The following is a 117443-nucleotide window of genomic DNA, read 5'->3' on the forward strand; positions in this document are numbered from 1 at the left end:
GAACTCAATGCTAGGTCAGGGTTTAGTCTAAAAAGGTCTTGCACAGACCACATTATACCAGAAACCAACATTCTGCACTTTGCAAGTGATACAGGTGCTGAATTTGATCAAAAAAGCCTAACGTGAACTTGCCTTAGCTGTGCTAAGCTGCAAGATTGCTCATTTCCCTGTGTTGGTTCATTTCAACAATTGCATTAAGTGAGATTAGAGAAGCTGGACATTTAGGACAAGTAGTGGGAGGGCTCAACCACCTACATATGGGCTGGGTCAATGCTTCATCAGGGTGAAATGTAGAGATAACATTTCTGGATACAATAAATTATTTCTTTTTAGAATAACTGGCCCTATGAACCACAACAAAATGAAATGCCATTCTGAATTTAGTCTTCAGCAGTGCAGAGGATCTAATTCAAGAGCTATTAGTGGGTGAGCTGCTCAATAGTAGCAACCACAATATAATTAAACTTAACACTAAGATGAATGCAAGACAAATAAAGCAAATAGATACTCAATTTTAAGAAAATGACTTATGCAAAAATGGGGAAAAACGCCAAAAAAAACCCTAAATGAGCAGTTCCAAACCAAGGAGCCTGAAAACATCCATAAGGCTTAAAAATACAGTTCTAGAAGCCAAGGTAAAATGTCTGACATAAATAAAAAAACATGGCGTAAACCTCCTCCCCCCTTGTGTGACTCAATGAGAACTTTAGGGAGGCTGTTGCAAGGCACATGGGGAAGCCCAGAAAAACGTGGCATGAGAAATGTAAAGAGGAAGTGAAGACAGCTAAACTTGAGGAGTGGCTGATAAAGGATGCTCAGAGCATTAGTGACAAGTTTACATGACGCTCGTTTGAGAGCCAGCCTTTGCAATGCAGAGGTGCTGCAATCTGTGGCCAGAGCGTTCTGGTAACTTCATGGGCAGCAGCAGCCAAAAAGCCAGGAAAAAACCAGGGAGCTTTGTAAGGAAAGCACTGGAAATGAGGATTCCATAGGAAACCTTGGTACACCCATGCCCTGAGGACTCTGGTCTCAGCATCCTGAGCGAGGCACAGCGATGCTGTGAAAGGTTCAGATGAAGCTGCTGGGGACAATGCGGGGAATGGAGCACTGGAACAATGCAGGAAATGAAGCACTGGAACAATGCAGGAAATGAAGCACTGCCTCTACAGAGGCCAAATTTTGGGACTCTCCAAACTGGAGAGGAAAAAGCTAAAGGAAAATGCTCTGGGTGTTTGTAAATTGCCATGAATATCAAGGGTAAGGTACATGCAGAAGTGGCAGTGACCAAATCCTGAAATGCAAGTACCAGGATCATTTGATGGGTTTTAGAGAGAGCTATAAAACAATTAGGAAAGTGCCTTTTCAAGCAGCACTTAATGATGTTCTGGGATGTTGCCTTGTGAAGTTATGTATGAGCATGTTCAAAAAGGCACCAGGCAAATCCAGGGACCTTGAGCCCATGAATTACTGAAAAGACTAAGCAGGGATGAAAACCAGCAACACAGGGTACGGATATTGAAGTGCCCGCCGCTAGCCATGTCTGGGCTTCAAAGGAAGCTGAAGGGTACAGCGGTCACGACTGGACGACATCAATTGCGCTCAGGTCTGCCCCAGCCTCCCCTTTCCGTGTGCTGGGAAGGGAAAATAGCGAGCAAGGGCCGCGGAGAGGGGAAGGGACGGCCCCGACGGCGGCTGAGGGACCGGACCGAGCGATCCCGCCCCAGCCGAGCGTCCTGAGGGGAAGGGCGGCCCGGCCGTTGGAGCCCCGCCCACATGACGTCACCGGTCAGCGGGCCGCGCGTGAGGCGGAAAACTGCGCGCGTGCGCGGGAGGCCCCGTGGGCGGAGCGGGCCCGCGCGCAAGCGCGGTGGAGGGAAAGGGGCGGGGACGCCGCGCGCGCGGCGGGCGGTTCGAGCTGCGGGCGCTTCCCTGAACCTTCCCTGAACCTCCCCTCAGCCTCCCTTCAGCCTCCCTTCAGCCTTCCCGCCGCCGCCCCTCACCCTCTCTGAGCTTCTTTCCAATCCTCCCGTAGCCTCCCCTCCGCCTTTCCGCTTCTTTCCCTCAGCTCTCCCTGAGGCTCCCTTCAGCCTTCCCGCCATTTCTCGCCTCGCTCCCCTCCCCTCGAGCCGCCGCTGCGGCGGAGCAGAGCTCTGGGGTGAGTATGGAGCGGTGCTGCGGGCTCGGGACTCGCTGCCGGCGGGGCGGGATCAGCCGCCGCTACCGCGCCCCCGCTCCTCTCCGACCTCTCCTCCCGGCCGGGGTCCCTGTGTGGCCGGAGGCTGCGGCTGCCCCGGGGCGGGACGTGGTCCCTGGGGGCTCCACTTGTGCGGCCCGCGCGGGGCCGGGCATCGCGGGGGCTCCCTCAGGGTTCCGAGCTGTTGTTTGTGGTGTTTGATGGCAGTGGCAGTGCCGCGGTGGCCCAGCGTGCCGCGCACAGGGCTCTGTGGGGGCCCATTATTTCACAGAATCACAGAATCAGTAAGGTTGGAAGGGACCTTTGGAGACCATCCAGTCCAGCCCTGCTGCAGGGTCACCTGGAGCGGGTTACCCAGGAACGCGTCCACGTTGTTTTGGAATGTCTCCAGAGGGGGATTTCACGACCTCTCCGGGCAGCCTGTTCCAGTGCCCTGCCACCCTCAGCGTAAAGTTCGAACTCGTGCTAAAGTCAAACTCCTTGTGTTTTAGTTTATAGCCATTACTCCTTGTCAGTGGGCTCCACTGAAAAGAGTGTGGCAGCGTCCTCTTGGCGCCCATATTTATGTATTTTGAGGACAGCCGTTTTAAGCACGTTGGGCAGAGGACGTTTGGGGCGCTGCCCTGTGACACGGGACTCGCACAACGTTCTGTGGCATCTGCAGTGTCTGAGCTAAGTCAGACACATGGGGAGCTTTAGAGGAATGGCTTTACTTGTTCAGCTCTCCAGGCTGGCAGAGTGGGCTTCTCAGGGGGAATGTATGTTTTAGGAACAAAGTATTAGGTAGTATCAAACTAAAAAAAGTCCCTTAGTGTTACTAGAGTATTGCAGGCAAGGCCTCCTGACTGTTGATAACTTATCCTATATTCTTTGCTGTCTGTTACACACACTTTAGGATCCCAAAGCTAAGAAACAGAAAAGCAGCGAACTCCCTTTTCATGTAAGTTGTGACCGTTTCACAAGGGTATTTTTACATTTATTTTAGTTTAAATTTTTTATAATTGATAAAAAAATCTGCAGTTTTGAGGTATTATATGTTAAAGCATTTCTTGTTCCATTTTCAGAGGAAACTTTAAACCAAAGGTTTAGAAGACAAGATTCTGCTTGCTGTCGGGGTAAAAAGCCCTTATAGCCAAGATATTGAAATGCTGTGCAACATCACTGTAGTTTTGTTTTTAGAACAAACTGAAAACCCTGATCATTTTGGAAGATTTAAAATAATTGTGGGTGTTTTTTAAATGAATATGCAGAAAACCATGTAAGTAAAATCACTTTTGCAGGCCAATGAATTGCTCAGTATTAACACCTGTTGCATTTAAATTAATGATACTATACTGTTTCCATAATAAGTTTATGTGAATTAAGGAAAAACATAGGTGCTTGCAATGATCTGGGATGTAATTGATACAAAAATATGTCCTGATTTAACCAACAAAATATATTAAGATATCTGAAATTAAAATTGATGTCAAGTCTTTGAATAGCCACTTTAGTCCAAAACAGCCTTCAGGGTTTTTTTTGTTTGATTTTTGGTTTTTTTTTTGTGATCTGACACTTCCTTTTTCCTGTACAGACTCATTTTATTAAAATACTGAATATCCTTTTTAAATGGCAAAAAAATTAAAGCTGGAATAATACCTCAGATTTTTTCATGTGTTTGGATCTTTTCTGCTTACAAAAATATTTCCATCATGAGCTGTGGAAAGGATTTTGTGGAAACTCTTAAAAAAATTGGATATCCAAAGGCTGATGAGCTTAATGGAGAAGATTTTGACTGGATGTTTGAGTCTTCAGAAGACAAATCATTTTTGGAATGGTTTTGTGGAAACATAAATGGGCAGCACGTGGTACCTGAAGAAGAACTGCAAGATTTTGATAATCTCCTCCAGCATGGTAAGGCTGTTTTGGAAGGAAATGCACTGGATGATGTCCTTAAAACCTTGGAGCCCACAGGTTCAACAAGCAGTAGCCAAGAGGAAGATGAGGAAGAAGTGAAGAAATTGGAGGATGAACTTCAGACTCTTCAGAAGTTAAAAAACCTTCAAATTCATCGGCATAATAAGCTCCAGCTGTTGGTTGCTACAAACAGCCACTTGTTACAAACGTTCCAGAGCAGAGAGGAAGAAGCACGGAAGGAAAGGAAGGAAGGACTGGAAGTGTTTACTGCAGCAAATAATAAGATTGACAATGAACTGCAGTCTCTTATAGCTGCAGTGAAGGAATTTGCCTCTTTCTTCACTGCTTCAGATTCACAACAAGGGTCAGATGCACATCCACTGTTTTTTTCACAAATTTCTTTGGACAGATATTTGTCTGTGGAAGAACAAAACACTGCAGCACTTACATCACACTTAAAAAAGCTTTTTTATGAAGGTATGCCTAAATGTGCTGAAAAGTCACATGAAGACATCTTTCAGCTTGAAGATTTAATCAAGCAAGTCCCTTTTGATGAGGCTAATGAAATGTGTGAAGAGAGGCAAGAGATAGCCAGGCTCCAGGCATCGTATATCTGTGGTCAGAACCAGCTAATTCAGCTGCAGGCTGAAGAGGAAGGCATCAGTTCAGCTATCAAGTGTGCAGAGAGCCTGCTGCACTCCTTGGACAAGGTAAGGTAAAAAGGTGATGGAAGGTGCTGGAGTTCTAAACAAACAGGCAAGTTCCACTGGACCTAGTGAAAGGAATTGCTGAGTGACTTATTTCAGTTGTTTTTATGTGTGAAATTGCACTTTGATGAAGCTTTAGTCTTGCTCACAAAACTGCTCTTGTGAAATATCTTCAATTTCCATAGTTAGAAGTTCTTCAGTTTGGTAGAGTACCTTTAATTCTATTTTTTCGGCATTACTACTTTTAAAATCCTAGAATTTATAGTATATATATTTATTATGTATCTTTCTAGTTTAGTTTAACTTTCAATTTTCAAATTAGACCTGGCTCTTTGTACAGTAAACAGAATCTTAGCTTTGGTTGCAGTTTTGTGGTATCAGGGAGCCAATATGATAAATGCATTCCTGTTTATATTGCACAGCATAAGCTTAAAAAGTTTTAGTTCATTCACTCTGACAACTCAAGTATTTGTACCAAATAAATGAATCTGAGAGTTAAAGCCCCAGAAGTCTTTCAACAAGTGAGTGACAGGCAGATGTGGTTAGTGGAATTTGTGAAGAAATCATAATGAAAGGAAAGGTATTTGCTTATGCCAGACATGGAATAACTTGAGGCATTATGTCAGTTTGTATATTTTCATTTATGGATGACTAGTATATAGGACTTGATTGATTAGGGTAATTTGGAAAAGATTGATTCTGCCAGCAGTGTTGATATCTCACTGAGTATAAAAAATTATGTTTGCTTGTGAGATTTCAGTTAGGCATGCTTGAAACAGGTGCTAGGTAAAATGCAGCTCTTTTATTTTTAACACAATAAACTGTTTCCTGACCCTGTGATAGAATGAAATTACTTTTTACTGAAATATATTTGTTATCTACTTTGTTCATCTGTATTTGCATTATTTTGTAAAATTCTGTAAAACTACTGTGGAGTTATCATTTAATTTTGTAGCTAAATGTAACATAAATACATGAATCTTATATGAACTGAAGAAATGTTTGGGATGTGGCTTGGCAGGAACCATGAAGAAATTCACAAATATTTTGTTTTATGCAGGATATTGGACAACAGGAAAACTTTGATGCTAAAATATCTAGTTTAAGTGCTGAAATTTCAGCAATTAAAGAAGATATAGCTCGAATAAATAATGAAGAGCTGCTTCCCCTTCTTAAGAAGAAAGCACAACTTTTGACTGCACCAGTGGTGAAAGAATACTTGGATCACCAAATTGCTCGGCAGGACTGTTATGCTGCAATTCAAGATAAAATAGGCAGGCATTTGATAAGACAGAAAACATCATTTGAACTTATTCAGCTGGCTTGTGAACTGGAGATGAAGAAACACCAGGAGTTCAGCTGCCAGCTGGAGAATTTGGTAGAATCTCTGAAACAAAGCACTGATGAGTTAGAGCAGAGGCTACAGGCGATGGCTGAGCAAAGTGAGCAGGCAAAGCCAAGGAGCACTATTGGCCCAGAGGATGGCTTAGCTTGCAGGTAAGTGTTAGAGTCACTGTTGGGCTTGCTTTGAAATAATGCTGGGGACATGAAGGCTCAGGCAAGGGGAGCCTTGCCTGCTGCCAAGTTCTTACTTACTTGCTGTAGCTAATTAGAATTTTGAATTTTTCAAGAACTGAAGCTTTCAACATGTGAAACTTGTTTCTTGCATGTCCTTTGAAATTCTTTGCAGGTTTGCCTGAGGAAAAACCTTTCAATTATCAGTCTTTTTAATATTGCTGAAGGATTCCTAATTAATATCCATAACATGAAGAATGTTTAACCCCAAGTCTGTCTTATCTAGCACCTCCTGATACTCTAGAGGTGTAGATGTTAACAGCAGTGATTTCCCAGGCTGTGTGCACGGCCGGCAAGAACCCCCCGTGTGGTAGGAGAGAGGAATGACTCCTTCGGACTGTGACGTGTTCAGCTCGTTTTTGCTTGATTTGTCATCTGCTTTGAGTGTCCTGGTACCCATGTAGGAGTCTGGTTTTTCACCATCAAAATCATTAAGTCTCCTTAAAGTTCAGGTGATACAGTTAAGGATGTGCGCTGTGCTGCTCCTCTATCAAGACTAAACCTTTTGATGTGATATATTGTATAATTATAGGTGTGTTACTGTCAGACTTTTCCTCCTTCTTTAGAATGATGCTTTAAGTGTGTTTGTTTTTTTTCAATAATTGATAAGTGATAGCTGAATATTGTTAGGCACAGTGAATAACTGCAAGAATTAGGCAGCATTAATTTTACTCCTATTGTGTGTTTGTGTCAGCTTGTTACATTTTTGTTCAGCTTTATTATAAAGTCTCCAAATCACGGAATATTTCTGGCTACTTTTTTTTTTTTTTTTTAGATAAAGGGCAGTTAAGTTGAAAGATTTAAAAACCTTATAGGCTTTGTAAACAGAAGACACTTGAAAGACATTCAGTTACTTCTGAAATATAGCTCCCCTTAATAAAGCCAGTCTGATTTTATATCAGGGATTAGCTCCTGGAGATTTTGTTATGCATGGGTGGTAGTAACATTTGGACTATGTAGAGTTGTCTGTAATCTTACTGAGCCCATTCCTGATACAGTTAAGGGTGCACTTTGCTGTAGTGTGCAATGCTGTCTTTTGCATGACTTGTAACTAATTAGAGAATTTCTTAGCAGTCTCTTCATAGAGAGACAGAAAACAGGAAATACTTCAGTAAGCTTGAAAATGTTACAAAGATGGTTCTTATTTCTCATTGGCTGTTGAAGTCTGCTTTCATTCAGCACTTAAAAAAAAACATCTTATTTTGCTCTTGAAGTGTCAGGAAATAGTTGGCAAAAGCACACTGTCAACTTCTATTTGCATTCATGATGTACTTACTAACTGTTACTTTAATATTTCATTGCTGCTAATTTCATATTGAAATATTTGGATTCCTATTAATCACTGCTATGTATAGATGGAATCCTGAAATCCATGGGAGACAAAGTAGTGTTGTAAAAGTGCCCTCAGCAGAACTTACCTTACTCATCCTCTGACTTCTCAACACAGACATGTTCCCTTAACTAATGATGATAGACACACAAATATTTTAACTTTCCTAACTTCTAACTTCACTTGTTACAGGCTGTATCAGCTCCTGGAAGGAGGAAGTAAAAAACAACAATTGTTTAAGACATACAAGAGCCTGGAGCAGATGGCTCAGAAGTTAAAGCAGGACTGTGCCTCAGTGGAAGATGAGCTGGCAGCATCTGCTCAGGAGCAGTGTCTCCTCTTGTCCAGCCTAGAGGGGCAGGTGGATGCCCTTCGTGGTGCTCTCTACTGTGGAACGAATCGGATCCAGCTCCGCAGTCCAGTGAGCCCTTAATGAGTGCTTTCAAATGTCTGCATTGTTTGTCATGTTCTTTTACTGATAAAAGGATAGTGTGAAGGCTCTAGACATTAAAACTGTCCCCACTTATTAGCAACAAATGTAGTAACATAATGATGATGGATGCTGAACATTTACATTGTTCTTGGCTAATGTTGGGTTTTTATAAATGCTGGCAGGTAATAATTTTTTGGTTTCTGAGCAAACAGTTGGATCTATCTGAATTTCTTTCAAAGGCATGTGCAGTCCTGTATTCCTGTAAGTCTGTGGTGTGGGGGATCCTTTGTCTGGGTAGGGTGTCACTGGAAAACTCATTTAAGTTGCTCTTTATTTCATATGGGCTCTCTGCCCTGTTACCTGTAAGACCCCAGTAGTATGGTTTGGCCCCTTAAAAGCCTGGCCATGGCTGGGTCATTTGGACAAAATAGAAATACCAGAATTTTGAAGGACAGCTGTAGTAGGACAATCCTCCTGCACAGCTCTCAGGTATTATGCTTAGAACATCTTTTAAATAGGAGCAGGATTTGTTAAATGCACCTTGTTATGGTTTTTAAGTCCTTGTAGATACCTCAAAAATGCATCAAGGGAAATCTTCTGTTACATAATACTTTCTTGGTTAATTATATACAAATATATTTAACATTCATCTGTCAAATGAATTTACAGCATATAGAACAGTTTTTATTTAAAAATGAGACTGTAATTGGAACAGTATGTATTTAGGGATTGCACATTATTAAATAAAATACCTTCCTATTGATTTAAGTTACTTCTTAAAATATGACATCTTGTTCTACTGCTACTGTTTCTCAAGGAAAGTAATTCCTTTAATAAGGGAATAATGTGCAAGTAGATGATTACTCTGCTTATACTGAACTATTACAGGAATGCCAGCTGGGAAAGTTGTAGCTGGTATTTAATGATTTAATTGCAAAATTGATTTGGCTTTCTGTTGTGCTTTTTTCTGTTTGTTCCCTTTTAAGATTTGACTAGCAATGAAGACTTGTAATTGATAGAAAATGTAATTCACTCATGTCTCTAGGTCAGGTTCAGATTCTTGTGGTCTTAACTCATTTGGTCAACAACTAAATGAAATTACATTTGCATAATACAATATGAGTTCTGTTACATGGAGCTCAAAAATGATATACATTGAATGGAATCCCTTTTTGTCTTTGTTTCTGTTTTTTTTTTAATTATTCTTTGATTACAAACAAATGGCTTCCCAAAGCAAAAAACCTTTCATATTTCTACTTCAGCTGGTATATTAACAATAGAAAAGTAATAATATTTTCTCTTTTATTTTTTATTAGGAACTTACTGAGCAGTTTCACCAACTGGAATTGGATTTAGATGAACTAAATAATCTCCTTAAGGATCTGGTTGCTGATCTGAAGTCGAAGAGAAGCTTTTTAGAGTCCAATAGGCTGCTTCAGATGGAAAGAGACTTGTATGTGTATTTTTTCAAAGATGAAGGGCAGTTGAAAGAGATGGTGGAGAGGCTTGAGCAGCAGTCCCAGGCTAAAGCCAGTGGTCTGGAAGATGAGAATTTTACAACCAGTGCAGTTCTTAATATCTAAACAGCAATGTACTCTTAAGAAAGGAAAATATTAATGTAAACTGTCTGAGTTTATGGAATAATAAGCATTAGCTTGTCAAGGCTGACACTTACCTGTCACTGCAGTGACTTACTGCCACTGTTAGCAGCTGAGATTGTGCTGCTCTATGGCTTCTTCTGCCCCCTGAATTCAATCTCTGTTTTGTCAGAACTCTTGGATATGAAGTAATTGTTGGTTATTTGAAAGAAGTGTGTTCAGGCTGCTCTTCTGCTGGCCTGTGTGTTCATTTCTTCTGCACACAGCATAGCTTCAATAGGAACGTGAACCCTTGAGTCTTTCTGCATGCTAAGAACTTTTTGAACTGCAAAATGAATGTGGAGAAGGCATTCCAGATTTTGGAACAAGGATGTAATGTGCTCACACTGAAGAGGAGAATTCTCAAAGGCAGCAGATATTCCATGATTGTTTCCCTTACAGTTCTTCTAAGAAGACTTGGTTTTGTTAGAAATGTGTTGGAATATGTACCAGAATCTGTTTTAACTACCAAGACCATCTGTTTCAAGACCATTCCAATATCTCTTAATTTAACTTAAGGCCTATCTTCTCCATTGAAACCAGTCTATACTTATTGTGGCTTGTCAATGAACAAGAATTTTAAATTTATCTTTTGTACTTCTGAGTTTGCCTTATAATTTATAATGATAGGCATTTCAATTCAGAGTGCTGATGCTTTCATACTTGTCCTTTCATGTGCATTGTTAGCCCGTTTATCAAATTTTTATATAGCTTCCTAATATACCAATGGAACTAAATAGGCTTTTATAGTATGATAACTTCCAGTCTTTTATATTTTGATGGGATCAGCTGTGCTTGCTTTCAAGCACTGTACATATTGATGAAGGTTAGTATATTTGTTTAAATTCAGTACCAGTAGTCTTAAAACTGTTTTGATGGCACTCTTTTAACTTCTATGTGATTATAACTTATTTTTAAATGTGTTTTTTTTAACTTACTGGTTGGGTGTCTTTATGTCTGGATTTCATGCTGCTTAACTCTATACTTTGTGTATATTATTAAATGCCAAACTCTATCAATTCAGTTCAGTGTGGTTAATATTTGTGAGTTTTTCTAGGCCTGTTCTCAGGCATGGTGTCTTGTTTGTATTTAGTCTGATGGGTTCTCATTTTGATCTGCCCCTGGGGCTGGGACTGCTGCTTCCCAGCTTGGGAAGGCAGGAGCACTTTAACCCTCTGTAGGAAAGAAGTGTTGCTCTTAGGCATAGAAGTTGGGAGGAGTTGAGTGCAGGGAAGGATTGTACTTCTGACTCCTGGAATGTCAGGGAAAAGAAAGCCATTGCACCTCTCACTCTTTCCTTCACATGCTTCTACTTAGAACTAGATTGATATAGCCAGTGCTCATGCAGAGTGATGGGTGTTCCTCTGAATTAGATGCAAATATTTGCACTTTTAAGTATTAAAAGTTGCAAGGTACCTTGAGCCAAGAAAAATATTTCCGTGTAGGCAGAGGGACTGCTGTTTGCTGATGGTTAAGTTTGACAGTCTGTTCATGCACTGGGTCCAGTGGGAGAAGATCAGAGTAACAGGAGTCCAGCTACCCACTTGTATGGGAATAATTGAGCAACAGCAGGTTTTGCTAGAGTGATTGATTTGTGCAGCTTGGATCCTTGCAGTATTTTTTAAAATGTTGGATATTTCTCTTGTGTTTGTGACAAGTTTTACACGTTCTTCTGGTCTAACTGTAAAACAACAACAAGTCAGCAGCGTGGACACTGTTACTTGTGATTCTCCAGAGTGTGGTGTACCTAGGGATTCTGCCAAGCATTTGTAGGTAGTACAGAATATGGACAGGTCAGCTGGAAAACCAGCTCCTGTTCAGAAAAGGATAACAGTTACAACAACAGTAACTGGGGTCAAAGCTTGTAGGGACTATAAATGTTACTGACCAGTTCCTTAAATTAACAAGCCATAGTAGCTATTTTAAAGTTACTAATATATGGAAGTATTTGGATGCATCAATTATACAAAATTTTAAAAAGTAGAGGTCTTTTATGATAAATATTTTCTGAAACCGCACATAACCAATGGCTGTATATTGTGATAGTATTGCTTGTTTCTTTAATCTTGTGTTGGCTTAATTTTGGCAATTACTTGAAAGTTAACTATGTCTTTCCTGATGAAATCCAAGCACTAGTGACAGTAAATGTATCCATGTGCTAGATACAGACTACTTTAAAGATGCTGGGAGGGGAAAAGTATCTCAGACATACATACTTGTTTTATTTGTCAGATTTTATTTTCTTTCAGTACAAGTTAACTGTACTTAGGACTGCTGATTTTTTAATTGGGGTATTAAAACACTATTTCAAAGAAGTTTGTTTTTATAAATTATTATATTTTTATTTCAAATACAGTACTGATAGGCATGTCTGAGAGCAAATGTAATCTTCCATTGAGAATGAATGGCTAAACATGTTCACTATATTTTGTCTTCAATTTCAACAGAATATAAGTGAGGATTACTCATGGCCCTGATTAATTCATACTTTGTGTGTTCTGTGTTTAGGTTAACCTTAGAAATGGAGCGGTACATAGGATGTGAGATTTCTAAAGTGCCTTTATCTAATATTGCTCAGAGGATTATGACAGCTTTGCAGTCTATTCCTGTAGAAGCTCAGGCTAACAGAGAAAATAACCAGAGTGAGTAAAACTTAGCCTGTGTTTTTCTGTTGAAAAGTTGAAACACAACAGTATCAAACCTTTAGTCCCTGTTTTTAAATAGGTGACAAGAAAAGGTGAGACTTCAGGTTTACAGGTCTAGAAAAGGAATTAAGCTGTGACTGTGACATTTGCTGGGACTTTTCCAATTCAATAATGTTATGTGAGTGCAAGGAATGGTGCCATCAGTTTAATTTTTTCTCTTTCTGTTTCTCCTATGTTGTACAAAATTATATGGGAATTTCAGACTGTCCCTTAAGTACTACAATGTTGTAAATTAGATGCATATGTTAACTTGACTCTGGACTAGATATTTAAAGATCACTGGAGGTACTAGGAACTTAACAGGAAACCTGTGAGCTCTCCAGACTCATGTCTGTCCTTCAAACACATATTCATTAGCACTGTGCTCCTTGTGAAATTCTAGGGGGAAGAGTGAACAAAAGTCCCAGTGAAAGAACAAATTAGGCAATGTTACAAGTACCTCAGCAGTTCCAGAGTATTGTGGGCACTAAGGAGGTTTTGCAAGGTGCAGGTTTTATTCTCAGTTCTGTGCAAATCACAGGCAGTCAAATTATGGCTCTGGAAAGAAGTAGGAAGTTAAGAGTTTTGCTTACTTTCAGTTGTCTGTTTTCTCCTGACAGCTAGATCCTGGAATATTATCTGATCAATGGGCTTTAAATCTAACATTTATTCTGTGTACATCGTGGTTTTTGCAGCCACTGTTGTATATCAATTGTGGTTCAGGCTCCTCTTTCAGTAAAATATTGCATCAGTGGAGCCTGGTGATGTAGCAGTGACAAAGGTAATAGTTCATCACTGTGTAAATCACTGATACACATTTAAAGAAATGTGGGATGAGTTAATATAAAATGTTGCATTGTATATGGTACATCTAGGACCAAAACCCAGGTGATTTTAAAGAAAATTCTAGCTCTTTTTAGCCTCAGCTTGATATTTTACTTTTCTTGCTACCTTGTCATTGCCTATATATATATATTTATATATGTATATATAGCTTTGGTGTGGGTCTGTAAAAAGAAATTTATCTCTCTTAAAAAACCAAAAACAACTGCAAACCTCTGATGTTAGTGGTCTGTTTCAGACTGCATCGAACTGTATTTTATAGAGAGATTTTGAAATTTTTAATTCTACTTAATGGAAAAAATGTTTGCCTTTAGAAGGTAAATATTGGGCTCAAATAGAAAAGATATCTGCAATGTTGACCTAATTGGTGAAATTCTGTGGTTATCCTGGCTGTGGAGCTCCAATCTTTCCATCAAGCCTTGAGGAGTTGGAAGGCAGGGATGGGTTTCTGCTGCCATCTGGTGACACTTTGCCATAATTCAGAAACTGGAAGTTGCAGATCTCTTCAATACCTGTCATACTGATTGTTGTGTGCTGTCAGAGAGAAATGTAGTGCTCATCATCTTCTCTGGGGGTTGGATTTGTCAAGGAAAAGTGTCTAGCTGTAAAACAATTAAAAGCACTGAATGTAAACTCAAATACTATCATTCTTCATTTATTATCTCATTGTTGTAGAAAACAAAAGTAAAATGTTTGAAGCTACAAACACAGCTGTGGCATTTTGGCTGTTCTAACAGCTTAGGTTAGAATTTTGAACTGGAGCTCAATGTCTGATTATACACTTACACCAACCTGCATAAATAAGCTTATTTTCTTCAGTAGACAAAGGTCTTGATTGTCAAGGCAAGTGTTTTTAAAAACAGTTCTAGTAAATTGAAATAGGTTACCTTATGCTTTTTTTGATATTGGTTAACACCATTGTTGTTTCAGGAAGTATCTTGCTGCTGATAATGCCAGTTCATAGCTGACAGCAGCAGTTTGGTGTTGTACCCAGTGTGGGGAGACAAAACACATCCTCTGCCTGGGAGGTGCCTTTTGGCTGGGCAATAAGAGAATCAAGGGATAAAGGAATCCTAACTGCAAGCTCTGGGGAGACCTGTGCTTGAGGTGCCTGTTTCTGTGCCACTGAGAGAATTACTGCAAGCTGTTACCCCTGGCTCCTGCCTTCCAGGCTTCACTTGCTTCTCCTCTTCTTGGGACTTGGGGACAGTGTTAAGGCAGAAAAGAAATGCGTGTCCTAATGGTTTCATTGTCATGCCTGTTCTGTTGCAAGATGAGCAATGTGAAAAAATCCCCTGCAGGTGAAACATGGTCAGTTTGTAAAGCATGATGTGCTAAACTCAGATACAAATAATGCTTTATAGAACAAAAGTTTTGTGGAATACTGCTGAATTCCAAGAAAACAGTTAAGCTGTGTAAAGTTTCTAGAGTTTGGATTTTTTTTTTTTTTCCTTTGTGCTCATACCCCTAGCTTTACTATGACCAAAATGAGTTGTGTTTCTTTGAAAGAGGCAAATTCACATAATTATGGTATTCCTCTGAATACCATGGAAAAGGTTTTTCTGCTTTGTAGTGAATTTTAAATAATTTTTTTTCTTACTGGTGACAGAACAGTCTTTTAAATATGCCTATTTTGGAACCTGTAAGGCTCCTTTCAGCATGAATACTAACTTGATAAATGGTTGTCGAGGGAAATTTTTTTACACTTCTTTCAGGTTTGGTAAAACTGTCAGTAATATAACCTTGTATGAAACCTAAGATATATGGGCTACTTGCAGACTGATTTGTATTGTGAATTGTTTCTTCTTTTTTAAAGGTATAGAGAAGACAAAGGAAAATAAACTAGGTGATAAGGATGCACATCTGAGAAATGAAAAGGCAAGCATTTTGTAAGATTGAAAACCACTAAAAGCAGTCTTTTGTAGCAGGTTTGAAGTTACAGATTGGTTCTTTCATAACAAGCTTTATCATGATACATTTTATGCAGTCATAGTTCAGGTAACTTCCTCTGTCTTATTTTACACTTGGCCTATATTTACCTGTGAGAGTCTGGGCCCAGCTTCTGTTCCCTTTTTACAAGAAGTTGGTCTTTTATGACAGATTGATCAGAAATGAGGTTGCTGCATTCAGACAGCAGAGTTTAGAAATGTTCTCAGACTCCTGTTACTGAACAATCATAAAGTGAGCTGATTTGTATGAAAAATTACTTTGTATTAGGAAGCTTAATTTTGGGTTTAATCATTTCTCTGAATTTGGTTTGGTGTGCATGTGGGTGAGTGCCAGTGCAGGAGTGGGAGCAGGTCACTGTGGCAGCCCCAGCCCAGGCTTTGCTTGTAAAATCCATCGAGTTGATTGATGAGTTGCAGATGCTGCAACTAATCCCAGCTGCAAATTTCACAACCTTCCTTACTCTGACTCTGGTCCATGTTGCACACTTCAATTCCATCCAGGTTGCTCAGGATGCAGAAAACTGATGCCTTGTGTGGAATGAGATAGTTTCCTACAAGTTATACTGGCTCACAGGCAGCTGTGGGTGCACATGGAAAGGAGTGGAACCCCTTTTTGTAATGATGACACTCTAATTTTGACTTGCTGCATCTAATGAGATCTTCCTACATTGACATAAATTATGAAACTACATCCTGGGAGTCATTTTCTCTACTTCCAGCCATGTCATTATTTCTAATAGAAGGTCAGTTCTTCACAGAAGCTGCTGTTTCTCTCTGTGGTTAATTGCAGTTCCAGCTGTATTATTCTGACTTGATAATTAAATTCCTTTGTTTATATTTTTTGAATCTTTAAAAGAGAATCGCTTATTCCTGGTTCTATAATTACTAGAGTGTCCTAATTTAAATTCTGCTGTGTTAAATGATAAAACTATTTGCAGTTTGTCTGGAGAATACACTTGAGAGAATTAGTTGTCTTTCTATGGCTCTTAAACATTTGGCCCTTCTGTGATAGGATTTTTCACCTTCTGGTAACTTTATAGTGCCCACCTTTTGATTAGCATTGCAAAAATCCAATAATTTGTCTTCATTTGGAACAGCTACTATTCATTTTGGCAGTAGCAGAAGCTGAATTAGCTTCCTTTTCCTGTTTACTTAGAGTGTTAGAATTACCTTGTAATTGTACTTTTGCTGTAGAGTAGATCCTGTGAAGTATGATCTAAAGCAGTCTTAAGCCTTTTTCACCACTTGACTCTATAGTTCTAAGGTTTGGGAATATGGGAACTGGTTTGAGGGATATTGTGAAACCATAAAAAAGCCCCAAACTTACTGGCTTTGTCATTCTGGCTTGCTCAATCAATTCAGATGGGATGGAGGTGGACAGTAGCCTTTGATCAGTGACAAAAGTCATCTTGGGGACTGGAGGGAGCCCTGTACAGGAGGACTTTGTGCTTCTTCGAAGGGAGGAGGTCTCAGTTTTTGCAGTGGTAATGACAGCAGATGAACTGAATGAGGCTGGGCTAGAAGAGACCAAAATACAGTAATTATGAGAGATTGCAGTTACTTTCCAGTGGAGTTGATGAATATTATGCTTATGCATGATGCTCCAACAGAAAATTAGGAGACAACTGCTTTGTGGAACAGTTAGAGAACTCATGAGAAAAAATTTTTATTTGATTCTGTCTGAGATCAAGTCCAAAACCTTCCCTGCTGACATGTGCTCTTACAGAGACTATAATCTTTTGGAGACATTGAAAGATAGGTAGGTAAGACAGTAATGAATAATTTTCAACAAGAAAACTATATAAAATTGAAGAAGCTTTTAAAAGAAATTATATGGAATTTTGGATAGAAGCTTTTAAAAGAAATTATATGGAATTGCCCTCCAAATCCAGAACATTTGTAGGTAGTATAGGGATTTATTCAAAGTAGAATATTGATGATTTGAAATGAATACTAAATTGTGTCTGGAAAAAGTAGTATGGCTAAAAGGCAGTATGAAGGAGACTACTGAAAATGGCATCATGCAAAATGTGAGCTTAGCAGAATTTGTATTATTCTATACTTGCCTGAATTGACTAAGTTAAATGACATATACAATGGCATAGTTCAAAATAACTTTGAGGAAAAGCTTGCAAATGCATCACTAATACATGATTTTTTCAAATGCCTCTGGAGCAGAAATCTGGCCAGCTCCTCTAAGGCCTCTTTGTGATTGAGGCATAAAAAGGATTGAGGGAAGATGCAAATCTGTACATCTGTAAATAGTTAAACACACATTTACCTTGGGGAATCTTGGAAGGGTCACTGATTGCCATTCCAGAGAAATAAAATCAAGGCAGAGGATCTATTTCAGCTGAGGAGTTTGTAGAAGAAACTAGCAAAATAAATAGTAAGAAAGCACTAGGGCCAGTAGCATAGGAAGGAAATTTCTGAAGGAAATAAGGATGGAGGGGTAGAATTCCAGCACTACCCTGCAGCATCTTGCTGAATGCTGTTTAGTAGCATGCTGCTTTAGAGGGATCCAGGGACTATCTGGAGTAGGAAAAACTGTTCTGGGTATAGTGGATTAAACAGAATAGAATGTAATATTTATTAATACAGTTCATAATACTGCAATGCAACTTTCTTATGTATTTTTTTTATGTCTTTCAATCCTGTAAGTTGCTTGAAAGGATCCAGCTGATTCACATACTTGAGATTCTAAAGCAGTCATTAAAGTCCCGTGCCAAAAGTTCTGTAACAAATGAAACTGTCCTGAAAAGTGCTCTGAATGCTGAAGATGAAGGGTCTCTTCCCTCTTCAGACAATAATAACCTTGTCACTATGGAAGACAGGCTAACTGGACTAGATACCTCTTACAGTTGTTAATTTGCCATTTTTAGTGTTGGACTAATAGTAGGTTAAAAAAGAAGTGGTTGTGGATGCAAATGGTGTATGTCAACAAAATCTCTACTGATACATATTTGAATTTTGGTTTATGTAATGTGGCTCCCCTAAACTAGCTCTGTTTTGTTAATATCAACAGTTTTTCATAAATTTTGCTTTCTTGAAAGCTTATCTAAAGTAACTGAGTGCAATTTTTAGTTTCTCCTTCTAAGTCAAATAGTTGGTTTGCTAAAAATTTCTGATTTTCCCAGGAGGATTATGATTCCAGAATTGCCACATTAAAAACAACTGTCAGCCCTGAAAAAGGAATTGCTGGTCAGATGGTCAGGACAGTGCATATGGATAAAATACTTGGCTGTCAAGATACCCAAATATTGAGCTGTTACCAGGATTCAGGCTTCCCAAAATGGGAATATCAAGAAAGGAGTCTTTCAGTTGAAGAAAAAACCCTGAAGGATGGGAAAAACAAAATAGTTATTCCTCTTAAAAGAAAGCAAAATGTATCTACATCTTGTTCAGAGAAAACAAGAAAATTGCATGTAAATACCTCCATGTTACATGAAAGAAGATACAGCTGTACTCCTGGACAAATAAAGTCTTCTGGAAAGTATCCTTGTGATATTAGCAGTTTAGGATGTGAAGAAAAAAGCAAACTCCTTACCACTATAGAACAGGCAGCAGCTTTTATCACTACTATGATATTTCAAGATGGTTCTTCCCAGCTCAGCTCAGAGCAGGTTAGTGAAGGAAGAGTTTTGTTTAGAGTCACTTCTGTAGAACCATTTGAATGTGCATGTGAGTGATGATCACAAACCCATGCTCATTGGCAACACTTTTGTGTATGACATACCAAAAATTACATTTTACATTACATTTTACTTTCAACTAACAAGTAAAACTTAGAGAAAATGAAACCACTAGGATTTTTGTTTCAAGGCTGAAACACTTGCATGCTCCTCTACTGTGTCAATGGTGTATGCAGTAACTGTAGTGTACATAATAGGTTTCCTATTGTAAAATACTTGGGAATTTTTCTTTATAGGATTGCACAAAATCTGTCAGAGGAAACACTATTGTAATTATGCTTAACAGGCCTCTACCTCATCAGTCAAAGGAGTTGTTGTGCTGGTGAAGAATCAGACTGATCAGCCTTGTCCTCCAGGTCACACTTCAACTGGCTGTTCTTGGAATGCTGCAAATGAAAATGATAAATTAATTTATTTAAAAACTGAACAGTCATCTCTCTGGGAACGAGAACCAGCTCACAAGAAATTTTCTTGGTGAGAGCATGAAGGAAAAAATACTCTTGTTTTACTTATGCTTTGAGCAGTAATGATGTTGGTTACCTAGCACAGGCCTGATCTTTCCGTGTCAAGCTCGTTGAATTTCATTTTGGCTGTGTTAGTTCTGTATCAAGTCTGGGCTAATGGAAACCAAATAACAATTCCTTTGGGCTCAGTATATCACTGACTGCAGCCTTTTCAGAACTAGGTTGGGATCCTGGGAGGAACTGTTTACATTCACCTGCAAATCCTTTATGAACTGTTAAAGCTGGACAGCACCAAAGAATATGCTTTGTCCAGGTTTATCTTTCCTGTATTTTATCTTCCATTTCCTGAACTGCATTTCTTAACTACTACATTTTTGTTGGACATTATTGTGATAAACACCCTTTCTGAGCTTTGTTAATACTTTCAATCTTTTTAGCACAATTTTTTAATGGCTTTTGACATTCCAGATGAAGTTTTACTAATATTCAGTAATAATACAATATAATTTTGGAAGTAAAGGCTTTATGTATCTGCTTAATACTTATACTAAATTTTAATAAAAAGCTGGACCATGTTTTAAACTTCCAGTTATTATAACCAAAGTCCATTTTTATTCCTATTAACTTGAAAATCATAACCCAAAAAGGCAAAAATGAGAACTGAATCTGATTCCTAGGTGTAATACTCTAGCATGTTAAAATTCCATCAGAATATTTTATGACTTTCAGTAATTGCTGTCTTATTGTAAACTGCCAAATTTGGATTTTTAAATTACAAAACATTAATTTCAAGATGCAGGACTTGGTTCTTAGTTCTAGTTCTACTTGAAATTGTGGCATGAAACAAGGCATGGCTTTGCTTCTCCAGCTGTAATATTGGGGTTACATGACAAGTACTTTAATAACATGTTGCCAGCTTGAATATAGGTTGTTGGGAACTGAGAATAACATAGCAGTAAAGCATGTACATGTGAACAGTAAAAATTTGATAAGCTGATTAAGAGTATTAGTATTTAGATGAAACCTATGGGTAATTATTTATTGTAAGAATTGTGCAATTGTTTAAAAATGGATCTGTAATGCATACAGCAATACCTTGTGAGCTGTGTGATTTCTAATATGTCCAAACCCTGGAGCTGTGGTCTCATACCATTAAAAATGCTTTATAAAAAATATTAGTTTTCTATATTGCCCAAAATATAACTTACTAAAAAAATGACACACATAGTTGGTAAATCTATATACTAATATATATGTAGTTGGTAATATCTATTTAAAAGATCATGAATGAGGGAATTATAGACATTTTCAAGAGGTATGGAAATACTTTACAAAGATGAAACATTTTGGATTTAAACAGCATATTAACACAGGGCAGTTTTGGCAATGTAAATAGTTTAGTAACTTTAAAATCAGTGTTTTATAATGCTACGTCAGTTTATCCTCTGTGATCTTATTTGGGTATATTGGAGCACTACAGGGATGCCAGTTGGTGTTTTGGATTAAGGTTGCACCTCAAGAGTTGAACAAGGATTTGTTTTCTTTATGTACATGTGATAAAGCATATCTGCTAGGATGTTTTAATTTCTTATAGAGCATGGCTTTGAGGGTTACTGAATTGAGAATTTAATATTCAAATGCAGTATTCTGTTCTTACAGGAATAAGGAAATGTCTTGGGTTAACTGTTTAGTATTAGGAGCTAATTAAAAAAACAAAGTAAATAGATTGACTAAATCTAGGAGCAGTATAGTGTGTGTTAATGAACTGCTTCTGTGCAGGGAAGTGTTGTTCCAAATGCTGCAGTGCAAAATTCCAATAATTTGCTTCAATGCAAAAGATTTCCTGAGGACTCTACTTCAAATTTATGGTAATGAAATCAGCTGGAAACAAGGCAAGTATTGAATCTATGATCTCATCCTGTCATCTCTGTGCTATTGGTGTTTCTGTTAAAATCACTGAGTGTAGAAATAACTAAATTTACTAAATAATGTATTACTTACTAAATTAAGTTATATATTGAAAAACAGAGCTTAGTATGATACAAAAGAACACCTTTCTTGGAGGAGGTTGTGACCTTGGCATGTCAAGCCTCATGGATTCTTCTCAGAGTAGGAATTAAATCATTGACTTAAGGATAGCTTCCAGTGGAAACAAAAGCTCTCAACACAGTCCTGACTGTGAAAAGGTCAAAGTACTTCATGTTTCATATTTCCTAGGAAAAAACTTCTTCTGCTAAAAGGAAGGGCTAAAATACATCCCAGAGATGCTCATAGTTGTCAGAATTAGGAATCACTTAAATGGCCCCATGTTCTTTTGATAGAAACAAGTAAGACTCTTTTCTGTGGATTTAAAAGCAATTGCTAACAACAAGCATAAGATGTAAATATGTCTTTTTTGTTTTGGTTTTTTTGGGGATTTTTTTGTTTATTTTTGGTTCCATATATCAAATTGTTGAGATGTTAGGGCGTGGGTTGGGCTCAATGATCTTTAAGGTCTCTTCTAACCTAGTCATTCTGTGAATTCTGTGAAATTACTGCTGAGTGAGTTACAAAAGTACATGTGACCTTTCAGGAAGGGCTGTCTCTATGGAGAATCATCAGCTTGTGTTCAGCATCTGAAAAGTTTCAGTAAATCACAGTGAGGGTCTGTACAAAATCCAGCCCTGGGAACGGGAAAGGTGGGAAAGGAAATGCTGTAATGGGACTGGCCATAGTGACAGTTAATAACTTGTACACACAGGAAGTATTTGATAGTACCTGATCCATGGGATTTGAATCTGAAGTTTCTAGTAACCAAACCAATTCTTGTTTAGGCTTTTAAACTTTGAAACTTCATGCTTCTTCACACATTATTTCTGCTAGGAAAAAAACAAGCACACAATCTCCAACAAAACAAACAAAACCCCTAAAATTCTCTTTAGAGTAGTCCTGTAGCTGTAACTGCGTTATGGACATTAAAATTTGCTTCCAGGTAACTGAGTCTGCAAGGTTGTGTAGCATGGAGTTCTCTATAAATGTCCCTGTAGGTCATGGTTTGTTTTAGTTAGGGGTTACTGAAGAGGATACTTAGGTTTATCTTTGAATATATCACAAAGCAGTCTAGTTATTGGTTTCTCCTGTTCTTTGTAGAAGTGCAGGACACATGTTGAGATTGTAGTTCAAAGGAAAGTGAAACAGCTCTGGGCTTGGCCCATCCTATCCCTCTGTGTGAGCATGGGGGTGCAGTGTAAGCACATATGATGCTAAAGAACAAAAGGTTCTGAGTTTTGGCAACAGGGCATTGTGCACCCATATGTGAATTCATATATACATTAACAGTCTTGGTCTGTTTGCTAGGAAGTAAGTCTCTCCCTGATCCCCAACAGCAATTCTGTGGATATCAGTCAAGTTAACAACAACAACAATAAGAAAACTACCAAAACAATAAGAGGAAGACTCATAAAAAAACCTTCAGCTTGAAGTTTTTCAGTTCTAAGAAATGAAAGTTTTTACAGTAAATCTAAGGAGCCAAAAGTTTACTTATATTTGAAAACTTGAGAAAATCAACCAACCAAAAAAATTCACCCCAACCTCACAAAACAACACTCTTCAAAAATGTGCAATACTACACTTCCTCCTGTGTAGTCATGTTATTGACTATGTGTTACAGCTGTGAATTCAATATTTGATATTTTTGTGGAGTAAATACTTGTCCTTATGATGTGTATGTGCAGGAAAGATGGGCAAAACTTTAGAGCTATTTTTCAGTATGGGAGGTATTTTAAATATTTTGAATAACTTGTTTTTGTAGTTGCCAATAGTGTCGTGTTAGATCCAAGGATTGCAGCATGGCTGATAAACCCCAGTGACACAGTTCCTTCCTTTGAGTGTTTAATACAGAAGTATTTTGAAAAGCCTTTTTCAAAGGGAGCAGAGAATACAGATACAGGCACTTTGAGAAATGTATCTGTAAGTAGTTTGTTTTCAATTGTTTGGGTTAAAAAGGGAAGGGAATGATAATAGAATTACTTTTGCTTAGAAGATATTGCAAAAGAAGATAGATAATGGACAGATTTTATAATGGAAAATTTTATAATGGAAAAGAATATTCTATTAATGTGATGTTGGAAATTGAAAGAAGGGGGAGAAGGGGAGGTTTTACTACATCTACCAAGATGGGAGCTTATTCTCCAGGAACAGCTGTAAAATTTTCCTTTAAAACTGTAAAGTTCAGTATCAACATGAATTAGTATAGAGTTTTATATTTTTTCTCTTTACCTTCCTGTGAAATGATTTCCAACTCTCCAAAATATCTAATGCTGTGTTTGTTCTCCAGTTCCTGTGCACTTGTAGCCTGTATTTAGTTGATTGTTATTAACAATTTTGCTAAATTTCACAGCTGGTACACACCACATCATAGGCTGAGAAACAGCAGGGAGTCAAATGTGAACCTTCAAGCATTTGTATGAATTTTAATTCTGAGTGTGAGAGAATGCATGATGAACTTTTTTTCCTTGCACTATGGAAAGATCTTCCTGTATTGTATCAAATGTCCTCTGTATTTCTACTGAAATGTATTTCCTGAATGTTATAAAATACTTGTATCTGTTTTGGGCTATGGGGATCTACTGTGGACACATTAGCTTTCAGAGGTTGTTTGAAGGATAAGATGATGTAGAAGAACCTAAATAATGGGATTTTTTCTGCCATTCACTTTTCAGAGGCCTTGCTCATTCAGACCAAGTATTGTACAATGATTGCAGGACTTGTAGGACACAAATCTGCAGATGCCAAGTGGGTTTGGAGCATAGGCAGGGGTTGGTTGTACTGGCACTTACCCATCAGTGTAGACATTTCTGAGAAAAGCAGAGGCAGTTTACTTGAAAGCATTGGCTGTAAACTGCACTTGTTCAGAAGCTACTTCATGAATTAAGTTATTAGTGTAGGAATAGACAAGCAAATAGACAGAAGTTACCTATGGTTCTTTTATGTGTGATGGCCTTGCTGTGAGTCAGCACCCTTAATCTTGTCTCTTCCCTTAGCTTGACTCAGTCTTTTGTTCTTCAGATGTCCCATCTGTTGTTAGTTATTTTTCAACTTTGTTATCCTGATTTCCAGCTCTGAGTTAAATATTGAAATTTTATTTCCTTCCTGTCCTACTTCAGGTCTAGTTTGTTTCCTTGCCACAGCCATCTCCAGTGACTTGTTCTCTCAATTCCCAGTTAATGTCTCCTTGTGACATCCTGTGACTATTCCCCTCCCGCCATTCCTTATTCCTTAATTTGTCACCTGCACTCTCACACTTCCGTTTTGGCTTCTCTCTCTTTGCTCAGTGAGTTCCAGTTCTTCCTGTGTCTCCTGGTTCTTTGCCAGGTTTATCTCTTCAATCTTCTTGCTCTGTTTTTACTGGTAGATTCCCAACAGTTGTCTATACTGCCAGAGGGATCTGTGGTAAGTGATAAATCATCTTGTGCCTCACTGCTTCAGTGGAGCTCCCTGTCTTGTGCTAGTCTTGTCCACCCACCACAGCACTTGGAATGACTGCTGGTTTATTCTGTAGCCCACAGCTCACCCACACACCTCTAGCACAAGGATGTGCTGCTTGCTGCTTGTCTGTGTATTTGGTGCTGTGCCAAAGTGCTCATGGTCCACACTCCCTGAAACATTTGCTGGAACAGGTGCTAAACATTCTGCTGGTCTTGTCATCGCTGCATTTACTGCTGAGGAATTTTGGTGTCAGTTGAAGCCTGTCACTGGCCTCTCTTCCACCTCCAGGAAGGGATCAAGCAAGCTGTCTGTATTTCACAGACAGCTCGTTTGTTCCAGAACAAGTTGGTATGGACAAGGTTTCTTGGAGACAAAATGGTGACTTTTCACTGCAGTATGGACTAGACTGTTTTAGAGCAAGGATCATCACCAGTGGATCTGCATATCTCAGTTTTGAAGAGAGCCCCTGCATCTTACCTTCCAGGCCTGTTGTTTCTCAGTCTTTATTAAGTTTATTTTTAATGGTCATGTTACTGCAGCTAACAATCTTTCTCAGTATTTGTATACATTTCAAATGGTACTCTAGCCAATTGAAGGAGGTAACCTGGTGTTGTGTGGAACACCTCTGGAACAGAAAGGAGGGAAATGAACAGTTCTGGCACAAGAGTGGCAGTACTTATATGAGAAAAAGAATGAAAGGAATTTTTCCTCATTTTAAAAGTAGTAAGGGAACTCTGACTTCAGTGTCAAAGGCAGTTTATCAATATTATATTTCTCTGTATTGATGCAAAATGTAAATACAGGAACAGGCAAAATCTGGAATGTTCATAATCTAGTGCTGTGTTCATAGTCTAGGGCTGTGATTTGGGTTTGACAGAGATCTAACAATGTTTCTGAAATGTTAACAGAAGGTAGACAGAAAAGTGTGTTTTCACAATTTATACCTTTTGAAAAGATATATTGCTAAAAATATTTAGAGTATTGTTAGCAATAAAGTTATTGATTTGTTTTTATTTATTTATATCAGTATCAAAACTTAGGTGTGAACTTGGAGAAACTCTATAATGTAATGATGGACCTTGCTCATGGCTTAAAGGTAAGAAAAAAAGAATTTGCTCAGGAATAACTATGTAAGTATTGAATTAAAGAGAGTTAATGATGTATTTCTCATTCAAATTAGAATAATAGAATGCTTCAGTCCTTAGTGGTTTACATTGGCAGTCAACATTTAAAATAAATTGCCCATCAAATTTGCCATTTTTTCTAGAAGAAGATGGTGTCAAGGTTAATCTTTAGGAGAAACTTTTCCTCTGCTACATTTAACTAAATGAAGATTCTGAGAGCAGGAAAGGTTCAGAATATTGAGTTTTCTTTTAGTATTTGATATCTATATATTACTGTCTAAAAAGTGTTAAAAGAGGCAGAACGTTTAGCTATTTTTTTCTATGTATTCCTTGCTTATGAAAACTCTCAGCATATCTTTTGTTCTAGGTTGTGTTAACCAAGCACTGGTCACATGCTGGGTGGGACAGGCTGCCCAGGGAGGTGGCTGATGGCCCAGCCTGTCAGTGTTTGAGAGGCAATTGGACAGTGCCCTTATCATGTACTTTAAATTTCAGTCAGCCCTAAATTGACCAGGCAATGTGACTAGATAGTCATTGTAGGTCTCTTCCAAGTGAACTATTTTATTCTATTTTACCCCTTATTGCAGTCCAGAATGCTTCTCAAGAAATCTGTTGGGGTGTGTGAAAAGTAGATTTCCAGGTATAGAATCCAGGGATAGAATTTAGGGATGCACCCAGGTTCTGGGAGAAGAGGCATCACAGTTTCCCTGGGATTGTTTTTGGGGTTGCTGGTAGCAGGTGTAGGGCTCAAACCACGAGGAGATGGAGCCATGTTAATGTGGGTATCAGCAGTGTGGTGAGCAGTCCATGAAGGGAGGCAGCAGGGAAACACCAAAGGCCCAGGAACACTGAAGCTGAGCCCACAAGAGGTTTTAGACAAGTCAGGTTGCTTCAGTGATTAGAAAAACATCAGACTTTCTGTTCTCTGAAAGTAGTTTGGGGACATGACCCTTTCAACTCTTATTTTCTCCCTAATGAAAACAAAATTATGAATTATGAATGGTTGCCTAATCGTTCAAGTGAACAAAAGAAAAAGGGTAACTGTGTGTCCTTTTATCATGAAGCTTGCTTTAAAAATAAACTGTTTAGGAAAAAAATGTATATGTATTTCTTTACTAGCATTCTTATACAAAATAGTTACTACTGCAAAATTCCTATTCCACATAAAGAGAAGTGACAGCATTTAGAAACTATAATTTACACTAAGTAGTATTTCATGCCACTGACACGTGTTGTCATGTAAAAAGTGAAATACTGCTCACTGGGAAATACTGAAAAATGTATTTATAACTTACTTTACAGGCTCAAGGTTTGTGGAACTTATTTTGCACATTAGAGCTTCCACTTATCAAAATTCTGGCAGGTATGAAAAGTTCAGTTCAAAATATGAATCTTCACTATTTTCACACAGCTGCTGACTATGCTCAAGTGGAATGTAATTCCTCTGAATATGAAATGTTATCTTAGCCTCGTAACAGCTGTGTGAGATTGAGTTTCCATTTTATAGTCTAAGAAAAATATAAGATTGAAATTGTGAATTATAAATGTTCTTAACCTAAAATTGTATTTACAGTGATGGAAACACACAAAATATATGTGAACAAACAAGAACTGAAAAAAACATCAGAGATTCTAGGGGTAAATTTTGTATTAATTTTTTTTTCTTGAAAATTATATAGCATCATCTTTGTGCTTTTACTGAGAATAACTGATTAAAAAGAGAAGGAACTTTTGTCACTTTTTATGTAACAGTGTGATGTTTTTAGTATATCATTATAAAGGATTATATTTACATTTTAGGATACTTCCCTATTTATTTGCACAAGTAAAAGACACATTTGAGTCATCAGCCTTACCCCAGAACTGAAATTGCATTGCAAAATGCACAGGTCCTTTTGGGTTATGTGTTGTAGAGTAAAAATGACAATGACTCTTTCTAAACCTACGGTTTTCAGTACCCATCTTCCTGAGAAGTGATAGACTCCTCTTCCTCTTTTGATGAACAATACACTCTTTAAATGAGTGTTCTTTGATAAAAATAGCTGCAAGAGGATCCTATTTTGGAACATAAAATTTGACTAGATAATCATACTGGTCTGACAGATGACTAATTTATCGGAATAATTTGTATAGCTGTGTTTCTCACAGATCTCTATAGGCTTCAGTAACCTGAATTCTTTAACCACAAATGTTGGTACTTCTTACTACAATAAATCCCCTTCCCTGATCACAAAGCAATATAAATTAAGGAGTGTATAAGCAATCTACTCAACCAAATGTTGATAGCCAGCAATGATTACACAATATCAAGTACTCCATTTTTAAATAAAGGTCCAATATTCTCATTAACCTTGGAAGCAGCAGATATTGAAGAAAATAATAGTGCAAGCAGAATAATTTTGCTGTTGTAATTTATAGCTGCGGCTCAAAGAGCTTGAACAGGAAGCTCATGAGGCTGCTGGAGAACGATTCCTTCTGACCAGCAGCTGTCAGCTCCGAGAGGTATCATTTGTTCTGCTATTTCTACTTAAGGTGTATGTTCTAGAGATTTATTGATACAGGAGAACTGTAAAGCATATATATCCTTACCACTTCTGACTTATTCTATATTAATTATTTTCTGGTTTTAATGAAGGACATATCAGTTTTTTGATAAATATGGCAATGTTGAATAATCCGTATTTGAATGTATGTACATGAATTATGCTTTTTTTTTTAGTAGTGTCAGTGCTTCAATAGCTCAAAAATAAAGATTTTCAATTCTGTGTTGGTTCTCTTTGCTACAGTATGCTCTATTTACCTTGTAACCTGTTTTCTGTTTAAGTTCAAGCACCCAATAATTTTCCTTTCTATTTCAACACTTGAAACACTGAAAGATTTATTGTCTTTTTCTTACCTTAGGTACTATTTGATAAGTTAAAGCTGCATACGCTGTGTGAGAAACTTCACAGAACTGAAATACAACAGCTCGTATCCACCTCAGAAGTTGTGGTGAGACAGGGGAGGGTTTTAAAATCAGCTGTATGATTTAGCAAAACTTTTAAGTTATATTCCTGTGAAATCATGATTTTTCTAGATTTTTTCTAATGATTGTGCTTTATTTTTGTATTGTACTATTTGTGCTACAGTTATTGTGCCAGAAAAGAGACTTGCACTGCATGGTGGGGAAAAACAAACCAGCTACTGAAGGTCTCACTTGAGCCTCCTTTTCTCCAGGCTAAACATCCCCAGCTCCTTCAGTTGTTCCTTATCAGACTTGTGCTCCAGACCCTTTTCCAGCTCAGCTGTGCTTCTCTGGACTTGCTCCAGCACCTCAATGTCCTTTTTGAAATGAAGGGTCCAAAACAGAGCACAATACTCACTGCTGAGTACAGGGTGACAGTCACTGCCCTGGCCCTGCTGGCCACAGCACTGCTGATCCAGGCCAGCTGCCATTGGCCTTCTTGGCCACCTGGGCACACCTGGCTCATGTTCAGCCACTCTCACCCAGCACCCCCAGGTCCTTTTCCACGGGGCCCTTTCCAGGCCCTCTGCCCCAGCCTGTGGCACTGCAGGGGTTGTTGTGACCCAGGGGCAGGACCCAGCACTTGGCCTTGTTGAACCTCAGAGCCTTGGGCCCACTGATCCAGCCTGTCCAGATCCCTCTGCTGAGCCTTCCTGCCCTCCAGCAGATCAGCTCTTCCACCCAATTTGGTGTCATCTGCAAACTGACTGAGGGTGCTTTGATCCTGTTGTCAGATCATTAAAAAATCATTTTGTGAAGATAATAATAGCAATGGAGAGTCTTCTCAGAAGAGAAAAAGCCTCTGTGCAGCTGCACCTGTTTCTGATTTGGTGCCACGATTGAATTGCTCTAGTTTATATAGGAATTACAGTAAAGTGCACAACTCATTACTGAACATGAACATCTTTGGGGAAGGTAGAAGGATAATATTTATTCTTAATATATTTCTTAAGAAGGAAATTCCACTTTTCAGTCAAGTGTCTGAACTACCAAATATGATCTCCAGTAACCTCAACAGTATAACCATAAAACCCACACAGTACTCAAGGAGAAGGAGGTTTCATAGATCAGACATGTAATCTTGGAGGTGACAGAGAGCCTTGGGAAGTGGGAGGCATCAGCAAAATAGAATTCATGTCACCTTTTTGTGGGAACATAGGATTTGTAGCTATAATCAAAGCAACGCTTTTATGTAGTCCAGTATTCTCTTTCCAAAACTGCTGAGATTTGGTTATTTAGAGAAAGGTAGGATGAAACTGCAGGAGATAAATAGTAGACAATAAATCTGAAGATATTAGTTTCTCCCTCATAGCAAGAAAAAACCTTATATTTTAAATATATTTTTTAGTACAGTTACATCTGTTTTTCATCCTGGGCAATTGTAGTTCCAGAAGTTTTTTTGTTGTACTTATAAATATCCAATCTCAATTTAATAATAATTTAATTCTTTTTCTCAACAGAATTTTTGGCCATTTCCAATCAAAGTAATCAGGAATATGCTTTATTTTATTGGTTTTTAATTTGACAGTTTGAATTTCTCTTGAAGTTTTCCTGGAACTTTTATTAAGGCATGAACAGGAGAAATTCTCCTCTTGGATTGTGTGTATATAAATATGTACATGTGTATAGATGTATTATTTTGTCTACTTCCATCATGTTCTTTCTTGCATTGGTGCTGTATAGCACAAAAAACAAACAAAGGGCCATAAATAATACACACACATTTCAAAGTTGCTGTGGAAAAGTTTTTATGTCTATGTGTCTTTTTGTGTCTGGGACAGGAATGACAATGAAATGGGAAAGAATAACCTCCATCCTTCCTAATGAAAGCTTCCTTGGGCCTGGGCTGGGATTGCTTGAAGGGCATCATCCTTCAGCCAGTGTTTTGTCCATTCAGCTTGTCAAGAAAATTTCTTCCTCCAAAATGGATTCTGTTAAAGTTTGTTTAATAATATAACCTAAAGAAAAATATGTCAGTAATTTTCATTCTTGACTTTGCAGCTAAATAAATTGCAAGATCTTCATCCCTTGCCTAAGATAATTTTAGAATACCGCCAGGTGAGCTGATATTTTTTTCATTGAAGCAAAATTTGGCAAGACAGATACCAAATTCATAGTTAAATAAATATGTTGGCTCTAGTGAAACTTCATTCAAATACTAATTTGAAGTCAGTATTCTTAAGAATTTTAAATTTTAATGGTTATAGTTGCTTGCTCCATGTTAGATTATAGCTAGCAAACAACTTGTACAACGTTGCAAAGACAATTGGAAAACTTGACTGTTAAATTTGTGTAGTGCTATAAAACATACTTAGGGCAAAATGTCTATTGTTTGAGTTCTGAAGAAATGCTTTGCATAAAGTGAAAGACATAACTGTTTATGGGGAATTTTGGGATGACAAGCCTCCTGAAAATCCTAAATGATCTAGTTAGTCTGCTCCCACACTTAATCATTAGGTTGTCAATGAATGAGCTTCCAAGAACTAAAAAAACAAAAAAAAAGTTTAAAAGTTTGTGGGTTTGTGTTTGGTTTTGATTTTTTTTAAATTTGTTTGTGGTTTTTTGTGTGTGTGATTTTCATGTAATTTATTGACCTGGGGACATAAGATATAAAATAATAAATCCCAGTAATTAATTTAATAATATCTGCAAAGCTCTGTCTTTAGATTATAACCAAGCACTTACCTAACTTACAGGAGTAGGTTAAGCTGTCAGTGAGTATAAATCCATTATTTACTTGGATAAAGCTGTCTTTAAAAAAAAAAAGGCTACAAGCAGAATGCATTTGGAAATTAGGAGCTTTAATTTGAAAAATCCCTTATTTTTGTAAGTAAACATTTATCTTAAATTTTATGTATTTTAGGTTCATAAGATGAAATCAACTTATGTGGATGGACTACGAACATGCATGAAAAAGGTAGAAATATATAAAATAACTTGTAAAATCCTAAAAAGATGTGAAATTATTGCAGTGTTTACAGTTTAAGAACTTCTATACATGGAAAACTTAACAGTATTTCTTTTGTATTTTCTTGCTTTGATTGCAGTGAATTTTTATTACTGATACTTATATTAAATAAAATATAGTTCTACATCTTCATTCTTTATTTTTTTCTGTTTTTCACTTTACTTGATTACAGGGATTCATTTCCTCTACTTGGAATCAAACAGGAACTGTGACTGGCAGACTTTCGGCCAAACATCCTGTAAGTGAGGTTATTGGAAGATTTGCATTTTAATTGAAATGAAAAATTAATATTACTTGTACAAAATATGTAGTATCTTTAATACAGGAAATGTTTGTTTTCATGCAAATCTAGCAGGTGCTGTATTGTATCTAAATGGTGGACAGAAAAAGCTTATTAAATGGGGATTTTACTGTAGGACATCTGTTCTTAGGCATATTTTGTGGTGTCTGTGATTAGAATTAACATTGTTACCTGTAGTAGAGAAGTACAAGAGCCATGCATGTACCTTGGATATTTCTTGTCATGAATTCTGGTGTTCACTAAGCACTCCTTGTAAAGCATCAGTGAGCCCTGGAGAGTGGGTATTACAGAGAGGAAAGGAAGCTCTCTTCTTCTGGAATTTGGCTTCAGGCCTCATAGCAGCAAAGGGCTCAGCTGGCAGTGCTGGTGCTCTGGAAGTCTCGCTTATATGTCTGTGACACCTGGGCTCTTTGTGCTTCCTCTCTTGTCTATGATGGTCTCCATGTACATGCCTGAAACGTGTTTTATTTGACTTTATGGACTGCTACAGGCTTGGGTTACTTTTTGTTTTTCTTTTTTTTTTTTCCTTTCCAAAAGTGGCCTTTCAAGGGCTTACTTGAATGTGTTCTATGATCCCATTTCTCTTGGTGTTTATGATACCCACTGACCACTGGCTGTCGGTCAAAGGCCTTTGTGTTCCCCTCTTGTCACAACCCATGGCTGCATGGATGAGAGTGCAGGACCTGGTGTGGGACAAGACTGGGGCTGCAGAGCTCCAGGGGCTCGAGGCATAGGTGACAGAAGAGCAGAAGAAAAGTAGTGACTGTCCATCTGGGGAAAGTTTCTGTTTGGTTTAACCATGGCCTTTTCTGCCAAAGACCTGCCCTGTGTCCCTGTGGGTGACTGGGGACAGAAGCAGAGATGGGACTTGTCTCAATAAAGGCTCGAGGGAGTCTGTGAGGCTGTTATCCTTTTAACTTGTGCCCCAAAGTGTTGTCAGTTCCTATCCACACAGATTTGGGTACTGCTTATCTCTGTGCAGGACCCAACCTTAAGCTTCACAGATACAAATGGGATTAGGAGGTTTCTGCAGGCTTGGAGAAAAGCCATGGTGTTCCACAGCTCTTTGTGGGAGCACAGATTTAACCTTAATTTGTGAGCACTTTGCATGGATGGCTGGTGTGGTTCCTGGCAAGTCCTGCCTGGAACGGTGACTTTGGGTTTCTGACAGGAACCTGTCCTGGGGAGTTCTCACCCTCACCACACTGGTGACTTCCTTAGCTTTTCTTTCACCTGTCTTCACAGTTCATGTTTCATTTGCATCTTCCTACCCTCATGGTACATATTTCCACACAATTTGTCATCAAACAATTTATAGGAAGTGCTTATGCTTTTTGCTGAGTAAAAATCAGTGTTTAGGATTCTGAATTAACAACAGAATGGGGAAGTGTTACTGCTGCTCTCGTTTCTCATGCACCCAGATGGGAAAAAGTGAGAGGAAGAGATGATCATGAAGGTCACAGTTTGCTGAATTCTCTGGAGTGATGCACAGGCATTTCCAAGTCAGAGCTGAACAAACAGCTGTCTTGAAAAACCACATACAACACAAAGTGCCCTTAGGCCCATCATAGTAAAAAGGACATGAAATCTATTTTTCTTAAAAGTTGTTTTTCTTCAAAATAATGCTGCTAAAGTTAGCATCCAGGGTTGCCTAAGGCTGGCTTTTCCTTCTAAGGAAAAACATTGGCATGGCTTTTTTTGTTTGAAATGTTTATGGAACTTATACCATCTGTTTCTGAATAATTTATTGATATGGAAAGATATACTGCAGTGCCCAGTCACTTTGCTAAGTGTTAAAAGATTGGTAAGGTTCTTGCCAGAAATCATAAATATTGGAGATATTTTTATGGTTACTATGATATTATGTCAAATTTTAGCTGAATTTTTTGCTGAGGCAATTTATTTTTAACTGTTTTAAAATGCTTTAATAAGTGATTAAAGCAAAAGATAAGTGTGAATCACATTCTTTGAAAATTCAAATGGAAAAACATCCCATATTCTGCAGTGCTTCTGAGAGATTGGACTCCTAACAAAGATTTCTTGATCTTTCTTTTGTTTTGTAAAGAGGATGGATCTATCTGTCCTCTGTCCTTTAAGCCATTTAATGGAGTCCAAGAGGGATTTACTTGTAGGTTTGAGGGGAAATGACTAGACATTGGATACAGAGCAGAATTTCTTTTTTAGATAAACTCTGTCATCTTCTTTCAGACAGTTCCACATTTGATATATGGATGAGGTATATTTTTGGCTTTATGTGGGTTTTTCTCAATAGATAAGTTTATTCACATGAATTTTTATGACTTTTGTGTTGTAACAACTTAGAGGGGGTTTCTTAGCAGCACTTTACTTCAGTGGCTCTCCATGTGTTCATCTATTTTAGTTTAACTTTACACTTCATTTCTTCTCATTTGGTTTCTTCCTGTACAAAATGGGTGCTGTATAAATCATGTGTTTTTCACAAATAACTGTTAATGTATTTTTGCTAAACAATAACATGTATTATTGCATTTGATCTTGCAGTCTCCTGTTATTGCATTGTAGATGTCTATTTGCTACTTTTGGAAAACTTGAGTATCTGAAACCTAAAAGTAATTGTAAACCCTACAAATTATTTTCTAATGTATCCACGTGCTAGTTTGTTGGGTTTTTTTTCTCTATGATGGATTGCTTATGACTGTTAGGGGAATTTAATTAGGTTTATTATTTGAATGTGTTATTTTCAAATTGTTTTTTGTGTAAGTGTATTAGTCTTGTCTACATTAGGGTGCTTTTTGATTATATTACTCATAGATAACTTTTCTCTTATATATATTTATGACATTCATAAAAGCTTGTTTATGTTCTCCAAACCCACCTGGAAATATCTCTATTCAGTCTCCCATGTTTTAAAGCAGAAATAAGTTGACACAAATGGAAAAGCATAAACCCAATTAAGACCAAGCCCCTTTCAGAATGAAAAGAGAGAAATACTAACTTGAGATATAAAGATTGCATAAAATTAGATGTTATAATTTGGTTTAAGATGTAAATTTCAGTGCTAGAATCAGATATTCTGTGTTAAGGTTTCTTTCCTCCAGGCTTCTGCAGCAGAGAGAACTGAAATGCTGCTAATGAGTTTATGCTTCTCTACTTCAGAAGATGTTTGTGTCATTAAATTGAAAAGCACAAAGTGGTGGGCTTCAGGGAGCATTTCCTTCCTTTTAGTAACAAAAAGTTATGCTGAAGATAAATAAAAAATTTTCACCTTCTTGGAGAAAGTGGGAAAAAAAAGTATTCCTGCCTTTCCTCAGGAAAAATACTTTTATAGCTTGTCCAAGCAGGCAAAGAAATGAAATAATATAACCTATGAGTCAAAGAAACATGTTAGCCTATAATTTGGAAATCAGGAATGTAATTTTGAAAGGGAAACTAATTAGGGCATATTAAATGTTAACATGCTTAAGGAAGGATCATAAAGAACCTGAAATATTGCATATATCTCAATCTCTTCAACAGATATAAGATTTTCTGGTGGTGAATGCACAATAGAGAATTGCATGCTTGTTTATTAGAAAATGAGTGTTGCAAGTAGTGTTTGGAATATGAATAATGAATTTAGCATCTGGTTTTCATTCTAAGGGGAGAGACTCCCTTGAAGTAGAGGCCCCTCTGAGCAATTGCCATCCAAAATGAGTCTGTTCTCTCAATTAACTTAGCAAACCAGTATTTCTGATTAGCCATACTGTATCCGTGTTATTTCCCCTCTGGGCTGTTTTTTGGAGTGAAAAATGTTCTAATTTTCTCTGAGATAAAATGGAAATGTGGTTTTGGCATAGTTTTGGGATTCTGGACAGTGTGGATGGGATGCTGCTTGTTTGTCTCCCTTTTGTAGCACAATCCCAATAGGTTTTCCATTTTGGCATCCCCACATGTGCAGTCCCAGCAGGGTGGTCTGACAGAATTGTGCTACCAAAGCTGTTGTGGCAGCTCCAAATTTCAGGCATTTTGTCCAAGGCTTTATTAAGGCTGCAGGCTGATGTGTGCTACCATAAATATTCTTTTTGGAAGTTTGAAGTCTGTGGTTACAATTGGATTCCAGCAGAAACAGGATGTTCTGCAAGGTGTTCCAATAGTGATGTGATTCTGTGCTGTCTTGTTTTATCCCTGCCCCTTTCTTTCACAGCTTTTAGAAGGTTTGGCAGAGGCTGGTGCAATGTGAGGAATCAGACACCAAGTCTGGGAGCAGGAATATTTTTTTTTTTTTAACCCCCTCCCCAGAATGAGCCAAGGCCTTGGCTGCTTTTGAAACTGCACTGATAGGAATAAGATTTTTGTAAACTTGCTTTCCAAAACATTTGCTTTCCAAATACATTGTCCAACTGAGAAGATTATTTACTTAAAATGAAGAAATTATATGGGCCTTAGTTTTTCATTGATCTTGGAGTGTGTTTTCTATTTTTTTTTGAAGTATGTTTATTGGAAAGCACTGGGGATAGAGGCATGTCAGACACATTACAGGTTCATATAACACATCTTGTCTAAAGCTTCTATAATGTCATCTAGGCTAACAAAATCAGTTTTTGGTAAGTATTCCCTAATGTGGGCTTTGCTTATAACGAGGGTGGGTTAGCAGATATGAGAATGTGTCTGTTCTTTCTTGGGCCTTTGAATTAAAGCAATTTAATGTTGTATTTTCTAGTCAGTACAAACCCCTGTCACTCAGATGAGCTGATGTGCAGTTAGAGAAAGCCAGAGGGTGCTTGCTGATTGTTGTGGTTGATTGGTGTTCTCTGAGCATCTTTTGCATTCAGAGCATATTTTTGTGCCATATTTCTTTTCAGTGTGTTTATTCCAATACTCTTGAGTCATATGGTGGTTATTACTGCACTAATAGCACTAAAATAGTATCTCATTTTATGAGTAGAGTTATGATGTTTTTATAGCCACTTTTGTTGTTGCTTAGCTGTTGTTTTCTTTTAAGTGATCTTAATGAAGGCCTCAAGAAACTACATTTCCAGTGTTGGAGACAGAAGTTCTCTATTTCCTCTTCCTCACTCATCACAGCTGAAGTTCTATGTACAGTTTAAGTACAGGAGAATTGTACTTAAAAATGAGTGAATGGGCATGTTGACAAGACTTTGGTCCAATGACATTTCCAGGATGAAATTTTACACTACCTTAACATGGCAATAGAAAGTTCTTAGGTATCACTGTGGCAGCTGTAGTGTGGAAAGTCACTGTTGGTCACATTGTAACACTCATATCTGATGCTCCAGAACATCATTGTCTTGGTTTATTACCCAAATGCAGAAACAAGGTTTGCTCTTTGTTCTCTCAGCATCCTTTTCTATGATATATGCACATCTTTGGCATTCTTTGTTCTAGTGCTCCTGATTTGTGTAGATTCATTTACCTCATGGTGAGTGGGTGTATCCAATACAGGGACAACATTTTCTAGCATAATTTGGCTCACTAAAGCTTGTAGCATCATCTGGGCTGTCATTCTTTAAAACAAGCAGTTCAATCCTGTCCTCTTGTCTTCTGTTTGGGATCATCTTTGCATATATAATTGTTCTGTGTATTATTTAAAGAAAGGTAATGTGCAGCTGGTATAAATCTGCTTCCTTGCAGTAATAGCATAAAAGATACTTGCATGTTGTTTATGCAGGATAAGGTAGTCTGTCATTATTTCTTCTACAAACTAAACATAAGCACAGAAATAAACAGAGCAATTAAAATTGGCTGCTCAGAAATGAAAGATTCTATACAACTTGGAAAAATATCAGCCAGAGTATTTTTAGCACATTATGAAATATTGATATGGAGGCTGAAATCTTCCTTCACCGTCCTTTAGTTTCTGGCAAAAGAAATTCTCACAGAAGCTTAGATTTGTAGAAATGGGGAAAAAAATGTTCCTCTAAAATCTTCCTATGCTTGAGAGATGACAGCACTGCATACTTCCACTTGTTTCTTTAAAATTAGAAGATAATATATTTCAATCCAGTATGTATAAATTAAATTGTCAGCACTGAGCATTTACTTCTATTGAGTGGGCATTGCTAAGGTTGTTGATTATATGCTGATTAATTTTATCCTTTAAATGACCTTTGCCAGTGATCTTTTGGGAGTGCTCCAGGTAAAAGCCAAAGCTGTGATCATGTTTTAGAAATTCATCTTGGAATAAAGCTACTGCCACTGCCAGGTTATTTTTCTCTATAATATGATTGGAGCACAGAGCTAACGAGAATCAGAATTAAAATCATCCTTGCTAAAAAGCTTGTTTTGATTAATGTAGCTTTTACTACCTTACAGATTCAAAGGTGTTTTAATGTAAAGTAATTATAGTAATATCTATTACTGGAAGTATTCTGTTACATGAGTTAGTCTATGCACTTTGGGGTGTTTCTTGGAATTGTATTAAGTCTGATTCCACGTAATCTGAGAATAGTTTAAGAGCAATATTAGCATGGAGTTCAGCTTGCAAGAAACAATTAGTGTCATTCACTGATGTCTGTAATAGTCATTGTTCTGCTGCTGCTTATCCATTCATATTTCAACTCCTGTCTGGGCACTTCTCTTGTGCCTGAGGCTGGCATGTGCAGCATCCCCTAATGTCCCCACTGGTCACAGTCACTGGGCCTCTGTAAGCTCTCAGGAGTTGCATGGAGCCCATGTCCTGCTGAGGTAATTTTTACTGTCCTCATCCATAAGACATAAGATTGCTGAATCTTCAGCAATGTGCACAAATACATATGTGATCCTTATATTAAATATCTCTGTGTCTATTTGTTCTTAAGTTTTCTGTTGGAACTTCTTGTGAATTGATTAAGATTTTAGAAATTCTGCCTGATGGTTTTTTTGGTTTTCATATGAAGCACTCCATTAGAGGGAGTTTTAGACATACACTGTAGGAACTACTCAGAGCTTGGAGACTTATGTTCTGACAGGACATTTAAAATAAAAATCTCAGACACACAAATTATGTCTTGTCTTAGAAGCTCTCAAAAGGGGGAAGTGTTACTATATTTCTCTGATGGCTGCATTCCTGTTTGCAAGGACAAAATACAGTCTTAACTCCGTCTCAGCATAGATTTCATCTTTGAATAGAGCAAAAGTATTTAAATAGTTTATTTTGCTCTGTAGTGTTCTTCTACTGTACAACTGTCTTCCAATTTGTATCTCGGAAAAAATTAAAATATCTGAGAGGTCTGACAAGAGCGGAAATGAAAAATGATTAAAAATGGTTTATAGGGGAAGATCAAAGGTTACATAGATTGAAAGAGACTTCTTGTCTTGGATGGACTAGGTTTCACATGGTGATGATTTTCCAAAGCTTTGTCATTGGCATTCCAAAGAAATTCAGGAAAATTATCTCAGTAGCTCTACATTCCTATTATATTCATCTTTCTCTGCTGACAATCATTTTTATTTCTGTGTCATTAATTTTCCATTAAGTGGAAAATTTGCCCATTCTTTTATTTCCTCAGCAACCTTTCATAAAGCCTCAGGAAACTTTGTGCAGAGTTTTGGATATGGATGTGCTCTCTCAAGTTGGGAACAACAGTGGAAAAAAAACCAGTGGTTTGGATAACAGTTGCTGAAGATGGACAGAACAGGACAGAGCTCATCTTGCTGTCACCCCTGTGGCCTTGCTGTCCATAGTTCTTCTGTCCCAGCATGACCATCCTCTGACTCTTGGGAATTTACAGTTAAGGGCCACCTCTGTAAAGTCAGGGACTGTCCTTTCCTCACTGGAAGCAAACAGATATTACTTAGGTTTCCTTAACTCCTTCAACCAGCCTCCTGTTCACAGCCTTTTAAGAGGAATTCCCTGCTAACATATGGTCAGTAAATTCCTCAATATGTGGAACACTCTTGTTTGAGATGCTAAATTTTACCCTTTTCATAAAACAACTGTTCCATCTTTGCTTTTAACAGTAAATGCTCCAACCTGGAAATCTTGTAATTTTTTGTGTGGTTAGAGGCCTGGTATTTGTATCTATGGACAATATTCCCTTGACACTGTTTGCTTTAAAGCTATAATATGCAGCTAATCTAAAACTATACAATATTTACTATCCCCAGCTGCCACTCAAGGAGTTATCTCTAAGCCTTAGCACTGTTTTTTTCCACCAAAACCAAGTCATATCTCCTTGGGGTTCATCCCAGAGTTTGATCTTCCCATATTAATGAATATTACTGTAACAGAGCTAGTATTCTGTGTATAATTTTCTTTCAGGAAAATAAAATTAAATAAGTAATAAAATATAGTCAGTTTGTATATGGGAAACAAGCAGTCTTTTTCTCTTGAAAGATACAAAGAGCTGTATTTATACAAACTTCCTTGCTTGCTGTGCTAAGGTGAAAATTTGTTACAGAACACAGATTTTAATCAAATCAGTGAGTAATTTATTTTTTTCATTTTAAAAATAACTCATCAAAACCTTTTTCATGTGCTGCTAAATCTTTATTACCTGAGATCATTGTCAGGTCTAAATTTCAAGGAATATGGCAGAAAGATAATGAGTTGTAGAAAATCAAACACTATTCTTAGAGCCTACTCTCTGAAGTAAGAAGTCACGAATTTTGGTTGCCCTTTTTTCCTTCCTTATGCTCACATCTTTCAAAGCTGATTAAGCTTGTGGGAATGGGATGAATAACTTCTAAGTTTCCCACTTGTCTGATGTCTAAAAAATCTTGATAATTCTTTGCTGCTGGTAAAGCAAGAGGGTAGTGCCTTACCTTTGATTGATTATTCTCTGCTGAGAAGTGTAAACTAGTACCAAAAATGAAGGAATCCTTTTCCAGAAGTCGGTGTGATTCTGTGGTTTTTGACAAGGAAAGGAAAATAGATGTCCTTAATTTTCCCCAAGCCACTAGATGGCGATTGCAGACAAGCCAAAGTTTGCTAAGGAATTGCTGTACCCATCCATACCAGGCTGGCATTGCTATGGTGACTTTGTTCCTTTTCCTATTTTCTGTGTTTATTGAGATCCATGGCATATTTTAAAAATTAGATCTTCAGACTGTCTTGAAATTGTGTTTCATATAGAAGTCATAAAAATAGCTGTTTATTCCTTTAGAACTATTAATTAATGCTAGTGTGGGCAATAATTAAATGTGGCAATTTTCCAAAAGGTTTTTTAAAATTATTTTTGCTGTGTAATTTCTCATGAGTGAGTTGCTTCCAGCTTTGGAGGTGCCAGATAAATTGAGTGAGTTTGATGTTGTGAGTGGCCTCAGGACTCAGTCTTTCATTCTGCATTGCAAAGGTGCTCTCTAGGCAGGGTGCAGTTTTCCTTGCTAGTTCTCCAATACCTCTGGCCTTTAACAATGGAGCAAGTGAAGTGTTGATGGTCAAGGAAGCAGTTCACTGAACCTGTGCTTAAATTTCTTCTCAAACTGATTAAATGAGATATGAGAGCACAATTTATCACCAGGTGTGGTCCCATTTAGAACAATGAAAGACAACTGAAAAAGAAGGAAAAGGAGTGAGAAAATTTTGAAGAAGCAAATAAACCAGAGGGAAGAGTAAAGAATAACAAGAATTAAAAAAAAGGGCAATTGGAAATTAAAAAAAAAAGGCAGATAAAAATGTGTAATGTAAAGCTCAAAGGAGTTGTCACCCAACTATCTACTAGCATTGTAATGAAGTCTGGTCTTACAGACCAAAGTCTTGCTTCTGCTCTAAAAGTATTACAGTGCTAGTCATCAAACACATGCTGTGGATTTAAAAGCTTACTTTGTGTTTCATTGTGTAGAGCTGAGTTGGTGTTCAAAGAGAATACTTGTGGCCTAATTATTCTAATAAACTTTCTGGAGAAGAAGTTGCTAATAGAAATCACAGGAACTTTTGACTTGTAATGCTTCAGTTTTTGCTGGAGTGCTACATTTCATGAGATAAACTAGAATTTTGCTGCTCTGAACTTTTTCCAAATGGAAAAGAAAATCTGTGTATTTCTCAAGTATGAGGAAATAATTGGTTTCCTTAAGCAACATCTATTAGAGCTATTAAATCTTCAAAGATCACAGTCCCAATAAATGTTATTGTTTACAAGAAATGCAACTAGCTTTTGCTCTTTGTTGGCACTGGTAGCCACTGTAAAACAATAATTAATTCCTTTATTTTGCTCTGGTGATTGGCACTGTGCCTCACTAACAGCAGGTGGGTTGGTCACCACATCAAAGGACATGTACATAACTTTACCTGTCCAACTCCTTCCTTCTATCTGTTTGGTCTAACTCCGTGGCTATTTTTTAACTTCCCTTGTGACACATCCATCCTGTATACATTTATAAATGGGTATTCTTATCTTAGTAGGAAGTTTTGTCTCTGTTCTTATTTTTAAGTAAGCTCTTAGAACAGTGAGGGAATTAGAATCAAATGCCCACAGAATAGTCAGCAGCCACCTCTGTGCATGCCCATTTATTTCAGTAACTACCTGTTACATTGCTTTGCTCCCCTCCCTGCAGTTTGTAGGGCTTCAGAATGACATATTCCATAAAGCTTTAGAAATGCAGATCTGGGTAATTATAGATTAGTGAGCCATTTTCCAGTAAAAAAAAAAAAAGCTTATAACTATTGATGCCTTTGTATACAGACATGGATGTGTATTCTGAGAGTCACTAGGGTTGACTGAGGTTACTTGTTCAAAATAACAATTTATAATATTAATAATGTAAATGGGGAGGAGGAGAGATGTAGGGATTAGCTGAATCCCTATAAAAAACTGAAAGGGGAATCAGAGTATAGGAAATACAAACAACAACCCTACTTGATGTAGAGTAAGAATTAAAATGCACCACCAGCCTCTGTGATTAGGTGAAATCTAACTTCACTGACTTCAAAGGTAATTTATCCAATATATGTCTGTATACTGTAGTCCTTGGAAGGAACTGAAATAATATACTGGTTTTAATCTAGGAAGGAATGAAAATATCAGTGGCAAATGAAGATACAGAATTTTGGTTACCAGGAATAGAAAGCTCAACAGAGTTGAACTGACTGAGAAGAAACTCATAAAACTGGGGAACTGCTTGTTTGATTTTGATTAGGGATTGTTTCATTGGTAATTCTACTCTCCTTGCATATAGTGACTTTCCTTATGGATTAGAGCATTGCTTATTGAGGCTTGAAGCTGTGTTTGTGAGGCTTCAGCCAAAATCCTTCAGTTCTGAGCCTCCTTGCCAGGACTGCTGGAGATTGTCTATTGAGGATTTGAATATCTCCAAGGGTAGAGCTTTCAGAACTTCTCTGGGCAGCCTGTTCCAGTGTTTGACCACTGACACAGCAGAAAAGTTTTTCCTACATTCAAGTGGAATTTCCTGTAATGGTTTCTGATTGTCACCTCTTGTCCTGTCATTGGGCATCAGTGAGAAGAACCTGGCTTCATCCTCTTTACATGCTCCCATCAGGCACCCCAAGGAGAGGACAAGGATCAGTCTCTGCCTGCTGGTGATGCTCTTCCTGATGCTGTTGGCCTTCCTGAGTACAAAGCTCATTGCTGGCTCACCTTCAGCTTGTTCTTCACCATGATCCACAGGTTATGTTCTGCAGAGCTCTTTCCAGACTGAGAACCCTGTGGGACCCTGACAGCCTGTGTCTCCAGCTGCCTGAGGTCCCTCTGAATCACTCATCTGCCATGTCAAGCACTGCTCAGGGTTTTGGATTGCCTGCCATCTTGCTGAGGTTGCATCAGTCCTGTGATCCAGGTCACAGATGGGGCTGCTGGGCCTTATTTGCCCCTGGGCTGCTCCAGCAGTGACTGACCTCCAGCTGTGTGACTGACCTCCAGCTGTGTGACTGACCTCCAGCTGTGTGACTGCACCTTTGTGCCACTCACCAAAGCCCTTTGGACCTGCAGTTCAGCTGGGTTTCAGTCCACCTCACTGTCCACTTATCTAACTTGTACTTCAGCAGCTTCTCTGAGGCTTTTATGAGTGAGTGTTTTGAAAGCCTTGCTGGAGTCAAGGTAAACAACATCTGCTGCTCTCCCTGCATCCACAGAGCTGCTTTCTGCATTGCACAAGGTGTCACTGCTTAAACATGATTTCCCCATTCTAAATCCATGGTGACTACCCCAGATCATCTACTTGACTTTAATATGTTTGCAGATGTTTTCTAGGTTTATTTGTGCCATCATCTTCCTGGGAACAGAGGAGAAGCTCATTGGCCTGTAGTTTTCTGCATCTTCCTTTTTATCCTTGTGGAAGATAATAGTGACAGGTGCTTTCTTCAGAAATCTCCTCTGATCATCACAGCCTTTCAGACCTATTGAATCTGGGATTTGGGCTTCATCTATCCTTCTATCAGTTGAAAGCTAATTTTGGATTACAGTGTTGTTTTTATATGTTTTTAATTTTTTTTAAAAATAATTCTAGGACTTTCTTGTTCATTATGTACTAGAATAGCTTAATCTTTTTTTTTTTAACCCTTACTCAGAAACAGTAAAGAGAGGTATTATAATAGTTAACTTTCACAACCATCTTTTCCACCACACCTTTTCAAGCATTCCTTCTTGTCTGTTGAAACATGATTTTTCAGAGAGGGCAATTTTGTTTCTTTGTATGTTCTAACAAGATGTGGATACCCTTTTCTAACAATAGGGCATAACATTCACATCTCAGATTGGATGATCTGTGAAGTTTTTGCAGAAAGACTTGAAATGTACACATAAAAACAAAACTGCAGGTTATATTATGTAGCCCAAAGTGGTGGTGATCATGTGCCCAAGCCACATTAATTTTCCACTTTTGATACAGGAAAAGAGTCACCTGACTCAAGCAGAGGAAATCTTGATATTTAGAAGACTCTTGTGAGATTGTCTCCTTATTTCTCTATTCCTTTAAATATCTGGATTAAATGAATTTAATAAAATTTGATCTAAATATTAGAATACCTCACCTTCAGGGGAACCTTAGAACAACTTGTCAGTATTTGTCTTATACAGATAGGTTGAACTATCCACCTGGAGATTCCTGTCCTGGCTGTAGATTCTACCCTCAACAGCCAGTAGAGGTAGAATCCCTGGCTGTAGAGGGATTTTACACAGCCTGTTTAAACCAGCAACTTGCCTAAAATTAATTAATCTAAAATTAGATGAGAGGGATGTGCTAAACTATTCCAATAGCTTAAGGATGAACATTACAACACTCATGTTTCTTGAGTTACCTCTTTTCCAAAGATCTAGTCAAATTATGAGGTGTTAACTAATTTACAAGTGAAAAGACATTTTGCACTTGTAATTACTTACTGGTGTTTTCCAGAATTATTAATGACACTTTTAAAACTGAGTTTAAGGTAGACTTTGTTCATATGCCCTCAATGTAAATAAGATAGCGATGTAGTGATTGATTTTTACAATGTTGATAGATTTTGAAATACTTTTTTTTTAATTCACTTTGTTCACGATTTTGAAGCTAATGAGACAAGGAAAAATATCAGTGAGAGTAACTAGAAACAATTTTAACCTGTGCTGGGAATTACCTGATTAAGTACATGTCACAATACCAGTGTAGAGTCAAATGAAAAGCCCCTCTCCGTCCTCTGTTAGAATGGTTCTATAAATCAGAGTTAAAATCTATTTAAATGTGTGTAAAATTAGGCTCCCACATTCATTCATGCCCAGGTACATAGTAAAGGACTAAATTTTCTAAATTTCTGAGGATCTACTAGATTCCATGGCCACTTGGACTGCATATTATTCATAGGAATGGTTCTCCCCAGCTTCTCATTACTGGAAATCAATAGCTGCCAATGGGAGTGTTAGTTTTGTGTACAGATTAAATAACTGCTTGCTTCAAAAAAGGGTTTTAAAATATGCATTACCATAAGCATTGACACAACTGTATTTTTAAATGTTTCTAGAAACTAAAAAATAAAAAAATCCAGTTGGCAAGTGTTTCTTCTGAATATTGATGGACTGAGAGCAGTGTTGCTAGTTTTTACCCATGCTGTGAAAATATTCTGTATTTTGTGTGGTATTTTCCTATCTCTCTCTGTAGGGTGCTGTGGCAGGTGTTCAACTTGAATACATTTAATTGTACATCTTTAAGGGTGCTACTAATGCTAGGAATGGCACTGTTGTGGTTTGGGGGTTTTGTTCTTTTGCTTCTGCTTTAGATTTCAATAGCTTTTGCTGTCTGATTACATCCCTCTTAAGTTTAAAATAACAATATTGAGTTGAAAATTGCATAGAAAATGATCATTCTGATTTGGAAATTATATAGCACTATTCCCACTCCCTGAACTTTCAGTGTTACATAATATTAATATGTTCCTCTAATTCCTGAACCACTTGCAAATTAATTACATGGAATGACAAAATCAGAGCTTGATACACATTCTCTTGTCATGTGTTGCTTTTCTAGATAAAGAGGCATAAGGGCACAAAATAACAGCAAGGAGTTGTTGTGTGCATCTTTGATGCTTTACTGGAGGTGTATGAACCCAGATCTCGAAAAAAAATCTGCTGCTGATCCTAGACCTGCATGTTGGTTGATAAAATTAGCTCTAGTTTTTAACCTGTACTGATGTGATGTAGACAATAAATGGCTCCTTATTTATCATGCATTTGAAAAAAGTAGAAATAGATACCAGAAAAAATCTTAGAGGCTGAAGAATATTCAGCTCCTTTAGCCTGCAGGCAAGATTCACATGTGTTCTTTTCTCAGAAGTAATGCAATATAACTAAAAGACACAGGTTAAAACAAGAAGAAAATTCTTTTTTATTGGATTGCTAATTATCTTCTATGGTGCATCCCGAGATTAGGCTTTGAAATGGCCACAAGTGAGTAATTGTTCTTAGAACCTTCCAATTTTCATGGAAGCGTAAATATTCAAAAGTGTATACAGATGCAGAGTGTGAAGATTCCTTGGAAGGCAAAGTGGTTAATCTTTCTTATTATATGGGGAAAAGTTGTTGGCACTAGTACCACTAATGCTGGTAATAAACTGTTCCTAAACATATTTTAATGAATTTTTACTTACTAAGCATTTTTATTCTTCCTGTTTGTAGAACATTCAGGGTATCTCTAAACATCCAGTTACAATTGCAAAGAAACAGTACATAAAAGGTAAACTGTGTTTTTATTAAGGTGAAAAGACAGTTTTATCTAATTATTTTACTGTGTGGTATTACATTTTGAAGCAAGCTGATAGGTCCAGCATTAAATATCAGATGATCAATGCTTTGTTATACATTAACATTTAAACCAATTACTTTTTCTGGTGGTTCCTGAAAAAAATATTTATTGTTTTAGCACTGAGTTAAATAGTTACAAGCTTTTAGATTTATTTTGCTTCCCTCACTTTTTCCAAATGAAATTATATATTTTAAATATCCTAGGGATGATTTTATGTGTTTAGCTCATAAGGCTTTGCCTGAGTCAATGTTTAAGCTGGGCCATTTTAATCATACTCACAACTAAACACCAGTAGTTAGTCAGATGTGTTGTTTTTGATAACAGATGTGTTAAGGCAGATGATTTAAGGCAGATGGTTCAGAGAGAATCAAAGTGAAGTCTAGAAAAGCCTGAGCCAAGTGATAAAGAGAGAAGCCCACAGTAGCAGACTCCAATATAAGAAAGGTTTTGGAACACACATTCTCCTCCTGGAATGCCTGCAGCCACAGCTGGGCAGTGCTGCTCAGTGTTTCTCTGCTAAGGGCAAGCTTTGCCTTTTCACAGCTATTCATTCCCTGTGTTGGAAATAATACAGGTCATTAAACAGGAGGCTAGGGAAGATAATGTAAAATTTTGACAGCAGTTTTATTTTATCTACATGAGTCATTTTTATAAGGATTTTTTAAAAGTTGCTATTAAAAATTGTGTCAGCAGGGGCAGCATAAACCTGAGGTGCTGGACATAACTGTAGCACATGAAACTTTCTGGAGACTTTGTTAATCATCTTATATGCATCTCAAAAATGTATTTCTAATTTTTTCCTGTATCAAGACGCATTTTTTCTATTTTCTTCACTTTTATGCTGACCAGATTCTGTCACATTTCAAACCACTATCCCTCCCTACACTATGTCAAGTGATATTCCCTGGATGCACTCAGTTTCTAGTACCTTGTGTTAGTGTTTGATCATATTATTAGGGATTTCTGTTATTACAGTTTGGATGCCTATGACAGCTGTATGTTCTCAATATTATATTCCCCTACCATCTCAGAATTTGGTTATTAACACATTGCTGCAGCATGTTCAAAGATACAAAAATACATATTTTTACTTATTTTTCTAGATCATTCTTTATGAGCGTATCCTTTATTAAGTGATCTGTGAATAATTTTAGTTATTGTATATATTTGATAGCTTGTGTTTAGGAAAGGTTTTGGATTTGAGAAAGGAAGTAAGCAGTGCTGCAAAGAATGGTGGAGGTAAAGTTGTACATGACTGATATAGTGAAATAATTGTGGTGCTGGCAGTTGGTGCTCTGCTAGTTTGCTTACACTGCCATTTCTGTGGTGTCAGCTGTGTATTTGGTATAAAACCTTCTATGGTTTGCAGCACAATACTTTTGAACTGGAGTTTGGGATTTAAATGTGTATCTCCTCTCTAGGAAAAGAAGAGGACATAATAACTATTTCCCCAAGAACTCTGTTTGTTTCAAAAAAAGGATGTACGTTTTTAGCAGCAGGTAGGAAAGAGAGAGAATTATTGTTCTCATACATATTAATAGTCACAGTTCTCTCATGTCTTTTTCCCCTCTCCTTTGGATGACATATTTTACAAGGCTGTCAAATCCCTGAGTAACAATTAATTTTGTTATGTGATGTGTGTTCCTTATTATGTTTTGGAAGTGGATGATGTTTTAGCCTTGTGAGTAGAAACAGCTAATAAGATTAATTGACATATGAAGATAATGAAGGATTGAGACACTTTGTGATCCATAGCTGGAATATGGAATCTTCAGGATGAGCTTCTTACAGGCATTTGCCTTTTTTGAGAATGAAGAAATGATTGACTACTCCAGGCTTACATTTTAATTTGTGATAGTCTGGTTAAAATGCAGGTATGTTTTTATTTTAGAGCAATAGATACATTTTAACACTGTTTTCTAGACTTTTCCCATATTGAGTTAAGGATCCTTGCTGACTTATCATCTGAACCAGAACTTCTGAAACTGTTCCAAGAACCTGAAATCACTGATATCTTTACTACACTGGCTTCTCAGTGGTAAGATTAAATGTTGCATATTTTAATAGTAATTAGACAAAATATTAAGAATAACCTAAGCTATTGTATTACTGCATAAAGATAACAAAAGACAGTATTTTGTTACAATATCTATTGTTCATACTATTTTAATACTATGAATTCCCGTCTGTCTTTTTGAGCCTTCTGTTCTCTACATATCAAAATGTTGCAATCTGACTGGCCAGTATGAGCCTTGTGGCTAAAGCTGATGCAATGAAATATTGTGAAGAGTGGTTGCTGATAACTTCCTCCTTTTATAATCTTTAACCAATTCTTTTAAAAAATCCAGAGCAGCACTTAGAGAGGTTATCCATCTGAAAAAACAGAACAGCTTTTCTCAGTAGATGTACAAGCATTTTTGAAATTTATTTAGATATCCAATAGAAGTATTGGAATCAAATTATATGTACTTAAGAAACAGAGACTAGAACTTATGGGATTTCTTTTGAACTAATAGGGTTTAGTGCTTCCATAATCTAGAATGATTTGGAAAAATTGCTACCCCAATCATTCAAAAAAAGGTAGATTAAAAAATCTCCATATCTATATAATTGTTTACTGATCTCTTCGGTATGCCAATTAAAATATTAACTATCAAAAAAGATAGAATATTAGTCACTTAGCTGTTGAAGGTATTTTATATTGTTGTTTATATCATGGTGATGCCTAAAATCCTCACTTGAGACTACTACTCCATTGCACTCAAAAGTGCATGAGCATTCAATAAGTGCCAGGATAGATATCAAGAAACTTTTGGTTTCAACAGATAGGTCAGAAAAAGATTGAGTAAAATGCTGTAACATAAAGCTGTTTGAACAAAATGAAGTTCAGGTAAATATTTTGCAAGTTACTTATTTTCTTTGTCTCCCTCTCTCTTTTATCTTTTCATCTCCATTTTAGTTGGATGATTGTTAGCTGAAAATGCAAGCAAAAATACCTATGATTGATTGAGCTCAGTTCTCATCCTACAGTTTCTAAATTTTTGCAGGCATAGTCTTCCCAAATATGGTATTTCCTACACACTTCCGTAGTTCACAGACTCTTAGAATCCTAGAATGCTTTGGGTTGGAAGGGACCTTAAAGACCACCAGTTTCCAGTTCCCCTTCCACAGGCAGGGACACCTTCCTCTGCCCCAGGTTGCTCCAAGCCCCATTCAAAGTGGCCTTGAATGCACCCAGGGCTGGGGCATATTTGTTAATATGCTCTGAATTTATACAAAGAAACAAAATGGAGCTCATATTTTATTTATTCTGCTGCCAACAACTAAATCAGTGCTTGAGACACGTGCATTCTGGGAGAACAAAACTCCAGACCACAAACATTGCATCAAATATATCTATGGAAAGATCACCTTTCTTTTAAAGTTTCTTAGAAGCTTCTCTTGATACTGTAATCAATTCTTAGCTCTAACACGGTATCGCTGGAACCTCATGATGGAGGTAAATCCTTATTTTAGTTTGATGATTTATTGGAAATGTATGCATGAAGATGAGTCAAATTTTGTCTCAGCTCTGGGCACAGCTCCAGAATACCATTCTATTCAGCAATCTCACGGCTCTTGGCAGCCGTCAACCTCTTGCAGTTGCTACACGGTAACTTTAAATTTAATGAAGAATTACAGGCAAATATTTTTATCAGACAGAATTGTCATGGTGTGCCTACAAAATCATTACATAATGATTCTGCTGACTCTACTCTCAAGCTTCAGTAAAGCTAATGCTTGGAAGAAACTTCCTATTGAATCTGTTAGATGACTTATGAATCACAGAAACACGAAGGGCGTGTTTAATCTCATCTAACCTTGGACATCTGTCACATACTTGGAGAGATTCATTTGGCAGACTGCTGATATGCCCTATGTAATAAGATCAGTTGCACAATAAAAGTGTTGAGTTCTCACCATTGAGAACAAAGTAGGTCTGGGGTGGCCAGCTTAAACGTGGGCATCTGTATTTGTTCTGACAAATTGAATTCCTCCTGTTGGGTCAGTTCCTACTGAACTCAGCTTGGATTTTTGAATGTTGTCCTTAATTTCTTTGGCACCAAAGAGAAGATATAAAATTACAGGCTTCACAAATGCTTTCTCATTCCAGATATCTATTCATCTTTCATAGTCTGCTATTGATAAATAAAATCTTTAGGGCCAAAAATTAGTCAATTGACTTTATTGTAGTTGATTCTACTGACTGGTATTAGAATCAGTTATGAGAAGAACAAAATAAACAACAAATCTTTTATCTCTTCTTGGTCATCTGGTTTTCTCTGGGTCTTAATCCTTTAAAATCTGTGCAACTGATACACCAATGGCCATAGCAAAAGTTTCATTCTGTTTGAAGGAATTGCATGTTGTTACTATTTGTCTTTCCTGATACAATTGGAAAAACCTTTACAAAAGAAGGTTTTTTTCTCTACCAGATCTATAAAGAATGGATTAGTTTCTGAAGCTCCCTCTCCAAGGACAAAAAATTAGGTTAATGTTAGTATCTAGTAGCATATCAGCTTCGGAATGCATGTCAGGTGGTATCTTTTAGCAGGTTTTCTGTATCTAAAAATCCTTAGTCTGATAAATATTAAATCATAAATAGAGAAGAATACATTATTGGATAGAAATCTGAGCCACACTCCAGAGTCCAGCCAAGTTTTGCATCAGTTTATTCACTTATTTTTTCTAAACTTCATAGCTTCTTCACTGAAACATGACTCTGGTCCTTAGCTGCCTTTCAGCTGCCTTCAAATGAAATCCAACCTTTTAAAAAACTTTCACAGGCTTTTTATAGCATTTGGCAGGAAATACACATGGGTGGGCAGTTTCTGCAAAGAGGTGAACTCTATGAGTTCCTGATTAAATTAAGATCTCTTATGTATAAAGGCTTTCCTTTCACAATTTGCTTTGGTATTCTATGCTGTGACTCAGCCTATCTCTGGTGCCTTAGAGATGCATTTTTCTTGGAACCCTGTTGGATCCATGTTTCTGCTGAGCATCATTCATATGGAATCTTTACCCTGGTCAGCAGAGCAGGTAGAGGTGTGTGTGTGTCAGCCCAGGCTGTGTCTGTACATGGTAGTAAAGGGCTGAGTGCAGGTATTAAGTGCCAAGCTAAAATTCACTCATGTGCAACACAGTACCCAAACCAACCCCAGTGAGAGGCAAGGCTCCTGCCAGGCTGGGCTGGGGTCTTGTGCTGCTCTGGTGAGCTTGCAGAGACAGCTCATTTCAGGAGTAACTCAGCTCCAGCATTCTGTGCCTCCCTGCTCTGGGCTCAGCTGTTTGCTGGAGACACTGCTTGCTGTAGAGTGTTTTTGAAGTATTGTGTATTCCCTTTGGCAGAACTGTCTTGAAGTGGCTATTCAGCTAAAACTATCAGAAGCTGCAGTTAACTTCCACAGAACCACAGAATGGTTTGTGTTGGATGGTTTGTGTTTAAAGATTATCTAGTCCATCCCCTTGCTATGGGCAGGGACATCTTCCACTAGACCAGCTTGCTCATCTCTGCCTTGTACAGCCAGTATATTTTCTGGTCATCTAACATAGTTACCCCAGCTAAAACTAAGGTGATAGAGATTTTGATGCTCACTTGTATGTGCTTAGTGCTCTTCCCCCTGTTTGCTGTGATGATGATTGTAAGGCATTACCAAATTATTTTACAGTGAGTCCTCTGTTATGTCCTACAAAGAAAAAGCCTTAAAGACAGGTCAACACCTGCTATTACAACAACACCAAGAGTGCATTACGTTAATGACACACTGAACACTTGGCAAAGTTTCAAGGCTTGCCTAAACTTTTAAAAATTCATGATATAATGGATTCTAGCTACCTGCAAGTTCACCTTGTGTTATGTTGCCTTGATGCCTTATGACAGTTATAATCCTTTTCCATCCAAATCATCATCCCAGTGCTGAAGGTGATGAGAGCTGTCCTGGCAGCTGTCTGACCAGCCAAGAGACCTAACTACCATTAGACATCCTGATGACAACAAGCCTCAGTGTGAACTTTCTCTCACTTCTTTAGCTTTTACAAAATAAATGAAAAATAAATAATTGTATTTAAAATGCTGTTGATGTGCATATCTTAAAACCACTTTCAAAAATAGATGCTGAAAAATAAATTTAGTCTTTTAGCTAATCTGCACTTTGCAAAATTTAGTAATTCCTGGTGTAATGATTAGCTGTCTCTTTCAAACTGTTCTTTTGTCACCCTTCTCAGTAGGTTGTTGTTCCTCCATCATAGTATATACTCATATTGGCAACGTTGAGTCAAAAACCAGGAGAAGTATCTTGATTTAGCTAAGCACTTAAACACATCATAGTATGATGTATTTCATATAGAGGTTTCATCCTATCTGACTTCTGCCTACTTTACTGCTTGAGTGCTTTTTTAAATTAGGATAGTACTGCTTCAGAGTTCCTATGATTGGAGCATTCATTCATACTTAAAATATTTGGGTAAGTCCTTTCTTTGTTTCTTTAGAATTTGTCTCTGACAACTGGAGATCCCCAGTAGTGACAAGCTCAGCTGCATCCAGCAGAGCACAGTACTGCCCTCTATTAGGGGTCCTGAGGGCAGCCTGGCCATACAAATGCAACTCTGTTATTTATGGCTCTGAACAAGCTTAGTCAATTTAAGCTTGAAGATGTTGTCACTGTGATCCATTATTTGCTGCAGATATTCCTAATATCTGGAAAGTATATTTATGTTCTATGTTTTATGTTCTCAAGCCTGAAATAGAACACTGATGTGTCTGTCATAAGTGGCCTAGCAGATTTATGAGACCATTTTGCCCTTTCTAAATTATAACTATGAACTAAGATGGTAAAACATGTAGACTTTATATCCTCGTAAACCAAGAGGTTCAGAGGAAAAGACCCTGTAAGAAGATTTGTTGCAAATGGATTGAAGTGAAAGTCCAATATTCCTATATCCAGAAATTTAAGAAAGGGAATACCCAGGTGAATTATAGTCTCTAGGGATAATACTAGCATATGAAACAAAGAACATTCTCTTGACCACATTGCTTCTCTGAGATTTAATAATATTTCTAGATTGTTTTTATTGATTTACTGCTATCTTCTCATGGTAAATATACATTTTCTTTAGATGATATTTGCTATTTGAGAAGGGGAGAAATTAACAAAGATATTTAGTAAGTTGTTTACAGTATGATCTACTTGCAAGCATGAATTTATTACTGCTATAAATGGTGAGTGTTTAATTGTGTGAGAGTAGAAAGATAATTGTCCCTGTGCACAAACTTTCCCATGCTGTGATAAATTACCTGGGTATTTTCTGTGCTATAGATTTTCTGTAGATCCAGTGTAATGATACCCAAGTTGGTCTATGCCTCAGAAAAATGCCTTTAATAGATAACATTGTTAAACAGTTGTATTCTAACTCTTTTTCAGTATGGAAATCAGAGAACACACAAAAAGTTTGCCTGTTTGCAGTGAGTTTTCCTTAAATTCTAAAAGTTAAAAGAATAGGAGAGTAGAGAAATTTAAATAATCTCTATATAGTAATACTTACATGTTACTATATAGTAGAGGAGTAGGTCTAATACTGTTCAGTATACAGATGTGTTGTGTATTAAAAGCTATAATAATCTGATACCTGCTGCCATTCCAGTATGAAAATGGGCAGCCTCTTTAAAGTATCAATGTCTAGCTCTGAACTGTAATTTAACCTATGCACATTAACTGCTGATAGTGAATTAAAGTAACAAGGTAGTTAGTGCATACTCTTTAAGGGTGATATTTGCTCTGATTATACCAATGAAAGGATGGTTTGTGGCAGTTGTGTGCAAAGCTTACACTCATGGCAGTGTTTGAAAGAAGGCTGGAGAATTTGATAGTGGTCTAGTTGCTCCTGTTTCACATTGAGATCTGAGTTTTGTAAGATCCAAACCACAAAATACTCCCTTCTCTCTCATCTGTCATCTGCTCCCTCATATTCATGCTATTAGTGCTTTCTTTTGTGTGGTGATGGAGAGCAGCATGAATACCTGTGCTTCTTCCAGGTATTGAATTTACCTTCTAGTAAGTACTGGACATAATAATTGTTCACCTGAGTCTGTGTGGCTTTCAGAGAGTTTAAAAAATTGGCTCCAGAGAAGAGGATATATCTCATTATGTCTTTGTAGCCATAGCAGTTTATATCTAAAATAAAGAAGTGTGTAATTATCCTGTAAATATTCCAAGGGATTTATAAATTCATTACCACCAATCATTTTGAAAAACATTTATTTCCATTTTTATAGTGTAAGCTTGGTTGGCTGATGCTTTTAAGACATGGAAAGGTCTTTAGCTTATACTATCCATGCCACAATGAGAGGAACTTGAACATTTCAAATAACCTTGGGAACTGTTTATGAAATGTTCTGAACATGAAAGTCCATCTCTCCTCAGCTGGTATTTCTGTGGTATCATGGTGATATCTGTTCTGAACTGTTTTGTTAGAGACTGACATGCTGGTTTTGGAAATTACTTTAGAAAAAGCCTAGAGAGAAACAAAGCACAGAATTACTTGAAATTAGCATGATGAAAGAAGAAAAGGCTTTTTGTTTTGTTTTTGGGTGATTTTTTTTTTTTAATAAGTTCAGCCATACTTGTATAAAAAGACAACAGTGTAGGAAGATTTGGTTTGTTCACAGAATGTCTTCCTGCAGGAAGTGTGGAATTTTATTTCTTTACCTGCAAAGCAGAGGGCTCACAGAGCTGATTATATCCAGTGATGGCCAGGTGAGCCAAACTGTTGCATACTGGCAGTTGGTCTGGTAGGAATTGTGACAAAATAAGGACTCTTGTTTTTCCAGCCTCTTGGCAATTCAGGATACTTCCTGACAATAGCTCTATCTGCTGATGCCCTGCTGAGTTCTGAAGAACACAGGAAATAGGCAGAGGTATTTTGAATATTCCTGAAATTAATCAAAATAAGTCCCCATGGGCTGAATCGTACAAAAAGATAACTGGGTCTGTTTGGAAAAGATAAGGTCAGGTATGCACAAAGGCTTGGTGGTAGGCTGACTAAATATATACACACCTGCCCATATCCATTTCATATGACTTTGTTTCAAATACCTTCTTTGTATTAAATAGATTAAAGATTAATCCTTCACAAAATAGTATTTTTTCAGGTTAATTCATATAACTGTATGGTATAGCAGATATGGAATTCAGTTGGGCTGCCTACTCAAATAGCAAGAGGAAAGACCAGTTAATCAGGGATAAGTTAAATAGATTTCTGGGAAGTGAACGCCACATCTGCAGCTGAATGGTTTTTAAACAGATAGGAGTATTTGTCCTTCTATATTAATTTTATGAAAATATTATCAACAAGCTTGAACAGAGTCATTATTAATCAAGAGATGTCACCTGTGTGTTTGTTAGGTGATTAAGGAATAATTAAATAATCATGCTTATCCAGGTGGATTTCTACTAAGGAAACAGGAAGAGCTTTAGCTTTCCTCCTGTCCCCATTAGCAGACATAGAGTTACAAGATGCAGCCACAGGGTTACACAGCTCTCTTTACCCCAAGCAGAGCTCTTTTAGTTTTGTTCTTTGTCTAAATAATGAGCTATACCAGTTTAGGGTTCTTAGAGCCCCATATTTGTCTAAAGATTTTTTAGATAATCCAGGCTATTTCATACACTTGCTATTTCATACACTTCTAATCTTCTAGGACATGGGGTCTCTTGGATTCATTCATTTCTTCCCTTTTTATGAACTTAATGTCAAGTCTGAAATGAATCTGAGTTAATTCATTCCACTTTATCCATTGAAAAATGGCAAAATCTTTGGTTTTGGAGTTGCAATGAAGAAGAGACATTCCATGCCACTGAGCACATATAAAATGGTGGAACTTTTGCAGTATTAAGACAAATTACAATTATGTCTACTCTTTACTGGGGAGTATTTAGGGTTACTTCTAGAATCCTTTAAAGAGAGTGGAGAAAAGTTTTCCTGTGTGTTACATGGCAGCCCCCTTAAATAAGTGTAACTGAGCATCTCTGCTGAAGTCTCCCTTTAGAAGTGTGTGACTGTTGTGATCCTTCAGCTCTGAAGTTTGGTTCTGTAACTCAGCCTGTATTGATTCACTGTAAATCAGGAGGTCCTAAGCTCAGTGCTGCCTTCTAGGACACTCACTAAGATTTAATATAACATTTCTTTCATTAACATTAATTTGGCTGGCTTTCTAATCCTGTTACAATTTTTAGTTATTTTCAAGGCTTCTACTTACTTTCCTTTGGTGAAACAGATTCTGAAGAAGCATTTTTTGCTATATATATATATAATTTCTATTCTGATCAATAGCTAAGATATCTCTCATCTTGTACCTTTATTTAGAGTGATACTGATAAAAAGTGTGGAATCAGTAATTTTTTTCTTATATGCTGTTAAGAGAGACACAATTTCAGTTTGAATGGGAAGGCATGCTCTTTCAAATCAAGTCACAAATTCAGGGACAGGTGCTATGTACAGGTACTTTTCATTATGAATCTGCTATTTAATAACTTGTTTGGTAAAGAAGTTGTTAGTGAGGCTGTACCACTTGTGGCTCCTGCAGCTGCTGTATGTGGTAAAAGGGGAAGATGTTCAGTTTGCCTTCTCAGAGTCAGAGTTTTAAAATGTTTTAAGCTCCAAGTTCAACACCTCATGAGTGTTGGTGGGGAATATTTTAACAGTGTCACTTTTGCAGCAAACAGATTTCTATGTGTTTTGAAAGCTCATTTGCAATAGTTGATATTAATGAAATTTAACACTTGTCTTACTTTGCACTCTGACAGTCTGTATGACAACCTGTGGAAATTTCACCTTGTACTTTACACTGCCTTGTAAAAGTGCAGCTGTGGCTTTAGTTTAGACTGGCAGATGAAGCAGAGGGAATAAAGTCTTCAAGAAGCATAATGGCTTTTGGTTTTAGAAGCTTTAAATAAATCAGGCAGTTAACTATAAGTTTAAGCAGACAGCTTAATTTTAGGTCACATTGGGAGCTTTTTAGTATTGCACATTAAATGCTTTCTTAGCCTTCTAGAGTAAATGAAAAATAAAGTTTTACAATTGCCACCACCACAACTAACACAGAAACTAGAGAGAAAGCAAGCTCTGAGGAGGCTGGATAGTTTTGTGGTGTCTGATAACTTTTGGCTTTGCTAATTTCATAGAAAGGTTTTGTTGTGTATGAAACTCTTATCTCCAAACAGTCATGTCCTTCTAGAGTGATTTTGATACAATGCTCTGTTTTATGAGCACACTCCAGAGCTCAGTAAAATATTTCCTTTTATTTCATTTAACTCAACTTCAACTCTAGTGCCAAGCTAAATTTTGATGAAATCAAGAATGTCACAGCAATTCATTCTTCACTTTTACTTTTGCCTTTAGTTCAGTGTTGGCCCAAGGCATAGCAGAAATTTAAGCTGAAAGAGGTGTTTATACAGAAGATTGAAAAAGATGGGATAGGAAGTTTCTTATCCCTCTCTGCAGAATTTGTTCAAGACCCTTATATATAGCATGACTGATTTCTTCCTTTTTTGATTGCCCAGCCAAGATGTTTCAAAGTCTGTCTCTTATTTTTTTTCTGTATTGTGTGGATGCAGTTTGTTGTAATATGACATCTCCTCCTTCCCCTGCCTATTTTTCCTGAGCAAACTATACATTGTTGGAACAATATGATAACTCTATATTTTGTTCTGTGTAATATCTGAGATAGCATTAATCATCTTTTGATTATATGTTAAGAACTCAGTTCTTTCTGCTTCACTTTTCCAGTATTTATCTAAAGGCTGCTCTGAAGTCCCTCTATTTCTCTGAGACTTTTGATAGGTCCAAGATGTGTAATTATTGGATGCTCTGCTGCAGCTGCCTGTGTCATCTCCCAAAATGGCTGCTGTTCTGTCTTAACTATTTGAAGCTGCTTGAAGAAAAGCTTTAAAAGTGATTTGTGATAAGTAAAGAAAGAACTCCAAGGGCATTAATTTGCATTTGATGCCTGTTGTTTTATACAAATGGCCTCAGAGAAATTTTATGCCATCCCAGTTTGCATAGACCTCTTAATCCATTAACATTTATTTGTTCTTACAGTGATGGTGCCCATCACTGTTGATGCTCACACCAGCACCTGATGTGAGGAGTTAGTTACCCTGACTTCCTTCTCTTCTGTGCTCATAGACCCAGAGAGACCCTAAAATAAGACTGCCCTCATGGCTCAGAAATAAAAAAAGACTATGGATATGTGAGGTGAAAGCCCTTTTTCTTTTTTTCCTATAGGGGTGAAGGAGAGGCAAGGTGAAGGTTGCAGGGTAAAGGTGTGCTCTATGTCAGTGTCAGGGACTTCCTGCTCCAGCTGACATATGTCCAGAATTGGGCATTTTTACAGAAAAATCTTCTAGGTGTCCTTTTTCTAATGAAGAGCACTGAAAATAAGTGCTATCTAATTTATCTCTTCAGTATCTGATACCTGAAACAGCAACATGCCAGTAAATATCTTCATAAAGATAATGGATCACTTCAGTCCCAGATTAATCTTTCAGCAAGTCGTTACTGATGATAGCTATAATTTATGCCATAACCTTGTTGCAATTGCTTTATCTGGTTCCCTGCTACTTTAAAATGTAACAACAGAAGACTTCTGACCCTCATGGCAAACTGCAAAGTCATGTCTTTATCTTCTTTAAAATACATGAAAGTTAGATACCATGCTCTTTAAAAGGAGGCTGAGGACTAATGAAATAAATCTTCATGCAGTGGATTATAGAGGCTACTCACACAAAATAAATTATTTTATGATTAGCTACTGGAAGAAGTTTTAAAATGCTAAAGTGCTTCTGGATTCTTGCAAAAGTGTTTTATAGGGGTTATAAAGATTTTCCTGGTGCTAAATACATATAAAAGAAATTAAACCACAATTTGGTAGGGTGGCATACCCAAAGGGAAAAGAGACAAAATGACAAAAATGTTTTAGAGTTGGCTGTAGTCTGGGAAGGAGGACATCAAGCTGACAGCTGTAGTCTTTAATTCAAAGAAGCTGAACACAAATAAAAACTTTAAAAAAACCTTATTAACTAAATGAAACACAATGTTAAACTCCTGAATTGTGTGTTGTGACTCTCTCCCCTCTGACCCATGATAACATGACCCTCACATTTATGTGGAAGATCCATGCCAGGGATCCTCCAGCATGTGCAGTGGCTCCTGCAAGACAGCTCTGCCTCTCCTGATGCCAGGGTAGGGTTAAATATATATGGATATAAATGTAATACTATGTAATACTATGTATTGCCCTTCAGGTGAGGAGGAAGAGATGTGAGGGATCTGGTGTCCTATGCTGTGAGGAGTTTCTTGGTGTTATTCTGTAACCTTTTATCTCACTTATGCAAACCAGGTAATGATAAAATTGCAAATACAGGCATTTGCCATAACCTTTGAATCAGACATGAGAAGTGTTTAGAAGTACAGATAAAAAAATGCAACAAAAAACTAATATATACTTAGGTTACAACAGAAAGGTTTATCTTTCTGTTACTCTTGACCTGCTGCTTCCCTTCTGGCAAGATGTTAGTCTGCATTTTAGTCTTTGTAGATGCTTTTTTTCATAGAATCCTAGAATCCTACAATGTTTGTGTTGGGAGGGACCTGGAAGACTATATAGTCACAGCCCCCTACCATGGGCAGGGGACACCTTCACTAGGCCAGGATGCTCAGAGCCCATCCATCCTGGCTGTGAACACCTGCAGAAATAGGGAGTCCACAGCTTCTCTGGGGAGAGGTTTCTTTCCTATTTTTAGATAAGTATCTTAGCTGTATTTCCACTCTTCTGGGCAGTCTAGAAAAATTTCATTTTTCATCCTGCTGTCTCCATGCTCCTGTGTGAAAGATAATCTCATTACTTTTTTTTTGAACATAGTTGTGTTAATGCCTCATAGTTATAGAAAGCATAGAAACCATACATTTTACATTTCTGTATGAAAAAAGATGGGCTAATTTTACATATCTTATGTCTAGCTCTTGATTGATACAACACAAAAGTAGTGATATATTTTGATATGACAATGTCTTCAGGGAAACTGTTTCCCACCCTCTTCATTTTCTGTATTTTGTAGCAGAGATTAGCCAGGCAAAAGTAATTCCAAGTTAGCTTCTGCATATTACCTTACAAATATCTGAGACAAAGTATGTCTGAGCCTTGTCAGCATTTTCCATGAGTCATGGAATAGCAGCTTTCAAAAAAATTGTTTATTCTTGCTCATTGCATTAGCAGTGGATGAGCTGGGTTACAGGTAGCCAATTTTTTTTCTGTATGTCTTGAATACTCATATACTTTGTTATATATATATCTCTGTTATATAAATATAAATATATATATATGTGAAACAGAGTATATGTATTCTGACTGTCTCAGATATAAGGTCTGCTAAACTGAAACAGTGAACTTTCAGAATTTACATGATGTACCCAATGGTGATACTGCTGTAAAACTGGGCTTTTCTAATTTTTCTGATCATGTAAGAGTCCATACCTATTTCATATCCCAACACCAAGTTCCAGCCACAAACTTACAGAATATAAAACTCTCATCTGCTATTAAACAGCAACAGGTGATGGAAAATGAGATTTATATAGTTCACTGATGAAAACATAAAAAGCTGTAAGAGCCATCGGATGAACAAATGTGTACTCACTCATACATTGACTCATTCATTGGACATTAATGACCGCATATAAAATGAATTTAATGCCACTCCATCTCATTTCCCACACCAACAATTCACAGCTTGGACTGGGATGAATTGGCAGATGCAAGAGAGCAGCCAAGGGTTTGTGGCTATTATGAGTGAGCATAGCTTGGCTGGAGTGTAATGCAGATCAAGGCAGCACATGCCTGCCAGATATTGTGTTTGAGGAGTTTGTTCTGCCTTTTCCTGTGCATAAACAGTTGCCTTCCGTCCCCACGCAGCGTTTCCCAGAAATTCTGGAATGTCTTATCGCATTCTTTTAAGACTGATTTCCTCCCATTTCTACCTGTTCTCAAGGTTTTATTTTGCCATTGCTCATATGTTATGCCCTGTGGCCTCTTTAATCTTAATGGGTATTTTATGTGTTTATGTTGTGTGAGCTCATTTCTGTATACTAAAATTCATGTTAGTTTTTTAGTATTCTATACAGGTAAAAAATTAATCCATTGAGATGTCTACTCTGTATTAAATGTGCTGTTCCAGTTTAGAGTTAAACTTTGTTAAAATTACAGCTATGATTGCTGTATCTTTTTTGGGTATAAAGAAACTTGGTGTTCATATGTATTAGAGACTTAAGACTGAATTCAGTAGAAACTCTTTGATGTGTCCATTAGACCCCATTAATAAATGAAAATGTATAGTGAATTTTGGAGAAATTATGATAATATTCAAAGTATTTTCTCTTAAAAAATAAGAAATTATATATTCTTCCTTTTGTTTCGTATCTTAACTTTGTTTCTTAATCATAATTTCATGTTATCCTTCTTCACTGTTTGCTAGAAAATTTTTTCTCCATGTTTTTTACTCTCAGAATTAGGCAACTATTCACTTTTAGACACACAGTCCAGTTCTTACTAGAGCCACAATTTTAAAGACTTTGTGTATCTGTACTCTCACTGTGTTTGTTAGATATACTACAATTTTTGTCTGCAAGTTGTTTGCTGCTCTTACAGACCTTCCCAGATTGTTTAGCTCTGCTAACTCTTTCCTAGGATACTGAGATTTGCCAACCTGAGCATGTCTTCCAGCACTGAGGGCTGTTCTTTATTCAGCCTAAGAGATGTCTATCAAATAAAGTACTGTAAGGCAAAGTACTTGCAAATCAGTGCTAAACAAAGTAAAGGACAAACAAATCAGAGATGTGGAAATAGCCTGAGACAAGTATGCAGGCAAGGACAGGAATGCAGAAGGTGAAATATTGCACATTTGAAGATTTGAAGATGGTGAAAATACTGATTATGAGCTTGAACTTTTCCCAGCATATTTGAGAGAGAGTAATGAGAAGGGTATACTAAAATGGGAAAATGTTTCATGCTAGAACTAGTAACTGCATATTTATTTCCTGCAGGCCTTCAGGAATTTTGCTGTTTCCACAACAAAATCTGCAGCAAATTCTTTTTCCTCCTAAGCTTTTGTCTGTATCAATTTCTATAACATTGCATTTACAGTCTTCTTCTTACTCCAGCTGTACAGAGAGTGCTGGCTGGGCTGGAGTCACAGCCTCAGTGTCACTGCCCAGCAGCTAAGACTACTTTATGCCCATTCACCTTCCTTTTTCAGATTCAAGTCTATTTAAAAAAATGCATTTCTACAAAAGATCTATGTTACATATACCACACTTCAGCACTGAATATTTTCATGCCCTGGATGGCTTGCTAAAAACTTGTTATGCAATTATGCAGATCACAATGTCTTTTTATCAATATTATGGGTGTTCCATGATGAGTCCGAAGGCAAAATAAAGATTTTATCATGAAATAGGTTCTCACAGTACCCATTAAAACAAATCAATTATCACAAACCTAAATTAGTTTGTAAAGGAAACAGGATAAAGCAGAAAGCCCACTGGGGATTTCTAACATGGCTGCTGCAGTTCTGAGAAACTGCACACCTCCCCTTTAATTTTATTGTTCAAAGGAATAAACAACCTTCACCTCAAACGTAGGAATGCCTCTCTGAATTATAGAAGGAATCAAACACTCTAGTAGAAGCCAATAATTGTCAATACAAAGAGAAAAAACCCATTTATTAGGAAGAAAAAAGAATAGTTATGATTAATGACTTCTGTTTGCTCAAGCAGTTTTGATTTATATGGCAATTTCATACCTTATAATTATGTATTCTTTCATGTGGTACATAAATTTGCAAATACTCAGAGTGGTAGATGTAATGCCTCTCTGTCCAGTGCTCACATTTCCCACTGACATGCTCAGAGGTGTTGACTGACCATTTTAGTTGTAACATTATATTGAAGGAAATACTTAAGATAAGGCTCTGAAATTATTTTTTTTCCATGTGTTTCATGACTAATCACAGACCAGGAATTGCTAAGTGACTGTTGGATTGCCATGATTACATGATGCATGTACATCTGCACCAATAACTGTGTTAGGCAAGATTTTATTGTGATTGCTGACCCTGCCAGTCATCATTACAGCAATGAGACTATTTCTGTTTTTTCCAGTCAGCCCTCCAAGCTGAAGCTTGGGTAATGCAAAATCATTATCAAAGTTCTAGCAGCAGTTCTAATTGTGCACAAATCCAGTTCTGGTGTCTTCTTTCACTGCTAAAACTTCTCCAGAGGCACCAGTCCCTCCCAACAAGTCTCACCTTGTGTCTCCCTCAGCACCATGGCCTGATGAATATCTATGTTCCCCTACAGGTCTCCACAGTTCTTACCCACTGTGTCCTTTATGTTGTAGCCCTTCTTTTCCAGAGAAGTGAGCAGCTGATGTACCCACTGCCCTCAGTTGTCTCTAGCCTCTGACTTCAGTAAATCTGCAAGTAAATTCTGCTGCTGTTCTCCCATTTCTTGTCTTGTCCAATCCTCTAGTTCAAATTATGCAGTATTAGGAAAGCAGCATTACATTTTTAGGGTTTCCCCAGTTTCAGCATTCCCCAGTCTTAGTGTTGCATGTCAGAAAGGTGATATTTGCTCTTACCAGATTCTATTTTCCCTTGGGATCAATGCTTTCTCAAGTGTCTGTGTAGTTCCCTGCCAGGTTCTTCAGGAAATTCCTGGAGTCTTTCTGCTGGAGATTGTTTCAGGAAATCCTTAATAATGTCTAGTTTCCTAATTCTGCACTTATTAGCTCTTATTGCCACTTTGCCCTTGTATTCAGGTACAACTGGGAATCTCAACCTATTGTATTCAAAAAGATCCATGAACTTTTGACCTGCCACAGCTAAGAAAGTAAATTGTAAGAGTCTCAAACTAGCAGAATGATTAAGTGGGAACAGTCTTCATTACAGGTGGAAACACTATTAAATTACTCCTGTTTCTCAACTAAACTGAGCAGTGAAAAGTTTTGTTTTATCTTTGAGCAGTTAGTAGTAGTCAAAGGAACAATGTGAGCTTCTGCAAAACCAAAGACTTTTTGTCCAATGAAGGCTGGAAATTATATTCAGTTTTATTTTTCCTCTTCAAAAATCTGTGCAGCTGTAAAGAGTTGCTTAAATCTGATTTCATCCAGTGTCTGCCTGTTTCTCATTCAGAGTGCCTAATTATACCAGCACTGAGCATAGGCTTGGCTAAAATCAGTGTGTGAGGTAAGCAAGCAAAAATTTGTGGCTCTGCTGATTTTCTAGAAGTTTGAATATCTTAATAGTGTTGAAAGACTTTCCTTGAAGAAGATTCAGAGAAATACACCATCTTCTCTAAGCTCCTCAGCTAAAACCTTCACAACAAGGCATCTTTAATGACAAAAAAGCTTTCATAGCAAAGCATAGAAAACTTTGGTTTTAAAAATGCGACCAGACTCATGAAAAAAATTGACAGTCTCATGGGGAGACTTTTTTCCCAAATGGTGCAGCTATCATCAAATATCTCTGATAGCAATTAATCTCCATGTTTCAAAAACAATTTTTGTAGGTATTTTTTTTCAGAGAGTGAGTGTATGATTTCCCCCAACACTCTTCCATTTAAACCAAATGATCAATATTCTTCAGTGCTTTCAGTTGTTAATAATTTCAGTATTCTTTCTGAAGCTGCATTTTGATAAGGAAAACTATAGGTGGCACATACTTGATTGCAGAGTCATAGCTTTTCATTTTTCACATTGCTAAATCCATTAGCATTTTTGTAGGATTGTTTTATGTCAGTGGGGAGAGAATGGGAACTGGGATGGAGGACACTTGTCTGGGAGTAATCTGGATGCACTCTTGAGTTCAGAATCAGCCACTGCTGCTGTTTTATGGAGCCTTGCTATTGTGGAGCTCTGTAAGGCATATGGAGCAAGCAATGCTTGCTTCTATCAGTCATTTCTTGAAAAAAGGTTGGCTATTTCTGTTAGTGAAGCCCTGACAATAATCTTATTTAAACAAGCTTTAGGTCAGACTTCTGCTTTGAGTCTCTAGACCCTCACATCTTGAAGAAATGCTGCTGCTGGAAATAATTAACTTTTCTCAAGAGCCACTATTAAATCCTCCTCAATCTGAAAAACTAGTAATACAGTAGTAGGATTTTTCCTAACCAAGAATTTAATTGAAAAGGAAAGGGGAAGATTAAAATTAAAATTAATAATTTAATTTCCTATGAACTATCACTATGAACATTTGTAAAGAAGTTGTGCATTCCTGGCTGAAAACAGAAGCCCTTAAGCCCATATCTTACAATTTTGTAGTTATTAAATTGTTATTGACTTTAAATAAGTTTTCTGTGGGGATAACTACTTAATTTTAAGAGAAAATGTATGATTTTTGTTTGTCTGTTTAGGAAAGGGATTCCAATTGAACAAGTGAAACATGCTGATAGAGAGCAAGCAAAGCGTATTGTTTACTCTGTGGTTTATGGAGCAGGTAGGCATTTATCGAAAAACCCAACCACTGTAAATTTATACTTTATTCATCATTTATATAAGTAGAATGAAATTATAAAGGTGAGTAAAAGTTTATAAGAGTATTGCATTTATATTTTTTACCAGTATTATTAAATTATCTACTCAGTATAAAAATTATGAAATTAATGTAGTTGCATTGCCATATACAAAGATTGCCTGATTTTGTATTTTTTTACTGCTGATATAACTGAAGCATATGTCTAATTTTGAGTGGAGTTTTTAATTAACTAATTAACTAGAAATAACTAATTCTCTTACTATATAGACAGAGATGAGAATAACTGCAATGAAATTTTTAAAACTCCATTATTATTTGAAATCACATTTATAGAGTCAGAGAATGGCAGAGATTGGGAAGGACCTCTGGAGGTCATCAGATCCAGTCTCCTGTTTAACCAGGGCTGTTTGCCCAGGTCTGTGTCCAGATTTTCAATGTCTTCAGGGCTGGAGAAAGGGCTCTTCAAGGCTCCACAGCCTCCCTGGCCAACCTGTGCCAGTGCTTGCTCACTCTCACAGTGTAAAAGTGTTTCCTTACTTTGAGTCTTAATGTTTGCTGCCATTTCTTCACAACTGCAGAAAATTTGCAAAAATCCACTGTTACCCATTCTGCCTAAGTCTTGACCAGGTCCTAGATAAGTCAAGATGTTCTTCACACTTTCCAAAACCGCCTGCTATTTCTAAATGATGCCCAACTCTCCTTATACTTCCCACATGCCTTGAGTTACCTTTTCTAGGGAGACAGATGCATGTATGTCATCAGCCTAGAAGCTCTTGTGAATTGGCTTCAGTCAGCACCTGAGTAACTTTCTTTACAGAGGATGAGTTCTTGAAAAAGTCATTTAGGAAATCAGAGCCCTGAGCTGCAAACTTTATGTAACTTGGAAACACTTAATGCTACATCTTGAGTTCCTGGATGTGAATGCTTTCTAAGCCATCTTTTGCACTGAGTCCTTGAACCAAAGGCAGGATCAGCCAGGGTATTCCATTTATCATTTTTGGTATTCAGTTGGGAAGAAATGCATCAAATTCAGCTCTCCTGAATATCTATTTGATGTTTAGGGGTGTATGTGTGTGTGTACATATGCATACACACCTGCATTTTTACATTAAGCTGTATTGCATTTGAAACCTCTGTGTTTAAAATCTCTATATAAAAAGCCCAACATTAGTACCCTACACTGTAAATTTAGACCTGTCTGTGCTGAGACTGGAATCAAACCTTCCATTTCCCACCTGAATAGTTTCATCACTGGGTTATTTTACAAAATGAGAGCATTGTGACCCCTGCCCCTTGGTCCATGCAAAAGGTCCACATTTCCTATCTCTTCCCTTCACTGTGGGTGGAACAGGCAGATATCAGATGTAATCAGAAGAATCTCCACCAGTTTAATGCCCTGTAGTTCTGTATATAGTCAGAAATGCCTCAGTTCTTGGGACTCAGTGGATCCTATGTCTGTCTACTAACCTATAGAGAACTTTAATGTTTACATTTAAGCACAGTATTGGCACTCCCTCACTTGCTCTGAACCAGACACTAAAGATTTCAGTGCTTGATATAAGTGTCTCCATTTACTTGTTTGCTTTGTGTCCCTCTCTCTCAAACAAGGGCAGTTGAAGCACCTCAAAGATAATAAGAAGTTTCCAGTTCATTAGAAGTGTGATCAGATCCTAATTAAGACATGAAATGATATCATTAAACCACTTAGATGGAAACTGGGCTGACAAAAAGTAATTGTTAGATACCTGAAATTGATGGTCTGAATTCCACCCACAGTTTGTCTCCCTTCAAAAGACAGCTCACTTTTCATAAATGAGACATTTTTATACAACTGAAGAGTGTGAATAATATTTCTTTTAGGATTGAAAACTACAAAAACACTCCCTGAGGAGCTTGCCTGTATTATGCTTACAGGAGCTAATAAAACCCTTTCATGTAGTAAATAGTAATCTTTTTATTTTCTTTTTGTTTTCTTAGCTTGTCTGTTTTGTTTTCTTAAGTTGCACTTGGTTCGTGCTTTCAAGGTCTTTTCTTTAATTCTGAAGGATAATAAAGGAAAAAGAAGATTGGTAATTAGGAAAAAGCTTTCACCCAGAGAGGTGGTTGGGCCCTGGAACAGGCTCCCCAGGGCAGTGGTCACAGCCCTAAGCCTGACTAGAATTCAAGAAGCGTTTGGACAACATTTCCAGGCACATGGTGTGACTCTTGGGGTGACTCTTGGGGTGTCCTGTGCAGGCCCAGGAATTGATCCTTGTGGGTCCTTTCCAGCTCAGAAGATTCTTTAAGTATTTTTGGTTGGTTTGGAGCAGTTCAATTCACCTGCTTCTGCCTTAGTCATCTTGTAGAACTAAAACACAGGCAACTTAAACATCTGTAAAATAAGGAATTCCTTCTATTCAATGGCACTATGTTCAAGCCCTGGACTGACACAGAGGGCTATCACAGTGTTTAAATGAAAACTAATGCTATTTTCATTTTTGAAAGATGATATTGCAGAATAGAGAACACTGAAGCTCACAGGCTGCTGCTGATAATTACCCTGGCACAGATAACTCAAGAAGAGTGCTCAGGGAAGATTTAGTCCATCCTGGGCTTTGCCTTGCATGGCCTGTGCTCCTGCACTGTGGAGCATGATCTGACACAATTATGTAGCTGTTCATTCCCCTCTTTTTGCTTCCTGGGAACTGCATTTCCCTGGGACCTTCCAGATGTCCTTGCTAATATTGTGCTTTAATTTTCCTAGTATTTTATGCAATTGTTCTGTATATTAATAGTTCTTTAAATGGATAACATGGACAAACTTAGATGTTACAGTTCTCTAAGGAAGCTACAGTAGTCTCTTAGCTGTTAGCAACGTGTGCTTTATCAAATAGATTTGTCATTTGCTGACCCAGGAAGAAAACCCAAATTAATTAGATGTCAAAAAAAAAAAAATCTATAGTAGCTCAGCAAATGTCATCCTGGATGTCTGGGTGAATTTCTTCCTCTAGCACCTTGTCCAGACTGGTGTTCTTGCACTCAGTGCAGATCCTGGCGTGACTGAGAACAAAATGCTACAAGAATTGTTCTGAAATGCACATCAGCCTGACAGTGATGGCATTTAGATGGCTGCAATCCTCTCTCTTTTTAAAGTGCCAGACAATTTTTCTTGACAGTCTTACTGTGACAATGACTATTCCATGCCTTTGGTGCCTTGAGATGTCTCCTCTCAGCTTATGCTCTTTGCAGACAGTGCTGGTTCTGTGTTGCTGTGCAGCTGACATAAATATATCTGTCTTTCAAACTTCATATGACTAATGTTGATGCGTGTTTTATTTTTTACTGGAACTTTTTGATTTATAAGTGGATTTAAACAGTAACTCTTAGTTTATATTTTAACACTCTGGAATATCTTCAGGTTTTTTCCACATTTTCTTATAAATGCTCTTAGATCCAGCATAACATATATTGTGCACCTATATCCTGTCCAAAAGCTATTATTCCTTTCTCCCTCTGTTGGAACGTGTTTTCTGTTTTTTTCTTTTCCCATTTTTTTCTTTTTTCAACCCTTTTATCTCAAAACTTGGACCCCAATTTCTACTGACATTGAGGTGCCTAGGACTCTTTGAAATCTGTGGGACCCAGCCTCCAAACATCCTTTCTAAATTCAGACTGAATTCTAAAGCTTCTAGCTAAATTTAAATGTCTCCAGCCTTTTTTAGATCTTCAATATATTTGTGTTTGTTAAAAGTTAGTTTCAAGTCTTTATCTGCTCTTCAAAGTTTGGAGATTGCAACACTGATCTAGTAAAATGATACTTAAAGCAACAGCATTGCTCTGTGAACAAAAGAGATTTCAACCACTTTATAGGTATAAATTTTAACTAGGAATTTCTTAATTACATACCTCCTATATATTTCTTACTAATTATATACTTAATCCAGTAACTTCAGTAAAACATTCAAGCTCAGGGTTAAACATTTATTTTGCTGCAATATGATTTTAGTGTATCAGATCCATCTTCTTTCATAGAGGTAAGTAAAGTTAATTAATTCCACTAATTGTGCATGAAAACAGTGCTATTGTATGTAGTGGTTTTCTGTTCTGCTGTATTGCACACAGAGATAATTTCTGTACCACCAGGTAAAGAACGTCTCGCTGACTGCTTGGGAATTACTCCTGTTCAAGCCAGTCAATTTATAGAGAGTTTTATGCAAAAATACAAGAAAGTGCATGAATTTACAAAGAAAACCATTGAGCAGTGCCGGAATAAAGGTAATCCAAAGTCTGTGACCATATTTTGTTTATTGATCTGCACCGTGTGACAGTGGTGAGGACAAAGATTCAACTTGACCCAAATTCAGATAGTTACAGGACAACAGAAAAAGATGGAATAGCCTTTCTTGGTGAATCAGGTTTGGGGTTTTTTTCTTTTTTAGCCCTAAAAGGAGCTGGTTAAGTCTGCCTTTTCTCAGAAAGACACTAACAGAATAAGACATCTGTTCTCAGAATGAACCCCACTTAATGTCAAGTTACACTGCATCATTTTGACATATAATGTACTCCAACAGAAAAAAAGCCCAAGGAATCTTCTACCTAATAAATTGGGTACATGGCTGCTGGACCGTGGAAGTTCAGTCAATTTACACAGCCCATTTTTTTAAACTTATTTTTTCTTTGCATCAATCAGAATTTATGTTCTTGAAGTTCAGGTGGTAGCTGTAGTGACAGATGTGCACAGAGTGCTTCTGGAGCCAGCAGCTGCAAGCTCTTCTTGCACCAAATTTGTTTTTAGTCTAAATATTCATTTCTATTTAGTGAATCCTAGGAGTGCAGTAATTTGAGAAGAGAAAACAGAGCTGCTTGAAATATTGTCTTTTAAAAGCTAATCAGTGGAACTGTCAAAATTGAGTTCTTTGTTTCTTAAAAGGGCAGGCAGTACTAAGACATTTTTTAGAAATAAATAGTAAATTTGCAATATAATATTACCCATCACTGTATGGGTGAGTGTCATGACAGAAACGTATAATTCACTTCTAGTAATGAAAATTGGTAGAATTAATTTTTTGTACTTTGTAGGTTCTCAAAATCTACTGGAAGTATGAACTGTCATTGTGTCACACATTTGCATTCCTTTGTTTATTAATATTGCTCAAGAAAAGTGAAGTTACTGAACATCCATTTTTAACTGTAATTAAGCCAAACGTAACATACTTACTGAAATATTACACATTTATTATATATTTATGGTAAATTAAAATAATTTAGCATTCTTTTCTTTAAAGTGAATGAATTTCAATGAACAGACTTCTGTGCAAGAGAATCTCCTTTATGAGTTCAGTAGACAGGAACATCATGACTAATACTCTCAAGTCATCACAGCACCCTTGTCTAATTACTTCTTACTCCTTCTTACATTCCTGCCTATCAACCATTTTAACCATTAATGGTAGAAGGGCAATCTGTTTAGGTTGTACAAGCTTTAGAAATCTGCAGCTGATCAATATTATTTAATATTTTTCTTGTTAATCCACCTTGGATTCTAACTTTCCAAAACAGACCAAAAAACATTCCAACCTATTAACCTATTGAGCTCATTAGAAGGTGATTTTTCTTAACTTATCTGCAGTTCAAGGGTGAGCAGCACGGCCCTGACTAATATTTTTTAAGTGTTATGAATGTCTGATGCTCCTTGTAGACAACAAAAGCATATAAATAATTCTGTTATGAGGAAGATATTTGTTAGTGTATATATTACTATCCTGCTGTTGTTTTTATGAAATTATTGACATATTGAAAAGACCACATTAAGGCCTCATTCAGGCATGCATTTGCAGATTAATCATTGACACCAGGCACCTTCTTTGCCACTGCTACATAAATGATGGTGCTTGTCTGGGGATGCTGCTCAGTTATGAGGAGTAACACCTCACAGGAATCAGGATATTGCAGCAAATCTGATTTTACCTAAGAATACAATATTTCAAGAATTCCATCTTTAAATGCTGTTTTTCATGGAAAATGTTAGTTAAATTGGGAAGACTGATTTGCCAAAGAATACCCTAACTTCCTGATAATTCAGTTTCTTGTTTCAAAACTGGTACTTTTGGTATCAGCTCTCCTGGAAATGCACTAATTCACAGAAAGCTGAATTAATTCATCCTCTGCACACAAGCTTGGGTATGTGTTGTCCATAATAAAGTGATAACTTTTTGTTTGAAGAGGTCTCCTCACCGCTTGTGCTTGCACAGCAGAGGAGATGAAACTATGTCAGTCTGAATTTTCATGGTATCTAATGGTGATTCATGGGTAGTCAAGGTGATCAGAAATATAAAGAAAAAGATGCATTTTTAACATGGATGGTTTTTCATTTTTCTTAAAATAAGAATAGAAGTTTATTTTTGAAGATGAGCTAAGTTTGTGTGTGTTATTTTGACAAGAGGAACCTCATATCTCTTTTCCTATCTCAATTCCTCTCACTTGTGCTCCAAATAGAGTTTTTTTAGGAAAACACATCATAGGGCCTAACATAAAGCTTTAACTATGTTTATATGTTTATTTTAAACTAAAAATTCCCACCACACGAGAGTTAAGGAGGTTTGGCTGTGGAAGGAGCACAGAAATACTATATAAAGAAAATGGAAAAAAAAAAAATTTCCCAAAAAATCCTATTTTATATTTTTGGGAAATATTAATTACTGATTTAATTACTCTACAAATTGATTTTTCTTTTTTATTCCCAAGTAAACTATTCATTGTGTGGAAAGCTCTAATTATGGCTGCTAATAGATAGCTAATTCTGCTAGGTATTTATAGTTTCATCTCCCACAGAGAGAGTTTGCTGGTTTATCGTAGACATTCCTAATAAAAATTTAACAGCCTTAAAGAACAAAAGTTTTCCTTGTATAGCATGTACCAATTCTCTGAATTAAATAATACTTACACCAAAATAAGTGTTTAAATAAGCTCTGACTATTTTCAGTGAACAAAATATTAAATTGACTCAGGCAGCACATAATTACAAATATCTGTATTATTTTCAAAAATTAGTTTTGAAATATGATTTTAATCACTCTGTATCACATAAAAGTAATTTTTGTTTAAATCCTGCAAGGTTATGTGGTTTCCATAATGGGACGCAAAAGGCCCCTGGCCAACATCAATGCACAGGATTACAAACTCCGCACTCAAGCAGAGAGGCAGGCTGTAAATTTTGTTGTTCAAGGTAAAGATCTGCCTCCCTACCTTCCTCTCTACCCACCTGTCTTTGTCCCTGCTTGGCTTTAGTGAGCAACAACTCTGATAATCTCAGAAGAATGAATATTACAGTAGTCTACTAGAGTAGGTGTGAGTTTGCCTGTGAAAAAGAAGTTAAAATTATATATTCCATCTACCTTGGAAATTGCCAGTAAACAGAATAATATAATAATAATGATAATATTAATAACAGCAACAGTATAAATATCCTAATGCACTACAGTGCTCTGTGATAGTAAAATGTAGGTATTGATACAAACTATGTATAGAGAGAATATCTAGAATCCCATTCTTCAGGTGCATTGTTTCTTTAAACACTTTCCTTTCTGGTTCTTGTTAATAATTTGTTACTCCAGAAGGGTTGCAGTGATTCTTTCTTTGATTCTTTCTGCGATTTCTTACAGATTCCAGCTTTTATTTTGCCAGGTAGCTTTAGTTTCAGAAATACAGAATGTTACAATAATTGTGCATTGCTATTATTTGTTTTGAAATCCAGCCCATTCTTTGCAGAAACTTCAAACATAATTCTGTAGAGGGCAAGAAAAAAGGTATTTTTTTTTCCACAGAAAACCATTTTACATAATTTTACATATAGATTGGAAATGTAAAAGTCAGCATTCTGTGCTCATGTGTTAGTTAATCTGATGCAATAACATATTCTGGTTAGGTCACTTGGAGCTCAGGTGTGTACAGAATTTAGCCACCCAAAGAAAAAAAAAACCTGAGCTGTCAGCCCAAGACTGAGATCCCTCCTACCTTGGTGTCACTTAGAAGAATTATTTTTTTAATTGGATGATGCTGACAGGGTTTTCTTTAAGTTACCCTGGAAGTGTACAATTTACAGGCAAGGAAAAAGTGCTTTCTAGACATGGCGATGGCATGCTCCTTCTAAAGTTATTTGAATTTTCCTTTTCCTAAAGTATCATTTTCTCTCCAAATATTATTCATTTTAATGTTTCATTTTTAAAATGACTTTAGTATTTATGTCATGTTTGACAGTCTGAGTACTGTCTCTGCAAAGATACCTACAGGTCTAGAATTCTAATTCTGATTCTCATTCTGTGAGTCCTGCAGTGCACACAGCGTTGCACTGATAAAGAGACACAGCCCCCTGAGCAGCATTTGCTGTGTCCATCTCTCCCAAGAGCTGGAGCAAGGCTGTCTATGGAACACTCACTTCTATGTAGCTCCAATAATGAGATTGTCAGATTTTGCTGTCAGTTCAAGTGATACTGGAGGACAAATCTGATGAAATATAATGTAATTGTTACTCAAAATGGAATGTTAGAAGGAGTGGTGAAGCAAGGATTAAAAACTCTAAAATATTCAGTATTCCCAAATTTTATAAAAAAAGTAATTTTAGACTACCATGATGTTTTAATTTTAAGATTTCAGCTATAAGATAGTATTTGAAGTTTGTAAAAAATTTCAAAATTATAAAACTTTTTATCACATTTAGTTTACTAAACTGCATTTAATATGTGTTTTATAGTTATGCCTAATAGTCTAATTAATTTAAGTAGTTTACATTTTGTTTTTAATATCAGCAACTGATAAGCAGAACATTTCAGATGCATGACAATATTGAGAGAAATGTAGAATTGCAGCTTTGAATTATTACAATTGGGTTTCTCACGTTCCTTTCATAGTGTTTTTTATTTTTTTGAATATTTCCCAGTTTAATAGTTTTCACCATTGTACAGCATATTATTCTTCAGTTGCACCTATTCCCATAGAGCAAACAGTTTGTTTTATCTTTAATTATTTATTTATAATAATTTTCTTTTTTAAAAGGAAAATTATTTCTTTTTAAAATAAGATACCTCTAAAAATCATATTTCAATAAAAAATATTTTGAGAAGCCTTTCAAATTTTATTACTCTACAATGTTTCATAGGGAATGCATCTAGAACGTATCTTTTGTGATGGACTAAATGCTCAGTATAGTTTTATTCTCAGAATCACTTAGAAGATATTTACCTAACCTTTGCTGAAACAGCCTTTCTTACTTTTTATATCAGTTGTCCCTTTTTGTAATGTGTTGAGTAGTTTGCCACATCATTTGAACAGGAAAACAAGGCAGGTATTTCAGGCTAAACCCACAGTCAGACATTGCCATCTCAATCATCAGCTGAGGGTCTGCATGGGTGCAGTTAATGAGCGAAACAGTCTGTGCATGGGATCCAGAGGAGGCAGTCATGGATGACTGTGGAGAAGGAAGAGATGTTAAGCCTTTGTCCTTGTTCTCTTGGATATTCTTCCCTAGAAAAAAAGGTCCCACTGTATCCTGGGGGACATCAGGCACAGCCTGCCTGGCCAGTCACTGTCCCACTCTGCTCTGCCCTGGTGTGGCCCCACCTCACATCCTGTGTGCACGTTGGGTGCCTCCATAGAAGAAGGACATCAAACTGTCAGACTGTGCAGAGAGTCACCAAGACAGTGAAAGGGGTTGAGGACAAGACTTACAAGGAGCAGCTGAGGTCCCTTGTGTTGCTCAGCCTGAAGAAGAGAAGGCTGTGGGGTGACCTCATCACTGCCTACAGGTTCCTCAAGGGAGGCAGTGGAGGGGGTGGTGCTGAGCTCCTTTCTCCAGTGACAGCTGTAGGACCTGTCACTTCAGGGAATGGCAGGAGGCTGTGCTGGGGAGGTTTAGGTTGGATATTGGGAAAAGGTTCTTCACCCAGAGGGTGGCTGGGGACTGAACAGGCTCCCCAGGGCAGTGGTCACAGCCCCAGGCCTGACAGAGTTCAAGAAATGTTTGGACAATGCTCTCAGTCATATGGTTCAGATTTAGAGTCCTGCAAGGAGCAGGGAGTTGGGGAGTTGGACTTGATGATTGTCACTCTTGTGCCGGGGTCGGGGCAGGAACAGGCGAGAGGCAGGATCGTAGCAAAGGCAAAGAAGGCTTCATTCAAAAGAACCGTGTGGTTTTTATAGAGTGGTATGATAGATTCTGTTCTATTGGCTAACTAACAGAAACACCTTTCTCATGCACTGTCCTTGAGAGGAACAGAAAAATAAAGTAGAAAAACACCACCTGCAAATTGTTTCTAGTCAACAAGTTATCACATCTTTCCAGCTCCCTAAAACTTCTCACAAGCCACTGTGAGAAACGCTTGCTGTTTCTCTCTCTCTGTCCCATGGCATCCACAGATGATCTCTATGTGTCCCTTCTGGTTGGAGATTTCTGTGATTCTCTGATTACCTCTCAGCAGAGTACCCTTGTCACTTGGCTACCTGGCTGTTCTCTGCCCCTATTCTGAAAGTTGAATCATTTGGAAGAAAAAATTCAGAATTCATCGAGTTACAGGGTTGTAAAAATGACCATGATCTAGGGCATTTAGGATGTTTAATGGGACAAGGAGGATTATGGCTTCCATTCTTTACTCAAAGGATTGTTTCTATATTTTATCAGATAAATCATTTGTGTAAAATGTTTGGATCAGAACAAAGCCCTTTACCAAACTGCAGACCTGGAGAATTATTCTGCATCTTGACCAGAAATATGTCATTTATTTTGTGCCATGACACTGTTTTATGCACCACTGCTCTTAACACTGTAATGTAATAAATATACTTTACATATACATGGAAATATGAAAAAGTGTAAAATGAAGGCTCCAAATTGAAATGCAGCACTGAAACAATGTTCTGACCTTTTGTGACATTAAACTTTAATTGATTATTAGATAAATTTTAATTAAAGCTTAGAGATAGATAATTTCATACCTTTTTTATAGAAAGTAATTTTTCAACGTATAGTCGTGAATGACAAATTCACCTTTAATTAACACATGATGTCATATTGTTATTTTCTAGTTTTAATTAACATGTAATTACTTCCTCTGTTATTTATTAATCTTATAATGTTTCACTTATTGTATTAATTGGATCTGCTAGTTTTGAAAATTTTTATAATTCAGAATCTTCTGATGTTTTTTGTTTCTATGCCATAGTTTCAAAAAGAACATTTTCTTTTTGCATGCTTTAAATTAAAACCAGATCACTTTCTTTTGTAGGCTCTGCAGCTGATCTTTGTAAAATGGCTATGGTGAAGATTTTTGCCTCTGTTGTCATTTCTCCAACTCTAACAGCCAGGTTAGTAATGAATGACTGCAAAACTTTTTGATTTCAAAACAAAATTGGTTTAAATGAATGTGTTTCTGGCATTTTAAGCAGCTTTAGGACTACCATGTGTACCTCCAAGTCTTTTAACAAGCAAGGACATGCAGAATGCTTTTATACATTTAAAGTTATATCTTTGTGCTTAAATGGTTGGATCTATAAATGAATCCCAAGGCGTTGAAGTGCCCCAGGGTCATTTAAGCTCAGTCAGATCGAATTCAGTGGTAGTTCTGCACCTTTGAAATCAAGCCTACTGATCATATCCTTCCTGTATTTGAGTGTATTGTACAGTGGGAATCGAACATTCAATGGGCTGGGAAAAAAAACAGGAATCAGGAAACCAGTGCTCAAGCAAAATAAATGAACATTTTTTCATTCTTATATAGATGGCTTTTCTTTAAAGAAAAGCTTGGTCATCATGATTCTCTTCTGTTGTGACTGCTCAGAGTTGGGTGGGAGATCACAGAATGTCCTCAAAGAGTTTTATGCCAGTAGCAGAAATAATGAAGTCTGCTTTTCCTGTGGAGAAGCTGGTCCAGACAGCCACTGAACATTATTATTTGCTGCAATAAAAAGAGACTTTGAAGTCAAATATGTAGAAAAAACTCCAAATAAGTGGTTTCTCATCTTTGGTAATGCAAAGATTTTGTAGCAAACAATCCAGTAGAACATGAATTGGTGCAGTAGAAGTTCAGACAAAAGCAGAGTAGTGCAAGTAGGGCAGAATATCAATGTTTCTGTTGGCATCTAGAAAGGATGATAACAATTTAGCTGTAGCAATCATGCATTGAGGACTTCTGTGAGTGTGTAGCTCAGTACAAAGAAATAGGGTTTATCCTTCTGAATGTACTTTTATGGGTATTATCTAATCCTATAAGTAATTTGTGTGTATTAGTGTGTGTATCAGTTACACACAGCAGTGTTGTCTTAGTTGATCAGTGTTTGAAAATACAATTTCTAATTACAAATAAAAGTTCAGTTTGTTGAATTCAAGGTAGTTGGACTCATTCCTATGCTAAAATTAAAACAACTTCTGAGTAACTCTTAAATGTTCTTGCAACTTTTAAAGCAAAATACCATTGAACTATTTAAAAAAAATAAAGTGACCCACTAGTACAAATCTGAAAAGGGAAATTGTTCTTTGGTGGAGATCCTGCCTGCACTCAGACAATGATGCATTTATGTATTAAATGTTGGATGATGCACTACCACATATTGCATTGTACACTGCCAGGCAGATTGTCTGCACTGATTATAATTCATTTTGCTACCTGAGTTGAATGAAGAGCCCAGAATCTGTCAGCTGTGGCATGGATGAAAATTTCTGTAGCAGTAGCAGGCATAACTGAGTTAGATGAGTGATAGAGGAACAGCCGACAGCTTTTAGTGGAGGAGGCAAGTGGAGGTGGTGCAAGGGCAAAGGACATACTACATTCTGTAGTTCCTGCCTGGCACACAGATCTTTAGGTTCAGCAGCTGCCTGTTTGTTGTAATTCTGAGAAAGCCAAAGTTTTTTGCTACTAATGTCATGTCTGATTAAGCTTGTGAATGTTTTTTTCTCTCAACAGAAAATTTTACTTGGGTTTTTCTTTCCTAAAATTATTTATTTTAAAGAAGTAATGTCATCAAATGGCTAAGGAGGTAATGGAGGAAGTATTGGAGCTGTACATGTTGAAATTCCTGGTGTTGTGAAAGCATAGGGGAATGGCTACACCAGATAACAGAAAAATATCACTGCCTATCCTGCTTGTTCCTATCATAAATGTCACAGCTGGGAAAGACCAACACTGCAAGGGCATTTAAAAAGGATAGACTGTATTAAACAGGGGTTTTGAACTTCTGCCAGCCATTAACAACTGGATGGCTTTGCTAGAGGAGAGTGTTTTAGTAGTCAATAATGGCTCCTTGCTGTAATATTTAGTAGGTACTTACAGACCAGGCTTGTCAGAAAAGCACAATCAATGCCTTTGTAAATTCTGTAAACACTTCCCTGCTTGGACAGTGGCATTTGAAAACGTCATAAGGATCTTGCCAAAAGAATATGGGACTGAAACTTGAAATATTGTGTTTCTGCTTGTCTGCCAGGTCACATTCAGTTAGGTTTTTTCCAGTGGTCTGTTTCTTGATTTTCTTATCAGTCAGGTCAGGATAATGATTCTAACATCCTTTATAAAGCCTTTTGAAAAATATTGTTGAAAGGAAGTGTGGACATAATTGGTGCTATTGTAACAGTGGGAATGTACAGTAGCTCTTCCAAAATAAGAAACATAATCAATCTCTTATTATCACTCCATCAGATCATATTCATTCCAAAGACAGCATACAACTATCTTTTCTTCTATCTTCATACCCCTGTAAGTGTCTTTATTTCCCTGTTAGAATTTCTAATTTTGGAAACAGGATTTTCACTTTGAACAGCATATCAAAGGGAAATATCATTTTTACATGCTTTAGAAGTGATTATGAACATTTACCCTGGGAGACAGTATTCTATTAAGCATAGCTAAGTTTTGGCTAACACTCAACATTTTGTCTTCCTTACCTTAGAAATAGAGAAAAAAATAATTCTAAATAAGTTCTTACAGTTTTTAGTGTTAGTTTGCAGGTATGCTTGCAGTCTTCACTCTCAACACTGCATTCATTGTTCCTGTGCTGGAGGCTGTTCAGCAGTGAGCAAGCTCTGACCCAATAGTGTGAAGCTTCATTTTTGTGTGACTAGCAGTCAGTAGATTTTTAGTTCTTGTTTGCACATATGACACTGTATTTGGAAGTCAGGAAAGGTGATTAAGTTACATTTTCATGATGCTTCATCAGAGAGGTGTTCTTGATGAAACAATGTGATCAATTCTGTCAACTAACAATCTCATTTTTCTCTTTATGTTTCTTTATCTTCTAACTCAAATACTAGCCTAGCAACTTATGCAGTTGACAGTAACAAGGCAATCAATTACTTGGAAGCAATTTTACAGAAATCAGGAAAAGTAGTATTAAATGTAATATATATGATACAGATCTAATATTAGTGTGGGTTGACTACTGGCATCAGTGTTAATATCTCTGCATTTTGTGTGGTGCTGACAAGTAATCAAAAGTTTTCAGACTTCTCCTGTATTACCTAGATCTTTCTTAAGATGTTCTGCTGCTGCTGTCCAAGTTGCTCACTGAAAATGTGCTGCTAGCATAAATTATTGAAGTGCCAGCTTTTTACCCATCTGATGCAATCCACAGAACCTCCTCATGATGTTTCCTGCAGGCAGATGATAGCAGACAAACTTTCGAAATGAGATCAAGGCATACAGTAGCAGCTGAAAGAAAGATTTGTGGAATTGATGAGAGTACAAAGGTGAACTTGGTGAACTCATATGGACAGTTGTATTCTTTTCTGTGTTTAAAACATCACTGCAGTGAGAGTCACAGGGAAACTTAGTGAGAAAGAAGGGTGCTGGCAAGTTGTGGAAGAATTGCTGCCTATAGCATTGCTTGTACATATTATCATTTTGTAAGCTGAAGAAGCATTGATGTTACCCAAAGTCTACCAGATATTACATGGACTTCTCAGTATCTCAACAACATGCACATGAATTTTAACAAGTCTACAGAACTATTGAGTAATTTGGTGTGAATCCACCAAATCTGCTTTTGCACGAAATTATTGTTCCTTCAGCACTGGACCTGTGCCACAAACACACAGCTTTACTTCTCAGCATGTCTGGAGCCCAGTTAAAGAGACAGGTTCAACCACAGGCCAAATATAAATGAGTAATCTGAAAAGGAGAAACCATCAGCAAATAAAAGGAAAAGGTTTATTTTCTTGGTTGATCCCAGCTGCTTTTCAATAGCAGTGGATGTTGGAGTTTTGTATGTCTTCCTCAAGGAACACCTTAATCAAGCTAATGATTTTCTGTGCTGGTGAACTGTAAATACAACTCACTTCTACAGATATCTAAATTACTTAGAAACAGCTCTTATTGTCTCAGTAACAAGTATTGTTTTATGTGACCTGGATTTTTTCAGATACAAGTCATGTAATCAATCAAAAATGATTAATTTCTTAAAAGTGGCTTTCAGTTTTAGTACAACACAAGAATCTAGCAGCATTTTTATAAGGTGTGTTGGGATTCAATAATTATTACTTTATAAACTGCTTATAATCTCCCAGATTCATACAAAAGGGCATATTAATAAGCCCAACTTCCTGATTGCATCACAGTTTCAAACAAATAAATGAAGTAAAATTCGTAGTGCTGCTGCTATGTGTGTTGATCATCTTTAATTCTGGGCTTAAAAATTACATCCATCTATCTGTTTCTTCAGGAGTGAAAGAACTGTTTTTACTCATGTTTCTTCTCTTGCAGTTAACCAGGATTTTCAAATAAATGCTTTTTGCTCTGGTGTTCTGCCCACAATTCCCACTCAGTATGTGCCCAAACTTCCTTAATGTATTAACTGTAGCAAGATGATTAACTTTTATCCTTAGCCTGATACTGGAGAAATTGAAGCACAAGGAAAAAATAAATTCTGGATTCTGCTTGAGAGGAGAATAAGATTGTTGTTTCACAGACAAATGCTTTTGTTTCTGTAGCAGAAGGAAATCTCTGAGGTCATATTGCACTCTCAATAGCTGTTGTCTAATGTGTAGCTCTTTGCCTCCCAAAGTAGCCAAATAACATTGAATTTCTATGCAAGCTGTAACTTTAAAAAATCATCACTTTCCTCAAGCAACCAAAGCAGTATTTTGCATGTATCCACAAGATGGTGAGCTGTTACCTGAACACTTCATGCTCAGTGAGCCAGAGCAAATCAGACTAATTTATTCTTTATAGAAAGAGCCAAGTACATTTAAAATGCTGAAATATCACAGCCAAAAGGGACATGCATGATTTAGCAGGTTTTTCACTATTCCTTTATGTAAGACATTCAATACAAATAAATATATTTCATTTATAAAACCTTTTTGTAGGTCACCTTTTAGATTTGTATGTTTTCAAACATTTTGGATACATGCAAAAATTCTATTGTCTTTAATTAGCCATCTGTTCAGTTTCCTACTCTTCATGATGTAGCTGCTGAGAAAACCCATTTCACAGGCTGGCTGAATTTTTATGGTAAAAATTTTAAAATAATTTGGTCTTTATAATGAAAACACTGAGAGAGGTAGCTTAAAGTTAATGCAAGTAACATCTATTCAGGCATGATGTATCCTGAGCTATGACTTTTATATTGCAATATTAGGAATCCACATAGGTGCAGCCTCAAAAAAATTTTTAAAAGGGAAAATTCTACAAAATATTACAATATGCTAATAATCTTGTTCCTTTCTTACATGACAATGGGCATTGTGTGCCCTGGAATCTGTGGGGAAACTGTGGCACAATTACCCAACAGGTAGTGTTAGTAGTATCAGAAAATAAATGAATAGTGTTTCAGTATAGGGAGCATGGATATTTCTGAGAGGAATTGGATCCAACTTCCATCTGGTCCATTATCACTGAGTGTGGCCAGTAACAGATGCTCCAGGAGGGAGGTGTAAGATCTGTAGAGAGTACAAATGTCTGTCTGTCTGTCTGTCTGCAGATTTTCATCTTCCTCTGCTTGGGGGGATGAGTCTAAGTTCTGAAATGTAGGATTTAAAAGTCTTCCACCAAAATCATTGTATGTCATAATTTCTAAATATTCTTGACATCCATGCAAGTGTTTGTTAAATGACCGACCATTCTGGCTTTTTCTGGCAAAGTATTTCATTACGTGCCTTTTTAGTCAATATTTTATTTTATTAAAAAATTTATTTTATTAAATATTTATTTATTAAGTGTGAATGTGTCAATTTTTCAAGTGATTAAGTTTTTTTAAATTTAAAAACATGAAAATATTTCCATTTGTTTTTTGGTTTTGATGGATTTGGTTTCATTTTTTTTCCATATTCCCCCATTTGTCTGATTTAAAAATACCTTATTGTTTTAATCTTTTTGTTTCCTAGCCATTTAACAGTTTTTATGCTTTTTGGGTTTATTTTTAAACTTTTTACACATAGCTTTTAACTGTGTACTCCCATATCTGCAATTTTGAAGTCTCCCATTAGGCATTTATAGGTTTCAAATTCAAAACAAAAAATGTGGTGTTACTAGTTGGATTATTATTTTATTGATTGATTTGCTTATATCAAAAAAGGGGAAGATCATAGGATGAGAGACAAAGATAGTAATCTTTGGGGTATAAAATCTGATACTGTTGTATAACCTTCATTTCACTGGTCAGAGGCATAGTGCTTTTTAAAATGAGATGAAAACCTTGTGAGAAATAGAAAATTAGAAATATTTTTAAAATATTTAAAAAATATTTTAGAGAATATTTTAAAGAAGTATTTCAAAGTTTATTCTACCAAGTGATCATTAATGCCCTATTTAAAGCACTGTACTTTTAGTAACTCTTCAATGTTTATATTTTTATTGTTCATATATAAATACTTAACTGCTAACATTGTTTTAAATTCTCAAGATTTATTATAGTTTTTTATTCACTAGAATTTTTTACTCCTACCATTAAGTTATAATGGATTTCAAATAATTAATCTTCTTCGCTCCTTCTCCAAAGACCATCCTTTTGTTTTAGGAAATCTCTTGTTCAAATACGATTTAATTTTCAGTATCTCTTCAAGTTAAAATATGTCATATGTTATGGAAATTTTACACTGGTGTGCTCTAGTTCAGAATCAGACCTGTGACCTTGTCCTGCACCACTTTTTTCTGAAGATGTAGGAGTGTCCAGCAGGAACCATCTTAAACTTTAGTCTGGGCTCTCAGCTTGAAGGTTCTTGGTGAGAATAAGGTGCCCTCAATTCCTTACAGAATTATAGTATCAGTTAGGTTGGAAAAGACCTTTAAGATCATTCAGTCCTGCTATGTTGTGCATGATGATCAAACCCTCTTTTTTAAAGCTTTTCCAGTTGCCCAGTTTTAAACCTTATTATAATTTATTTTCTATTCAAATTCTTCAAACAGACAGCTCAATGTAATAATCATAGAATCAGTTAGGTTGGAAAACACCTCTAAGGTCATTGAGTCCAACTGTTAAGCTGGCACTGCCAACTCCACCACTAAACTGTTGGTGGTTTATATTTTATTTTATCTTTCTACAGACCAATCTGGAAAGCTAAACCATGTTATGCTTTGGGTGTGTTGCTAACAGCAGTAAAAATTTCCCCAGTGATGCAAAAACTATATAAAAAAAATGTACAGAGGGTTAATCTCTGCCTAACTTCAGGTAGCTGTTTTGGGAGGTGGCACCGCCACAAAGCCACCACACAGAGCTGGGGTTTTCCAAGTGTGAGCTCAGAACATCTAGGTCAGAACCAGCCTTAGTCCCTTGTCTGCAGAAGAAGCATGAATTTAATTAGTTTGAGCATCTCTTGGCACATTCCAACATCCTGAAGCGCTGCATGTTGCTGTTAAAAACCTCCTTCTGATGAACACTACTATGATAATCCTCTCTTTCTTTTTCCCCTCTCCTACACTGGCCTCTTCTAGTGAACATACCTGCACTGGAGCCTGCAGCATGTCAGGCCACAGTGCTCTTCTTTTGAGTTTAGACAGAAAGTTGTTTCCTTCATTGATAAAGAAAAATGCAGTTGCTCACTAATAAGGTAACAGCTGTTTTGGTGAGGTCAGTTCAATAGTGTAATAATTTCTAGGTGTTTGAAGTAGTCATGGAAAACCTTCCAATTCTGTACTTTAGAACAGAGTAGTCCAGACCTGGAATATATTGATTTCCAGTAACAAACAAAATCTTCATTAGTTGTTTTATTAGATAGCTGGCCTGGTACTACAGAAAGATATGCTCTAACAATATGGCTTCATAAATAGAATACTATGAAAAAATCTATTGAGAACAGTCTAATTAGTTTTGGCATATATAATTTATTAATATGATTATGATACAGTAGTAATGGCTGGGCTGATCCACTGGAGGCCTGAGAATTTAGTCTCTGTAATGCTTCATAGGAAACTGGAAGAATGATCAATGTAGTGTTAAGAAAATGAAAAATATCTTCTTTTTAAAATCCTATAGTGCAGCATAATAGTTTAAGATGGCTGTTGTATGCTGGGCACACTAAAGTGGTGTCAAAAACCATGTTCAGACTGGCACTCACATAAATATTTCTGCATTTGAAGGCTCAGGCTGTAGCACTATTTCTAGTTCCACACTACAGGCATGCTCAGATGCAAGTCATGTTTCTCAGTAAAGGAAATCATATGTGTACTCATCAATAATGATGCCTAATTTTTAGTCAGGCAAGAACATAGTTAATAAAATACTAGTTTCTAAATCAAAGGCATTCTTAACATCTGTAGAATTAAAAATGTACTAGTGTCTGCCTGGTTTGCAGTTTCTAATCCAGTTGGCCATAGCTTTTAGCACAAGATAATGAGAGGAGCTTGCTATTGCAATATTCCTTCAAAGTGAAGAGGATTCAATTAAGCTATTAAGGAAAAGTATAGGAGCTTTTCCAAACTTCTTTCACTCAGACTATGCAATGGCTAGGTGGGTGCATGCAGGGGAATGGTGAAAACTGTAAATTTTGAATGTACAAATTGCTTTGATTTTTTTCTTTCATCTTTATTGATGTCAAATTGAATGCTTCCTTCTGTGGAACAGCATATTGCATGAAAGTGTTATTATTTAAGCAAGCTTGAAAAAATGCAGGTGGCCTTGTACTGCAAGACCAGAACTCATTATTTGCTGTGAAACATGTAAGAAGAAGAGATAAAACATCATCAAAAATTATCTATCTTGTTTGATGAAGATTAAGGAGGAAATAGTGTGTACTATTTCATTATTGGCATCAGTCTAGGAAATCATGTTTAGTGTTAATTAAATCTTCTGTAATATCTTTCATTTGAAAATAGAAGTGTATTAGAAATACTCATTCCTTAGATCTCAGAAATATTATTCCCATTTTCTAACTGAAGGCATTGGTTAGGAGAGCAGCAGAGCTAGACAGAGAACCAGCAATGCCAACTTCTAGTTCTGTATTTAGCAGAGAGAACATGGTCCTGAACTTCAAATGAATCACTAGATGTGCAAGGTGGGGCAGATGCAGCTCTGCAGCTCCAGGCAGCTCCTGAGTTAACTGGCAATGCAGCTGAGCTGATGGGCTGTGATGTTCAGGATGATGTGCATGAGAAACAGAAATGTCCTTTAGCCACCATGGAGAGCTAAGCTAAAGGAGCTGGGCTGCATTCATTTGGTGAACTGGAGCATGTAGAGTTGTGTCAAGTCTATTTTGCTGTCCAGAGAGAAAATTTCAGGTAATTTACATTGCTTCCACAGGTTTTTGGACATACATAAGATAGCACTTAATTCTGGTCCAAACCTGCTCCTCCTGTTTTACTTTTAGCATGGAGGTGAGGTGATCAGTTGTTACAATGCTGAGAGGTTTTGAAAATCCTATTCTTTCATTCCTAAATCCTGAAAAATTTATAATTAAGTTTTTATGTATATTGTAAGTTCTTCTAAGAAAGGACTTTTCCTTACCAAATATTCAGAATATATGGTGCTTTAATCCTGACTGAAGGCATGAGACACTACTCTGGAACAAACAATACTCAGTCTATTGTGTTTTTATTGCACTGGTTTAATAAATGCAATTATTTTCACTTATTCAATTGATTGACTGTTTATTCATCTTTAATATTCACTGTTCTGATTTGTACCTTTTGCATGTCATTTCAATGGTTATCAGGATATTCTTGTTTTAATTAATTTACTTGAATTAGAAATTACAACTTTTCATGTAACTGTGTTCTCCTGCTACAGATGATCCTGGTCTTTTCATCTATTTCTTTTTTTGTGTCCTGTGTCCTAATTTCCTTTTAAAAATATGTTAATCTGTTTCATTCTGCTTCTGACTGTGTTGTAAGTGACTAATAATTTAAGATCTATTATTAGAGCTCACCACACTGTTAGTCAATGTCACACTGTAATTTAAGGCAGTGTGAAACTATCTTAAGAAGCTGTGAAAAGTTATAAGTCATAACCATATTGATGTTTCAGCCATTTGTAAAGAATTATTTACTTGAATAACTGCTATTATTAAGAAAAAGTATTAAGAAAAGTCTACAAATGACATTTAATTTAAATCCTGGAATCACAGCATGGTTTGCTGTGAAGGGAAGGGACCATAAAGACCACCTTGTTCAACCCCCTGCCATGGGCAGGGCCACCTTCCACTAGACCAGGTTCCTCCAAGTTCCATCCAACCTGGCTGTGAACATTGCCAAGGCTGGGGCATCCACAGCTTCTCTGAGCAACCAGTTCTAGTGCCTCACCACCATCATGAGGAAGAACTTCTTTATATCCGATTCAAAAAACCAAACTATATTAACCAAACATCGTCTGTCTCCATAATTTCTTGTATTTTTCTGCAAATTAGGTTGGTTTTAAGTGATAGCTTGTTATGGCATCAAATCCCTGAATGACATTTATAAGCTGGCAAGCAGAATTTGGGTTTACCACTACGGCTTTCATGTTTCCAGAATACAGGGAGAGGCAATTCTTAAGTCCATTAATGATTTTTAAATTTTCTTTGGAAGTTTATTTTCACTTTAACTTATCCATGAATGGAAAGCACTGTTAAATTTTTTTTGCATATATTATCTGATATCTCTGAAATTTTTCAGGTTAATTGCTCAGATCCATGACGAATTGTTGTTTGAAGTAGAAGATTCTCAAATCCAGGAATTCTCAGGTAAATACAATCTCTCCTGCTCTTTTCCTCTTAGAGAATAAAGAACTAATGTAGTGAGAAGAAGTGCATTGCTTCTCATAATTAAGAAAATGTATACTAAGCAAATTTTTCTGAATGTCTTCCACCACTGGCTCGTATGTAGATAAAATGTGATATACTCATTTGGAATTCATTAGCATGATTATTTGTATTTAGTTTTTTAATCAAGATTTCATCATCCACTGTGTGAATCTTGTAAAAGTAAATAGTATTTCCTCCAAGGTTTTAGAGGGAAATAAACCAGTTTGAAGTACTTTAGATTAGGGGCTGTTACATAAAGAAGTATTCCATTCTTCATGTAAGATTATACAACACTGTAATTTCTAAGTTAGTTTACTGCTTTTTTGTATTAAGAAACCTTTATGATGGCACTCTCAAGATTAAGGTTAGTAAAGGTTTGTGCCTAAGTTTCTATCCTCTCATCTGGCTTACTTCCAGACATTATTCCCTAAGCCAGAGTTTGTGTCAGCATCTGGTACAAATTTAGCAAGTGAGGGCACATAGCAGATTGTTGGGTCTCTTCTCCAGTAAATTGGGGATTTATTCCTGTAGGCAGCAAGTGTTTGTTCACAAACATTGGCCTAGTTTGAAGCTCAACAAAATGTTTGGCTAAACTCATTAGCCAATACCAAAACTGTTTTAAATTAACCAATACAAGAAATACCTTCCATTATAGCACAAGCATTTAATAAAAAATTAATTTCACCTTCCCATGCTGCATTCATTTGAACAGTGCAATCTGCTATATTAGTCTCATTTCATCACTGATCCCTCTTGTGAATATTAGTTCAGAATGAGAGCATTAAAACTCTATCTAATCTAAACAAACTACCTGGGAAGTATTTCAGCTCAATATATTCAGGGCATTGTAATGAATTAAGTTAATAGATTAACATTTGACCTCTAAATACAGGAATTAAAATCAGATTTAAAGTTATAAAAATATATACAATTTGTAGGAGATTGCAATATCTGTTCAGAAAATGTCTAAAAGTGACATAGTTTCAGAGTTAGGAAGTGTAGTGCATTGAAAGACATCTGTAGGACAGCATAGAAGGATTTTTATTATCTTATTTTGCATCAATTTGCATAAAGTATAGAGCTAATATTATACCCAAAATATAAAAATGATTCATGGTTGATTATACATATAGAAAATCATAGATTCTGCCCCCATTGGGTCAAATTTAGATCTCCATTACTAGTCTGAATTTGTAGCAAATTCAGAAAAATCAATACTTTTCAAGTATAACAGAAAAAAACCTCTAGCTATCATATGAATAATAGTAATACATTATCCCACTATGGAAACATGATGACTGGAGGCTTTCTTCTGAAAATGCAGAAAGAGTGCAATTCAAATACTCATGTTTAGACTGTGTAGTAATTAGTTTAGTGATCTCCAGGTCTAGCTGCAGGGTGCAGAACAAACATACCTGTAAATTCCTTCTTGTGCCTCAAAGTTATAATCCTATAATTGAAGTTGCTAAGATGACCTTTATAAAATGGACTTGGGCAGTCTTGAGGTATGAGATACCTTGGAAATTGTCATTGCACTTAGCATAGGCTGCCAAACTTGAGTGTTCAAGATGGAAGTTTGTTTCATTCTGCTGATTGAAGACTGACTTTTCAATTTGTCTCCACTTTGCCCTAAGAGCCAAAGAAAAAAAGGAAATTCTGCATTAAAGGAACTTTCAGATATACTCCTGTCAGAACAGAAGAATGATAACTTGTCTTATTCTTTACACAAAAGACCAACCGGAGATATTGATTTCCTTCCTTTTTATTCATCACTGGGAGAGCCTTACTTGGAGTACTGCATCTGGTTCTGGGCTTCCCAGTAAAAGACTGAAGCAAGTGCAACAAAGGATGACAAAGATGATGAAGGATCTGGGGGGAGAAGGCAGGCTGAGACCTGGGACTGTTCAGCCTGGAGAAGAGAAGGCTCAGGGGATCCTGTTAATGTATATATCCTAAGGGAGTGGGCATAGAGGAAGTGGTGGTGCCCAGTGACAGGACCAGAGGCAATGGGCACAAACTGAAACACAAAAGGTTCCCTCTGTAGATCAGGGAACACTGTTTTACTCTCAGGGTGACTGAGCACTGGCACAAGTTGCCCTGAGAGGTTGTGGATTCTCATCCTTGCAAAAAAAGGATGTAAAAAAGCCATCTGGACAAGGTCCTGGGCAACCAGCTCGAGGTGCCCCCTCTGAGCAGCAGGGCTGGACCAGGTAACTTCCAAAGGTTCCTTTCAACCTCCCTGACCGTGGTTTGCAAGTAGTTCTGCTACTGGTAGAAGAACTAATCTAAGGTGTCCTAAAAGGGTCCAAATCTGGTGATTCTTCAGTCATTAATGGGGATTTTATTTGATCTGAATAGCAGAGAGAGTGTGGATCTGCTCTGGCATCTCACTTGCAGCCAGCAGCAGTGCTGAAGCACATCTCCCTATTGTCCCAGTCCTTGGTGGGAATGGTTTCAGTTCACATCACAGAGCAGCCTGAGAACAGTTGACCTAGATTCCTTTCAGATGAAACTAAATAGGAACACTCTTTTCTCCTAATATTTTCCAATTATTTCAGGAGCTGCTAAGTAAGGTAACAGATAAGATATCTGAGAGTTAAACCAAAGAGGAGTCAGTAGGATGTGTGTTCCTAATTCACTTAAGTGCTTTGAAAGTCCAAACAGAGTTTTCATCTCTTTACCTAAAGTTCTCTCACCCTTTTAAAAAATCCTTACTCTTTTTGCTTTTATTTGCCAATAATCTTTAGCTGTCAGCTTTGTCTTTACATATCTAATGAGCTTTTGTCCATTCAGAAAATTTAAATTACAGAATCTGCTGACTTGCAGTTTCCAGCCAGCAGTTTAATGATCCAGAGAGAAATCTCAGTTGTACAGTCACAAAGCTCAGTAAAGGGAAGGACGTGGACTTGAAGCTAAAGAGCAGTGTTGGAGGGTTTTAATGGATTACACTTCAGTGCTGTGTTATTCTCCTGCATTTAATGTGATCCAAGAAGTACTGGTCTACTATTCAGCATGTTTGCATTCTGATTCCAGTCATGCTTCTGATCTACTTTTTCAGGAAAGCATCAACAAATATATGTCTCCTTTTTCTTGTTTGTAGAATGAATATGAAACTTAAAATATTTTTAAGATTTATAAATTAAGAACATAAAGGTAAATAGTATTATTTCATAAGATCATAATGCAGGATATAAGCCTTCTCAGCAGCATTTCCCTGATGGAAGAGTCTCTTTTGAATTGCTTCACAACATTAAAATGTCCTTTTCCTTCTTAGATTCTCTTGAATGGCAGCTGAAAATTGCCACAAGGCATTGTAGTATTGGCACATTCTTTAGTCTTGCATAGGACTTCATATAAGAATTCCCAGGACTTTACAATATACAGAAATGCCATTTATAGTGCATCTAATAATGCACAAATGATTTGGAATCTTCTGAATCTAATAAACAAGAGGACAAGCAAACAAGCAAAGGAGTGTTCTTTTTTTCTGATCTACTTCTGCACAAAGTACTGCATGAGGTGGGTCATCTCAAGGTCTCATCTGTATTTTGGAAGAATACCTTCTTCAAAAAGATTCCATTGCCCACAGTTTCATGGTACACATATGGCTCACTCTGAATGGACAAGGCAGAACATCATTTATTTATAATAAGGTTTTGACTACCCAAGCTTTGACATACTTTGAAATACAATGAAGAACATAGTACTCTGAATAGTGCAATTTTCATCAATGATATGGAATATTGTTTCCTTCAATTCTCTGTTTAGGGCAAGAACATGACAGCAAAAGAGCTTTTTAAACTCCTAATTTCCTATTAGAGGGTGCTTGGGAAGTTCAAATCAAAACATTTGGCAGAAATTCGTTTTGCTTGGGCAGAAGATTCTCAGCTTTACCATCAATAATCTGCCTGGTTTCTGGCCAGCTTGCCTGTCTGGCTTCCTCACATCTTGAGCTCTCCAGCAGCCCAGGAAGCAGAAAGGCAGATGATATCATGGGAATGCCAAAAACTGGGTTCTTGGATCTAAGGCAGCTCAGTGTCTCTGAGTCCTGAAGTCTGTGTAATCAGGTAGTCAGTCTGTCCCCAAGTCAGACTCTGAGTCTGTGTAGAGACTCTGGAAGAGTATTTAGGATTGGCAGAACTCAATTTTTCATTTTGTGAGACTGTTTCTGACACTGGTGCTCCATGCTGTGTTTGAACTGCCTCTTTGGCCTTGGATTATGCTGAATGCATTACAGCTAAAAGGGGGAACACACTTTGTGGGGAAGAAAAGCCAATTTTTTTTTTTTTTACGGTCCAGGGATACCTGTAGTTACAACTGTAGAATCTGGCTTCTAATGTGTGTTCCATAAATAGCTGGTGAGTTTGAAATGTGAACTTTGCCAGTGGCAATTACTGTGGACTCTTCTATGCCTTTCTCTCTGCTTGATTGCATCCATTAGTGATAATTAAATGAAAGATACTTGGTACTTGAAATAACATCTTTTTGGGGAAATAGATGTATTCCAGTGCTTTGTGTTCAATAGCAAAGTGCATTAGAGTAATATTTAAAGGTGTTTTTTTTAGAATTCATTTATAATTATGCAGTATTGATAGAATTAAAGAATTTCTGCATCTGTTTGTGTTCTTGATACATGTACATTGTAGAGTTTGAAACAATTTTTCTAATACTTTACCAGGTATGAAACATTTCAGCTGAAGTTCTTACCTTAAATTTAAGCACACTGAAATGACTAGTCAAAAAAAAAAAAGACCAAAAAAAAAACCAAAAACAAAAAAACAAAAAACCACCCAACCAACCAACCAAAAAACCAAAACAAAAAAAACCCCAAATAACAAAACACAACCAAAAAGAAAAACCAAAACAACAATCAATATCAATTAAACCTATTTATGTTGGTATTAAGATCACTTGCTACCCAAAGAATACTATCTTAGACTTTTTTTTTAACATCTGCCAGTACACATTTTTGGCTCACATACAGATTACATGAAATTTCACTTTATTCTGCTGCCATTTTATGCTTACTTGGTACTGAGGCAACTGCATAAAAACGTGCACATGTTCAAAAGGGGACTGCAGGAACAGAAGAACAAAAGAATGAACTGGTCATCACAAGTTAGTGACATTTTCTGTCCTCTGAGATGCTGTTTTCTAGCATGGAAAACACTGGTGTGTAAACTAAAGATGCCTCTAGATAGCTTTCAATTTGCAAAAATCCCTGTTCCATAGATCATATGTCTGGCCAGCTTTGACATGTTTCTAGAGTCATAATTTCATAGGTGAGTGCACTTGAAAAATGTCTTCAGTTTGATAGGGACAAATAAGCTTTTGTTCCACAGCAGGCATGCGTGTCTTGTCTTTGTTCCTATTCACAGCACTTTCAATAAGCATATTTATTCTGGTCAGTATCAAGAAAATCTAATATACAGTAAAACATATGTTAAAATTTCAGTTCCTCTATACTCTTTTAACTTTGCTGTCACCATTTTTTATACACAATATTTTAGCACGTATACTTAGCTTACAAAGCATTTCAAGATGAGTATAATCAACAGCTTTCCTAATTGCTGACTATGGGTTTTGAGAGAAAACTTGCAAAGATTGGGAGAACAGCATTTTACAGATGCCTTTGCAGTACATGGCTGGCTGTAAAGGAACATTTTAAAATTAATAATTTATGTGCCCTAGATATACTCGATTCTTGACTGAACAGAAATAATCATTATCCCCAAAGTCTCCAGTCTAAATCTTAGAAAAGAAACAGAAAATTAGGAGTGGTAGAGACAGATTTATTTAGACACTGTGGTTCTGTTTTTTAGTGACTACACTCTAAAATATATACAAGATAAGGAAGATATAGTTGTGTATGTTTGATTATTTATTGTGAGCCTTGAGAAAGAGGGAAATTTTCGAGGAGATTTGAGAAAATAGTGGAAGAATCAGATATTATGTACATGGGACTAAAGGGAACCTTTCCTGTGATTACATACCCCCATGCCATATGGTCTCTTTTATAAATTATCATCTTCATATGAAAAATTACTCCCACTAAGGACTATTCCAGAATTTTGCCTCTCCAAAATCTAGAACTTTAAATTTCCAGCCTAAATGTATTCAGCCACTATACCTATTTATTTTTGTGCATAGACTGTAATGTATTTAAATTCTTTCTTCTTCACTGTTTACAGTCTTAGCAGACCACTGAACAGAAATGGCAATCCAGCTGCTTTTTCCTGATATTTGCAAAGGAGTGGTTTCAAAAGGCTGAAATGCAGACACAACAACTTCAGATTGCTTGAAATGAATGGCTTTACTAAACTCTGGGTAGAGAAAAGTCAGTGTGACATGAGAAAGAGAACAGGGAGCTGAACTGACAGGAAAAAAAGGAGAGAAGAAAATGAAGCAAACCCATGGAGAGGTTTTTAATGGTTGTCAAAGTGAATGAGGAACCATTGGGTTTGTTCACTGATGTGGCCACTTTAATCTGTGCATTTTAAAATTAAGAGTATTTAAGAATGCAACAGAACTCTGGTAGTGCCAGATGCCTTAGAGCAAAAAGTGTGTGAACCAACAGAGAAAGCTGTTGCAGTCGTTGCTGCCATCATGAATCCCCTTTTGGGGATAACAGCTAAATGGGACAGAACTAGTCCAGTTCAGAGGTCTAGAGAACTTGGGGGAAACAGGTCTAACTCAGTGCACAGGAGGCAGCAGCCTTTGTCATATCCCTCACTTATTTCATCCCAGGAAGTGATGCTGCTGGCTCATGCTCCATCTTTTACTGTCTGTTGGAACTCATTTTGTCAAGACCTATTCCTCTGCTTGCCCAAAGGCTCTGCTGCTGTTTATTTATCTAACAACACAAGAAATGTTAAGCTGCTCAGAGTTGAGTGTGCCCTTCATAAGTGTCTGGTGGAACACACAGAGCTGAGTGATTCTGTGTGAGGAGTGCAGAATTCAGGTGTTATCCTCTCAAGAGTTTTGTGTAGTCATAGCTTGGAAAAAATGTTTATCCAGGACTGACTGGCAGCACATTGAGCCTTCTGAAGGCATCCCACCTGGCTGGGGTGCCCCAGCACCTGCTGCATTGCTGACCTCCTGGAGCTGACAGCTTGTTGAAATTCAGAGTGGGCTTCTCAAGACAGAGGCAGTCCAACACTCCTCTATTAATAGCCATGTTGACTTGGACTGGATTACAAATGAGTAATTATTTAGGCCAGCACTTCTCTTTTCACAATCTGTGGATTGCAGTGTTTGTTTCTGCTCTTGAAAAATGTTATTCTGTCCCACAGTGGACCATGAAGTACCTCAAATCTGACATGAAACAAGTGTACAGGTGTAGCTGTACGTAGATGTGTCAACAAATGTCTTGGTTTCCTCAGCTCTGGCGCTTGATCTGCAGATACTTTGAGTTCCTGCATAGTTTGGACTTCATGAAAAGCTTATGACAGCTCATTAGCACACAAATCTGAGTGAGCCAGCATGGTCTGATCACTGTTCAGGCAGAGGCTGGTTATCCTCATCATTATTATCAGGCAAGCCTCGGTGTCAGTGACACGACATGAAACATTACAGACTGCTCCTCATTGCTGGCATCATTAGAAAAGGTTTTGGCAGCAGTCAGAGCAACAACATCCACAGCTTCTTAGAGTTCTTGTCACTCCTTTGCCTCTAACCTCAGCTGCCAAAGAGCTGTGATGTGCAGTGAGGGATAACTTCAAAGGAAGCTGCTCAGTAATCATGTGGGTTTGCTCTGGCAGCTCCTATCACAGCCCCTGCTCCTTCTCAGGCCTCTGAGGCACATGACCACATCCATTATTTAGTCCCCCATCCTGTCAGAGCAGGGCAGGTTCTGGGGCCACCTGGTATTCCTGCTTCACTTTCACTAGCCAAAAATATCTTCCATTTTAAAAGCTGTTGATCCTCTCCTTTTTTTTAATAGAACAGTATGTGTTGAAGCAGCAATCTTTGTCAAGCAAAACACTAATTAGCAGGACCAGTGATGGTAAATCTGATCCCAGATGATTGTTTTGGAATAATTATAGATGCATTTGCACAGTAATAGTGAGCACAGTGTTATGGCATGATGAGTTGTTAAGTTACATGAATTATACTGAAGTTAATTGTTTAGAGTCCTGATAGCTCCACTACCCCACAGGGATAATTTTTTAAAAAATTTGGCTCTGATCTTTTTACTTTGAAGGGTAAAATATTTTTTAAAGTTCAGATTCTTGTGGGCTTTTTTCCTAGCTTCTTTTTTAAAGTGAGTTTTATGGTTGCACAAGAAAATTAGAAAATTAAAATATATAAAATGTCATCAAACAGATAGTTATGAGTAGGGAAGTTGAAAACTGAGCACTCACACATGCTCTACATACCTTTATATGTAATGTAGTAGTGCTATACTTCTTTATATATGGGCTATATAAATTAAATAATTCTGCAAATTTTACCCAAAAATTCAATTTAAAAAAAGAAATTAAACTGTTCTCAAGAGATAAAATATCACTTTAAAATAATCTGAAAAAGTTGTAAATGATAATTTTTAATGCAGAAATTCAGGTATTATGTAACAGAATATAAAAACCTATTTTATATATATATATATATATAACAATTCTAACATGGAAAATAAAGCCGTAGGTTTTCAAATTTACCTTACAGCACTGGTAAAAAGAATAATGGAGTCCCTACAGCAAACCACAGCCTTGGAAGTGCCACTGAAGGTAGGGACAGTTTTGAATTTCCATTTCTTTCTCAGGCATGCTTAGCTTTGTACATCATCATCATCATCACATTAGGAATCTAGAAACAACTATTTTGCTTTTTACTTCAATTGTTTAATTTTCATATTTGCAGTAATTGCTTTTTCAAATTACTTTAAAGTTCCAAAAGGAAAATAACTGAAAGAAAGGACAGTCCCTTTTGGAAAGTGAGATTGTTGTAGCAATGCAAGTGGTAATTTAAAAATCTATTTCATTCATTGCCATGAAACTTCTGTTGGGTGTGGTAGAGTGAGAAATATGTCCCTTTAATGTGTGCCTGCCTTTCTAGATGTGCCAGGCATTCATTACTGCTGAAAAAATATTGCAAAAGATCTTTCTCCAGTAATTTTCACTTAGAAAATGGGTCAATTTAACATTTCTGTGTGGATGCCTAGCACACAAAGCAAACAAGATCACTGGTCATTGCTAAAGGTAGAGGACATCATCTGCCAGACCAGCATCTGTAGAAAGTGAGTCAGTAACTACACAGCCATCTATGTATTGGACCTAATGGTAATTACATGATAAAATAATTATGTTTTTCTCTCTACAAAACTGGTACCTGTCACTGTAGCCTACTGCTCAGCTTTTGTTGCTTGGTAAAAGGCTAAAGCTCCTGGCAATCCCCAAACTTCAGTGAGCCACAGCCCAAGGGTTTCCAGTGTCCTAACAAATGGAGTACTTGGTGTTGCCAGGTCACTCATTCAGCAGTAATACTCAACAAGATTCAGGGACAGAAACAGCTTTATTCTAATTAGTTCAGAAATGGTTGCAACATACAGACTTGCACTCATGGAAACAGTTGAAAAAGAAAACTACTTGATAATTTGTCCTGTATTTCTTCCTGCAGATCTTCTGTATCTATTGCAGAATTCCAGCCACTTTGTGAGGCTTTCTCTGGAGGTCTTGCAGTTACAAGACCCTTTAGGGGTCCTTAGGGAGCCCATCCTCCCATAAAAATTGAGAAAGGATAATGAAGGATATCCCAGATTCAAATTACTCTTTCTGGTTCCCATACTGATTTCCCTCCTCACTGTTCACTTAACCTTTGTAAGATTTTACATTCCTGTTAACTAATGTTAAAAGTCCAGTGAGACTTTTTGGCCACACTGGGATTATAAATTTCTTACACTGATATCCCAAGCTTTGCAAAATGCATTTCTGTAGGTTGCTTACTTTGTACACCTGTGTTTGCCTTTCTTCTTTTGTAACAAATTCCTCGGGGGAAGGGGGGGTGGGGGGGAGAAGAAGAGCCAGAGTGTTTTCTAAGGTATATTAAATTTAAATATTTTTAATTACTGTATTAGATACCTGGCATTCATGCTGCTAAAAGGTTCTTAAAAATAATCAAATATGGTATTATTGGTGGCATATAAAGTGATTAGCAACACTATAGTCCTTTCTGGATAGGAAAAGTTTAAGGAGACTTTTTGGTGCCTTTTTCAGAGGTAACAATGTTCATACTTTGTCTGAGGAAGTCATGGTCATGAAATAAATATAAGCACTGTAATAGGTTTCTAAGAAAGACAAATGTTTACATGGTTACTGAGAGTGTTCCTGGTTGCAGGGGTAGAATATCATTTTAGTGTTACATTTTTCAGACTAACCATTAAGTGGCAGAAGGTTTCAATGTCCTGTGGACAAATGGGACATACCTTGTTATTCACCTCTGTCTAAGGGGTTTTACTGTCACACCCTGGCAAATCCTTCTCAATGCATTAAACAGATGGATTCAAGATGTCATTCCCATGAGAACAGTAATTCTCCTTTAAACACCAACTATGCCTTAATAGGTGAAAAGAAACACGTTCTTAGACAATAAATAGTTATCTGGGGCTTTCAGAGATTAGGACTTTTTAGTAGGCAGTAGAAGTATTTGGAGATACACATTTCATTACCCTTGTTTGGTCTCCTTTTCCTAAAGCAAATTACTGTGGCAGTCCTGACATACTTCTGCTTGTGCAGGTTAGACTACATCCATCATGGAGATACTTCAGCTTCCTCTGAAGCCTCAAAGAGAGATCAGTGACAGAGGCCACATAGAAAACATAAAGTTTGATCTCAGAGAAGAAATTGAGAGTGATCTTTAAAAAAAGTCTGTTTTTTTGTTTATGTTGTTTACCCTTCTATACAGTAGGAAAATGTCTTTTAGGATTAGAGATGTTGAAGATGAAAAGATTTTTGTGAAATGCTCCTGCTCCCCTTCAGCAGACTGACTTTAACTAAATATGTATTATGTGCTCCCTTATATATGAATATTATTTCTTAATATGGAGACAAAATGTCACTAAAGTAGAGCACACATATAGTCTTAATGGGGAGAGATCTCTTTTTCTTCTTTGAGGTAAAGGATGTTTTATCTTTGAAGTAGCTTTTTTTTCCCAAAATATAGTCCATGCTAATGAGGCAGCTTTCATGTCAACAAATCTACTGTGTACAACAGCACCAAACAAAACAAACTGAAATTAAGCCAAAGCAACAATAAAAATACCTCAGAACTTGAAAAGTGGGGGGTTAAAAAACCCTAGTATCTTTATGCATTGCTGACAAAGTTGCTGATGATAAACATCAAAATCATCATTTGTAGCTCTTTTAAAAGCATGAGATGAATTTTGCTTTAGTGTATTCATTGCAATTCAGTAACATGTATTTGCAATTTGGAAACTAAAGGTTTGTTTAAATTGTTAAGGTATTTTTATCAGAATTGTAGCAATAATTGAGTATTAATACAGATGAAAAACATTTCACACTGGATAGGCATGGAATCTGGAGCAGTATCCAAAGGGAAAAGCAAAAATAATAATCTTGCTATATGTGATGTGTTTATTTGTTTAAATTTTTATTTTTTTTCCCTGACAGGTTCCCTTGAAAGTGATTCTCACCACTGGGAAATCATGGGGGTGTATGACAGAATTGCAGGAGATGTAAAGCAGTCATTGGGGATGTTATTCAGTACCCAAACACCTCATTGGCCTGTGCTGATTCCTGGCTGAATCACTAGGCAACAGCGCTGCTGGATCTTTCATAAGCACCTAATACTCTGCATGTGAATTTTTTTACTTCATTTTGTCTGTAGCCCTAGGCAACAGCAGTGAGATAAAACTGGTTTTTACCAGTTCATTGTGTTTCCTTTAGCCAAGGTATCCAGCAGGGAGCTGCTTTTGTTCACAGCTAAATTACTACATGTAAGAAATGAAACAAGACAGTATTAACCCTTTGGGAGCATCACAAATATATTTGAGTTACACAGATGTTTAGACTTTATTATTAAATATTTTGTGAAGTGCTTGTGTAGAAATACTTATAAGCTGTCAGTATTTGAACTGTGTCAGATGCTTGACTGTTGTGTTCAGCTTATTTTGTATTTTGTGAGTAGAATGTACTGCTTGGTGTTCATCACATATTAACTGTCCCATTCCTCAGACTCAGAAAAAGAGTTAATGAACTTAATTTTTGTCTAGAATTTTGGAGCAAAACAGATAAACAAAATAGAAGCTTAAAGGTATTAAAAATAAGGAGATTGTTGTCCATTCAATTAATTTCAAACTGAGTTTGCACCATAGCCTTAGCATACTTTAGACAAAGTATGACAGTTTTGCCTAATCTATTATTTTTATTACTGATATAATGACAAATATTGTTTAGATAAATTTTATAATTCAGCCTTATCCCTTTTTAGGATTCAGGTTTTTATTTCAATGTTTGGATTTTTTATTAATAATTTGTTTTTCTGTAGAGTGTATTTTTCAAATGAGATTTGTTTCATACCATTACTGTTTTACAAATTCTGTCTCTGTGCTTGTAGAATATGAAATTGTCCTTGAAGTCTACTAATTATTCAGAAGTTAAAGTCAAGCACAAAGCTTTTAAGAGTTGTTCAGTATGTTTCAGCATTAGACTTCAAATTATCACAGTAATACAATTTAAATTCTAGAACTGTATGATTGTAAAGACTTTGCAGCATTTTTAATTTGTATAATTAATTAATTTTACTTTGCACTTAAAGCCATTAAACTATTAAACATTGTTTTCTTATGTTGCTTATTAATCATACATAACCTGTCAGCTGACCTGAGTCAGTAGTTTCTAAAAATTGATTCTTATAAAACTGGCATTGATCAGGGGAGCAAAGTCAGAACCTGCTGCACATGAATTGGGGTCAGCTTTGGCAGGGGGATCCAGCCTGCATGGCTGTGACACCGTGCCAGGTGCTGGGAGCAGGGGCCCTGATCCCACCTCTCCAGCAGAGAGGAGCTTGCACAAGTTTCCTTCTGTTTTTTGCAATTTTCAAGCCCTCTGTGTTTGCAGTGGCATTGAATAAGTGTGAAATGTTCTACTGTCTCATCTCTTTCACTCCTCTTGAAGATCTACTGGTTTTGGGATGCCTCTACTAACTAAGCCTTGTTTCTGTAGCACTAGATTGCTAACCTTCCTACCATATGGAGCAAATAATAATTTTGGTACTTTTCCCAGCTGATTTTCACCTTGTGCATTTTTCTTAGGATGCATACTTTACAATTAGATGGATGGTGCATTTTTTTCAAGCCCCTTCAGCCTAACAAAACCCAAAAATACACTTAAGAAAAAAAAGAACCTCAATCCACTTGTGTGAATTGACAACTGTTCAAATCTGCAGCTACAGAACTGTAGAGGTCACCACACAACTTTTCAAACACAGCCCTTCACAAATGACTGTCAGTCACAGTTCCCCAGACATGTGCACTTTGTGTAGGTTGTCATACAAGAGGCAAAGTTGATATTTTATTCTCCTTGTGTCACAGTTTCTTCAGGGTTTTAAATTCCCAAAGAATCAGCTAACAGAAGGAAAAAGGCCAAGCAATAAACACCACTTTATCACACGTGTCCAAGGGCTCATTCTGTGTATGCTGCTGTGAGGGCAAAAGGCAAAGGGGGATCATTTTGGAGGATTGTTGCTGACCAAGTCTTAAGATTTGGTGAAGTTTGTGTCCCCCCCAGCTGGTAGGATACATACCATGAACTTGAGATATCAGTGCTCCAAATTCTCCAGTAAAGAAACTGAGAAGCTTTCTCCATTTGAGAAAGAGTAGTGTTTGCAAATCATTTCCCAGTGAGGTCCTCTGGACAAGGCATCAGTTTCAGCTCACTTGTGTGCTGATCTAGGTATAATCATAAAATCTGTGCAGTACAGTTTTTCCAAACCTTAGTTGAGGTCTGAATCTAAAGAGCCATTATAGGAAGCAAGGCCAGTCCTGACCACAGATTTCCTCCCAAATAAATATAGGTGAAAATATTCAGCATTTGATGACTGCCTTGAATTCCTTGGGGTGGCATAATAATTTCACACCACAGAACTCAAGACCCTTATTATAATAAATAACCAGCTTGTCAGGTTATTTTGGTTCTGCATGAAAGGGACTTTAAAACATGGTTAGGCTTGAGCAGAAACAATCATAAAAGCACTTTTACATCCTTTAAGCTCTCAGTTTGGTCTCTAAAATGATTCTGTTTTCCTCACCACCTACAAAGAGGCACTGGGAGAGTAAGAAACAAAACCTTCTGTTTGAATTGCAGAACCCTACAAAAGTACTGATCAATGAGCATGGGAAATCACAAAATAAATGGGCAGGGGGAAATAGCTGGTTGTACTTAGTTCCAGATATCCTTTGTGAGCAGAAATTTCATTAATTGATTCTCTGAATACAGTAATAACACCCTTTTAAACTGATTTGTGTCTGGGTTTAATTTCAGGCTTGTCTTTGATGGCCTGAATCTTCCTTTAGTTCATCTGCAAATCTCTTTGTTTGCCATGTGAAGTAGTGGGGAAAGAGCACTATTTGAAAATCCTTTAGCTCAGTGTCTGTGGGAAATGGAGCAGCTCAGCTCTTTGCTGGTGCTTGCATGGGATGCCATGACCAATACTTCCCTGCTTGCAAATCTTGGCATGTCCACACACAACTGTGGGACAGCAGGACTCTGATCTTCAGTGCTGGTCATACACTGACCTCATATTTTATATGAGCAAGACATCTTAAACATGGGGAGGGGAAAAAAAGTGTGACTTTTTGAAAAGTAAGAGTAGATTAAGAGATTGAATCTACTAGATCACTCAGGACATAGCTTTATTCATGTTCATGATTAAGAAGAAGCCCTTAAAAATAAACTAATTTTATCTTTTGGAAGTTAACAAAATCTATTCCTCCCATTTTTTGTTTAATCTGATCTTAAGAGGAGGCCAAAGAAGGTTGGTTCAAGGTTGTTGAACAAGGTTCAAGATTGAAACATCTCTTCTTGCTTCATCACTAGAAGACCAGACTGGACAAATCCCTGAGTAGCCTCTTTTTGACCTCATAGCTCACCCTACTTTGAGCAGGAGGTTGGACTGGAGACCTCCTGAGGTCCCATCCAACCTGACTTTTGGTCTTGTGTCATTCCTTAGATAACAACAATCACCTGGGTGGAAAACAAACCAGAAATTCCCTTTATCCTTAACATGGTGCAGCAGAATGTTTCTAGTGCCATTCCAGAGGAAGCCCCAGAAGTGTTTTGGAATTTGCCTTCCCACCTGTGTTGCCTCATTCTGTGCCAGCATTTACTATTTCCCTGGCTCACAGGCTCCCTTTTGGCTGGCATGCTTCCTTTTGGTATTAGCACGTTGTCAGAAACATTCAGGGAGTGGAAAGGAATCGTTTTTTCTGCCATTCTGCAATGGTTGTAGTAGAGAGTTCTCTGGGTTTAAAATAAGTTTCAATTGTGCCCTGTCTTTGCCTTGCTGGGAAACATCCCCAGCCTAATAATCAGCTCATCCCTTCTGGAGACAGCAGCCAGACTGTTCTCACTGGGCAGCTGCTTCTCTTGAGACACATTTGAAGGGCACTTCTACCACCTGTTTCTGGAAGTCCCTTTTTTGTCATCTAGCAAGTTGTTATTATCTGCTCTAAGTCCAGGCAATTTTTTATGCTGTCTGCTTATGTTTTGAATTGTGGAGGCCCAGCTTCCAGCCAATGTTTGCACAGTTTTTGTGCACTTTTCCATGTCACCTTCTCCATTCAAGGTTAATTAGTTGGACAATATTTAGCTCCTTTCTTCCTCAACTTTTGCTTCCTACACTGACAATTTTCCACTGCTTACCTTTCCTCCCATTCCTCATAGATAACTGTTATTATTTCTAGTAAAAATCTCCCTATCCATTGTCCACAAGTTCAAAAAAATTGCTTCTATTTTTACCTCTAATCTTTGTGCCCTCAGTTCATTGCTCTGCCATTTGGTATGACATTTATGCATTTATGGCATTTTGGAGACTGTTCTCTGGCTAACTATATTTTTACTGTTATTCATTTCATGATCAATTTTTCCAGGCTATCAGAAATTGTAGAAATCCTCTCTGGTTCCCCCCCTCCCTACATTTTTGGCAGTTTCATCTACTGTGCACACTGAATTTCTCACATCTAATTATTCCAAAGTGGCATGCATCAGATTACAATCCCATTTTCCAATTTGTGGGTTAAGCAGAGTACTGTAGTTACAGGCTCCTGAAATCAACCTCCATCCTCACCACGAGTGGCTGCTGCCTTTCTCTACAGAACTGGCTGAGACAAAATTAAATATCTCCCTGGGTTACTTGGCTTCTTTGCACTGATCCATTTGTCCACATCCAGCTGAGTCCAGAAATTAGTTAATTGCTGATTTATCCTAAATGTTTATTGGTATCTGGTTAGGTGAAGAAGACAAGTGTCCTTAGGACTTCTGCCAGATTTTTTTTTTCCCTTTTTTTTAACTCTAAGCTATGCCCCAGAGTCTGTTCAGGCTGATGATTGACTCCAAACTGCATGTGAAAGACACCTATAGGAACTTCATTTCTTCACAATGAATAAATTCTGCAGCAGTTTGAAAGCTGAGCCACCCTACTCTCCTGCCAGCAATCCCCATCTCTGTTTATCTTCCCATCCATTCACTTGAACCGTGATGGTAAATTAAATAAGCTTCCCAGGGAGGTTTTCCTTTAAATATAATGAGCTTTTGTAACATAGGAGCTGGGAGAAGTCAACATCTTCCCTTGAGGGCTCTGTGGGTCTCAGATGAGGTTAAAAAAGTGTTGCAAATGTTGGGCTGTAGTCAAACTCACTGGCTGCTTCTGATACTGTGGCTTGTGATAGATTTGATTTTTCTTCTGGAGCTGATTTAAGTCCTTTCACTTCTTCTCATACCTGACCTAAAATTTAACCTTCTCCTGGCATTATCCATATCCTTTAACACCTTCCATTCCCTGGAAATCAGGTTAATAAAAACCTCTTTAATTCATCCCATGCCTCCAGTCTGAGTAGACATTTATCATTGCACAAAAAACCAAATATTTTTCTGCAAAGAATCATATATTTCTTTGAGAAGCTCTTGAATCCTGTTTATATTGCTTTGTACAATTGAAATCTTGCTTTAAATCCTTCTGGCCAACAGGTTTATAATTCAAAAGGATTTTAACAGGACAATGGAATATTAGTATAAGATGATATAAAGGGGTGAGGATAAATGCAAAGCTTCACACAAAAGAAAAAACAGTTAGCTACCCAAATGTAGGCAACATATTTCCTAAAATGTGGGGAACAGCTAGTTAGGTATCAATTTCAGGAAAGGACCTGGGGATCTGAAGGTGTTTGTAGAAGGATCAGGAGTGGAATAACCAATCCCTCCACCCACTTCAGCCCCAGCAAGGTCTCAGTTGAATGAATGCCTTGCCCAATTTTCAGAAGTGCATTTCAGAACATAGATGGAGCAACAGGAATCCATAGGAGACCAACAGGAGTGATCAGAGCTATAGACAATATCACCTGTGAGGAAAGGCTGCAAGAATTTAAGTCAATTAACCTTGAGAAGACTGAGGAGAAATCTGAAAGGATTCATCCAGTAGGAGATGGGCTGTCATAAAGGTGGCAGTGAGCTGCTCCATAGGTCCCCTGGGGATAGAATGAGAAGAGAGGGGCTTAAATTTCACCAAGGTGTAACTAGGGGAGATGCTAAGCAAGTCTTTAAAAAGAATGCTAGCTATAATTGAACATTTGGATGGAGTTGAATAGAGCTTTCATGTATTTATCACTATGCATTTCTAGAGCAGGATTTACAAATGCATGTCACAATATACTTATGCTTCTCTGATCCTTCTTCAGTCCAAGGGCAGAGGCTGAGCCTTTCCAACCCTCCAGCCTTCAGAGAATGCACATACAGCAACAGAAAAGGTGCCATTGGCAAACCAGACCCTGAGTTTCCAGCCCAATGCAAAATGAGGGGGCTTCCAGGGCAAGGTGTGTTACAGGTTCTGGGCAGACTCTGTTCTGTGTAAGAGCAAACAAAGCTCCCTGCCACTCCTCTCTGTGAAGCTGGCCCTGGGGACAGGAGCAGAAGGAACCAGCTCAGATCCTTCCCAGCCTCAGTTGTTCTGTGAGTGTATACACCAATGCAGAGGTGAAGCACCCTGCTTTCCTGCTCATTCCCAGCCAGAATCCCAGCTGGGCCTGCTCTGCAGTCTGCCTGCATGACAGTGCCAGGGTCTTACTTGCCTCAGAGAAAGAGCCCATCATGGTGTTTTTTAGTCACTGGAGCTTTACTGGTGGGGAGAAAACTGGGATTTTCTGGAGAAGTCTGTCTCAACTAGTGCAGGTGGATTTTTCTTCATACTGAAACAAAATAGTTAAATTCTGACCTGCCCTTGATCTTTAAAGGATCGTGATCTTTTGATCAAGCAAAAATAGTAGTGTTCAAACTCTCCAGACTTTGTTGTTTTGCTCTCTCCCCACACATCTTCCTGCCTGCCAGTGTTTATTGCCAATTCCTTATGGATAACATGTTACAGGAACCTCTGCATCAACGTTGCTGAGCAATCTTTGTTGGGACTGCCTGAGGACTGGAGACAGGTCCCTTCTCCATAGTTCTTAGGGAAGCACCTTCAGCTGTGTGAACTGAAACTTGATACAACTTTTATCTGTATCCTTGTAGGTGACTTGCTGCTCAGCTGGTTGAGGTTTTGAAACATTTCCTATCCAGGTCATGCCTTTTATATGTGACATGTGTATATGACATATACATAACTCTGTGGTTGTTTAAACACAGCACTTAGGGTACAAATTTAGGTCTTTGAAACAACATACAAGATCAGTAAGTCCTAAGACAGAAAACACTATTCCCAGGTTGATTTGCAGACAGCTCCTCAAGACTGACCAAAGTTTGTATTCATCAGTCTTCCATGAGAAATTACTGGATTTCTTTCAATGTTGGGAAACACCTGAATTTCTTAATTAATGAAAAATATTATTTTCATGTATCCTAATATGTTTAAGGCACACAGTTTTGACTTCAGAGGTGATTTTTCCCTCTGCTCAATTTTGAGGAAGACATGCCTCTGCAAGCTCAAAGCACAAAATGGGCATAAAGGTTCATAGTCCCAAATACTCCTTCTGGTGCATTTAGAAGAGCTCATCACTGTGAGGCATCTACAGGTTGGTTTTCTCTGCCTGAACACTCTCTTCAGAACTATTGCTGTCAGTTCATTTGGGAGCTTGAAAATAGCAAACCCACACATCTGTGACTTACTCAAAGATGAGTATGTGTCCTTTGAAAGCCTCAGCTCTAGGCAGACATGAGCAGGAATGTGGTGGCTTTTGTGTAATAAGTGCACCTTACCCTTGAGGCTGGCCAAAACTCAGTGTTTGTCTATCCCAGCCCACCCCAGCACCACCCTCCATTTCCTGCTCACCTTCTTGGTGTGCCCATCCTTGCCATGCAGGGAGGGGACCTGCTGAGCTGGGCACTTTATCTTTGCTTATCTGGAAGTCAAGCTTGGGTCAAATGAACTTCTGACCCTTCTTTTCATCAGCTGCTGGTGTGAGGATTACTCAGCCTGACAGGAGCAGCAGGAGCTGGCAGACTGTTGGTGTCACACAGCATTTTTAGGACCAGGTATACACTCAGCACTCCACAAAATACCTAAGACCTGCCCCTTGTTTGCCAGCCCTCTGAATAACCAAGCAGCCCAAAACCTGTGCCCAGGGAAGTGATTGATTCTGCCCCTCTGGAGTTTAAGTGCCAGCTTCTGGGATTCACTTCCTTGTGACTGATATCCATGGCTTTTTGTTCTAGCACTGAGAGGCTGTTCCTTCCTTCAAAAGGCAGCCGGAGCAATGGATGTTGCAGCTCCTCCCGTCCTTTTATCTACAAAGTGTAGGAAACCATTCTCCCTGAAAGGCTTTCAGCATCCACCACCCACAGGAATGCACAAATCACCAGATTACAGGATGTTCTGCTGAGGAGCTTTCTGTGCTCCCTCTTGGGGCTGGCCACTGCATTTGAACTAATCAATATTTGAAAAAGAAAAAAAATTAAAAAAAAGGCATGGCTGTCCATCCTCCAAGTTACTGCATCCCACAGAAGAGAGAAAAGCCTGGCCTCTGTCTCCAGTCCTCAATCCAAGCAATGCTTCATGTTTCTAAATATGTCTGTGCCCTTAGGTACATCCCAGTGAAATCCCTTCCTTTTGCCCTTGGGCTCTCCACCTTTTTCATCACTCCTGCATTATGGATCCTCCAAGTCCTTCTTCAAGCTCCACACTGGTGCTTCAGAGCCAGGAATGTGCCTTCTTGTCCCTGCTTCCCCTCCATCATCTTCTGACTCAAGAGTGGGCATTTCAGCTATTTTTATGTGATTTCTTAGCCTTAAAACTCCTTTCTAGATTCCTCAAATTTCAGTTATTTCAATAGATTATCTTAGCAGCAGGTGTTATTCGCTCCCCATCCCACTCTACCTCCTGCTTTTTTTTGCTCATTGATACTTCTGTACCTAACAGTTGCCAATAACATTATTTTTACTCCTTACTCCAAGGACATTCATCCTGAGCAACAGCAAAGTCTCTTTTTTTCACTTGTGGGTTTGTTGGTTTTTTTTTTATTTCCAAATCTGCCAGCTTAAAACATTGTCCTGTTTGTGGTTCTTTCAAACACATTAGTCATAGGGAGGAAACTGTGGAACTGAAATCCCTTTACTGCCTACATGAACCTCACATTGTAGGCTAAGTGTTTAATCTTCAGATACTTCCTTTTCCTACCTTGGAGAAATAGGGAAATAAGCCATCAAATTGCCTGGTTCATAAAGCCATTGGACCAAAAGTCAATTTTGAAAACACTGCTTGATATACAGTTGAAAAAATGTGAGTTTTCTTCCCCAAAAAACAGTGAAATGACAGAATTCAGCAGATAAAACTGAGCCTAAAGGAAACCTGCATGGAAAAGACTCAATTCAGAAAGTAGGGAGATGCCCTGAAGAAGCCTTTGCCTTTCTGCTTCCCACAATTAAGGAACAGGAAAGTTTTGAACCCTTTGGTACTGATAACTGAACTTGGACACCACTGCAGGGGTCCAAGGTCTCAAGCCTGCTTTGTAATTTTAGCATCTGTGAGAGGTTTAGAGAAGAACCACAGCTCAGAGCAGCCCTCCCAGTGTGTATCTTTAAGTGCATCATGATTTCTTCCCTCAGGTTCTTTGAAATTTCATCTGAGCCATCTGTCCACCACTACTTTCCCAGACAATTTAGTGCTTACAGGCCAAGGCATTCCTCCTCACAGTGTGTGCTGGGATAGATCTCAATTTTTGCTTACAGAGAAATAAGGTTTTCAGATCACTTCCTTTTGGAATGGTCAGTGGTGCTCTTATTCCCTAAGGCTATGGCACAGGACTGTGAAAACAGCCTCTGGCAGGGCTACCAGTCAGGACACAAGCATGGAACCACTACCAAGGCAGGCTGTATCAAACATTTCATGGGAAGTGTCTTAAATATCTATTTATTTCTGTTTTCCTTAGACTCTGACATGCCTTGTCTCTAAAGCTGATCTTGAGTCACCTGCACAGAACATGGCCTTTGACAATCCCCCACAAAAGCCTCCAGTGCCAGAGCCACACAGATTTTTCACCTCTTTGTAAACTAAATCAAACCAGCCCCTTTGAAGACCTGGCAGTGTAATAATTGGGATAGTTTGTGTGTAGAAGTCATAAATAGGTGAGCAGGATAGACAAAAGGCTTGGCATTTATAATTTAAATGTCTAACTTTGGTAGCACTCCCAGAAATAATAATTAAGTAGGAACTAAATGGCTTTCTTGAATTAAAGCATTTTGCCAGGAAAACAATGTTGTCATTATAGTGCAAGAGCTCTATATCATTATATTGCAAAGGTTCCATATTACCAGAGTTTTGTGCCTCCTTGATGTTTCTTGTGGGCAGCTCCTCCAGGCACTGACTCTTCCTTGTCCTTGCAGCAGCCAACTGACTCCTGTTCCCCCTAATCCACTCTTTTATAACACTCTTCTTACTGGTTACAGGTGTGGCCTGTTAACATCAGGCTGCTCCTAATCTTTAGTAACTGGTTCAGCTGCAACTCATTGGGGGGTAAGATTACATTCTATACCACCTTCATTTACCCATACTGTATGCCCCTACAAAACAACACTGATAGGTTCTTCTCTTGCAGGAACTTCACATCCCAATAAACTGACCAAGGGTTACTGTGTTGAGTTTCAGCAAATGCCTCCACAGCCATGGCAGGAACTCCCTGTCAGTGCAGTTTGGGAGGCTCAGTGATGGTGGAGCAGCAGAGAGCACAGTGTGGGCTGCCGGAGCACTGGGCAAGGTGCTGTGGGAAGCTCTGCTCTGTTACTGCCCTGCCCTGACGCCTCCTACAGACTCACAGACCCAGAGGAATTCCTTTGAAGCCCACTCCGTGGGTGTTCCTGAAGTGAAGAGGGGCAAAGGTACCGTGGTCCATCTTTTGAAAGGCCTGCAATGGGCAGAGGTGACCCCACCATGTTTGGGAGCTGCCTGCTGAGGATGCTCTGCAGCAGCAGCCATGCTGGCTTTGAGCATCTTGTTTAGAGCAAGAGCCACCAGTGAAAGTGCCTGGGACCTGTCAGCTCTGCAGCATGAGAATCACACAATCTTTATCAAACTCATTAGCTGTAGAATGAATGTAAAGAGATTTGTGTGACATTCTCTAATTTAGTGGAAAGGGAACAAAGAAACAAGATTAAACATTGTTCCTTACCTCGACCTTGTGCTTCAGCTCACACAGATTTTCCACAGCACCAGACATGGGAGCAGGCAAAGCTCTCTGGGCAGCCACTGAGTGATGGCAGAATGAGCTCTACAGCCTCCAGTTCTGTGCAGCTCTTAGCATCCAGGGAGCAGGAGGCTGTTGCACACCCATGGTAAAATAACTCTTCAGTTTAAATACAAAACTCTTAAAAATATTTTTCTGAGAATGAGTTTTTGAGTACAGGACACACTTAGATAAATTCTTCTATACCTGCATGCTGGAAGTGTATGAAGTTCACAGTTCTTACCCATCTGACACAGCCTTTTGTAGGGCCTGAGCTTCTGGGCTGTTTTCCCTTAAGACTTCTTTACATATGCAAAAAATACTGAAAATCTGTGTGGAAGCTCTGGTGACAAATCCTTTGAGACTCTGACATGACGAAGGAACAAGCCATCTCAATGAATAATTTTGCAGTTTATTAGCATAGTGAAGTGTTTTGATTACTTCTGCTTAAGTGAATGACAAAGAAACCTTTTTATCACATACCCTGCTCATTTCACTATTATTTGTCCTATTGAAAGCTATCTTTTTTTTTTTTTTCAATTAGGCACAGGCATAGCAAATTCTTAGGACCAGAGGTGTTATGACATTGATATTAATTAAAAGGCTACTATAGAAATAATAGATAATCATGTGATTAAGCTGTGTGTCTCAGATGTTCAGAGTCTAGGAAAACAAACAATCCCAGAGAGGGAAAGGATATTTATATTTTAGCCTTCATAACTTTCAAGTGCTGAAGGTATCTGTGTGACTTGTCCACGTTTGCCATGCAAACAGAGCATTCAATAAATCTTAATGACTCAGCACAAGAGTAAGGGAGAAGACAACAATATTTCTTACCTTTCCAGCTGGTAAACTCTCCCAAAGCACTGCTCACAGCCTGGCTGGGCTCACTGCAAACATCTAAACACAGGCTGTCTCCAATGATAGTAGATCCTCATGTTTATCCAGCTGAATCATGTCCTTCGTGTTTCTAGAGGGCATTGCTGTCCATATCAAAATCTATTGTGTTTCTGTGAGGAGTGGGAAAAAAACAGCATCTACCTTCACTAAATGCACAATTTCTGCAAGTCACAGGGAGGGAATCTTGCCAGGCTGCCCAAAATCTCAAATACTGGTTTTAAACACTGCAATAGAGCTGAAGCATGAAGAGGAATTGCAGTTCTCCTCCCCAAGGCCAGACTGAAGGAGATGGTGTGTGATAATCCTAGGTGTATTAATTGACATTTAGGAGACTAATTCTGCAAAAATAAAAACTTCAGATCTAGCATCAGTGAGAAACACCTCAGCCTTGTGAAAATTTAATAAGCTATCATGGATATTTTCTGCAGTTTAATGTACCAAGTGCCAGCCATACAAATTTTTCCTGTCTGGGAACCAAACTGGAAAGTTTTCACACTATTGTATTTGCAGAAACTAGCTACAGGTTGATTTTTTTCTATTTTCCATTCGTTTCCCCTTCTTTTTATTTTTTTTTATTTACTCACCTTTTTTCAGTTCCCCACTTTTCCCAAGACACTGATGTCCCATCTAACATTATCTGAAACAGAATCTGATGAACAGAGCTACCTTTTTTCTTCTGTGCATTAACCCCTACAAAACTTCATGGCAATGAAGAGAGGGATAGGTCAGAATAATTTTCCCTGTCATTTGAATTCCATTCACATTTAGCAATGCCAAAGGAGGATCTCCAGTTCTCCAGTTGGGTTCTTTCTTACAGTGGACTCAGTGGGAGAGCTGGGTGTATAATATACATTCTTAAGAGGGAAAAAAGCTGTCTTCATTACAGAAATATATATGTATTTGAGTTTTTATATGAATTGACATGCATACAGGCTAATAATGATGCTTTAGACATCATTCTTGCATTAGAGAGCATTTTGAACAGAATGCTAATCTCTGCAATGTGAGGCAGAATCACAGTGTGTTTTTTCCCCTGTGGTTAACCTTGAAGTTAATTTTGGTGGTGTTTTTCTGGGTGTGCTGCCCTGAAATGGAAGGAAGAGCTGCTCCTCTGCTGTGCCCCTGTGTCTGTGAACATCCACAAGGGGATGTGCCCACAGTGGCAGCTGCACCCAGAGCCCTGCTGCCCTGCCCACCCCTGCATTTCAGAGGCACAAAGTCCCCTGGGCTTGGAGCCTCTCACCCACCTGCAGGGCTGGAGGGAAAATCCAGCTCTTAGTGCAGGTTTGACATTCTGCATGAGGTTGTTGTTCAAAGCACGGGGTTTTTGTCTGGCCAAAGCAATCCAAACCCTACAAACACCTCTTGGATTGCTCAGCTCCTCTATCCATGGAGGAAAAAAAAAAAAAGGAAATCAGTATGTGAAGAGAGCATCCAATCCTAAATCCATTTCCTGGGGTGATCTTTTTGGGTCTCAAGGCTGGACCTTCCCCTTGCAATGACTCTCCAGCAGGTTGGAGACTCCTCGTGCTTTAAGAGGAGGAGGAGTCCAGCACCGTGGGACTGGAGAGTTCTCCACCTTCCACACCTGGCAAAGGCCAAGAGCAGCACTGGTAACCATTTAGTCATCCCTCCCTCAAACATTCCTTGATGTTTGCACACTTCCCAGGTGGGGAAAGATCCACCCTTCCCACCTGGCAATGGCTCCTGGTCCAGTACTGAATCCTCTTCCCCTTGAAGCTCTGGCCAAATACCTTCCTAATGCACATTACTTGGAGGTGTTTTTAATGGTCCACTGACTTCAGGCATTTCTTTCTGTTCCTTAAACTGCTCCTAAAGAAGTCACAACCTGTAAGACTTAAGCATTTACTTTTTTGTCTTTTTTTCTTTACATTTCCACAAAGGAAAAAGCACAAAAAATTAATCTTGGAAGCCAATCCCATCATACAGATCAGCTTTTCCTGTTGAGAAACATGGCCTCTTCAGTAGAGAAGGATGTAAGAGCTTCTGTTTTTACAAGTCCAGCAGCTCTAAATCAAAATGGCCTCTAAACAACAGAATTGAAAAACTGATGTTGATTTTAAATGGCTATTATTCAGGGCTGCTGCAAGGTAAAATATGAGTGACAGCATAAAACAAATAAAGAGGAGTGAAAGGTAATTCAGTTTGGTGTAGTGTTCCTTTCTTCCATTGCACTTTTCTCTCTGCAGAAAAACACAAAGCAGCTCTTTATTCTTTCCCTACCCCATCAGTTTTTTCCTGTATAGGTCAAAAAACTGAAGTCATTAGACTCTAATGTAAGTACTGGTGGTGAGCAATTGATTTTCACACTTCTCTCTAGTAGATGGAACCACAGTGCAGATAACCAGTGCAGCTGGACCACACTAATGACCACCTGAGATTTTACAAATAATTTGTCTTTACCACAGCTTCAAACCTTTGATTTTTTAACAACCAGGAATATATTTCCCTGTTAAGTCTTTAATCTTTGGTTACTGAATGCAACCATTTACCTTTAAAGCCCAAGTGAATATCTGTTGAAGAAATGATAATTTGTCCTTCAGCTTCCCTGAGTTCTCAGGTGCAATTAAGCTTCTCTACAGAAGCATCATGTTAGGATTTATCTCACCTTAGGTGTTTCTGGGATAGACATTTACTGCTGGGTAGTCTAGACATGTCTTGGACTGGTTATTAATGGAGAGAAATGAGTGCTTTTTGGAGCATGATTCACCTGACCCTGCCTTTGATGTCCAGATGAGAAGATTCATCTTTCTACAATGCTCATTCCTCTTCTGTTATAACAGATATCAGGTGCTGGATTTACTTTATTGACTTTGCAAACGCAATCAAGCACAGGAAAGAATGAAAACCTACCATGGAGAAATTAATAGGCTGATTCCCTGACAAATTTGGCCAGTAGTGTTTTAAATAGGTTCAATAAAAATAATCTTTGTGACAAAACACCCTGACCTTCACCCTCATAAGGATTTCCTATCTATTAAAATGGAAGAGGTGGTAACTGGTACTTTCATTTGTGAAATAGAGGCTGTGAGCCAGGGAGGTGCTTAAGGGAGTCAAGAGAGAAATGTCACAGAAAGCTCTGTGAAAGACTGGGGAGAGGAAGAAAACTTCAAGCTGACTCCAAGCAGGCTCTGCAACAGCTGAGCAGAAGTGTGTCTTGGCAAAAGGTGGGGATGGATGGATGGATGGATGGATGGATGGATGGATGGATGGATGGATGGATGGAGAGAGGAAGAGATGTAGCTAGATGGATATAAGTAGACAGATGGAATATTTTGCAGGTGTTTGGCCAAGATAAAAGCAGTTTTGTGGGCTGGATGTTCTCAGCTGGTAGACCTGGGGTCCTCCCTGCCTGGTTCCAGCCTCAACCTTCCTCCTTTCTTTGGGAGAGCCCCAAACCCCTGGTGGGAGGCCATGCTTATGGCAGAGGGGACAGCCTGGAGTGGGCCCATGCTGCTGCTTTGTTTGGCTTTTTAGGAGGCACCAAGGTGTACACAGATGGTGGCTGTGCTGGGAGCAACAGGGAAAGGGATCACGAGGTCCAGAGCATGAGATGTGTGCCTGGGAACACAGGGCATGGAGACAGAGTCCTTGTCTCCATGAATTCTAATTTTTTTATCTGAAGAAATTCACCACTAAAGATGAAAGAGGCCAGGACAGGGATGTGGCCATGTGTGGCTAGTAGAGAGTTTGAACCCAATTAGCAGTTAATTGAGGTGCTTTAAGGCACACAGCATACCCACACTGCAGCAGCTTCTAAAACCAACTCAGCTCTTGTTGCCACTTCTCTGTTATTAAAAACTAAACTAAAGCAGTTTTAAGGGTGGAGGTGTTTTTTGGTTAGCTCTGATATAAAATAAAGCTTGTGCACATGCCTGATTTTACAGCTGTTCTGTCCCCAGGCCGAATCCCAGAGCACTTTGCTATCAGTCCCGGGAGGTGTTTTGTGTTCACCTCCTCAGAGTGAGATACAGCTATCAGGGTCTGCACCTCTGGGTAGGGTGGGGAAGTGACAGGGGCCAGATCCACAGGGCAAATGCGTTAACTTTATGCTGCACATGGCTGCTGACTGCTCAGCAAGATAACCCTGCACATCCCACAGCTGCACTGCTGGGGGATGGTGGCCCTGGGGTGCTGCCTGCCCGACCCAGAGCCAGGCTGCCAGGGCCATGGTGCTGGGAGGTGCTGCTGGCTGGCAGGGCCCTCCTGCAGCATTCATACCTGCCACTGGTTCTCAGGAACACACATGCCCAGAGGCTGTTCCAGCAGCAATCAGTTTATTTCAAATGCATCTCATTGTGACTGGAGGCTGGAGCCCCATTCCCCCCCCCACGACCAAAGGGAGGTCAGTGATTCTTGGCCTCACAGAGGTGCTCCAGAGAGGGTCAGAAACAGCCTTGTGAGGTTTCACAAACAAACAGAAGGAACAGCCCTCTGATGGGTTTCTACCTAAGGCAATGCACAGGTGTAGGCAA

At 37.7% G+C, this 117443-nt stretch overlaps 2 protein-coding genes across 4 annotated transcripts; both read left to right on the top strand.

Moving 5' to 3' along the window:
• The first annotated feature begins 1948 nt into the window (after positions 1-1948).
• On the top strand, positions 1949-10795 carry HAUS3 (HAUS augmin like complex subunit 3). Of its 3 annotated transcripts, none has more exons than XM_077177795.1 (6): positions 1949-2155; positions 3090-3134; positions 3259-4800; positions 5858-6294; positions 7895-8123; positions 9452-10795. In XM_077177795.1, the coding sequence occupies exons 3-6, from the start codon at positions 3886-3888 to the stop codon at positions 9716-9718; spliced, it is 1848 nt and encodes a 615-aa protein (XP_077033910.1). In that variant the 5' UTR covers positions 1949-2155; positions 3090-3134; positions 3259-3885; the 3' UTR covers positions 9719-10795. The 3 variants fall into 3 exon arrangements, with proteins under 3 accessions (XP_077033910.1, XP_077033912.1, XP_077033911.1); XM_077177797.1 differs by having other exon boundaries at positions 3768-4800; XM_077177796.1 differs by having other exon boundaries at positions 1949-3134; positions 3768-4800.
• A 124-nt stretch (positions 10796-10919) lies between these two features.
• POLN (DNA polymerase nu) lies at positions 10920-101206 on the top strand. Its single transcript, XM_054633648.2, has 24 exons — positions 10920-12414; positions 15116-15177; positions 18386-18871; positions 19227-19414; positions 21184-21296; positions 23195-23352; positions 25898-25966; positions 27297-27357; positions 27568-27632; positions 28413-28496; positions 28896-28985; positions 31000-31056; positions 31862-31915; positions 32139-32204; positions 47264-47321; positions 48812-48889; positions 49314-49428; positions 66888-66970; positions 71132-71263; positions 74103-74213; positions 78265-78343; positions 89047-89114; positions 97839-97900; positions 100799-101206. Exons 1-24 carry the CDS (start codon positions 12240-12242, stop codon positions 100865-100867), a joined length of 2583 nt encoding a protein of 860 aa, XP_054489623.2. The 5' UTR covers positions 10920-12239; the 3' UTR covers positions 100868-101206.
• The last annotated feature ends 16237 nt before the right edge of the window (positions 101207-117443 follow it).

Source organism: Agelaius phoeniceus, chromosome 4 (assembly GCF_051311805.1).
Source record: "Agelaius phoeniceus isolate bAgePho1 chromosome 4, bAgePho1.hap1, whole genome shotgun sequence".
NCBI lineage: Eukaryota > Metazoa > Chordata > Aves > Passeriformes > Icteridae > Agelaius > Agelaius phoeniceus.

What these genes read in the sequence shown, in the direction of transcription:
- HAUS3 (XM_077177796.1), top strand. Translation starts at nt 3,886, where the DNA reads ATGAGCTGTGGAAAGGATTTTGTGGAAACTCTTAAAAAAATTGGATAT. An exon ending in TGCTGCACTCCTTGGACAAG is followed by an intron (nt 4,801 to 5,857) that starts GTAAGGTAAAAA and finishes TGTTTTATGCAG; the next exon opens with GATATTGGACAACAGGAAAA. An exon ending in GGATCCAGCTCCGCAGTCCA is followed by an intron (nt 8,124 to 9,451) that starts GTGAGCCCTTAA and finishes ATTTTTTATTAG; the next exon opens with GAACTTACTGAGCAGTTTCA.
- POLN (XM_054633648.2), top strand. Translation starts at nt 12,240, where the DNA reads ATGGCCCTGATTAATTCATACTTTGTGTGTTCTGTGTTTAGGTTAACC. An exon ending in ACTTATCAAAATTCTGGCAG is followed by an intron (nt 27,358 to 27,567) that starts GTATGAAAAGTT and finishes TTGTATTTACAG; the next exon opens with TGATGGAAACACACAAAATA. An exon ending in CTCTGTGGTTTATGGAGCAG is followed by an intron (nt 66,971 to 71,131) that starts GTAGGCATTTAT and finishes CTGTACCACCAG; the next exon opens with GTAAAGAACGTCTCGCTGAC.